The 144,179-nt window shown below is 39.7% G+C and overlaps 3 protein-coding genes across 4 annotated transcripts in view; 2 read left to right on the forward strand and 1 right to left on the reverse strand.

The window, feature by feature from the left end:
- The first annotated feature begins 8,856 nt into the window (after positions 1 to 8,856).
- Positions 8,857 to 80,236, forward strand: npas1 (neuronal PAS domain protein 1). Its single transcript, XM_041809531.1, has 12 exons — positions 8,857 to 8,901; positions 23,816 to 23,983; positions 25,337 to 25,575; positions 52,173 to 52,240; positions 54,675 to 54,764; positions 71,769 to 71,943; positions 72,113 to 72,225; positions 72,651 to 72,847; positions 73,046 to 73,152; positions 73,352 to 73,499; positions 78,372 to 78,504; positions 78,586 to 80,236. The coding sequence occupies exons 2-12, from the start codon at positions 23,889 to 23,891 to the stop codon at positions 79,648 to 79,650; spliced, it is 2,430 nt and encodes an 809-aa protein (XP_041665465.1). The 5' UTR covers positions 8,857 to 8,901; positions 23,816 to 23,888; the 3' UTR covers positions 79,651 to 80,236.
- Positions 80,237 to 89,648: 9,412 nt separating this feature from the next.
- tmem160 (transmembrane protein 160) lies at positions 89,649 to 97,038 on the reverse strand. Its single transcript, XM_041812020.1, has 4 exons — positions 96,739 to 97,038; positions 96,508 to 96,532; positions 91,511 to 91,603; positions 89,649 to 90,831 (listed from the first exon to the last, which is right to left on the reverse strand). Exons 1-4 carry the CDS (start codon positions 96,961 to 96,963, stop codon positions 90,509 to 90,511), a joined length of 666 nt encoding a protein of 221 aa, XP_041667954.1. The 5' UTR covers positions 96,964 to 97,038; the 3' UTR covers positions 89,649 to 90,508.
- Positions 97,039 to 113,863: 16,825 nt separating this feature from the next.
- The window catches only part of egln2 (egl-9 family hypoxia-inducible factor 2), a 43,796-nt gene continuing 13,480 nt past the window's right edge, over positions 113,864 to 144,179 (forward strand). The window contains exons 1-6 of one of the 2 annotated variants that reach the window (XM_041804415.1): positions 113,864 to 114,144; positions 114,647 to 116,140; positions 138,744 to 138,863; positions 139,102 to 139,238; positions 140,436 to 140,503; positions 140,607 to 143,940. In XM_041804415.1, coding sequence (XP_041660349.1) covers positions 114,875 to 116,140; positions 138,744 to 138,863; positions 139,102 to 139,238; positions 140,436 to 140,503; positions 140,607 to 140,659 — 1,644 coding nt within the window. In that variant the 5' untranslated portion in view covers positions 113,864 to 114,144; positions 114,647 to 114,874 and the 3' untranslated portion in view covers positions 140,660 to 143,940. The remainder of the gene's footprint in view (positions 114,145 to 114,646; positions 116,141 to 138,743; positions 138,864 to 139,101; positions 139,239 to 140,435; positions 140,504 to 140,606; positions 143,941 to 144,179) is intronic. The other variant, XM_041804417.1, reaches the window with a different exon arrangement.

Genomic DNA, 144,179 nt, shown 5'->3' on the forward strand with positions numbered 1-144,179 from the left:
AGCTGTTTCCCAGGAGACAAGATCTCACCTTGGCTCCACCTCTTAATCAAGAATGATTAAAAGCTTTGTTAAGACACTGTTTCCAAGAGGGTGACTGCCACAGGGAATGCTTGAGGTGCAAGGACATTTTTAAAAACGACAAAACTCATGACATGACACATTTTGTTCTGAAAGATCATATTCCCCAGAAAAAAAAGAATTTCAAGACTTTTGAAGTCTAAAACATGGATTTAAAAATTAATGTTGGGTAAAAGAAAAAAAAATGTTGCATAAAACCAACATTAAAATGTCTTCTGTCATGTCTTTAGCCTTAGCTGGTAAAGAGCAGTCTCCTTTTTTCAGACATACTTGATCTTCAGACCTTTAAAGTGAGGTATTTATTTACACAATTTAACATAATTGTATAAAACATATATGAAGTCTCAGTTACACCACTTAGTTTCTAAAGAGTTAAAGGTGATTTAAGGGACTCTCTTACCTTTCTTCACCGCTCTGATGCCCAGTTTGAGCTTGACATTGTTTTGACCATGTCTATGTGCGTAACTACACTGGTTATGTCAATATGATGGATGAATAATTTGTTTGCATTCATAAGCGGTTAAACAGGAGCCCCAAATAAAGTGATAAGTGTTTGTTCATGTTTATACAGCCCCTTCTTCATTTATATATTTTTCTTTGTAAATTTCATTAAAAAGTAGTCCAAAATCTTTCACCAATGCTTCTTGCCCATTGTCTGCCATGAATGGGAACTCTAAAGTCACATTTGAGCAAGAGAAATTAAAACTGTGAGCTATGATTATTTATTGTCATGTGGAGTTTAAAAATCTGTTTAAGTTTTATTTTTTAATGAGGGCCAGGTTTTACACATTGAAATGCAACAAACAAAACAAGAGATAATAATTAGCCAAACATAGATTTACCAAATCAATACACATATTATGAAGTTTATTTCTGCAGCTGATGCCACCTGATAGCTTGAATCAGATTTTAAAGGAAGGACTTTCTTATAATTAAGTCATTTCTAAGTTGAATTTTGAGTTGTGTAGCTACAGGATATGAAAGTGTCTTGGCTTGTTTGAACTGTTTTTCTGAAACCAACTACCAAAAAAACAAAAACCCAGCAGTTTTCTGTCACTACATCAAACTGACCACAGCCGATAGTGTGTGTAGACAGGCAGAGAAACAAGGCCAGACACATGGGTGGGACCGGTTGCTGTCTGCAACAGCAGTCACACGGTCGTCCACATGCAAGTGCACAAACACAGACAGGAACAAAAGCACTTTTATTTACGCACCGGATTCAATTATGTTTCTCATTCATCAGTTTATGTTAATTCTTCAGCCTCCGGTTGTAGTTTTTGTCACTTAGAGGAGCACCTTGATTTGTGAGGGGAACACCTGTAATGCTGCTCCCCGAGGCAAGCCTCCAGTCCTAAACTCAGCCTGTTAGGGCTCAAACACTCAGAGTCTGATATTCCCTGCCAGTCTCCTTCAAGGACACCTGGGGAAGACTTGGAGGACAAAATCACACACTGCCTCTCCCAGTGTCTCAGACACGCTGCACTTCTAATGCAGACAGAAAGCCTCCTCCAAAGAGACTACAGACTCACACAAAGTCTCTCCTGCACTCACTTACTTCAACACACAAACACCCTGAAAGGCCTTTCCACCTTCACATCCATGTGAGAAAAGCTGGACATTTTCAGTCTGTGTTGTTACTCTTATTGTTGCACTCTCTCCTGCTCTCAGCTGTTTAGAGCCGTGGAGGGGCGGGGGGCTCACTGGGACTCTTTGACGACCTCATTCACTCCCCTTTTCTCCCCCCTCGGACCCGCCATAGTTGACATGTGCAACAATGAGGCAGGAGGGTGGGAGTCGGACAAAAAAAACACTGAATGCGTCTTCATTTGCCTGAACTTTTCACACGTCTTTTTCTCTTTTGTTGCCCGACGCCCGTTCACTACAGTCTTGCGAGACGCTCGGCCAGTTTCCGCTGGCAAGACAGCCAACCAAAGCTACACCCCCCCTCTTTTCTGTCACCTCTCCCCCTTTCCTCTCCTCCATGTTAAGCCCATTTTTAGCTTGACATAATCTGAAATGGTACTTAAGTGAATTTATGTCTACCTCAGTGCATTAACTTCTGCTATTTCCTTCTTTATGTTGCTGTTTTTTTCTTTTTTTTGTGGCGGGTGCAGCGACGGAGAGAGCGAGTGGGAGGGAGGGGAGAGATTTGAAACTCAGACCACGGAGTAGACAGCCTATCAGTATTCAGTAGAGAAAGTGAGTGATGGAGGGAGAGAGACGGAGAGAGAGGGAGAAAAAGGAGGAGGGGGTGATGTATCAATATTCTGAGTAGTGTTTGAGGGCAAGGGGAACGAACAGAGGAGGGGGGCGAGGGGGGGGAGTACTTGAGTGAGTCTCTGAGTGTGATTATTTGTTCACGTATACGCTGGCATGTGTGTGAGTATGAAGTGTTGTTTGCCTCTTTGTGTGTGATTGTGTGTTTTTACATGGCGACTGGAGGAGGTTCATACAGTCAGTAGAGAAATATACATTTACTAAAATACTTAAATACCATGTCGTTTTTGAGGTATTTGTCCTTTAACCGCAGAGTTCAGCTTTGAGCGACAGCATCAAGTCTCAGAGCAGTAGGCCTTTAAAGGTTCACTGTATCCTTGGTAAATATGTCCGACTAGTAGTCTGATACCCACCAATCAGGCTTTGTTCAAGGCCTCGTGTTAGTACTGGGGTCTTTATATTTGTGAGGCAGCCAAGATGGCTGGAAAACTAGAGTCCAGTGTTTAATGTAATTGGCCATATTCACAGTATCAATGAATGGATGTGGAGGAAACATACTGGTGTGGAGAAAAGACCATGAGGCTGCTTTAGTCTGCACAGAATGATAACATCAGTGTGGTTAAATGATTCCCAAGAGGAGTGAGGAGACCAGTAGCTGGAGTTTTGGGAGAGAAATGTTGTCACATTCTTGTCTGTTGTGGATTCTAACTTCTCAACAGTCCGGGGTCTTCTTCGCTGGATTTTTTTTTATGATGCCCCTAATGTTTTCTGTTGGTGAAAGGTTTGGTCTGGCCAGTTCAGCACCTGGACTCTTCTATTGTGAAGCCATGCTGTTGTGATGGATGTGGTATATGGTTTAGCATTGTTAAAATACGCTAGGCCTTCCCTGAAAGAGACGCTTTCCTTGGAGCATATTTTGCTCTAAAGCCTCTATGTACTTTCAGCATTGATAGTGCCTTTCCAGATGTGTAAGCTGCCCACACAATAGGTACTAATGCAACTTTATTTCAAATTTTGATTTATCTGGCCACAGAACAGGTTTTCATTTAACCTCAGTCAAGTTTAAACAATCTTTTGCTCAGAGAAGATGGCCACATTTGTGGCTTCTTCTTCTTCCCTCCATGATAAAGCTTTAACCTACATTTGTGGATGGTACAGCAGACTGTGTTGACAGAAAATGATTTCTGGAAGTGTTCCTGAGCCAATGCCATGATATCCAGTGCAGAATTATGCAGGTTTTAAACGCAGTGTCCCTTGAAGGCCCGGAGATCGCAAGCATCCAGTGTTGATCTTTGGCCTTATCCCTTAACACAAAGATTTTTCCAGATTCTCTGAATCTTTCAATGATAGTATCTACTGTAGATGGTGGGACAGTCAAAGTCTTTGCAGTTTTAGGTTGAGGAACATTTTCCTGAAATTCTTCTGCAAGTTTTTAGACACAGTTTTTTGCAGATTGGTGAACCTCTGCCCATCTTTACTACTGAGAAACTTTGCCTCTCTAAATGCTCCTTTTTTTACCCAGTCATGTTACTATCCTGTTGCCAACTGATCTGATTAGTTGCAAATGCTCCTTCAGCTGCTTTTTATCAGTACCTTTTACTTTTCCACCCTTTTGCTAATATTTTTTTCATAAAATTGTAAAATGTCTGTTTCTACATCTGATACGGTGTTTATGTTCTTTTGTGACTAAGATAAGGGTTTATGAGATTTGCAAATCATTACATTCTATTTTTATTTAACTTTTAATTTTTAGCGCCCCAACCTTAATGGAATCAGGTTGTATAAAACAAAGAATTAACAACTGAAAACTTTTTCATGAAATATAATTTTAGTCATTTGTTCATGTTTTCATTTTTGTCATATTCTCATGCAATGATAATTCCTGGGCAGTGTGTGTATGTCGTCTAGTTTTAAGTCTCTGTTTAATCATGTGATGAGACTCTGGCCAGGTAAACACAGAAATCTATAAGGATTGATGAGCTGAAAAGAACCACAAGGCAAGCTAAGCAAGTAGTCATACCATACTGCAAAAGCTGGTGCATGAAAAGATAGGAGAGAGAAGAACGGGTGGAGAAGTGTAAAGCTCCCTAAATTAGACCTTGATTTTTACAAACAATTTTAACCAGCCCATGAAGCAGCAACTCTTTAGTTCAGCAGGCCTCAACATCTGCACCCTCACTGCCCCATTTGCTGCCCTTAATAATATGCCAACAAACATGCAGCTGGTAACCTTAGGAGTAAGTTACAAAACATTGGTCCAATTAATCGTAATATTAATGCTTTTTTGTTGGATGGTACTTTTACAGCAAGGTTATGCATACATGAAACAGAAATACAAAATTTTAAAGGATTTGAGGTATCTGATTGGCTGCTGCCCTTGTTCTAAAGTTTTAAATATATATTTCTGTTTGGTGCTGAGCACTTACTGTGTTTTTTTTTCTTTTTATTATCCATTTATTTATTTATTTTTAACAAACTATGTGCGTGTGGTTATTGCTGGCCTATTTTAGGACATGGTTGTGTTTGATGATAAATACTAGAATTACTATATAACTACTACTATAATCGTTTTCCTCTATGTTGAAAAGGAATGAGGTTGTGATGAGTTGTGAGGTTAAATGCATTAAAAATGCCCATAAAAATCTGCAGTCATTTCAGCACCGCAGTGAAATGGACAGCTCCTCTGCTCTCAGGTACTTGTCATTTCTCAGAACCTTGACTGTCAGCGCTAGTGATGGGAAGTTCGGCTCTTTTCAGAGAGCCGTCTCTTTTAGCTCGGCTCCCAAAGAAGAGCCAGCTCTTTCAAATCTTGTAACTATTCTGTTACAAAACCATTCTTAGGTTGAGCATTTAAATTTCACTGGTTAGGGTTAGGATTAATGCAGAGCGGATGAAGACGTGTGTTTGCACAGTATGATTCAGGTAGCGACACCCCCCTCTCTGTTTTCACATAAGGGTATAATCTTTTATCCTCACATGTGATTGGCTGCATGGCTGCCATGCTGGCTAATCAAAATAAAGTACTGGCTCTCACTCTATGCGAGCCGGCTCTTCTGATTCACTACAAAGCATCGGCTCTCAAAGCCGCAGCTTTTGCACATGACCCATCACTAGTCAGCGCTATCCATGGTTCTGAGCTTTCTCTTTGACCATTGTACCTTCTGATTATAACAGTTTACACATGGTTTTTGCTCACCAAGTCTGTTTTGTGTAGAGGAATTTTTCTGATCAGTGATCAGATTAAGAAAAAAAACCCTACATTTGTGCATATTTTTGCTTCCCAGGGAGCACAAGGGCCCATCATAATAGCATACACTGGAGCCTGTCATAACTTCCTTATGCCCCCTACAGACTGTGCGTTTATAGCAATCTTTTAAGTTTCTGGCATGCTACATTATGCAACTCACATCCCATACGACATCAAGTTTGATGTGTGCAGATTGTACAATAATAACTTTACCTCAGTGCTGCTGAATCACAGGCTAATATGTACACTGATGTGCAAGAATAAACGTCATCAGTGTGCGTCATCCATCTATGTTGCTAGTGCAGGGATAATAATAAAGCAAAGCAACAACAAAGCCTTTGTAGTTGTAGCATTCATACGCTTAGAAAAAATCTGAGATTAAGATTTTCCAACTTATTGAAATCCTTCTCCTTCTTTGGCTATCTTGCATTGTCTCCATTCTAACTAGGGCTGGGCAATTAATTGTAAATTGGATTAAATTGCAGTATGACCTGCTGCAATTTTCAAATCACAGAAGTTGCAATATTCTTTAACTTGAAATGTGTCAAAATACCAGTTCAATATTTTTTTTTTTCCATCAGCAGAGATTTTATGTACATTATGCAAACATTCAAGTGTCATTTTTTTTATAATAGTTTACAAAAATTCTCCTTTTTGAGTATTATGTATGTTTTTCTCAATCAATGTCAGTGACATAAAAATGATAATGCCCTTAAACAAAGCAAATAACATAACATTTGCAATACGAGCAGAAATAGTTAGCTCGTTCTATCTAAAACTGATGAAGCCTAGTGTTACTTCACGAAAGTCATACCCCAGCTGTGATCAGCTTGAAGCCAGCCTCACCTCCCCACCCCAGCTGGCTCCTTTATAGCTTAAAGCTTGTTGCACCCCCATATTCAAATTCATGCTACTATGGATTAATTGCTTCAGAAATAGTTTTATTGTTTTCACTACACATGGTCTTACCTATGGAATTATTTTATGCTTGGATTTGACAAAAATACGTAAGATTAACGCAAGAATGATCGCATGTTAAATCGCAATCGCAATATTTGGGGGAAAAAAACACAATTAGATAATTTTTGCAAATCGTGACTTGTTTGTTTGTTGGTGCCAGTGTAACATTTTTTTGTCATTTCTTTCTGCATTACTATTGGCTGGTTAGTCAACGTAGGTCTTAGCATTAGTCCCATTGTAAGATGGTCATCCTTAATTTCTAACACTGTCAGAATTTTATCCCAGGCTATCTTTTGTAGCAAGACCATGACAACAGTCATCTGTTTAACTGTCTCACAGTGCAACATAGAATCACCCTTTCAGAGCCATTACAAAGATAGCACCACGATTGGTCATCTTTTGTCTGGGACAGCCCAAAATCATACAGTTTATCCCAGGCTTTACACCACTGTCCCTCTCTGTCGCTCATTTCAATATGGATGAGAAAAGAGGAAAGAGGGGATGACAAGGCACCAGGAGTGTCTGCTGCTCACATGCTGCATCGCACATTGTAATAAAGTTAAATGCATTTCAATTGTTTATAAAACACTCATAAATGTATTTTTTAAATCTAGCAATAATGGCATTTTCAGGGTCCATTTATAATTTCTTTTTGAACTTTTAAAAATAATTTATTTTATATACAGTATAAGACTTATGGGTCTTGATTGGTAGATTTTTTTTAAAAACATGTTGCAGTTTGTACTAAAACTTATGAGCATCAGCGGTAAAGGGTCCATATTTGTTTTCCCGTGAGTTTGACTTGCACCCGTTCACTTTTTGAATGCTGTATAAATGTTCGTTTGGCAGTCCTAAAATGATGGGGAGAAAAATAGGCTTAAAGGATCATCTAAAAAATTGGAAGAAAATTGATTGTTCTCATTTAATAGCCAGCTTTTTCATTCACTAAGATAACACAAGTGACTTTTATTTTCACCTGACAAAAAAACTCTTAGTAGAGTATGTCTTTGTTCAACCAGAGACAGAGCCAGAAGAAGTTTGAGTTTGAATTTAATTGAATAAAATTTAAAAAGTTGTTTTTCAACATGTATGCATGCAAGGAACTAATAGCAGTAAACAGTGCTCCTCAGTATGATGAGCAATGGTTAAATTTGATGGAAGAACACTTGTTACATTTTAAACATGGACAAATTAAACCAGAATAAGTTGAAAAGAAAATCATTAATTGAGCTTGATATATTAAACGAGGCTTCCTTTAGTGTCAGGTGGGATAAACACTGATAATATTTTGAGGTCAGTGTAGAGGTCATTGTAAATGTTGGGATTTTGATTTGTTAGTCAGTGGATAAAAAGTTATCCATAAAGTGAAAAACAAAATATAATGCCACAAAAAGGTTTCACACTCAAGGTTAGGCTGTGGTATGTCTGTATGTGTGTGTTTGCACGGGACAGGAGTCACAGTTCACAATCTGTGTGGATGTGATGGAATCTCCCTTCTGTTTCAGTCATCCCTCCTCTCTCTCTCTCTCTCTTTCTCTCTCTCCTTACTCCGGCTGCTAATCAGCATTTGAAAGGCAGCTTTGACACTGAGAAAGAAAGTGAGGGGGGTTTTGGGGGGGAGGGGGGGGGGGCACAGCGAGGTGGGGGTAAACGAAAGCATGAGACACAGCGAGTTAGGGAGGGAGAGCCGGAGAGAGACTGAGGCGAGGGGCTGTACAAGCATGCCTTTTATATTTACTAGTGACAGAGAGAGAGAGAGAGAGAGAGAGAGAGAGAGAGAGAGAGAGCAGCTGAAGGCAGAGACAACTGGTGTGCACGGCTTTCCCAAGAGGAAATGAAAAGAAAGAAGCTCAGCGAGGAGAGTGAATGAGTGAGCGGGAGAGAGGAAGGGTGGGAGGGAGCATGCCGGCTGGAGAGAGAGAGACGGAGAGATTCTCACACTGGCTGTGTCCTAATCCGAGTCCATCTCCAAGAAGCAGCGGAGCAGAGTGTTGCTGAAGTGAGTCTGAGAGCCAGGGAGAGCTACATCAGCTAGCACACACACTTCACACACACATACCCTCTGCCTCTGTTTCACTCACTCTAGAACGGGGGAGTCCACGCGATGTGTCCGGCTGCGCGGTCACAGCTTTTGTGAAAGTGAGGGGGACTCACGCTGCCCCCCGTCCCAGCATCCCCCTTCTTTGGCTCACAGTGTTTGTTTGCTGTGTTTAAGCCCGAGGTGCTGCTGGTGGAGGTGGTGGTGGGGAGGGGGCACTGCCAGGGCAGAGCAGGGGCTCCGGAGAAGAAGAAGAAGAAGAGGAGGAGGAGGAGGAGTGGAAGAGGAGGAGGAAGAAGAGAGAGACAAAGTGGATGAGATCAACAGCAGCAGACTGATCGCTAGAAATGCCCGTCAGGTGAGTTCATAATGGATCTAACAACTTGAGTGTACGCACACTTTCTCGCACACATTGTTGACACTCAGAGTTTTCAACTTAGAAAGTCATGATTGTCAGATTTGTGCTTATAGTTTCTTTTTTTTTTATCTACTGAATTACATGAAAAAGGAACTTAGATTTACACCTGGAGTATTTTCTTTTTCCCTCAGCTTATGTGCGGCAGTGATAATTCAAGGATGTTAGACAACTTTAACAAACCCCTTAAGCAGTGGTAGGAAGTAAAAGTATTTTTAGGATTTAAAAAAGTAAAAGAATGAAAAGTTTTTTGAAGAACTTAACCTTTTCTCTGCTTGAAGTCTATGAAGTGTAAGAAGGTTTGATAGATGTGCTTTTTATAGCAGAAAATATACAGATAACTGCATATTTAATCACAAAAATGCAGAATCTGATTTTCAATGTATTTATACATAGATGATACTTTTGGTTGACTGTTCAGACTTAATTAGCCTGAAAACCTCAAAGAGCTTTCTTCATTTTATCATTTATTGCAGCTGGTGAACATTTTCACTGCAGGTTTTTTTAACCCATCCCTTTAAGGCTATTCAGAAAATTATGTTCTCCACTGAGTGGTTGCAGTAATAACGGCTTTCTGATCATTTCTGTGAATGTGTGCGGGAGTTTAAGATCCAGAGGCGAGTGTAAGAAGTGAGCGGCTGCGTGTCCGTCTCAACCTGCAGAGGCAGAATTGGTCACAGTTTACTGGCTTTGCAACATTCGCTGCCTTCAGGGTGTTTGCAGCAGGTGGTCCAAAATTGGCAGAATGAGTGTGACAAACGCGCAGTGTTCACCGCTGCTGTGGAGTAAATAATAACATCAAACAATCACATGCTGATTTAAGATTTTTTCTTCTTTTTAGTCATAAAATGCTCTTTTTTATAGTTGAAAGCTTGTTAGTTGAAACCTCAGACTGCTAGAATCATAGGGCGCTTATTTCGCTGCATGCAGGAGAGTTTGGATGCAAAAATTTGCGTCTAATTTCCTGGATTAGTCCCTGTTTGCGCCTGCACATTTGTGTCCGTCCATATGTCCAGATTTGTGTTGATTGTTTGTGTCATTCACTCCCTGAATGTTAATCCATGTGTTTTGTGTAAATACTGCTGTGTTTGGTACACCGCCCAGCAGCATCATTTCCACACACACCTGCAGTGAGAAGAGCAGGTGCTTGAGAGAAATTCAAAGCAAATAACTACCTGCAACACAGAGTCACTCTTTCAGGTGCGACAAGTAAAAAGAGTCATGTCAGTACACACTATTATGACATCTGAAGATTTTTAGTGACTTACTTTCATAAATCAGTGCCTTTTTAAACTTTTTTCAGGTATTTTACATTCTTATATCACTGTTATTTGTACCTCTCTGTTAGTATTTCTGCTGTGAAGATTGAAAACAGCAGCAATAGATGTATGCAGAAGCGCTGACACGAAACAGGTTGAGACCGTGTCATCACACGTCCGTGGTACAGTTTATACCCTGGACCACTGAGCCCCTAAGCCCCTCCATCCGTTTCAGCTCTCGCATGTGCAGGGCTCTTTGGTCGTGACCTCGCTTCAGGCCTTTTTTATTAGACCCAGATGCAGAGATTCTTCTTTGGCTTTTGGGCTTTGAGGAGTCGCGCTTCATGCCAGCAGGCGACTGTGTGACAGACTCTGAGTTGGATGACTTTGTGAAAAGTGAAATTGTTGGCAACAAAGACTTCTGTTTGAAGATGGAAAGTTAAGTTGAAAAAATTTAATATAAGGTAGCTAGAGAGTTTTTTTTCTTTCTTTCAAGGGCAGGCAGATGAGTGTGCTTTTTCTGTTTCCGCACTGGTGTGTTTCTGATGATCTGGCAAGGTAACATCTGGTTTTCTTTGAGGTCATTTTACATCAAAAACTCTCACATGAGCAGATAAAGTTAATATTGGTCGATTTTAAGGTATCTCAGTTGGCAGATAGTCACTTTTTGTGGCTGCCTGACATCCTCTCAGGTAGACAGACACCTCACGGCTCCCTTGCTTCCTCTTCACATCCCTCTCTTGATATTTTTGTCTCTCTCTGTTGCTCCCTCGCACACGCACAGACTAAGGTGGTCAGTGTCTGCTGTGTTGACAGACAGCCGCTCACACATGCCTTTGCTTCCTCTGGCTGTGCGTGTGCGTGTGAGAGGAGCGTTGACAGACAGTGTATGGGTCTGTGACAGAGGGTGTCAGCGCTGTGTCAGGGAGATGTGTTTAGTGTCACACTCTGCTGACCTGATCTCCGCTCGGACTGTCCGCTCCGGCCCCGTTGTGGCTCCTTACATAACCCCCGCTGTCATTCACACACCGGCCTGAAGGGATCCACACACAATCTCTCACGCACGCACTTGCTGACTTAGTGACGTGCATAAGATGTGAAGGCATTGGAATGCAAGACCAGGTGCCGGACTCAAATCTTCATCTCTTTTGTTCTCTAATTTATGCAGAAGTTTGATAAATTAACACCAAATCTGAGAATATTCAAACAAAGCGTGAAGCCCTGAGCAGTGTGTGGGAATCTAGTGCGAGGCCTGCGGGGATCAGGGTGTCCCCAGGGTGCTGCAAGACACCTACACAACTTGTGCAACTCTTATCAAGAGTTTGACTTGGATCTGAACTCTGACTTTTGCACCCTGCTAATTGATGTGTCTGTATTAGCATGTGGACATCGCTGTGCAGAATGAGAGTCTGCTTTTAAGTCCATGCACACACTGGCATCCTCGTGTGTGTGTTGGAGAGAGTGAGTGACCCTGTGTGCTGTGCTTTGGCCTGTGGTTATTTGGAGGTCAGTGCTGATGTGGTCTCTGCCTGCGGGAGTGGATTTACCATCTTCTGCCTTAAAGAGAGAAACCTGCATCCACTTAGCTGACTCTCACACACTCGCAGAGAAACTTTGCTTCTTCTTTTTCACCTTTTTCTGTTTCTTCAACACAAGGAACTTTTGCAATTTGGCAAACGATAGAAGTATGAATATTGTTCAGAATCCTCCCTTAGAAGCTTTTATCATTGACTTTCCTGCTAGACCCTCTTCCTTCCTTTGGTCCTGTCTGACATGAAGGTCGGGGTATTTAACCCTGGAATAGATAGCAGCTGTTTTTATTAACTTGTGCTAGTTTTTTAGCCCTGGGTTTTGTCTTTTAGGCCCGAATATCAAAAGGATAAGAGGAGGCTCATGATAAACTTTACATTTTAATGCGTTATATGTCTTTTTTGCCCTTTTGACTCTTTAAGTTCTCGATTTTCTTCAGCTGTAACTTGTGTTCTAAGTTATAACTGTTTTGATTTTAATGTTCAATATATTATAAGATTAAATTTCCTTTGTTTATCCCTAGGGATGCATGACATCATTAGCCTGATATCAGTAAAATTTCTGCCAATATTTACATCTGATATTTTGGCTGTGAATATCAGCGTGTATTAACTGTAAAATTTGTTGATATATAGGCTACTAATAAATTAGTGAAGTTGTAGGCTGGACCAACAAACCTGTGTAAGTTGTGATCTTTTTCTTTATTCATCTTTAAACCTTACATTGTTTCCAAAGGACTGAAGTTTTAGTTGTGTAAAACATAATTAGATATCGGTATCAGCAACAGTCCAATATTTTGCATCCCTATTTATCCCTCATTTCTATATAGTTTTACGTAAGTCATGCACTACACAACTGCTGGCACCAGGTTTAAAGAATCAAGAGGCAAAATTTTGCAAGACTTTGCAAGTTTTGTATTAATTTCCACTTTCCCTTTCTTATTTAGACTATTATATATATATGTTTAGTTGCAACAGAGCAGGGATCATCAACTACATTTGTATAAGGGGCAGCGTTTGTCTTTACAGGCACTTTGGGCCAGACTTTCAGATTAACTAAAATAAGATAAACACTTTGGTCAAAATAACACATTTCTCCAGTAGTATTTCTATTTTTTCAACATGCAAGGCATTTTTAAGCATCAACAGAGTGATCAGTCCCTATCGCCTTGGGCAATTTAAATATTTGCGCTTCATATTTTTTCTAGGACTGCCATGTTGTCCAACACCAGGTTTGACGCTGATATGCAGCGACCTGATTGGTGGAATACAAACAGAAGAAATAGTTTTTTTTCTTTTGATTCTCATGCAGGAAAATGACGCTCTCCAAGAGCCTGAAGCAAAAAGTTGACACAGAAAACTGTAGATTCAATCAGGACTGGACTGATAAGTATGTATGTTTATTATGCATCATATTTACTAAATATGACTGACAGGTAGATTTCTGTGAAACATGGATACGTCATTCCTGATAAAACTTATTGCATTCTTGATTTTTTTGGAATTGATTTTGATAGCTGTAGGGATTTAAAGATAAAAGATACCCTAAAAATCCACATCTGTTTTCCTCCTCACATTTTCTGAATTTGATCATCTTCTGTGGGCCAGATGAGGAGCTTTGGGGGCCCTGATATGGCTCCTGGGCTGCCAGTAGATGATCACCTCTATACAGGTCTCTACATTTATTTAACTGTTATGCCACTTCTTAGGCTAAAGACTGAATCCTTGACATACCGGCATGGATGTCACGATACTAGACTTTAAAATTAGACATTCAACTAGAAAAAAATCAAACACTTTTAATAAATGTTTCTTCTTCTGCATCCCTCCACTGCTTGTCTTGTAAAAAAAAGTGGATCATTGGGATAACATTGACTGCATCATTTTAAAACGTGTGGACTGCCTTGAATAGTTGTTACTCTGCTTAAATCTTTCCATTACTCTCGGTAAGGACTGAGGAATAGCCCTTTTATTCACATGACTATGTTCTCTATTTTTCAGGCAGAAATGTAAATACATTAGAGTTTGAGTGCTGCTACTTTGAACTTCATATTTAATACAGTGCAGGTGAAGTGAAGCGTTTCTTTTGTGTGTACTCGCGCCAAGGTGGATGGTAATTATGACAGGCATGGATTGGATCTTGCGTAGCTCCACGCCCGTGAGGAGTGGACATCAAAGCGTGCTCACCAAAGCCCTCTGTAATAAAAGAGGAGGAGGAGAGAAGTATTGATTACCATGGGTGAACATTAGCAAATCTCTTTCTCTCTCCTTTTTTTCATGTACGTCTTCATCTGTCCATCATTGCTTTCCCCTTCTCTCTCTCTGCTCCTCTCTCTTACAGTATGATTTGCCTCCACCTCAACTTATGCTCCCTCCATCCCCCATCAGTTCTCCAATCCCCCCCTCTCTTATCATTTATTTATCGCTGATCTCTTTATTCTGTATTCTTCCAGTTTAGGGACGGTCCATGCGGCGACTGTATGCTGCTGGTTGTTATCATCATTCCTTTACACCCATCCTGAAGCCTCCTCCTCCTCATCAACGCAGAGATACCTGGGGGCGGGCGGGGTCACTCTGGTCCAATCTAACGCCGTATTGATTCCATTAGATAATTAATGACCCAGGCAGGGGCCAGAGAGGAGCAAAGAGGGGGTTAGAAGAGGAGATGTGGGGTTGAGGATGATGGGAGAGGCGGAGGGGATGGAGGAAGGGGGCGCGTGGGGTGGGGGGACGCCAAGGCCCTTGAGAGTTGGAGAGAAACCTTGGGTTGGGAATGATCCAGAGTCGTCAAGGTCAACCGCAGCCGGTGCACGAATACGAAAGCAGAATGCTGAGCGAGTCGAAATCAGGAATACTGATAGAAGCGGGGGGAGAGATCTTCATGTCCAGCAGCTGTCGATTGATCAGTGGCTGAAAAATTGTACATTAAAAAGTCTTTTGACTTCCAAATCCTGAGGTCCAACCAGGGCCGTAATGCATGATAAGTAGTTTTCAGCCCTCCAACCAGAATACCAAACTTCATCTCCCCGGACGCTGCAGACACTCATTTACAACTACTCAACAACATGAAAGGCAAGATAGAAAACTAGCTACATCAAATATTCTGTGCGTGTTACTTCCAACCGTGTTTTCTACATCTTCCATGATATCGAGCGTTCTCTATGTGATCAAATATTATTCACAAGAATATCTACATCGCTGTTGTATGTGTTCTCCACTTTGACCTTAAGTTGGAGATAATTAAAGACCAGTGGGGCTGAGAAAAGAGCTGTAAGAGACTCAGTTAATACTGAAAAATGGCCTGAATGACTTCTCTTTGAAGTTTTCAAGTTAAGTGGGAAGTAATGTCTGCTTTTCAAGTATTTCAGATATCAATACATGTCAGAAACAATAAAGAAAAGACAGGGGAACTGTCTGCTGCAGATGACATGCTGAAGACACACCAACAGCTCCATTAAATACAGTTTATTATGACATAATCATATTTCTCAATGGGTGATGACTGTTAGTGGAAAACTGCAGATAAATGAGCTGTTTCACGAATGCACTCCTGAAAATGTTGGACATTTTCAGGCAGGCTACCCCTGAACTCTTCCTGAGTTTCTTGTTTACACATGTACATCACATCAGGAGACATCCCTGTTGGATGAGAGGGGGGCTTTAGGTCTCAGGAAGCAGGACATGAGTTTTAAAAGATGGTGGGAAAATGGTGGAGGAAGTGATTCTGACTCAATTGGCTCATGGGTCATGAAAAAAAACAGGATTAATCAGGATTTACAAGGATTGAACAGAAATTTATTGCAAGAAATAAGTAAATGAGTTAACAGAAACAAAGTCAAACTTGTGGTGCAGGTGTGGGCCTGGCTCAGAAAGAGAGCATAACTGGACGTCGGTCCTTTATATCCTGGCTGGAGCAGTTTCGCCCAGGTGCTCGAGATCTACCAGGACATGGCATCTTTTCAGCACCACAGAAAGAGATGTGCACATCAGTACATCAATGAACACTCAAGAAGATCACATCAGTCATGGGCCAGTTGTAGAATATAAACATCCCTCTCTGCTCACTCTCCATTTTCCTGAGAATTCCTGTGTTCACACTTCTACTCAACCCAACTTCATGCAGAGAGCTTACTAGAGGGCTTGCAGGAAAAATCCCAGGCAAAGTCATGGTGAACATTTCTGCTTTCTGAAGAAGTTAAAGCAAAAGAGTAAGGGTAACTTACCCATATTATCTGGAGAGTACAAGATAAAAAAGTTTTCATTTGCAGATTTGGCAAACAGGTTCAAGGAATCCTATTTTAGCAAGGTGCTAGCTTCAATATTTGACATGCTGATATTTACAAATTTATTTCAGCTAACACCGATGTCAGCTAAGTCATGAGTCGAATAATTTTAAAGTCCTTAAAACACGTTAGAATTTAAGGAATGAGGATGAAGAAAGAAAAAGATGTCCCAAATCATTTGAATTAATCTTCAGAGCTTTCCCAGAATGCCTTTGGCCATTAGACACTCAGTTAGAGAAGTCCTGCCTGTGAGGAGCTATCACAATATAAAATACTGAACAAGATGGAAGAGGACTTCCTGGTTCAGTGTGCACCTTTCAGTTATTCTCACTTGTAGCCACTCAAGTTTCCCTGCTTAATTAATCCCTGCTTGCATTAATGCTAATGCACCATGCTGCTGCTGCTGGCAAAGCTTGACCACCTCCACCCCAGCCTCCTCCTTTATAGCATAACATTGGTTGCAGATTCAGATTCATGGTACTATGTTATTTTTGCTTATGAACTAATTTTATTGTTTTCAGTACGTGTTGTCATAGATGTATCCATCCATATGGGACGTTCTAGCTAAGTGCTCCCTGGAATTTAAAGCATGCTGCCATCCATTTTGCAATAAAATGGTTAAATGTATGACTGGACTGTTCCTGACTGATGGATTTTTACACAATCAGTTGCCTCTAATGTTTAGAGTTCTGTTAACTTCTCAGGAATTACCATGTAAATTTATATTTTCAGTTGAGTCATCATAAAAAAAATGTATTTCCACTACTCAAAAACTTAGACATAATCAGGATCAACAAAAATTTCAGCTGATTTATTGGTCGTAACTATTGTCAGAATTTATCTGCCAATATTGATGATTTTCCTTTTAAGCTAATATTTACTAAGACAGATACTGTTCATCTCTAGTGCTAGCACATTATGCTGTTATGATTAGCCTGAAAAGACTGAAGCTTTAGTGTCAACTTCTCGAAAGGAAAACATCCTGCAAATTGGTTTTAACTTTATGAAACTCAGTATGTAGTGATAAAGGGATTTTTTTTTACAACACTAAAACTTTTTTTCTCAGATATTTAACTCTTAAGAACTTGTCAAAAATCACAAAACCTTCCAAACTCAAACTATAATACCCTTTCTTTTCCACAAGCCTGCTCTGACTTCTCAACTTTGCATGATGACAGCATGCATGTGGTCTCTGTTGGGCTATGAGCCCTCCTCTGCCTCCACATTCTCAGTCTTGGCCAGCCTCTGTATTGGGCCCCAGGGGTTGAGGAGATGAGGCATAAAACAACCTTGTCTCTACCTAGGGGAGCTGGTGGCATGGCACCGGGGCTATTGTCTGTCTGCGTGCTGTTTGACTTAAATGTGTTCATTTGCCTGATGCCCCTGACTCCCTGCGGGGAGGGGCGGCGCAGGGAGAGGAGGGGCACGCTAACGAATCTCTGACAGCTGGAGGCCCTAATTAAACGTCCTCGCTGAAAATAAACAGAGCAGGAGCCAAGCGAGCAGCCAGAGAGGGAACGCACGGCAAACAGCGGCTGTGAACGCTCGCCGCAGTGCCCTCCGCTCTGTTGCTGTTGAGGCCGTGCCAAAAGTGCAACGCTCTATAGGGCAGGGGTCTCAAATACACACTCATATATACTACACTAATGAATATGGAGCACTGCAGCAACACATTGTGAACACCTGCGGTCACACTTGATACAGGTTGATCCCTACAGCTGTGGGCGCCGTATATTTTTACACTCAGTGCTCTCAGAAGTCACACTTTTCCTTTTCCATATACTTCCCACTGAGCCGTATCAGAATAAGTCGACTCAGCTCTACTCGGCCAATTGTTTCACACTCCCTGTCTGGATGACACTTCTGACATTCAGCCTGTTGTTACTGCCTGCTAGCTAGCCCCAGCATTAGCAGTCAAAGTGGCAGGGTCCATTTGGGTGAGTGCATTAATGGGCCGCCCAACCTGCGACAAGGTTATGAGGCTGATTGAATAATTACTGTGGAGGCCTCTGTCCATTACGCCCCTGTGTCTGCTCTGATAGAGAGAGAGATGGAGAGATAGCTGGAGACAGAAAGATGGAGGGAGAGATTAGATAAGCACAGATAAGGTCAATTAAGAGATAAACATACAGGTAAGGGATGGAAAAAGGCTCTACATGTGCATGTGTATGTGTGAAAATTTGAGGGTAAATTGTTTCCTTCCTCTGTCTCCTTTTTGATCCCTCCATCCCACTGTATGCAGCCTAATTTAGCATGTAGTGCATTTAACCAGGTGAGATAGGGAAGGTGACAAAGGTGAAGTTGTAAGACAGAGGTGTTGCTGCCCTTAGCTCGACCCTGTCTTCTCTTCAGCAGAGTCTTTGTAAAAAAGCACTGCCAAGCTTTAGACAAACAGATATAGGTTTCCTATATGTGAGTGAAGCCTCAGCCTTAGACATAAGCCAGGGACAAAATATTCTGTCAATGTAAGCGACCTGTGTAAGGGTTAAGACTAGGGTGGGAAAATTCCCCTGATAGATCTTAAAGCATCTTTACCACTCTCTTACTGACTGAAGCAATCAATATCCAATGATCAGAATCCCATAGTATCGAAGTTGAGCCAGCAGTTCAGCCCTCAAGTTCAGAAAGTTTATTTTGATTACATCTGTGCTTTCTGTTTCTTGGACAGATTATAACTGATAGACTCTTTGCAAAACTTTACATGACACTACATTAGATTTTAGCTATTAAAGTTCCTCACACCAAGCAATGTCCTGGTCTTGGTCTTAAATAAATCAGACCATTACCTTGCTCTGAGCGGCAGAAAAACAATTCAAAGTCATCAGTTTTGGTTCAGACCAACCAACACACTGATTTGGAAAAATTACATCAGCACAGAAGTGCAAAAACTTTATTTACTTTATTTAGTGTTAACATCTGCAAAACCATGGACACCCCACTAGGTCTCATTTCATTAAATGCAAATGTTTTAGGGGTGCACAACACTGGATTTTTCCAATATTTACAAAGTCATTTTAGCTGATGCCAATTTAGCAAGGTAATGAGTTTATCTCAATAATTAACCACTCAAACATAATGTGATAAAAACACATCAGAGCAAATTTATGGTACTGATGTCATACATCACTGTTTGCTGTTTGTAGTGTTGTAAGCTTGATGAAACAATAAGGCAGACATGCTGTGGTCTTTTGATAATCATTATTTCACATATCTGGAAGATACAGTAAGTACCACCCAAGACTGATTAATAAGACAACATGTAGTCTCTGTCTCTCCTCCTGCCTGTGTTTGTGAGAGCTTCTCCAGAGTGCGCACAGATATAGACAAGCACAGTCACCTTCATGCACAGATATGCAGCAAAAATGCTGATCTCATTTTCTAATGTGCAGACTTCCCTGTTTAAAAGTAAACTGAGGTTTGAAAACCTTTTATAAAGGTCCAATGCTGCCACAGAGCATGCTCTTTCTGTACTAACTTTTGTGACGTCACTAATGAGAAGCTCGCTCATGTGTAATGAAAACTTGTTTATAAGGAATAACCTCAGAGGATAACAAAACACCAATGAAGAGGGGCAGACAGAGCAGAGGTAGGCCTACAGCCACTGTCTGGGTTGGGGGATAAGGGAGATATTAAGTGTTGGTAGAGTAGAGATCAGATATGGTAAATTGTGAGTTCATTATTTACATGAAGAGAGAAAAATTGCAAAAATGCACCATATATACATAAATTTAAATATATAACCAATTAAAAACAGTTTATACAATAAATTGGCCTGTAATGCAGTCCTGCTCACATTATCTATATATGTGATTAATTGAGATTAATTTATCACAAATCTTGTAATTAATTAGATTTAAAAGATTATCTCCTGACAGCACTAATAAATGTGATTAAATGTTATAAATGTTGATTGGATGTAAACCGTCAGTTCTTAGAACACAACTAAAAGATTAAGGAATAAGGATAAACAACGAAAAATACTCCAGCTGATTTAAGTCTATTGTCGTGGCGCAAACTCTGCTAAGGCCAACGTACAGGGTACAGTATATGGCAAAAATGTTCGTATCTGCCAGTATCAATAGTTAACTTATAAAGCTTATATCTGCTCATAATGATATCATGCTGATTATATCATGCATCTCTAAAGTTTTTACAACAGAAATAAACAAATTTACAGCCTGGTTAAAAAAAACACATTTGGTTTCAATAACTTTATTATGAGTGGTACATACTTAGGGTGCTTTTTAATATCTCATTCAATCTGATGTTATCAAGGCTTAGATACAGTGCAGGGCAGGGCACTGTAGCAGTTTGCACGGAGGCTTAAATCCCTCATCAGCTCTTCCTCCTTCCTGGTTCTAAATTGACCCAAGGTTAGTTGGAGACAGCATTTTTAATGTCGTCTTTATTAGGCATTTAAACGGCTCTTCAGGGGACATCACTGACACTATGTCTGTGTCTTATACATTCATGGTTTAGACATGGACTTTAGTTTACAGTAGTTATATTGATAAGAAAACTCTGAATTCCCATCAGCGTCAGCTGCACTTTATGCTCACTGTTATATAGCAAATGATGGTTGCTGTCACGTTGTGCTTAGATGGGGATAATGGTAAAAAAAAAACAACACTACTGCCAATATTCTTCATGTTAACAATACCATTTTAAAGTATGTTAACATGATGATCTCATCCTTTTCTGTGCTTAATTCTGCTTTCCCACAAAAATCTCCTTTTGCTTCACCCTTGAAGTTACCATTCACTGCGTTTCCGGGGAAAATGTTAGTTGCACTTCCAGTCACATTTTGAGCCTTTTTTAGACACAGCCTTCCCCTGAAATTTTCTTTAAGAGCTTTTTCGTACTTGTCCCTACTTGTTTCACTGTGTGGTGGAAAATAATATGTAAAAATCCTGAAGAAATCTGAGATTTCAGATGAAGCCTTCACTCTAAGATAGCTTTTTTCCCCTTTATGCTTCTTGAACTGAGCTTGCCACATGTAATTGGACTTTTTTACATAAGCCACAATCGAGTGGAACAAATGGGTGAAAAGAGAAGGGTAAAAAGCAGGTTCATAATGTGCACAAAGATCAAATAAGTCACATGTACTAGTCAGTCATAGGTTATAAAGGTCAACAGCCCCCACCTGCTTGCTTGTGGTGGATTTTTCCTGAAAATTTATTGTTGCATTCACACCAGCTAACTCATACTTCATGCCGAAATTTTATTAGGTGGATGGCAGAAACTAAAAGGAGGGAAAGAACAAAAAAAACCCCAGATATTTTTGTTATTTCACAAATACAGCTCCACTGGAAATGTGGGGAAATTTGGGGATTTAGAGTGAAAATGCCTTCAGCTGTATTTAGTAAGCACTGGAGCCCAGTTTACTTTAAGGCTCAATTATGCTTACAGGCTGATGTTTCAGGAGACATCTGGGAGTAAATATTTAAATGATACCTATTTGTTCAGTCTTACTGAGCCCAGTCTTTCTCACAATGACCTACGACTATGTTAGCAGTAGAAAGAATAAATCTTTGCTTTGTTATCGCAGCCTAAAACTACTAAAGGTAAGCGTATGACCCGACCTCCCCTTTTAACAGTTATTCTCTCTGTGTTGAATCCCACGTTGACTCCTCTGCCTTTGAAATTGGTCCAAGAAGTTTTCCTGCATACATTTTAACGTTGGCTGTTTTAGCCTAGATTTGTGAAATGATATCTGCCAAACCTGCCCGGCTTCTGCTGACCCCTCTTAGCCAAGGTCAACATAGCCATGCTCAAACTCGAGACATAATCCATTTTCCTCTGCCCCGGCAAAGCTCCACTGAGTTGATTGTGCTGACCCAGCCGGGCCAAAGAGGGAGAGATATAGAGTGTGAGAGGGAGTAAGAAAGAGAGAGAGAGGGCATCTGAGGCCCAAGGGCATGACATGGGTGTGCTCGGGGCCACGCCAGCCCTTTAAATGTCAACACAGCAATGAGGGGAGGGAGACGGGTGAGGAGCTCTGCTCTCTTTGTAGACAGAGAAGAATATTGGCAACTTTAACCACAGGAGAAAGTGTCGGGGAGATGGCAAAAGGCGTCAGTAGATGCAGAGGAGTGGGCAGTGGACGGGATGTGCTTTGTCTTCTGAGATGTTTCACAGTCTAGTGGCAGACAAGTTTGAGTGTTCTTTAAGGGGGCATTTGGAGATCTGTGATTTCAGCTTAATTGTGACTTCAAAGGTGGCAGAGTGTTTTTTCTTATGTCTATTACCTCGGGAACAGCCACTGACCTTTATGTAGCCAAGTACGCACAGTACCTAATTGCTCTCTGTCAGCCTTACATCTTCTTTCTTTCTTTCTTTCTTTCTTTCTTTCTTTCTTTCTTTCTTTCTTTCTTTCTTTTCTAAAATAAGGCTGCTCTTGACAAGCTATTTTAGAAATGTAATTTTCAGATAGATGAAATAAGAAACTGTAAGATGAGTTTTCTTCCAACCATTTTAATGCAAATTATTTCATCAATCGCTCAATGTAAAAGTGCAAATGGAGAGTCGAAATTTTCCTTGATTGAAAAAAGGCTTCATGCTCACCTCAGCCTTGAAACATACACATATTTTAATAATGCTGTGCAATAAACTGTTTTGGAGTAGCATTTTCTAGTTAAGGAATAAAAGACGTATCAAATTGTATATCAAAATTAATATCCAAAAAAAAAAAAAAAAAGCTACAATTGTCCTTTAGTAAGTATTTGAATATTTTATAGCGGTTATTGTTAGATTTACTTATACAGTATTCAGACCAACTTGACTTTTTCGTTGTTATTTTGCAGCCTGATGCTACAGTCAAAAAAAATAATAATTTTTATTCTCATTAACTTACACTCAACACCCCATCATGACAAAGTGATAACAGAATTTTGAAAAAAAATTATCTAATTTAAATTAAAATCTGCAATATCACATTGACAAAAGTATTCAGACCCTTTGTATAAACACTTGAAATCTAGCTCAGGTTCATCCTGTTTCTCTGGATCTTTGCTGAGATGTTTCTTCACCTTTGTTGGAGTCCATCTGTGGTAAATAAAGTTGATTTAATACGACTTGCAAAGACACATACCTCTCTATAGAAAGCCCCTAAGCTGACAATGCATATCAGAGCAAAAACCAAGCCATGAGGTCAAAAGAACTGCCTGCAGAGCTTAGAGGCAAGATTGTTACAGGGAACAGATCTGGGGAAGGGTACTGAAAAGTTCTGCTGCACTGAAGCACAGTGCACAGTGGCCTCCATACTTTTTAAAATAAGGAAGTTTGGCACAACTGGGACTCTTCCAAGAGCTGGTTAACCAACCAAACTGAGCTGTTTGGAGGGAGAAGGGCATTAGTTAGAGAGGTAACCAAGGACCCGAGGGTCACTCTGAGCTCCAAAGATCCTGTGTGAAGACAGGACAAAGTTCCAGAGGGACAATTATCACTGCAGCCCTCCACTGATCTGAGCTCTATGGCAGAGTTGCTAAACAGAATCCAATCCTTGGTGCAAAATGCATGAAAGCCCACTTGTCTTCATTTGGAGGTTTTTTTTTGCAAACTTCAAGCATACTTTCATGTATCTTTAAATAATTAACATTTTCTAAAATTCTGTTTTCACTGTGTCATGATGTGGTATTGAGTGTAGATTAAAATGATTTTTTCAACTGTAGCACCAGGCTTCAACACAACAAAATTGATCAAAGTGAAGCGAGTCTGAATACTTTCTGAATGCACTGTACTACTCCAGTCATGGCCTTATTATTCTTTTTCCTCTCTTGATCTCCAGGTCTGAGTCTATCCCACCCTCAGCCAATCAGAGCCTTCGTTAACGTCGGCGTCGAGGCGTGATTGGGAGAAGGATGGCGACCATGCCGTTTGTCAGCGAGGGGAAGTGTGTGAGTGTGGAGTGGGATTTCCTACAAGGACTTCTGGCCAAGCCTCCAACTCTGCCATGGTGAGACGCAACACACACACATATGCTGATACTGTATAAGCCTGCGTGCATGCCTGTGAATTAATTTCTGCAAGGTGAAATCCATGCATTAGCACCCCAGCACACACTGACAGCCTAGAGAAGAATTTCCTATCAATGAAACACAATCCTGAAGACATACATCTGATCTCCTCACTGCTACATATAACCTGCATTGTTGCCCACCTGCCAATCCTGTCAGAGCTGTGAATCCCCCTCCCCTTAGCGGGAGATTAAGTAAATTTGGCTGGAATTATTAATGGGCAGTCATTTACAGGCGGATATAAAAACTAAGCAGAATCAATGCATGTGTATTGATTGTTCTCGGTGGCTGGGGTCGAGGCGGTATAATAATGAGATGTTACAGAGGCTGGCAGCATGAGTTCACAACACTCACACAGAAGAACACACATAGTTTTCCCTTGTAAGAGAAAGCAGGAGGAAATACAACAGCTGTGTCAGCTGATTAAGATACAAACATATGTACACACATCATAGACAGCCCTTTTCTTTCTACTTCTTCTCTTCGCTCTCTCTCTCTCTCACACCACTGGTGGTCTTTCATGGGATGAGAATCAACAACACAGACACGAGGGAGAAAGGCTGGTTCGTCTTGCTCCTCTGGCTTTCTTTCTCACACACGCACACACACTTTATTCCAGCGCAGCACCGACACAAATTGTGAAGTGGCTGTGACAACATAATTCCACCACTCAGGCCCCATTGAGGAGAGTCAATACCCAATCAGAGAGACAGGCTACCTGAGCCCCGGCCCCCCTCTGTCACTCCGCCCCTCCCTCTCCTATTGATCCCTCAATCACGGCTTCAGCTCACCAGCCCAGGACCAGATGAGAGAGAGAGAGAGAGGGAGGAAAGGGGGAGAGAGGGAGGGGGAAGTGTGAAATAGGCAGTGAGAGATTGTAAGTGTGTGTTCACATATGGATTTTGGAGCAAATGGCATTATTAGAACTCTGAAATGTAGAAGGAGAGAGTTTGTCTGTAATTACGAACCCAATCTGCAGAGGGGCGGGATGGAGATTGTTTCAGTGGAATAGCTGGAGCTATTACCATCATGTGTATTTATGAAATGAGGTTTCAGAATTGAGGCTCAGGTCATTTACACAGAGCATGAATCAATCTACAGGTGGTCAGTAAAAGGCCATTATGTGATACTGGTTCACTATATTTCTCTGCCCTTTCTCTTGTTCTCTCTCCCCCCTGCATTTATCTATTTCTTCCAATAACCTCTTTCTCTCTGTCCACACCATTTCTCCTTCCCCCTAAAACACCATTTCTCCTTTCTCTCCTAACCCCCCCCACCCTCCTCCCTCGTAGTCTTCAGAACCTGCGTAAAGAGAAGTCTCGTAATGCAGCTCGTTCACGGCGGGGGAAGGAGAACTTTGAGTTTTTTGAGCTGGCCAAGATGCTGCCTCTTCCTGGTGCCATCACCAGCCAGCTGGACAAGGCCTCGGTCATCCGGCTGACCATCAGCTACCTGCACATGCGCACCTTTGCCAGCCAGGGAGACCCACCCTGGAGCTCACTGATGGAGGGAGACAGCAACTGCAGTAAAGGTGAGTGAGAAGGAAACACCTAGGAATAGAAAAATAACTAGTGATGGCATGTTGAAATTCTCATAACGTGATACTTCTATAAATATGACTGCTGGTGTGTTTGCTCTGTAGTGGTGATATACTTCAACAATATAATTACCATAACAACGTAGTTTCTTATTCTCTCTTTACCGTAAAATACCAAATAATAGCCGGGGCGTTTATTTGTCTCAATCACTGAGCAGACCAGGCATTTATTTGGGACCAGGCGGGTATTTGGAACAGGCGTTTAATTCCTTTCTCACAAAAATCTTGCTTAGCAAAAATTGGAAAAATATGGTAAATTTAATCAAAGTATGTATTTACACCAGTATGAATATCACCTTTACATTTAAGACAAGATTACAGTACCGTAGTTATACTTTTGTCTTCTTCTGTCAATTCAACACTCTCTAAAAACTTTAAATACTGGTAAGGAACTAAACAAACACAAAGCTGACGACAGACAGTTTAAAGTTAAAGTTGTGCTTTTTATTTTTTTGCTGCACCGGGGCATGGCGCTGCTATCTCACTTGAGAAAACCAGCAAGGGACAGGGATGCCCCAGCCAATGAGGAGGCTAGTACTCACAGCCAATCAGACTCAGGTCAGAGGGAGCATCCTATTGGCCACTGTAGCTTCCGTGTCTCAGATCAGTGAGACGTTGATTCAATGGCGGAATTACGGCGGTGTTCGGTCCTGTGTAGAATTTGTTCATGATGAGATCAAGTGTTTTCTTGCCTGTGATTCGGCCGTTGATTTCAGTGGAAAAGCAGAGCAAAATCACTCCATGAGCGCTTTGCCACTGTCAGTATTCAATTCAGCGGACATTCTCACCCGCGAGGAGGTACGCAAAAAGAGGGGCGGAGCTACGGAGCTCAAACAGTCAAACCATGAGTCAAACACAGAGAAAAACAGGAACTGAGGGGGAGTTGAGAGTTGATTCTATATGGTTCTCATCTCATCTCAGTCACACATGGAGCTTTAAATAAATTATACCCGGCATTTATTTGGAAAAGGTGTTTATTTGTCAAAATGTACTGCCACACCCGGCGGTTAATTGGGACCCGGCGATTATTTGGTATTTTACGGTACTTTTATTAAGCAGGTTATTAGAGCCTCAAATTATGCACTAATTTATCATTCATCTTACTCATCTACTCTTACATTTTCCACCTGTTTTGAGACACCCTACCAGGAGCCTTTTGTTTTGCAGTCATCCTGTTAGGAAATATGCATTTACTTTGTTTAACACCCAGTTATCTGAAAACAGAACCAAAGCTCCTGTTAAGCAGAGAGTCCTTATGGGTGTTTGTGGTGTTGAGGAAGTGGGCGGGTTAAGTTGGGTATTTTATGGACAGATTCCAGGGTAATTTGAACTCAATATAATTACATCTGATGCAAAATAAAAGATTTTAAATAATTCGCATTTTTGGCAGTCTAGTAGGGGCTTTACACTGCATTAAGGTCTTAACTTTACATATTAAACTAGATTCCATTTTAAAGTCCTGGCTACTGTCCTAGTGGAAAATAATTTAAAAATAAGTTATTATTTGTACTCTTTATGTCTTTCTTGTCACTGAATTTAGGTTGTTTTAGTTAAAGCTCCTGTGAGGAACTTTAAGTTTGGGTTTGATTTTTGTACCCCCTGTAGACCATGTCGTATATTCTAATTCCTGTTTCCTGTACATGTATAAGTGGTTTTATTTTCAAGTAAAAACAGTCAAATTTATCACGCATTAGACATCTTTCCTATGGTAACTGTAAAAAAACAGCATCTGTTACTCTCCCTTTTCTCTCCCTCTCACTAAAACGTCACCTTAATCATATGATTTGCCCATGTATTATGTGGATATCAACTGTGGAACATAATTGATAATGCACCAAAGTTTGTACTCACAGCCAGAAACTGAATTAAAAAGCCACAGTTCTATGGTGCACAAGTTGGTGCTGTATGAAGACCTCTGACAGGATTGATCCAGTGATTATTATTAAGCAAAGAGCCACAGAATCAACTTCACCTTTTTTCTCTTCACAGTACAAAACTGTTAGCTGCATTCTAGTTTTCACTGTAATTGCGAATAAAACACATCAGACCTAGAGTGCAAGGTTTGGGTGCGTGACATGCGACAAAAAGAAGAAAATAAAGAAAATAACAGACTCAGTGTGCAAATACCTCAACAGCTCATACATCATTTGTCCATTGTAGGTGTTCCTTCATTCAGTGAAGCTGCTGGCAATACAAATGAATGGGAGCAATAAGCCAGGAGCTCTTCAACAGCTTTTTGCCTTCATTTTGTCGAAAGCATAATACTTTTTAAGGAAACAGTGATAAACTATTGAGTAAATCTTGTGCTGTACTGGTTATGAGCAAATAATGAGCAGTGATTTTTTTGTTTGAGCATGAGCTGCTCCTGTTTGAGAGCCAAGTCAGTTTTTGTCCAGCTTGTTTGTTTTTTTTTTTTTTTTTACATAAACTTAGCACAAAAAGTAAGGAAATTTGTGTTTGGTAGATTATTTCTTTGTTGTAACAATGCTTCTTGGCAATAAGCCTTATACTGTTGGAAAGCCTGTTTATTACCCTTTTAAATGGTGCCACCAAACAAGAGTCAATGGCAGAATAAGCTGTTATGTATTGGCAGAGAAGATTTGGCAAATTTTTCATGGGTGCAACCCACATACTCAGCTCTGCTGCTCATCCCACAAATACATGATCCTTACAAATGTGGCAATATTTAAAAGGGTAAAAAACAGGCTTTCCAACAGTATAGGATTTATTGCCAAGAAGCATTGTTACAATGAAGAAATGATCTATGAAACACAAGTTTCCTTACTTTTTGTGCTAAGTGATATAAAAAGACAAGCTGTTACCAGATTAAGTCCTTTCTGAGGGCCAGAAAATCAGCTCTTATTCCAGAGTTGAGCCAAATGATCTGGATCTCTATAAAGAGTTGTATTTCCCATATCTACTAGCACAGATGTAATAAACCACACTTTAAGCTGATGGTGGACTTCCTGAGATCTTTAATACCTTCCAGTATGCATGTATCTACACTACCAAACCAGTCGACATAAACGTATCCCAGACCACCTCTGTATGTAGTCTGAGCTATCTGAGATCACATTTTCTTCAGTATGCATGAAGGAATACAACTTAGTATCTGAAAATCCAAGCAGATGTTAATCATTGTTAATACAAGGTATAAAATGGGTCGAAAATAACAGTAATAATTTCAGGAGCTTACAGGAGCTTTAGATGACATGCCTTGTTTTACTTCTCAGCTCGGGATTCATGCTGTTGTTCATCCTAAATAATCACACAGCACAGCTCTGTAGTGCAACAAACAGACCCAAACCCAAAAAGACCTGTTTTCACTCACATCTCTCTTTTTATTTAAATCCATAGCAGTCTGCCCATTTACTCCCGCCCACAGAGACATCCCATGCCAAAAAAACTCTGTGTGGACCAGAACAATTATCCAGTCCCCTATTAGCGACTGTAATTACTTGTGCTGCATGTATGTGACTCCAGCACATGTTCATTGGCAGGCCTGCAAACATGTATGTGCCTATTATCATACATAGACTCTCCATAGGCTGGTGGGATTGGCAGGAGGATTTATGTTTTAAATGGGAGTATTGAAGTGTGAGCGAGTCTGTGTGTGAGTGCAAGAGTGAGTCTGATGCTACACATAGAGGGAGGGAACTATTGGTGCTATTTGTAATTACAGAAATTAACTATATAACGAGGACAGTGTAATTATAAAGGCTGTCTAATTGCTACTATTACTGAGGGGGAAACGATGCAGCTACAATTAGAGGGGTGTGTGCTTGTGTCTGTGTGTGTCCGTTCTCATCTAATTTGAGGAAATGTGAGCCAAAAAAGAAGCCATGTTAAAGCCGTGTTGGTGTGTGAATGTGTGTGGCTAAATATATAATGTTTTTTTTGTCTGTTTTAAAGGTAAGTTTGAGTATTGATATAATCTAATGCAGTTCTAGAAAATTGATCATTTTCATTTAATTTTGATAAATTATTCACAGAGGTTAAAAATGCAATTCAGAAATATATGCTGATTAATCGCACTGATGCCATCACATAACCAACTAAAGTAACGTTGTAACTTCAATTTGAACACATGTAAAAATCCTCTGTACTCTTATTTCTTATTTTTCATGTATTAAATCCATATTCTACAGATTAACACAATCCTAGATTGACTAGTAAGTGGTCAATCTGCCCTCAGTCTCCATGTCTTCTGTTTCAGAAGCAAGCCTTTTCTGATTGTTTTGTTACTCTTATCTTTAAATCTACCAGTAATGTAATCATTCTCAAACTGTCAGCATTTGCCCTCAATTGCAATCAATTAGTTCAAAAGCCTATAATTAATTGAATATTTCTTAAACGACTGATTAGGGTTTTCACACAATTAAAAAATTATATTCTATTTATGGAAGAATTGATATAGTTAATCACAATTAATCTCCCTTTTGTCACATTATAAAATTTCACTAGTTTACACTTGAACCTGTTTCTGTTTCCTTTGGGGTTTTGAACGGTCTTAAACCAAGGCTAATTGATTTTATGTTTGGATACAGACCTGCTTTTATTTTGAAAAAATATGCCAATGACCCCTGTGACCCCAAAACGGGATAAGGGTGTAGAAAATGGATGGATGGATGGATGGATGGATGGATGGATGGATGGATATGAAACTTTGGTTAGATTTTTGTGAAATAATTTTAACCATAGGAAAAAGTAGTTGTTATGGATTGAGAAGGTCATAAGAGAACAGTTAAAAAGAAAATACTTGATTTGTAAATTGTAGTTTGGAGTAAAGTCAAAATCAAAAAGTTTTTATCTTTGAACCAGGTTTAAATGTCTTGTAATCAGTGGCCATAGTTACCTTAAAGACTCCTTTTTTTGACTAAAAAATGTGCACAGAGGTTGCCGGGGAACCAGAGCAGTTGGCAACAAGAAAGATGCACTCTTAAGTTAGATCTTGGACTTGTAGAGTTTTTCACAATTAAGTTGACAACATATGTTGAAACCTGTGAAAACAAAGAAGATGGATGGTCCAGGACACATTTGAGAGAAAGAACGGGAAATTTCCATCAAGAAAAAAAACAAAAAAGGTGAAAAAAAGACCTCAGTCTCAACTACAACTCCTGGCTAGCTTAAAAGCTAACAACAACTGCCAGTAACTGCCATGGAACACTGCCTGATCAACAGGAGACTACTGAATGCTACCAGGTAGCATAGAGTGACGCGTACAAATGCAGCGGCCCGGCGCTCCATCACTGGCAGCAAAACAAAGCTCTACACTTGCACCAGAACTGACAGCATGCCCACGAAATTTACATCTTTCCTGATGGAGATTATCCTGAGAACTGGGCGCTCGGAGACTGACAGGAGGAGGACGTGGAGCAGCACGACACCTACAGCCAGTGGGGAGGAGGCAGCAACAGCAAAGTGGGGCAAACAAACCAGGCTGCAGGCTAGGCTAAGAGCGGCCCCACACAAACCTGCCCTTTTCAAGCATCTTCCTCCAGCGTGCCGGCTCCCTCACCAGCAGGATGGACAACGTGAGGCTGCGGATTTCCAACCACCGCTTGGATGACTGTATTTGCAGCTAAAGCGGAGACTGCCAAACGTAATTTCATTGTGTTTTTACAATGCAATGACAATAAATGGCTATCTATCTATCTATCTATCTATCTATCTATCTATCTATCTATCTATCTATCTATCTATCTATCTATCTATCTATCTAATTATCTATCTATCAAAAAAGTGGTGCCACACACACATGAATATAATTTTATTGGTAAGTTATCAAAAAAAAAAAAAAAAGGAAAATAAGTATATATCAAATTTCACCAAAGCTTAAAGACATATTTAAAGGCCTTCCTCTAAGCAGGAAAAGCACAGGTGTTACTAATAACATAAGTGAGTGCTCTGTTTCAATGTCTGTGTCTGAAACCACACATTCCATTCCTTTTCTCTATCCATTATATAGTGCGCTGCATATGATGGACTATATAGTGGACTTATCTGCAAAGAACAAAAATGATTTTGGACACTCCAGCCATGGACAATGACATCATCATGTCTCACAATTAAAATGAAGTGACGGCTCGTAGATTTCCATGACAAAGGCTGAGGAGCAAAAATAACGGTGGTTCATTCAGGACCACTCCTGTCATATGTTTAACCATTTTATTGCAAAACTGATATACAGTTTTACTTAGAGAAGGCTCTGCTTAAATGATGCGCCTGGCTGGGTTACCAGGCAGCATGCTTTGACTTTCTAGGGAGCACATGGCTTATACCCCCATATGGATAGATAAGTTTATGACAATGTGTATCGAATACAATAAAATAAATTCAAAAGTAGTTAATCCAAAGTAGCTTGTATCTGAATATGAGGGGGCAACAAACTTTAAGCTATAAAGGAGGAGGCTGGGGTGGAGGAGGAGGTTAAGCGTCATCAGCAGCAGCTGTGTGGTGTATCAGTGATTAGTGAGAGGTATGTCGTATTCAAATACACCACTGCGTTGACAGAAAAAGCTGCGATTGGCTGTGGGAGGTGATAACTGGGATCAGCTGGTCTTTAGCTCTCATCTATCTTATATTAGAGCAGTCTCATGTCCCTTTCTGCTTGTTAAAGCTTTGATCATGTGTTAAACTGCAATGCTTGATGGTATACTACTGGGCTTGTGACCATCAGTTGTTCACTACTTTTCACAATGCATGCTGGGATATAATGAGTCCACTATATAGTATATAATGGTGCTCACTCAGAATTTGGACAGCACTACTACATGGCATAGTCTTTATATAATGAACTATATGATGAATAGGGAATAGTTTTAGGAAACAGTCAGTGATGTGACAATAAGCCAGACTGCACTGTGCCAGCACCCAGAAATTAAGCCAGCCAATCAGAAATCAGCCATTGATGCTGTTCACACCTATGCTTTTTGAGCAGTGATGTGTGACTTTAAAAAGGCCTTTGTTTATGTTTTATGGCACATAATGTATCCTGGAGAGGCCATTGATTAGGTAGGTACATTGATGTTTTATGCTGTTTAAAATTTGATCACAGGGCTGTATGACTATTTGAACAAAGGGCACACAGTACAGTTTATACTGTTCAGACAGAGACTATTGTAGTTCAATACCAAGCAATGATAATTACAATCTGAATTTGAACCGTAACTATTCCACTCTTATATCCCGGATACATATCTAAAAAAACATATGGTTAGCTGTTCTCTAAAGCCATTGATCAGAAAATATACATTATCATGGGTGAATCCAGAGGGATCCATCAATATCTAATCAGGCATGCAGCGCTGCACAATCTGAATGTCTGAGTGATATCCATATACACTCACATGCAGTCGTGGCCTTGACTGAGTTCCACATGCTGTGAATTGTTTTGCTTTTCTTGGCCTTGACAGAAAATACCTGCTTTTTAGAGAAGTCAGTGTGCAGGTAGCCTTGCTGTCCAGTGCATACACTGAAAGTGTAGCAGAGAGACTAATGTGAGGTGTGTTGCTTACAATACAATGGTACAAAGAGGAGCTATAACAGTAAATATATAGAATCCTGCTGCAGTAATGTGAAGGTCTCAGAAAACTGTGAGGCACTTAAAGCAGAATTAATCTTGCCTCTTCCACCTGAGTGCTAGAGTAGGAATTATTTCAGGTGCTTCTTCTGCTGATATTTTGAGTAATTTATTAAATGTTTGGAGATTTCTACAAGCAGGTCATTGCGTCTTAGAGGGGGCCAAGGCTGAAAATGTGATGCTAATTTGGACATCAGTTTGAACAAGTCTACCCACAATACATTGGCAGGGTTTTTAAGTGTGATGCATGACTTTAATTCCGTTAGTGCAATGTGGTCAGAGATCCAGCTGAAAAAGAGAGGAGGATGGAGAGAAGGGGAAGGAGAGTTACATTCCTTTACTCTTTCCTTCTTGTCCAAGGGGTTTTTGGATGGGCAAGGGCCAGCGGAGAGGGGAGAGGAAGGTGGAGGATAGAGGAGAGGAGAGGAGAGGGCTGTGGGGAGGGAAGGGGAGGGGCCGGTATGGCTTTTGTCTGCTTCCCACGTTTCAAAGCCAGTCTTGAAAAATGAATAGACAGAGGAAAATCAATTGCATGACCTTCACAGAGAGAGAGAGAGAAAGAGAGAGAGAGAGAAAGCAGGAAAGGGGAAGAGAAGGAGGAGAGAGACAGATTATGGAAGGAAGGAGCAAACGTAAAAGGAAAGAGCTGAAGGGAGGGAAAGTAAAATGACCCATGATGTTCATTCTCATACACCGTGTGTGTATATATATTCGTGTGTGTTTGTACCTATTTGTACAGCACATCGAAGGACTGAACCGTCTCATTTGAAATCATTTATATTTCAGAACCTCTCAGTATTGAGTAATATTTTTCTTTTGTGGGCTGTTTTTATTACCCTCCCTGTTTAAATGTCTTGATAAGTAATAATTTAGGTGAGATTTATCCTTGTAGCCTTGACTATATTTTTTCTGTCACCCATGATAAACCCAAAATGTTCATACCTTAGATCAGGGAATAGCATCAAAATTGCAAACCAGATTATTTTGACCATTTTATTTAAAATTGAAATAAAAAATGTGTCATAAAGCCACTTAATGGGACAAGAAAACTGTCATACAGAACTACAACAACAACAGAGGAGTAAGATTCTAAGAGCATGTAGACCCTCTGGTCATATAAATTTGTGACAAAACCCAAAACCTGTCATAACTTGCAGAGCCTTGCAGAAATGGATTGGTCAGATACCATATTTATCATCAAGTGGATCCATTTTGCAAAACTTCAAGCTTAAACACTTGTTCCTGTTCAGAGAATGACAGGATCAATTAGCATTAGGGTCGTTATCAAAATCTCACGGTGCAATAATACCATGGTAACAAGTCCACAGTACAGTATTTATTGTGTTACAAAGAAACCCTCAAATCGTCAAATGACGACGTTGAAAAAAAAGGGATTTTGACAATTATCAAACAAGAACTGCACTTAAAATATTATAATATGTGCAAAAAGGTGCTGTAGGTGTGCATTAGGCTTCAAAATATGTACTTATACTTTGGCTCCAGTGTGTTTACTTACCTTCTGAGACCTTGGTTGTCCACCAATGAAAATAGCTCTAGGTCTTTGGAGATATATTCACCAATACACCTTGTGCTTTGTGATCAAAGGATGATAGGTATGCAAGGGCTGATGGTAACTGTAGTTCCTGGTTCCACTAAAAAACTAGACTCTTTGCCCTGAAGGTCTATCGTTTGAAACTGTCACATGTCCATGGCAACATTGAGATGCTCCTGTCACTACAATACCATGATATCAACTATAATAGACCCTTAGGATTAAAATATTGTAGATATGGGCATGGTTACATTGACGCGACTGCAAGCCTGTAAGCAATGGCAGCTAGTGGAGAGATTAACGAGGATGCATGTAGAGCAGTACCAAAACTTGACAACATTTCTTTATTAAAAGAAAAGCAAAGAACCCCAGTGAAAGCTTATCTTTGTGGTAACTATTTTGCGCTTACCCAACTGGCTTTGGCCAGAGTTGAATCTACCAACTGGCTCCACTGGCAGTGAACAATGATAACAACTGGCTGTTGACCTTGTGTTGTGTAATTTATTCCCTAGGGCAGCACAGGCTGCTATGTGTTTAATGGTACACACTGTGCTAAGGGGGATTTTTAAAATAATTCATCCGGTTTTAATTTAGTAAGCATAAGAGCTATTCATGCATTTACATAATCAGGGGTATGGCTGAGCTGAATGACAGGTGGGTATTTTGTGGCTGTTTGCCAGGAGGATACAGGCCCATCTCAGCTCTGCCTTCTTGTCTGTTACTACAATGACAGGATCTTAGACTGGGGTAGAATCTCCAATTTGGGGACCACCGTCATTCAGCTTTATTGTGCCACCATAGTGTCTCTTCAGAAACCAATGGGTGATGTCACTCAGACTTCATCCATGTTTTATAAATGTCTGCACAAACATATAGTTGTTGCATACTAATATACAAACTATTTTTTGGGCCTCTGTTTTTAATCCTCTAGTTTAGCAAAGTTGTTGCCATTCTTATTTCCAAGTCAAAAACATTAAGGTTCTGGAGTTCAAGCTTGGTGACTGAAATTAGTAACTTGGAGGTGGCTAGTCCCCTAAGTCCAAATATTAAACCCTTTCATCTTTAGGCCCTTTTCCAGTGTTCAAGCTAGAAAATGACATACCCAAATGTAACGGAATATTTCTCTGCAACTACAAGGTCTACATGAATAAGCTTGGCATCAATGTAAAGATAACTCTTTAAAATTTCAGCAGATATGTAAAAATCCCTTTAGAAGTTACTGCGACTAGGTAAATAATGATGGAATATAGCAGAAATGAAAGATTAATTTTGTCACCTTAAAAAATCTCTTTTAGAGTAAATATCTCCTGTGAAATGTCAAGCCAAGGTGTATGGGATTAGAATGGTGTGTCACATGATCATATCCGTGCACAATTAGACTGCTTTATGTGTCTTTCTCAGGATGAAAAGGTTTTAATGTTTTTAAAGGTTTTTAGAGTCCATGATATTGTTCTAAAATGACTAATATGAAAATTCACCTCTGAAGAAGTTGCCATGAATTGTGTAATTAGACTATGATGACATGATGACCAAAACCACACCCAGCAGTTTAAGTTAAACATAAAAAAAACACCTTTGAATTTACAAACACTGATTTTTTGACAAAAGCATTAATACAGTATTTCCAAATTTATTTACTGACCAAGATATGCTAAGACAACATTTTTAATGGCTGAACTTTTTACATTTTTTCCACAAAGACCAAATTAGTCTCCTTAATTTCAAACATGATATAGACCTTCCTGTTTTGCAGCCAGAGACGGTTTAAAGAATGGAAAGCACAAGAGCAGGAGAGAAGGAAAGGCACATTATTAAGATAAACTGTATAAGCCATAAACCCCCTCCTCCACATCAGCAGATGGGGAAAACTTCAAAATTAATATACACTACAAATATATTTTTTAAAAATAAAACAAAACTGGAAAAGCACTCGGAGAGAGCAGACCTCTGCCATTAGCCCTATCTCCCAATAGCACGAATCCTTTAAAAAAAATCCTGGAACCAGACGGTGATCCGGATCACTCCCAAAATTGAATCAGTTCTTTCTTATGCCATCTCTGACATTTCCTGAAAATTTCATGAAAATATGTCCATAACTTTTTGAGTTATGTTGCTAACAAACAAACTAACTATCTAACTAACTAACTAACAAACTAACTAACAAGCCCTGCCGATCCCATAACTGCCTTGGCGGAGGTAATAAACATGGTTTCTATTGTGATACTTAGTTCTTTTCATTCCAATTGACAATAATATATATAATAATGTTAATTTCTTTAACATTTATCAAACCAACATCGCGAAGTGCTTTACAAAACATCAAACAAAAAAACTGTCTGTATAAAAGAATAAAAGAGGACTTGCATCAAACAGTGACTAAAGAATAAATGATAACAACCTAAAGCAGTGGTTGAATTAATCTAAACAGATACACACCATGCATAAAACAGTTTGCTGTAAGGCCTTCTGATAGAAATGTGTATTCGAAAGGGATTTAAAAGAAGATTCCGATGTGGCTTCTCTGGGATCCTCAGACAGCTTGTCCCACGGCCAAAAGGCCCAAATAAATGCTTGTTCTCCAAGGCTCGAGACATGCTTGCTGTTAAATATGTGATGAAAGTCCACAAATATCTGTGTAGCATGCGTCATGTTGCCACACAGACAATAGAGTAGAGTAGAAACAAAGTGCAGACAGTGTCCAGTCATTAGTCTGAGCTGATCTGAAATTACTATTGATTACTGATTTTATTATTATCTTGGTCCTGATCCTTAAATTAGAATCACAGTAACCCCCTCAAGTCTCTTCAGTTTTGTAGTTTTCATCCCACACATCAGGTAATTTTATACAACCTGAGCTCTCTCGTGTGCTTTTTAAAGGTATTCTCCAGTAACACATGTAGTGTATAGGCAAGTATATCTACAATTAATGTCATGATTGGCAAACACAAGGGGAAACTGCAAGTATGTCTCCAGCTTGAGTGGGCATATTTCTGAGAAGATAAAAGTCTAAAGGGGGACAGCTCTGTGGCTCCTCCAGTGAGCTCCCTTCTACACTTGTGTTGGCAAATTATGTCACCACCTCACCAATCACAGGGGTATCTGGCCTCAATTTTCAATCATTGGAAGAAGATAAGATGCATTGTGCGTATAAATACACAGTCTATGATTGCAATGTACTGTTTTCTCTGCTTGAAATTTAGTTGCAAAATATCTTAAACCATGTTAATTAAGTTTTATATAGCATCAAGAATGTGAAAATGTTTCCAGTGTGGAAAAATTTGAATCATTCCATCAAGATAACTTTAGAAATAGTGAGACATCAGTTAAAGTAGATTTTATAGTTGTTTTATTACTCTTAACACAAATATATCACTGCCCAACCTTTAGCAGGTGCAGTACGGCTGCTGGAGATCCCCTCAGTATTTTACAAGGTACAGTACAATGACAGCTCACAGCAGCAACAGGGCCAGCTCAAGTGTTTTACTGTCTCTGTTAGTGAGGTCAAACACACCTCTATCCTCCCCCCACGATAGTGACATTGACTTTCATTCCCTCTCCCCTCTCTCGCACCCTCGTCTCCTTTCTTTCATTGCCTCCATCTCTCTGTCCCTCGCCTCCCTTCTGTCTCCCCCACTTCCTCCTTCCCTCTCTCTCACTCCCCGTGTCTGCCTCCCCTCTAATTCACAGCGTTTAAAGCAGCCGGGGCTTTTAAGGGAAGTTAATTGCACTCAAATTATGTTCGACCGCAAAAGGAGCGAGGGAGGAGAGACAGAGAGATAGAGGAGAGATAGAAGAAGGGAGGGATGGATGTCAGGGAGAGAAGATAATTGCGACAGAGAGGGACGCCGCGATTAGGGTCACTCTTTCTCTCTGTCTGTTGAACAGCCGAAACGTCACATTTGGATGCGAGTAAACAACTTGGCAGGTGATCAGGCTCTTGTTTTGAAAGGATGAAACTATGGCAGCCAAGCCAGACTTAAAAGACAAAGATGGAGAAGAAGACAGAGAAAAAAACAGAGGGGTTCACAGTGTCTGTAATCTGTTATGCTGCCATGGTAACATCCTAACCTGGTTCAAAAGGTGGACGCTGGGGGATGGATAGAGGGACGGTGCATGTGTATGTGTATGCAGGAAGGAGTTTGTATATATGTGTGTGTGTGTGTGTGCAGCCATTACTCATGGACTTAACTGGGAGTAAATTATGTATTAGACAGAGGTATAATGAAAATCATTCAAATGAAATTTCTATCTTTTCTCCTGTTGGAGCGCTGGGGGAGACCCCAAGAATTGACCTGTGAGTCAGACTATAATTAACGTGTCCGATCCCAGCCAGACTCATTCTGTCTCCTATTCCCACAATGAAATTACACCTCAGACAGAGTCCTGAGGAGCCAATGAAACACAAGTGTGACAGAGAGGTGTGATTGAACAGATAACGCACGGGGCTGTGCAAACAACCATATATGTACATTTTATACGTGTAGAAACAGAAGAAAAAGTAGGAGGCTTAAAGCTCCAGTGAAGGGTCTTAGTGGGTTATTAAAAGAATTAACTCTGTTGCCTCTTTATGACCTTAGAAAGCAAATCAGTCCATTGGCAACAACATTCATTGTTTCTATTTTATTTCAAATGCCTGAGGATGCTGCAGTGGGGTTGGTCTCGACAACATTTTTAACAGTGCATTGCCAAAACAGCCCTTTTTATTCCTAGTCAGATATTCACAATGACAGGAAAAATAACTAAGACATGAATGGCTCAAAATTAGCATAAAGATGAGCGATTAATGGTATTTCACAGAAGAGGGAGTGATGTTGAATACTATCACTGCTGTGAGTCAGTCATATGAGGCTAGCAGTGACGATATCCAGAGTAACATCTGGACTTCCAGTGTGATTTAGCTTTAATATAAAAGCTCTCTCAAAACAGCAGCGTTATTCCTTGCTCTCTGCTAGCATTGTGATGCTTTAGTTCACTGGAGTATCAAACCATAGACACTCTATGTTCGTCAAGTTCACAGCAATAGGGTGCCAGTTTAGCTCAGTTGGTAGAGCAGGCATCCATATACAGAGGCTGGAGTCCTTAAAGTGCTGGTTGCAGGTTCAGTTCCGGGTCTCAGTGCTGTTTGGTGTGTGTCTACCCCCTGTCTCTCTACTCACATTTCTCTTTTTTTAGCTGTCCTGTCATAGTAAAGGCAAAACTCCTCGAAAATAATCTTTTAAAGAAAGTTTGTTACAATGAAACTCTCCACTTCTTAATATCATTGAGGTCTCATCTGGAGGAACCATGTTCTTTGATTTTTCAAACGCATTCAACTCCATCCAACCCACCATACTCAAAGACAAGCTCACGGAGATGGGAGTGGATCCTTCCTGTGTTTCTTGGATCATAGATTACCCGACAGGAAGGCCACAGTTTGTCAAGCTGGGGAACTGTGTTTCTGGGACATTAATGAGCAGTACAGGGTCTCCACAAGGAACAGTCCTGGCTTCATTCCTGTTCACACTGTATACATCAGACTGCAAATACAGCACTGAGTCCTGCCACATCCAGAAATACTCTGATGACACTGCTATCGTGGCATGTATCAGAAATGGACATGAAGCCGAAGACAGGGATCTGATAAGTGCCTTCAGTGACTGGAGTCACAAAAACTGCCTGCTACTCAACACCTCAAAGACAAAGGAAATGATCATAGGTTTCCGCAGATCCAAACCCCCTCTTCAGCCAGTGAACACTTGTGGCGTGGACATCAAGGTGGTGACATCATATAAATATTTAGGTGTACACCTGGATAATAAGCTGGACTGGTCTAAAAACGTAGACTTCATCTACAAAAAGGGGCAGAGCCGCCTCTTTTGCCTCAGAAGACTCCGATCAATAGACATCTGCGGCAAGATGCTGCAGATGTTTTATCAGTGGCAGGTGTTCTGTTTTATGCTGCAGTCTGCTGGGGAGGCAGTGTAAAACACAAGGATGCAAGGCATCTGAACAAACTGGTTAAAAAAGCTGGCTCTGTTGTAGGAATCAAATTGAATTCATTGGAGGATGAGGTGGAGAGATGCGCACTGAGCAAGATGGAGGCCATTCTGAGAAACATGGATCATCCACTTCATATCTCCCTCAGTGAGCAAAGAAATAACGGTGGCGGACGGCTCCTATCCCTGAGCTGCAGAACAGCAGGATTTAGAAAATCTTTCATACCATCAGCAATAAGACTGTATAATTCTAAAGTAAACAGATGAGACTCCCAGATGATTGAATTTCCCTTCGGGGATAAATAAAGTTCTTGTATTGTGTTGTATTGTAACTCAGATGTCTCATGAACATGAGAGAAATGTGACTTTACATCACTCATAGAAAATTCAATGTTAGGAAGCCCACTTTTTAAGACTAACCCATACTTCTGTCATAAAATGACTGTGATTGTTTCTTTGGTGGTTTAAACATAGACCTGAAAGCTCCAGTAGAGCAGACAGATGCGTCCTCCATTCAGGTTGTAGTTGTTTTTAAACATGTTACAGAGGATCATCTTTCTTGTGAGTGGGAGTAGTTTTGGCATATTCAACTGACATGCCTTCAGCGTCTTAGAGCAGATATTTCCTTTCATTTCTCAGAGTTTTGAAACTTAATTTTATATATTTTAGATGGTTTTCATAACCTAAATTTGGCTACAAACCTAAAATACAGCTTTTTATTACATACACAGCCTTAAGTGTTTTCTTTTTGAAACTGTATCACGGGAGTATTTTAGCTTATTGAATCCCCTCTTGTTTTCTTTTCCATCCTCTGTTTCTTTGACAACATTGTACTAAACACAGTGAGATGCTGAGATCAGGGAGTGTACAACAATGACACAACAAAGTCAGACAGAGTGAGTCATCACACCACTAGACAGGCTGTAAAACAACAGTTTAATGAAACTACCTCGAATGCTATTTATAGTAAAACTGAATATCAATGCACCTTACGTGCTAATAACAAGCTCTCATTGCCAGTGCTTTAATAGGGCCATTGTACAGTACTGACACACATTTTCTGTTCATTTAAGTAGTTTGAAAGTTTTTATTTACGTTCTCATTTTGAATTAGCAGTTTTTGAATATTGCATCTAATTTCTGCTCAAATAAGCTGCCAAAATGGAAAGTTTTGGCAGATACAGCATGTAGTACAGGTCAGTCTGAAATGGCTTAAAACCACTTAGAATAGATCTAAATCGACATGGGTGTTCTCTGTGGCAGGGTGGGGAAACTCCAAGTGGCACCGAGTGCTCTCCAGATAAAAGTCACAAGGATGTCTTCAGGCTTCTTTATTTACCTATGGTGTTTGTGGTAGATACGTAAAACACATAAAACCAGGAAAAAAGCGGTAGAAGGTTCTGTTCCTTAAGTCCTCTGTCTGTAAATAGCTTTTCAGAATCCAATTTGTACTGACAATTTTGCATTTCACTCCAGTTAAAACTTTTATATGTACTATGGTACTGCAGTAAACTTGAGTATTGTATCTTGCATTCTTGTGAGGACATGCGCACATGTAGCAGCAAACAGACAATCTGTCCTATTCTTTCAATGATTGGAAGGTAGTATCTTTAATGTGTTATCAAGCTTAGGAACGTGTCAACATTGGCAGCTTAAAAAGGAGACTGAAAGCAAGTCAGTTTTTGTCAAACAAGGCTGACTTTGTTTGTAGAGCTGTCTTTGCACATCTTTATATGCATAGGGACAGCAGATCAACACTTAAGTATAACACAAAACAGTTTGCATGTCTATCTCAGCGATTACCAACGTGGGGTCTGTTAGGATTCCAGAGTTATGATGGGGGTCCATGCAAAGTGAAGTAAAATCAGTGCACTAATTATAACCTCTGTGATTGTAATGGTTAAACTTGAGATAAATAGTTACTTTCTTTTTAAAAGCTTTCATGCGGTCTTTGCCCTAATTGATGAAGAAATTTTGTCCTGCTCTGCCGTTATAGATACCGGGTCTCATTTCTGAGGAAACCATCAATACCTTTAAGGCAGGTTGCAGGGCTAGACTTGATGGCAAAACTGAACTGGGCAGTAGACTGAGGCATGAGGCTGTAAAGGCAATGCAGAGAGATGTGGAGGCTAGGGTTTGTGGTTGCATCCTCTTTGCGTTTCTCTGCTGTTAAGGCACCTGATTTGCACGATCCTGACAGAGGAGGTAGATATCAAGGAACAATGGTTCAGCTACTTTGAGGAGTTGTATTGGGAGCCTCAAACCAATGGTGGAGATGCAGAGCGTATGGACCCACTTGTAAGCTGTGACCCACCATCTCTCAAAGAGACTCAAAGAAAGCAACAGGTGTATGCAGGATCCAGGCTGAGATGCTCAAGGCGAGAACCTTCCTCCTGTGGTTACATGCTCTCATCTGCTCCATTTCAAAAGGGGGCATCATCCCAACCTACTGGAATAGGGGCACTGTCATCCTGATCTGGAAGGGAAAGGTGATGTGCAAGAGTGTTACAACTACAAGGGTATTGCATTTCTCTCAGTGCTGGGCAAGGTCCCTGAACTGATACGTCTGAACAGGATCTGCGATCCGCTGCTCCAACACCAGTGGCCTGAACAATCTGGCTTTACACCAGACTGCATCCTGGCACTTCCTATCCTCACTGAGCACTTTTGGCAGTTCAGTAGAGGGTTGCTTGCAGCCTTCGGAAAGCATTCGGCTTGGGGAGCAGGGATGCCCTCTGGAGGTTCTGGAGCTCCGCAGGATCCATCGTGTGCTCATCAAGTTGATGACTGCTCTATATTCTGGAACAGAGAGGGCTGTGGAGTGTGGTGGCTCCATTTCTGACTTCTTCCAAGTTGATTCTGGGCTGAGGCAGGGGTGCGTCTTAGCTCCTACGCTCTTCAGTACCAGTAAGGACTGGATAATGGGGCGGGTAAACGGGGCAGCGAACCATGGAGTGTCATTTAGTGATGTCCAGATCACTGATCTGGACATTACTGATGATGCTGTGGTCCTTGTGGAGACTGTTGATGTCCTTTTGGGGCCTCTTAATTTGCTGAGTGAAGAGGTTTAAGTGTTGGGAATGCACATCTCCTGGGCCAAAATAAAGATCGAGGCATCTGGGGACGACTTGGATTCTACCCTCAATATTTGTCTCTGTGAATGGTGAGGACGTGGAAGGTGTAGAACAGTTACCTACCTTGGCAGCATAATCCATAGATCCGCAAATGGCTTAGCTGAGATCAACTGCAGACTTGGATTCATACGTGGGGCAGGAGGTTGGTGATGTGATAATCCCGGTAAAGTCAGAGTCTTTTGGCCCTTGGTCCTCCTGGTCTTACTATAGTCTTGTGAGGCCTGGAAGTTGACTGATGGCCAGAGGAACCAACTGGACACCTTTGTGTTGACTTCTCTTTGATGCTTTTTTTGGGTAGCGTTGGCAAGACCCTGTGTCTAATGTTGACGTGCTCAGGAGACAACGGATGGGAAGGGTCAGCTGCTTGATACTTCCACAGGCAACTGGGGGGCTTTTCCAGGCCTGGTCCAGCTCACTGCATACTGAGTGCTAAGGACCCAGTGGGCTGGTCAAGATGCCTGGGGTGACTGCATGCATCATGGAGGGGACAGCTGAGAGGATACCTGCAGAGATAGAGCATGGGTACTGGACTAAGATTGAAGTGCCAAACTGGCATATTCTCCCATACCCAAGCTGACCTTATATAGCTATGTTCAAGCTAGTGGCTTCACCAGTTACCATCGTTTACCGGATTGTAGTACAACTAAACCATACCTCTAGCTACCTTGTTCTCCTTAAATCACACTGATTGGTCCTTGCATTCTTAGACTAGGCACAGACATTTCGGATTGAAGCTAGGATGGATCTACCTGATGAAAAACATGATATTTGATAAATTCATCTGCTTTTCAAGATTACTGTTGGTGGGGATGATGTTCTAATTCCCTAAAGAGGGTAGGAAAAAATGACAAATTTAAGAGCAGAGTTTAAAGGAACATTTCTTTCATTTTATTTCTTTTTATTTTTTTCTTTAAAACAAAAAATGATTTATTTCCCCCACAAACTTCAAACAGAATAAGAGAAGACATAATGAAAATTGAAATGTTAAGAATATAGGAATGATGCAAAGCTCCCTACCTCTTTTTTCTGCAAAACAGACACAGACACTCTCACATACACACTTATAGAAGTAGGGGTTCACAGCAGCACTACAGAAGGATCTTTGTTCTCTGGGTGAGATACTAACACCGACTCTCTCTCCTCACATGTGCACACGTTTGTGCGTGAGTCCACACACCCACTCAAACACACACACCAGGTCCAGTGTTTTGGTTTCCTGGCTGCCCTATTGTACCCTGGCAGTCTTTAATAAATGCTCCTCTGTGTATTTGTGAGTGTGAGTGTGTAGACTCATCCGTCAGCCCTCCTGGCCTCATGTCACATCCAGCGTTTCCTTCGCCCCGCTGACACTACTCAGTGCTACTGATCGCACACCATCACCTGCACTCCTCCAGGGGTGAAAGCACACACGCTCAGAGACACACATTATCCATATACTTCTTTTCAAACAGAACATAACATCAGTGTGTGGGTTTTTGTGGGTTTTTTTCATGCACTCATGCTGGGGGTTGCCACCTCCAGACTCCCAAACACTGCAGCTCCATCGCAGCCCCATGAGGGACCCTAACAGACATATAGAGAAGTAGAGGGGCTCCCCATCAGTGTTAATTTCATTGACTAGAACTATGACTCAAAATGTTTGTCTGCTATTTTTACCCAGGAGAAAGGCAAAGACAAGCTCTAAATAGATCTTTCGTGATAAAAACTCTAACAAAAAGAAGGTTTGGAGTTTGTACAGGAGACTGAAATGTTAGTATTGGACTGTCAGACATTAAAAATCTGTATTTCTCTATGTAGGATATGTCAGTATCTTTATCAGTGCATTTTCAAGACAAACCTTGTGACTAAAAGTACAGACTTGAATGTGAGGACTTAGAATTTAGAGAGAATTTATACTGGGGCTTTTTGCCTTTATTAGAGAGAGATAGGACAGTGGATAAAACCAGAAACTTTGATGAGAGTGTAGGGAATGAACTGCGGTGATAGAGCCACAGGCCAGACTTGATCCCTGGCCCCCCATGTGCATGGGTTCAACCTAACTACTACACCATCTGTGCCCCACAATTTTTTTCTTCATTGACTAAATCATACAAAAATAAAAAAGCTTACAAATGACTAAAATGTGACTAAATCATAGCTGTAAATGGCTAACTTTGGTTATAAAGCTAGAGCTATTGCTGTTTACAATTTACGATTTTATTACTTTTGTTATTTCTTACCAAGTATATAAAGTCTGAGTACACTTGCAATGCAATCCATCCAAATATGGCAGCTTAAAACAGTGTGCTCACAGTACACGAGTAATGAAATACTATTTCAGCAATTACAAATTGATCAATTACTGAAGCACTTGTGGCCATGCAATTATAACCTCTGACATTGTGATATTACAGTTAGCACAGATGCTGAGCAGACAGTCAGATTTCCTTATTTCAGATAAACACTAACCATTAACAAAGGACTAGGTTGGTTCATTCTAAAGTAAATTTTGTGGGTCCTTAGATACTCCTGATACCTAGATACAGTCATGAACAAAAGTATTGGCATCCCTGGAATTTTTCCAGAAAATATACCATTTCCTCCCAGAAATTTTTGCAATTATAAATGTTTTTGGTATACACATTTATTTCCTTTATGTGCATTGGAACTACACAATAAAGAAAAAAAAAGCCAAAATTGACATAATTTTACACAAAACTCAAAAATGGGCTGGACAAAATTATTGGAACTCTTTTAAAATTGTGGGTAAATCATTTTATTTCAAGCATGTGATGCTCATTTAAACTCACCTGTGGCAGTAACAGGTGCTGGCAAAATAGAAATCACACCTGAAACCAGTTAGAATGTATAAAAGTTGACCCTTTGTGTTGTGTGCCTGTGTGTGTCACACCAAGCATGGAGAAGAGAAAGAAGAGCCCAGAATTGTCTGAGGACTTAAGAAGCAAAATTGTGGAAAATTCTGAACAATCTCAAGGTTACAAGACCATCTCCAGAAAGCAGGGTGCAAAAGTGTCAGCTTGGACCATACATCTTTATCTGAATGAGATGAAGCGCTATGGCAGGAGACCGAGGAGAACCCCACTGCTGACAAAGAGACATAAAAAAGCCAGACTGGAGTTTGGAAAAAATGTACCTGAGTAAGCCTCAATCCTTCTGGGAGAACATTTTGAGGACAGATGAGACTAAGGTAGAGCTTTTTGGAAAAGCACGTCATTCTGCTGTTTACAGAAAATGGAATGAGGCCTACAGAGAAAAGAACACAGTACCTACAGTCAAACATGGTGGAGGTTCAAGGATGTTTTGGGGTTGTTTTGCTGCCTCTGGCACTGGGTGCTTTGACTGTGTGCAAGGAATCATGAAATCTGGAGACCATCAAAAGAGTTTGGGCTGCAATGTAGGGCCTAGTGTCAGAAAGCTGGGTCTGCATCAGAGGTCATGGGTGTTTCAGCAGGACAATAAGCCGAAATATACCTCAACGCAAAGATGTAAGCAGCTTGTTGATGGTTATACAAAGCCACTGGTTTCAGTTATTCTTTCCCAAAGGTGTGCAACCAAATATTAGGTATTAGGCTTCTGCTTTTTGTATTGTTCCAATGCACATAAATGAAATAAACATGTGTATACCAAAAGCATTTGTAATTGCAACAATGTCTGGGGGAAATGGTATATTTTCTGGAAAAATTCCAGGGGTGCCAATACTTCCCTCCATGACTGTATATGTGCAAAAACACTAAAAGCCACTTGTTTTTTCCATTGTTTATCATCAACTAAAGTTGATGTTTTATACATTTTGCAAACTGTGTTTGGGATAAATTCTAAAAATATAGTAATTTGTAGGCAAGGGGTGTTATGGACAGTGTGTTACGTGTATTGATGGGTGTTAATGTGTGCATAGTGGCTGATTAAACTTATTTGAAGGTACATTGTGTTAAGCTGCTAAAAGATCAGTGACATCTTACATTCAGATTCTAGATTGTGATTTTCAATTCTGATGCTAACTGTGGCCAACAGTGGAATTAAAAAAAATGCATATCTGTTATAGAGCTCAGCTGTGCCTGCCCAGGAGCATATTCTATCATTTTACACTCAGGTAGCTCGTGACAAGTCTGACTTGGATATTTCTGAAAATATGGCAAATAATCAAAATAAAGAAAAAGAAATTAAAGTAAATCACAGAATCTTTTATATTGAGATGAATGAACTGTAACGTAGATAGGCCCTACTTATAAATACTGTGTAGTTTTTAAATGCTACCACACTAAATATTACACACTCCACCTTTACAGAAAATTAACCTGATGAACTTAGTGTAAAGAAAATAAACCTTATGACTAAAGTAAAGACCAAAATGTAAGGACTTATTGACTTAAACTGGACTAAAGACTTAATTTAAAATAGCTGCTAGATTTAACTGTGCTCCCCATCCCCCCCTCCAGGCAGAGACTGACTGAGCTGAAGGGTCCCAGTACCAGACCCCCTTTCACATCCCTGAATGGACTCGCCTTATTTATATTCACACTCTGTCACACAGGGGGACCCCCATCTTACAATGCCACTGTGGCTTTGTCCGGCAACTCTGTATTTATGCGTGAGTGTAAGTTTGTGTGTGCCGGGGTATTTGTGTTGTTTAATCGGAGGGCATGTTGCGGCTGTGTCGTCTGCGCTCCAGAATCTATCGTTGTGTGTATTCCTGAAGAGTGAGTGAGTGTCTTTAGCTCTAATGGAATGCCTCCCTTTTCTATTCACCAACATCACAAGAAGGCAGCTGGGCAATATATGTGTGTATGTGTGCTCTGAGCCTCCCTCTGTGTTCAGTTGTAACCCAGAGCAGCGCTTTCATTTTCCTGTCATAACGTGTATTGATTTCCCTCAGCCTTGCAGCGACACACACATAAAAACACACACAGATATCCGATGATCCTAAAAGTCGCACACACACAGACTCACGCACACATTCATATGCCCTTAAACACACACATAGTTTGTCTCTGTCGGATAAGGAACACTGTGTTCAAAAAGTGGGCCCTGTTGGTGTGAGATTAGTTCTCACGTGCTCTCCCCACTTTTACAATCACACACTTGCAGGAGCACACACGTGGCGTCACACTCTCTTTTCTGACATAAAACAGTAAATACAGCTGATTGCTAAATTAATCTTGCACGTCAGCACAGCCCCTTATGGCTGCGTTTGCTCAGGAGAAAGTGATCACACTCTCCTTCTTCAGTGTTTTCTCATTTTCCTGTCCTACCCTCTCCGCTCCTCTCATACCTATCTTCCCCCCCCCCCCATTACCTAACCACCTCCAACTCTATTTGTATTGTAATTGCCTTGGTAAACAGCACCACTTTGGCACTGAAGCAGCTCTGATAGCCGTGTTTGGGATGCACTGAGGGTGGAGATGCAGACACCATAAGTACGTGTGTTTGTTTGTGTGTCTGGCAGCAATTGAGAGAGCATCACACACACTTATGCTCAGATTTTTTTAGAGACAACCCTTCAGTCGTTTCTGCCGTCTTTCAAACAGAACCAGTTTAAGTCTCACTTTTCATTTCAGTGAAGATTTATAGACGTCACAGAGATTCAGCAAGAATATAAACCTCTGCTGTGGAATGATAAGACCTGTACTCATGCACATTTGTAAAACTACTCAGAAGTTATCAGTGAATGAGCGTCATCAATCAATAAAGTTCAGCAAAACCATTGATGTAAAAGGTCCTGCACACACTGCCGTAGATCTCCACAGAGCTCTGTAGTTTTTTTCAGCTCTTATTAGAGAATCAATTTATCAACAAGTGAGGCTTAGTTTTTGAGCAAACTACCACAACAATGAAAAGTTTTAACCCTTTTTCTTTCTGTGACTTTTTGCCATTATAAACAGTGTTTTCAGAAAATATTCAGAACCTCTTTGCCTTTTCAGTTTTGTTATGTTGAAGCCTGATGCTACAGTTGAAAAAAAACAAACATTTTTATTCTCATTAATCTACACTCAGAACCCTATAATGACAAAGAGAAAACAGGTCTTCAGAATTTTTTTGCAGATGTGTTAAAAAATTATAAACTGAAATTCCACATTGATATAAGTATTCAGGCTCCTTTGCAACAACACTTGAAATTTAGCTCAGATTTCTCCCATTTCACTGGATCTTTGCTGAGATGTTTCTACACCTTGATTGAAGTCCATCTGTGGTAAATTAAATTGATTGGACATGATTTGGAAAGGCACACACCTCTCTACAGAAGGCCTCACAGCTGAAAATGCATATCAGAGCAAAATCCAAGCCATGAGGTCAAAGTATCCTGTATTTAAACTCAGAGACAGAATTGTTACAAGCCATGGATCTGCAGCCTCCACCGATCTGGGCTTATGAGTGGCAAGATGGAAGTCTCTCCTCATGTGAAATCCAAGCAGGCTTTCATGTGTTTTGCACTAAGGAAAAACTTCTGATTAGCTACTCTGCCATAAAGCCCAGATCATTGGAGGGCTGCAGTGCTGGTTGTCCTTCTGAAAATTTGACCCATCTCCACACAGGATCTCCGGAGCTCAGTCAGAGTGGCCACCTCTCACAAAGGCCTTTTCCTGATGGCTCAGTTTAGCTGGGTGACTAGCTCTTGGAGGAGTCCTGGTTGATCCAAACTTCTTTAATTTGAGAATTATGGAGGTCACTGTGCTCTTGGGAATCTTGAGTGCAGCGTAACTTTTTTGTAGACTTCCCCTGACCTGTGCCTTGCAACAATCCTGTCTCTGAGCTCTGCAGGCAGTTCCTTTGACCTCATGGCTTGTTTTTGCTCTTATATGTTTTGTGAGCTTTGAGGCCTTCTATAGAGAGGTGGGCCCTTCCAAATAATGTTCAATCTATTTAATTTACCACAGGTGGACTCCATCAAAGCTTAGAAACATCTCAGGGATAACTGAGAGAAAGGGGAGGCTTTTGAGCTACATATCAAGTGTTTTGGAAAGGCTCTGAATGATTTTGTCAGTGTGATATTGCAGTTCTTTATTTTTATAAATTTGCAAAAATGTCTAAAATTCTGTTATCACATTTTCATTATGGGGTTCTGAGTGTAGATTGATGAGGATAATAATTTTTTTTCTGGGCTGTAGCATCAGGCTGCAACATAACAAAAATGCACACAAAAATAGATATAAACAAGCTGAGCTACTTTTCTTTTAGAAATTTCAGAGTAAAGTACTTTTAAAATACTTGGAGGCAGACACATCTGGCTGAAAATATATTTGATTAAGTTCATTTTGACAAAAACTTGATGTTTGAATTGTTATTTCATGTATTAAATATATTGTAGTCATGTATCTTGTATTGTCTTTGGTTGTGGCCTCTTACTGTCAGACACTTTGTTGATTGTGCTGCTGTCTTTGTTAGCCAGGAAACTCTTGGACAATATTTTTCCCACTACTTCTTGTTGTTTTTTTACATCTTACATTGATCAGACATAACAAAAAATATAAAAAGATAATAGTAACGCAAACAAGAATGTGGACAACAAAATGACAGAAATAACAGTTAATATAAGGAAGAAATAACTACTAGCCAATGCAAAGTACAGCAAAACACAAAAGATGAGTACATCTGGCTCTGTTGAGTGTACAGTTACAGGTCCATAGAAAGACACCTCTGCTGTCAAAAAGATGAAACCCACATTTATTTTTTAATTGTATTAGTAATTCAGAAGTGGTTTAAACTGATCAAATATTGGAGGTCATTGCTGGTTCCAGTTGTCAGGATTCATTCTTCTCTACATTTATAAATATATAAAAGTCTTGTCCGGTTCTGTCCCATAAAGGTAAACTATTGTTAAAACCAGTGGAAGCTCCATGACTTAAACAGCCAGGTTGTTGGCTGCTTTGCACAGATGTTTTTAAAGTGTCTGCATTCTCAAAAAAACAAAAACAATTTTTTTTTAAATTTTAAAGAGCCTTTCCTCCTGAGATAAAGGTTAAAAAGATAAAAATAATCAAGTATTGATTTCACATATGAGTTGGCAATAGACCAAGTACAGACAGCCAGAGGAGAAAGAGACACAGGAGAAATAGGGCTTTACTGTGAAACTTGAGCTGAGCAACTACACCTGAGTCTCCTTAAATCCCTGAAAGCATATGACTGTTACAGTTTTAGATCCTTTTACAGGCATAGTTTCGTTCATCCACTCACATCTTCTCTCTTCACTTGGTCAGATACTTGTTATCATCTGTTGTTATAACTCTAAAAGCTGTTGAGCACATGTCAAAGAAACATTTCAGTCAACGTCCCATATCTTCTTTTTCTCTACAGTAAGACGATCATCTCATTCCCTGGCGACTGACATGTTTGAGCAGCACCTTGGGGCGCACCTCCTGCAGGTAACAATCACTGCACCCACACCTGTCCTTCTAATGTCTTACTCTGATAAATATTATGATTTCATGTTTATGTCATGCAGATGTTCTAGAACAGTCCTGTGGTGCCTGGAAATGTTGGTATACTCTAAATTTATCCACCATGTTTTTTATGAAGCCAATCCAGCTAAGGGTTGGGATTACTGTATATACAGGGTTCCTGCAGATCCTTGAGAAGTCTTAAATTGGCCTTATGAAATTTAAGGCCATTTAAAGTCTCTAAAATTCTTACTTTTACTTGTGAGAGGCTAAGATTTTCACTGGCACTTGTGCCTAAGTTGCATCTTTACCAAATCATTGTTTTCTGGCCAACTTTGTATGATTTTAATCATTCTTTTTGCATATATGTTTGCCCATGTTGCAGTTTGCAGGCCCACTAAAAAATATGTACAGCCCCCTTATTTTGACAGGTCCTTCCTGACAAAAAGTGTAATTTTCCTATTTAATAACGAAAATTCTTAGTATCAGGTTAGCACACCTGAAAATATTCTATGATTAATATCATCTTTTGGTATAAGATGGGCTTTTAGTATTTGCAAATTGTCTTTGAGGGAATCAGGGAGTGAGCATGGTTATAAAATTAACAGTGGCAGAAGAGCAGATTTTATGATCACCACTGGCTCACTGACTGTAGGCTGAGATGACTGCATAATTATGTGAACTATTCTAACGTTTTTTAGCAGTTTTGGGGTTAATGTGCTACCAAGCAGTGCACTAGTGTACTCAGATTACTTTTGCATTGTCTTTTCCACCCTCATGAAGAGGATTTAGAAGTGTATATCCTGCACTATACCACTGTATGTCTAAGAAATATGTTGTCACTGTCCTTTGAGAAACAATGGCTTCAAAGGCTGCCTGTTTGTCAGCTATTTTGAACCTTTTTTTATGTAGTCTAATAGGATTTTGGAAGAAGGAGCTTTACTTAAGGCATAATCCCTCTGTTTATTAGAAAGAAAAGTTTAAAAACGGCATATGGTTTTCTTTAGACAGCTCTGTTTGTTCAAAAACTGTGATTTCTGAACAAATTACAAGCTTTTCTTTGTTGGATCTAACATCAGAGTCTGTGTTGTTCACCAGTGTGTCCGTGCTGTGTGCGATCACAGTTCGCACCGGCTCAACTCTCCTCCTTTAGTCTATTAGACATACATCTCCAAGCAAACGCACACACGCTCTCACATTCACACACGGACACCCTGCGCGTCTCATGAACCTCAGACGCTCGGACGATCTCGCCGGCTGCCAAAGAATGCCTCCCTGTTGCACTGACACATGAATGGAGCCTGAGGGGGTTTCTGGGGCAGGAGGGCTGCGGGGATGACGAAATGCAGGATGTAGAGACAAAAGGCTCAGAGGAAGTGCAAGGAAGGTAACACTGTAGGTTTTAGTTTTGAGGAGGAGAGAGAATTGGGAGGGCAACCAGAGAGCAGAGGGATTCAGAAAAACTTGGTATTTGTTTAAAAAAAAACAACTTTGAATTGTATGGTTGATGAAAGGTGCAAAACAAATAAATCTTAATCCAAGGATGCATCAGGAAGAAGCAGGAACAGGAGGAGACAGAGAAAAGGAGGGAGAATTGAGAAGGTTGTAGTAAAACAAAGAAACGTCACATATGTCTGCTCTGTTTTAAAGAGGAAGGGAATCTCAGGGAAATGGCGCTGATAGAAATCAAATTAACGCTCCAGAAAAACTATGATTCTTCCCTCCTAGCCGTCCTCCCGCCGTAATAGCCTGATAATTGCACTTTAGTTCTCCGACATTCAGGCGGCTGGTTTTCTGCTCGCCGCGACACACGACGCCCCGCACCCCGGCCACATATTTGCATACTGGATGTGTCAGTTGCATAAATTACCACCGCCACTTTAAGCACGGGGCCGCCAAAATAGCAATCATTCTTCTAGAGCAAAGTGGCCCTGCTCTGTGTGTGCGTATTTGTGAGTGAGGCTTGTTATGAAGATTAGTATTATTCTCTGAAGCAGTCCTCTCTAATGGTCTGGCTGTATACCTTTCACTTCTCATTAGAGTCACTGCTCACTGTAATGACTCTGGTTCTGTCACTGTGTCCATCCCCATGTCTGGGTGGGTTTTTGTGTTTGTTAGATCCAGGATGAAGCTCTGGTTCTGGGTTCTGTCACACTTGATTGAAACAGCTCTAGTCTGGGAGATTTCCCATGTCTCTTTGCTCTGTTTTTTTCATGTATGTTTGTGTGCAAATGTCTATCTTTGCTCATATTCGTGCATGTGCGGGCATTTGTGTGTGTGTCGATTGCGAAAAGAAGGCCAAGGGGTGACGGGCTGTTTGTTCTCCAGCTCATTGTAATTTGTTCGATACACACTAATTGCTCTAATTTGTCTGTCTTGTTTCTGTTTGCTTTTATGTGTGTGTTTTTTGCGTGCACAGTCTCTGGATGGCTTTGTGTTCGTGGTCAGCCATGAGGGACGCTTCCTCTACATCTCAGAGACGGTTTCCATCTACCTGGGACTCTCACAGGTAAGACCACCTCATTGCATACACGCACACTCACAGACACACAGAGGAATAATCCTTTGTATACAAGAGCATCTGCACACATGTGCCATGCTTTCATATCCCATCCCAGGAGTGTGCGCATATGTGGGTTTATGTGTGTGAGTGTGAATATCTTTGACTGCACTCTTCGCGCCTATCTCTGGAGTGCGACTCTCTCGGGAGCTGTGCTGCTCTCGCTCTACCTCGCTCTCCCGGCCTCTCTCTCTCTCCAGGTGCTCACCTCTGTTGATTGCCTGTGGCCTCTTGTACTGTGAATGTTAAGTCCTGCCATTTTGCCCAGATGCATAAATAATAACAGTAATTACTGGCCCAGCAATCAAAGTGTCGCCCCAGCGCGCTGGGCCTGTCTCGGGGAACAAATCGATAGGCATCTTAAAAGCCACATTGATTGTAGGGAGGGGGAAAAACACCAAGGGGGATGGGAAGATAGATAGAGACAGTCAGGGAGAGAAAGAGAGGGGGAGGAAAGGAGGAGAGGTGTGATAAGAGAGAGATGTTTCCAAGTAAGAGGAATCGGTACAGCATTACTTAGGGTTACAATAACAAAAGTAATGGAGTGTTTCTTTATGTGTAAGTTTTGCCGTGATTCAGGATCAGCCCTTGGTGACTTTAAAGGATAGGTTTGTTTTTTCTGCTCCGTCTCACAGGCCACATGTACAGTGAAGAAGTAATTGATTACTGTTAATGTTTTTTAATAAATTTCCTTAAATGTGACCCCTCCCAACACATCAACACTGAAGGAGAATTCACAGTGCTTGTTTTCTGTGAGAAAAGATTTAAGTATCTGCCAGAGCAATGAGGGCTTTTTTGCCAGGCTATGGCAGAGGAAAACCCTCTGGTAGGCACCTGTAGGTCTGTTTCCAGGGCTCCACAAGGGCAGTATATTACAGTTTTTCTCCATTGGTTTGGCTCATTTCTTGAAACCGAAATTACATTCTCAAAATAACATGGACAAACCTCCAAACCACTCGGGATTTGTTCACAACAGAATTGAATTTCTCCTTTAAATTGCAAATGTCTTAGTACATGTCTCAATGTCTCAGTACATCTTTGAAAATGATTAAGTACAGGTAGCCTGCATTTAGCACAGTTTCCAAGTGAATAGATCTTTTTGATCTAAACTGATTACTGACTTCTCAGTCTAATGGTTGTTCTCTCCAAAACATGTCAGCATCATTTCATTGTAGAAGTCATCACATGCACAACAGTCTGTTCAATTGTCAAAATTAGTCAAGAACATACTATAAAACAATGAATACTATACATGAATCTCTTGGAACATTGGATAAATTGATTAATTGACAGTCAGGTGAAACTAGAACTTGACTAACGACGGAGGAGTTTCCCACATCTCAGATGACCAATCAGTGTGTTTAGTTACCTGACAGGTGCTGTCCATGATTGTGAATGCTGCCAAACATGTATATATAGAGCTTGACCAGGACCAGTGCAATTTCGGAACATGGAGGTACCTGGCCAAGCAAATGAACAAGGGCAACTTCCTGCTCAAGGGAGAGGAAGAAGAAGAAGAGGAGGAGGAGTAAGGGTGTGTGGTGGTGGAATAGGGGAAGAGGCCAAGGAGCACGAAGAAACCATGCTGTCCCGGATGAAATTCGGGCCACAATTATTAACCATGTGATCAACCATCTCACAATTGTATTCTGTTAGCTAGACAAAAAAAAAAATTAGCACAGTAACCACTGTCAATGAAGGACTGGGCTTAAGACTGAGAGGTGGACATGAGGGATATTTCAATGGTCCTCTGCCATCATGACAAAACATCAAAACATTTTGGCTTGCAGTGCTTACACAATGCCAAAGGGACAATGCATTTTGGGGGCACTGACTATTTATATGAGAATAGAATTTAGTTTTGACAAATGAGTGAACTGTTTTGGGAGAGATATGAGCTTTTGCAGGTGAACCATGGCGTTGTGCTGAACCATCCGGATTATTTTGGCAAAAGCATCAAGAGTGTTGAGAACGTCCAGTCTGTTTTAAGAAATGAGCCGAAACAATTGAGAAGGATCTTTGCATTTTTGGTGGCACTGACTATTCATATGGGAAAGGAATTTAGTTTTGAAGCATGAGTGAACAGTTTTGGGAGAGATATGAGCTTTTGCAAGTGAGCTATGGTGTTGTGCTGAACTGTAAGACTGTTTTGCCAAATGATCTTAGAGTTTTGAGAATGTAATTTCTGTTTCAAGAAATGAGCCAGACCAATGGAGAAAACTGTAACAGGTTAATGCCCACTTTATTTTTCTTTCAGCTAAAGCCTCATTTTTTATTTCAGAAGTTTTTGGGCATTGTCTTTTGTTATAGAAATCAGATAAAAATTGGCAGGAAACACAGGGAAGAGAGAGGGAATGATCTGCACCAAGAGGCCGATGGCCAATGTGGACTCAGTGTACACGCATTAGGTGTGCGCACCACTAACTGAGCTACCTGGACTCCCATTATTTTAGCTGAGGACTATAAAACAATAAGACCTTCTAACCACAATTCATTTTAAAATTTCTGTTGTTAATTTCCCATTAAATATGTTTTCATTTCATTTGTGATTTTTGGACTGTCTAAAACTAAAGGTAATTGACTTCCTGTTTGGAACCTGCGTTTATTTTGAAATGAAATAAGTAACCTTGAGTTGATCGAAGAATACGACATGAACATAACCATATATACTGTTAAAAGAATCCAACTTTATTAATGTTGAGTGGGCAACCTATGAATTATTGTGTGCACTTTTGATAACCTAGGTAGTTAATACAAAACATATTTTCTTCAATTTTGTACATATATATAGATTTGAGCTGAGCCAACATTTTCAGAGGGCAACAATGGCTCAGCTACTTTAGTCAGGCAATCTGAATCTTCATTTTTATAGAATAAATTCTCTGCCAACTTGAGATTTTTAGCTATGATGTTATGTCAACTAAAAGGCAACATGAAGTGTTTGGCTGGGGCCCTTAACTAAAAAAAGCTGTCAAACTTGTTACTTTACTACTTTACATTCGGCTCTAGTATTACAGTATATAAAGAAACTTGATATGAAACTTGAAATAAGTGAACAGTAAAATGGTAAATGTTTGATAACACAAGACTTTTGACTTGTCCACTGAACTGTCTGTGAGTTTTATAGTGAAATGAGACATTAAGAAGCAGTGGAGTGCTTATTTCACATCACTGTGGCTGCAGGGAGATGATGTAGTGGCTTAACCAAAGTGTGCTGAAAGGGACAATAGAGCATGTGATAATCAGGATTTTAAAAGTTTAATGCACCTATTATAGACCTTCAGTAATCTCAAATACTGCATTAATGCTGACAGTGCTAGAACACCTGAACGGCAGAATTCATTTTTAATCAAACAGTAGACAGAATTTGCAGGCTATCTATTTGGCTGATAGTATCACTGAAAAAAGTAAATTAAAAATGAAATTAAATTGTTGTTTATCTCCAGATATTATGGACAAAACAATAAATTAGCTGTATTTTATTTGAAAGACATTCAAGTCCATACACAACACATCACACACTTAAAAAATATTCTAAATCTTTTTGCATATGCAATAATGCATCATACTTAACAGATTTAGATTGACACAATTAATGTTGAACTCACACATATCATTTTTATATCACAGCTGCATGTGTAATAAAAGTTATATTGTGCTTTAGGAATTTTACTCACAGCCTTTGTATTCTAAGATAAGAAAAAAATCCCAATAACAATAGCAATAATACAATTTTTGCTCTTTCATCTAATTGTAATCACTGGGCACATTGCATTTTTTATTATGTATTTGTTGCACTTTCCAGTATCTGTGATTGCAGAGAGGATGGTGTAATATCCTCCTTTTGTTTGGAATGCCTTTTTAGTTTCTCCCACCTATTTGGGATACATTGGACCTGAAAAGTGTAAAACCTCACAGGACTAAGCATTAGGTCTGACCAATAATGATGTCCGTTTCTGCAGAAAATACAACACTAGATTGGTTTTCTGACCATATATTTTGGCTGTGTTGGCCACTTCCTAAGTTGTTGGGGGTCCTCAATCAGTAAGAAATAGTGCCAGTGTTGAGAGAGGATGTTGAAGTTGTTTTTATTGTTACCAAAAAAAGGGGGGGGGTCAGACTTGTATTTTGTTGAGGGTAAGAAGAGTCATAACCAGAAAAACAAAGGCACACTGTTTTGAGAAAGTTAAAAAGCCTTTAAGAAATGGGCTAAAGCGCCTAGGTGTTTCAACAAGTCTTCATCAGGGCATTAAACAAGTGACTGTTCACAGATTTTCAAGGCTGTGGCAGCTGCCTTGCAGTCAGTCAACTGCTTTTCAGGTGCAGTGAGAAAAGTGGGTGTGTACTCTTAATTGGTGCATTCCAACAAAGCAAGCTCAGAACAAGAACAATTGTTACACAATCAGCAGTTACAAAGAAATAGATACAAAAAACAATAAAAATGATCATAAAGGAAAGGAAAAGTTAAAATCATGACAAAGAATATACAAAATAACGATCCCACAGAGCACTCCCATTGTTTTGCTAATCCTCATATGTTGAGAGGGAAAATGTGACCCAGAGATATGGGGTGTAGTCCAGTTCCTCATTTAGTCCTGGACTTGTTGTAGCCTTTAGCTTGAAAATCCAATAAGTCTCTCTTTGTAATAGTTTGTCCAGTTTATCTCCTCCTCTTTTGGACATTTCTATGGCCTCTTTACCACTGGATTGGATCTGGATTGCATTTATGATGCTGTTTGTAATGTTTGGCCATGGGATAGACTTCATTTCCAATCTGGACAGTGTACTTATGTTCAGCAATTCTTTCTTTAAGTTGTCTTTTTGTTCTTCCCATATAGAAAAATCCACATGGGCACTGAAGATAGTAAACAACATAAGTCGTATTACAGTTGATAAATGATTTTATAGGGATTGTTTTATATGAATGCACATCCTTGAAGCTGTTGGTTTGCAACATAGAGTTACAATGATTACATCTTCCACATTTGAAAAATCCTTGCGGCCTGCGATCCAGCTAGGTTCCTTTTTTATCTCCTGGAAGATAGCTGTGTACCAGATTATCTCCAATGGTCGGCGCTCTTCTGAAGCTGACTATAGGTGCAGATGGAAGCACATCCTTCAGCCTTGGGTCATGAACTTTTCCTTGAGACCTAAGAGCACCTGTGTTTGATACTTACAAATATGTGAAAGCAGCACTCCTAAGCCAGCTTGGCTTTTTTATTAAACTTTTATTGTTATTTTGATGATGAACCACAAGGACCTGTTAGGGCGAAACATGAGACAATTTCTACTTAAGGTTCTTAATTTCCTGTAAATGTTCCTTTTTTTTCAAAATCCTCACAAATTCCCTAAGATTTCAAAGAAATAACCTAAAATCAAGATAATTTTTTGGATTTTTGGCTTTATTTGTTGAAAAAGCTAAGGAGAGGTCGGAAATAAGGGGAAAGAGTATGTGGGAAGACATGCATCAACATGAGCTGAGATCAGGAGTAGATCCTGGGTGTCTGCTCTACCTACTGAGCTACACCGGCACCTAAAAGTCCCCAACATTTCTTCAGATATTTCCCAAAGGTTTCAGTGAAACTTCATCATAAAGCCTAAACCTCTTAATAAAAGTTACCACAAAACCTTTATGAAAATCTCAAGCAACTTTCCCCAGCCCCACTCCAAAATTAAAACTACATTCCTCAAAACTTCATGAAAATGGTGGAAAATTCCCCCAAACATTCCCTGAAATTGCCATTAAAATTCTTGAATTCTCATTTTGCAATTGTCCAAATGTTTGATAGATGCTCTATCTGTGGTCACAGCTCTGTAATAGCAAACAAGTAACTTTAATTGCACTGCTCTTTTCCTGCAAAGGGCAAAAAGTGCTTTCCTGAAACAGCACAAAAGAATAAAAACACCAAGATACATTTTTAAATAAAATTATAAGTTGGCTGAAAAGATTCAGGAGGGAAAACATGCACCAAACAGTGCCAGGATCAGGATTCATATTTGCGACCAGTGTGAAGAGGACTGCAATCTCTGTACTGTGTGTGGGTCTATTCTTTACCAGCTGAGCCAAACTGGTGCCAAAGACTGCAAACTTTTGTTGTTTTTGAAAGTTGTGGTCATGTTTTACCTCCCTTCACACACCCATCACTAAAAATGGCAATGTCTTAATTTCAGAACTCCTTTTTCAGGAGGTTTTAAAGCAGAAAATATATTTTAGGACACAAATAATCAAAGATATGATTGTAGTTTTAATATTTTAGTAGTACACAGGCACATAGTAACACTTCATTTATGTCATGTTAAACTTGCAGTATATTTTGCTGAGAGGAAATGTATCACAATTGTTTTTTGGTTAGTTTTTTTTTTTAGCCCACAGCTCTTACCAAAATGGGGCTGTCAGCGTACTGACAGATTAAAATAGATACAGGTCAATAATTTTTTAATGTACATGAGGGGGAGCAAATATTAGGTATGTTATTTTTTTGTACAAAATACAAGGAGAAAAATTCCCATGTTTGGATTAGGACATGAACTGTTTGGTTGCATCCGCTCTGGAGTGTCTCAGTTCTTCACTTTGCAGGGACAAATGGAAAATGATGCACAAATGCAAACAGCTTCAAAACTGAAAGGACAAAAAAAAATGAAAGATAGTCAGCCGCTCTGTAATGATAAAGTGCTGGAATCCAGAAATCACAAAGATAAAGAGATTAACATAACGAAACAGACAGACAATTACGAGAGAGAGAGAAAACAAGGGAGAGGAGTGGGGGAGAGAAAGACACACAGTGGTGAAGAGAAGCGAGAGTCTGAGTGTGTAAATAGAGTTTAAATGTGCAGTAGGAATGAAATTCGCCTTGGGATTGCCTAGGTAAACAAGGCAGCCGAGGCTTTGGTGGAGATGCTAATAAAACAGAGCTGTTGTTATCAGCTGAGCAGATGGCCTAACCCATCACATCTCTTCAAACAGGGCCCGAGCCATCAGCATTCTAATGAAATTATTTATGATCGAAGATTACGCTCAAAACCTTGAACATACAACGCCGCGTTTACCTCCCTGAAAAGATGAGAGCGAGGTGGGATAGAGGGGAGTTTATGATGCGAAAGAGAGACAACCTGAAAGGGCAGACAGAGTTAAGAGTTGAGGAGATGAGTGAGAAGGATACAGGGAAGGATGTGTGTGGCGTGTTTATGGACTTGTGCGGGGGAAAATCTGAGTCTGAATCAGATCTAGTTGGACTGTATTTGATCCAACCTGGAAATTATGCCACTTCAGTTGACCAGTAGAAGGGATGGTGCAAAAGAAGTGGGATACATAGATTTCTTTCTTTTTTTTTTTTTTTTTTTTGATAAATGACATGCAACTGGGGTGCAGATGACCAAGCGTTTAGGTCGCACCCCATGTGCCTGGGCAGCTTGGGTTCAGGTACAGCCTGTTGCTCTTGCACCACATATTATTCCCCATTTTCTCATCCCTGTTTGTTGCTCTATCCACTGTCCTGTTTCTCTCCAATAAAGACAAAATAAATTAAAAAAAGACCCAAACAAAAATATGTAACTGTTAATGAAGTCCTAACTTTGCCGAGGTAGAAAAAATAGCTGTTTAGAATATACATGACAGAATCATTAGGATTAATTCAACTCACATAGTGCCAAATTTAACACTTTTTCAGAGTTTGTGTAATTTTCAAGGGTTCCAAATTAAATTTACACTTTGGAAGGTGTTTGTATTTTTAGTCTGTTTTAGTGTTAATTATTAACACCCAGTGTTGATATTTTACTCATTAAAATGTATGTTTAACACATCAGTCTACTATTTTCTTTCCCTTCAGATATAAATTTGAAGTATTGACAGTTTTATTAGTTGATATACTGAAATGCACTTTTCATACTTAATGAAGAGTGATGCCTTGTATCAAAAACCTGCACTGTAAAATAAAATAGGTTCAGCTTACTTCAAAATGTGGAAACTTGTTGCCTCAGGAAAAAAGTAAACTAAACTTGACATTTGTGAGTTCAAATTACTTTTAAAAGTTCAAATCTGAGATTCAAATGTTAGTTTGCATTTGCAGCACTTAAACTAAAATGAGTGTGCAATACTTCATATCACATAATTTTAAGTGCACTGTAAACCCTGATAAATTTATAGAACTGAAAATATTTTAAGTGGCCGACTACCTTAACAGTTTTAAATAGTTCTCATTGCAGTTTTTTAAAGACATTTTAAGTTACCATCCCGCCTAAGATAGACTAAGTTAAGCCATCACACTGTTAGTGACCCACTGAAGCAATGAGAGAGGGCTGCCAGATGCCTTCCAAAAAACAGAGAATATTTTGAATGATTTTGTATATTTTACTGATTTTTTGAATATATGCTTAACAGTAATTTGTGTAAAATAAAAACATGGTCATTTGGTTAAATTAATGCTGAAATCAAAGTCATTTTTAAAAAATCCTAGAAATATGAGTCTTTGACAACCTTCAGGTACAGTGAGGATACCAGGTCTCTGGCACCGTTATTTTGGGGGTCCCAGGCTGAAAAATTTAAAAACCACTCATCCGGAGAGTTGGACTTATACTAAATGGATCAAGGATGTAAAATAACTCCAACACTGTCGGCCAGTTCACTCTGAATAGAGTCAAAATCACACTTTGGGAGTTGAAATCAACTCTGAGATATGAAAACTCCAGTTTTTGCTGTGTAAGAGAAAATATTTACAAAGAACAATTGGATGTGATAGCTTGAAATGAACACATTGCTCATTGAATCCACTGCACATTATTGTTGAGATTAATGGTAATTACTGCACAATTAATGATAGGATGCAGAAAAATGATGTTGCAGGGTGAAGCATGATGAATATTCAGTACACCCAGATTTGTTGTTTTAAACAATTACGGATATTTGGAATCAGAATATTATATCACTCAAAAGAAAACTCAGAGAACAGAGAGAAGAAGAGGTGGAGGCAGAGGACAAAGCACTTGGATTTACTTTGTTGGTGAGTGGAGGCGCTCACAGGGGAGAGAGGAAGGACAGACAAACAAACGATGTTCTTAGTGAGAAATTGTAACTGGTGGTTTATTTTAGAGGGCATGTCGCCCCTGCAGACCGCCCCTGCCCTGCCGTCTCCTGTCCCCCCTCCCCATCTGACCCCTTTGCCCTGACTAACACCCTGGGCTGCTCCCCTGACGGGGGGGAGGGGGGTTGCTTAGCCGGCTTAGCCCAGGTCAGGCACCTTGACCAAGGGCACAGCCCGCCGCCCACTCCCCTGGCGCCTCCAGGTATCATTTTTCTCCTCACCGGGTCTCTGGGCCGGAAGCACCAGGAATAAACCTGGAAATGCCACACAGCTGATGAAGGGGGGGTGGGCAAGGAGGCAAGAGAGGAAGAGGAGACAAAGGAGGATATGAAGACTGGGAGAGAGGAGACAGAAAGGATGGAGAAGTAAGAGCACAGGCTTGGGAGAAGAGAGAAAAGGGATAAATGGGGTAAAGAGAAGGGAGGAAGGATGGTAGATTAAGGGAGGAGAGAATTGATCTGGGAATGGTTAGTATGCAGCCCCCGCTCCCCCTCCCCTCCCCTCCCACCATCTCTCCCTTTCCTTCCCTCCCTCTCTCCTCCCATCAGTCAGTGAGGGCTGAGGGCTGAGAGTGTGTTGTGGACCACTGCCCGGATGCCTCATACATATTAAAGCCCCCTGCTATTATTTATATCATGTCTCTCCTTCCCCTGCTTGCTGCCCCCCACCTCCCCCTCCACCACCCTCACCCATCCCCACCAAACGGCCATACATACATGCACGTGCATCCCATACATACACATAAAGGTTCACACAGATGCACCAGCAGACAACTCTTCACACAAACAATGACACACACTGACGCGTGGAGACACGAAAACAGACAGTCTAGTCACATACACAGAGAAACAGAGGCACACATACACACTGAGAGAGATTTGAATGATCTCGGTCTCTCCGCACGTCTCCCCTCGCGCCACATTCTCTACCTGTTTTTATGTCTGAGCCTGACTCATCCCCTCAATCGCTCCGTCTCTTTCTCATCTGCTCATTTCTGTCTGATCTTTTTTCAATCCCTCCCCTCTGCCTCTGATGGAGTGATATTATTCGGATAGGTCTTAAGCCTGGTAAAGCCTGTAAGGACCCGTTTGTCTCTCTACCTTGTTTTCCAATACCACAGGGCCAGGGGATTTTGACTCCTCTGATGGGCTGGTCCAGTACAGAGCAGAGGAACATTTAGTCAGAGTTAAAAAACAACAAGAATTCCCAACGTAGAAGAAGAATCACTTATTATAAAAGATAGATAGATAGATAGATAGATAGATAGATAGATAGATAGATAGATAGATTTCTCAATGCAATCAATAAAAGATGCATAAATCAGCTCATGTTTTCCTAACTGCCTCCATCTCTTAACTTGTCAAACATCTATCCTCTTACTGTGTAGATGCAAACTCTGAATTTTTAAAGACATTAATGAATGACTCCATTTTGAAGCCAGAATCAAAGCAATGCTGTAGAATAATACAACACCTAGTTAATACATCGCTGATGTTACTTCACTTTAATAAAGATAATAAAGTTATAATGATGATAGATTTGTTTAGAACATTTTATGTGAATATGCTGTCAGATGTGACATTAAGTGGCTATTTTTTCACAAGAGCACAATTTTATAAATAAAAATCTAAAATTTAATGAGGGGGAAAAAATTCAATAATAACACACCACAAATGTGCAGAACATATATTAAAAAGTAGAGTTCCGAGGAGTCTAAAACCTCAAAACCATCAATCTGCCAAAAAAAAGGCTTACAAATATTGTAGAACAATTTAAGGAAATTGTTCCTCAATGTAAAATTGCAAAAGATTTGAATTTCTATCAAAAGATTCTGGAGAAATGTCTGAGTACAAAGGCCAAGGCCAAAGATCAATATTGGATGCCCTTGATGTTGGGGCCCACAGATGGCACCTCCTTAGAAAACAGTCATGATTCTGTACTGGAAATCACTGCATTAGTTTAGGAACACTTCCAGAAATCACTGTCAACACATTCCCGTACCATCCACAAGTTAAAGCTGCATCCTGCAGAGAAGCCATGTGTGAACATGATCCAGAAACACTACCATCTTCTCTGGGCCAAAGCTCACTTAAAATGGACTGAGGCATAATGAAAAACTTTTCTGTGGTCAGATGAATCAGAATTTGAAATTGTTTTTGGAAATCATGGATGCCGTGTCCCACGGACTCAAGGGGAGAGGGGCCATCCATCTTGTTATCAGAGCACAGTTCAAAAGCCTGCATCTCTGATGGTGTGGGGTTGCATGGGAGCAGCTTACACGTCTGGAAAGGCACTAAAAATACGGAAAAGTATAGAGGTCTTAGAGCAGCATGTGTTCCCATCCAGACGTCTTTTTCAGGGAAGGCCTTGCATATTTCAGCAAGACAATGCTAAACCTCATGCTGCATCTATTGCAGTAGCAGGATTTGCAGTAGAAGAGTCCAGGTGCTGAACTGGCCAGTCCAGACCTTTTATAGAAAACATTTAGCACATCATAACACACACACACACACACACACACACACACACACAAACACAAAATGATGAAGAAGACCCAGGACTGTTAAGCAGCTAGAATCCTACATTAGACAAGAATGGGACAACATTCCTCTCCCCAAACTCCAGCATCTGGTCTCCTCACTTCCCATATGTTTACATTGGTAAACATGGCCTTGTCCCAACTTTTTTGTGAGGGTGTTCTGAATTTAATTTGAAGCCAATGTCAAAAATCTAAAATTACTGTTATGTGAGTGGATCTTCTGGACCTAGTTAAAGTCTAGCAGGGACATTTATTATCAGTTGTAGGCTATCACCAGAGGACTTACTGGGCCAGCTTTATAGTGAGTTATAATAGTCAAGGTGGGAGGATACTAAAGCTTGAATTAACATCTGTAACTTGGCTTTTGGGACAACTTCCACTTTACTATGACAGAAACAGGAATGGGTTAATGATTTGAGGCACTATAGGCACACCACGGGGTAGAATAGAAGATTCACATAAGGACCAAATGACACAGAGAAACACTTATCTGAAAGGTACCTCAAGAATAAGTCGAGAGCACTCCCAGTAACACCTGTTGACCGTCTGAGTCTATCAATCTGAATACTGGAATCCACATTCCAAAATGCCAAATTCAAAGCTCAGGTGTAGATGCACCAAAGCAAAACTTTCACCTGAAAAGCACACACTTAGGCATAGAGAAAGTTCATTGACTCTCATATTGGCTTTCATTATGTTTCGTATCGCTGTTCCTTCCTCTAGTGTGCACAGTGCCTCAGAAGATTCACCCAACTATCATTTGGCATCATGGAAGACTTTATGACTTATTCTGTAGCCAGGCAGTAGGGAAGCTTCAATATTTTGGCTTCACTTTGGGGCAAGTCATCATTTCATCATCTTTTATGCAGTCTATGCCCAGTATCTTTGTGTAACAGACGGTAAGCAACCAGCTAGTGAAAAAAATAGACCTTTAAGTAGCTATAGAGGCAGAAAATTCAATTTAAATTCATCAGGTTGCCATGAACAGAACCTGAAAGACATGGGGATATTACTCAACGACTGTTGGTTGATTATTTTTCTTTCAAATTAGATTTTTGATTTGTTGCCAGAAAACGGAAACATACACACATATTTAAGAACAATCATACAAACATGCAAACCATTTTATGATTTAATGGTTACATTTAGAGCACTTGCTGGTCCTGCCCTAAAATGCAGGTTGTTCAGGTAAAGTCACACCTCTATAATAAAGTACATAGCAAAAATGACAGTGTAAGTTAAACTAATATATATTTAAATGGAACACTTTAAAAGTCTTTATATTGGTCCAAACTACAAATAGTTAAACTTCTTTTGAAAGAACAGAGTCAACATCATAGCAAGGCACTGCATACTAATGTACAATGCGTCCTTAAAGTGTAAGTAGACCTCCAGCTCAGAGCTAACTCCATCCACTTCAGACTTTTGAAAAATGCACAAAAAATGGGTAGTTGGGTACTAAGAGGAGGGAGGGGAAAAGGACAGGGTTTTCCAGATGGGGCAGGAGTGACGGTGATGTCCCCTTGCCAGAAAGTGACAGAGTCCCGCAGCACTGCCAGAGTCTCCTGAAGCAGGCTGTAATGTGGTGGTGGAGCATGGTGGTTTCTGAGCACTACCTGTTCGGGCTGTTGGCTCCAGCACCGGCGTTAATAGAGCTGGAGCTCTCAGAGCCGAGGCAGTGCAGGTGAAGGAGAGGATGGGAGTGGTCTCTGAATGGGAGTTAGATGGGTTAGAGGTGGTGACATCCTACATTTTGTATAAAGTTTGTGACATAGGTTTCTACTTCACATAAGCCACACCTTTTCAGAAAAGATTTTTCAAAGCAGATGTCCTTTTGAGCTAATTAAAAACCAAAAATTGCTGATTTTTATCAGTTTGGGTCAAATGTCAAAAATAACTAACCTTGTAAGTACAGTTGCAAGAAAAAGTATGTGAACCCTTTGGGATTTCTTGGACTTCTGCATAAATTGGTCATAAAATGTGTTCTGATTTTCATCTTAGCCACAACAATAGACAAACACAGTCTGCTTAAGCTAATACCGCACAAAAAATGATATGTTTTCATGGCTCCAATTAGCTCTTGGAGAAGTCATTAGCCTAGGGGTTCACATACTTTTTCCACCCTGTACTGTGAATGTTTACATGGTTTGTTCAATAAAAACATGAAAACATATCATTTTTTTGTATGTTATTAATTTAAGCAGACTGTGTTTGTCTATTGTTGTGACTAAGATGAAGATCAGAACACGTTTTATGACCAATTTATGCAGAAATCCAAGAAATCCCAAAGGGTTCACATACTTTTTCTTGCAACTGTACATGTACATGCAGATGGATACGCCCGTTTCCTTTTCACTGGCAAATCCATCTTGCAAAGCTCCCGTCTGAACCGTTTGGGCCTGGTTAGAAAGTGACAGGACCAATCAGCGACAAGGGGCAGTACTCTCGGGTGTGGCGGAGTCATGACATAAGCAAGCAGCAACAAGAGGCTGGTGCCGTTATGGCAGAGGACATTAGTGTGGATGCTGCTAAAGCGCAAGTTTTATCTGAACTTGATGACATTTCTTCGTTAAAGAAGAACAAAGAACAGCAGTGAGTTGTTTTCTTTCCAAAAATGACAAACGTTGTGTACTGACATGTCTACAGTCTCCATGGTTCACGTTGTGCAGTTCTATATGGAGTGTATTCCTCTGTAGCTGTGCACACACCCCTCAGTAGTGGCGACGAAAAACATGGATGTCCGTCAATACCCTCTTGCTGTCCCTCCACAACAGGCTGCCTTGGCATGTGTTAACAGGTGCAGCAAAAATCATAAAACAAGGGAAAGACTCAGGGTGAAATCCTGGTTGGAATGAAGCTACAGTTGTGTTTGTGGTTGTGAGTGGTGGAATTACATATGATCTGGCTGGTGATGCTATCCTGTCAGCTCGCTCTCATTGGTTGTTGTGGGTACTGCATCAAAGGGTATCGAGGAAAATCATAAATATGTTTGATATTTACGATTTGGGGTTGTAGAGGCTCCGGCACGATTTGGAGCAGTAAAATAATTGTGTTGACACCACACACTTAAGGATAATTCGGACAAATTATCGTTTGCAATGAGGCTCCACTCGGGAAACGCCCCCACAGTTGTCGGGGAAGAAAATCTTGCCTAAAATTGGGCTTAAAATCAATCCTGTTGCAGTGTTAAAGTTGGACTAACACTGCTGGATCAAAACTGTAAAATAACTCCAACACTGAAGACCATTTAACTTAGTATGGAGTTAAAATTCCACTTTGAAGTGTTTAACCCTGAGATGTCAACACTCGTGTTTTTTCTGTTTTGGGGTGTGATGTGGAATCATTCTCTCACTATGTGCAAAAGTAGTCAACAGAGATGGAACAAGTACAAGAGTATAGTACTCAAGTAAAAACACAGCTACAGTCCCCTCTGTGGAACAACCTGTCTGAGGAGATCAGACTTGCAACTTCCCTATCCTCTTTTAAGTCTCTCTTTGAAATCACATTTTTTAAGTGTTCCTTCATCTTATTTGAATGATTTTTAGTTGAGTTTAAGTTTTTACTGAGTTTCCTTCTTTTCAGTCTGTGGCAAATTCCTTTTTCCATGATGAAGTTTATGTTAAAATCTTCAAGGTAGCTATTAAAGCAGATCTGTATCAATTTAGAGTCAATTATTCTTGGTTTAAGACAGCAGAAAATTCCAAAACAACAACAACAACAACAAAAAAGATTTAAATGTGGTAACGGTGGAATTTGAAAATGCGGTAAAAAGGATGAACTGTGGTTAACTATGGAAATTCTGAGATTAGTTACGTTTACAAATGTTAATCTCTTGATAGTCCTGATATTTTTATACATAGGTGTGACTGACAAATACATGCTTACATGTGTATGTACATGTACATGCAAATCTCAGTTAAGACAATTGAATTCTAGCACAAATAGGCATAACTGCTGGATGCTTGAAAAATACATGTTTATGTACTTATGCAGCTGTTTTTCAAAATAAACAGTGTTGCTATTCTTACATACTTTCAAAGGAAAAAAGATAGGCAGTGTGTAAAATTTCAACTAATTTGATTTGAACAATGAAAAGTGGACTTAAAAAAGTCTTTGAGACCAAGACTGCAGATGTGCTCCAACAGGACGTTGTGGCCTTCATGGTGAAAGACATTAACTGTTGCTAAGCAGTTAATAGGAAAACGTGTAGCATATGATTTGTATATGGCTCAGATTTGGCCAGAAAGGGATTTTTAAGAGTATTACTTCCATTTATTCACAGACCAATGAGGTGGGTTTTGACAAACCTATCTGGTAATTATAAGTGATGGTACTGCCAGGATCTTTCTCTTCTGTTGCCTTTAAAACTAGTATTTAATTAAATGATCATTACAGGTGACATAGTTAAGGAAAAAAACAGGGCATCCCCAAAGAGATAAACTCTGCATGTCTCAGACTAAGACCCTCAGTCTCTTCTATTATCCTCCCTCACTTGTTGGGGTTCCCTCCATTTTTCCTGTCTCTCATCACCCACTGCTCTGATACCTTCACTCCCACCTTTCCCCGTCTTTCCCGCTCCTTCCTCTCCCCGGCTGTGATGTCCTTGAAGGCCTGCTGAAGCTCCCATAAAGCCCGCAGTAAATGGCTCTAATCCGGTAATAAATGGCTGTGTCCTACAGACAAGGGTGTGAGGCTGCTGCAGCCACGGCTTTATCAGATGGAATGGTATTGGCACACACACACACATCCGTAGATGTAATAGAAGCTGCGTACATGTGTGTGTCTCTCTCCCTCACACACTCATTTATACAGCTTCAGATGGAATCACATCTGCTCCGATTGTGCTGCTTTTATGGATGCCGTGCATGAGCAGCGCGACGATTACCTTTAAATGATTAGAAATGCGACTATGATGCATTATGATGATAGGATCGTATAGAGTTGTATGAGCTGTTGCGTTGCTCTTTATTCCTGCTGGGAACGACTGTAACTGAATGAAGAAGCGGGGAGGGACGAGTGGAAGAAGAAGAATAGTAATGTGACCTTTGGAGATACTTGGAGTTCACCTGTTTTTAATCAGCAAATACAATTGATTTTTATCTCCCCTGGTTTTATTTGAGTAATACTGTAGCCACTCGCTCCTCTGAGACTGGACTTTAATATATGTGGAGGTGTATGTGTGTGGGAATGTCTTAACATCCTCCACACTCCTTGTTGAGTTGTAACCCAGAGCAGTGCTTTCATTTTCCTGTCATAACATATATTGATTTTTCCTGTGCGATAGTGTGTTTGTGCTCAAAGCTTCTGTTTTTGATCAGCGGATGTGTTTCTCTTCAGGTGGAGCTGACCGGCAGCAGCGTGTTTGACTACATCCACCCAGCGGACCATGTGGAGATGGCTGAGCGGCTGGGGATCAGGCCACACCTGAGGGCGGAGGCCGGCTGTCACACGGCTCCAGAGAGTGCTTCCAGCTCTGCATCCACCTCCTCCTTGGCTGGTACACCTGAACCTGGTACTGATTACATCATCAATTATACAGAAAACTGCTTGGAATATAAGAAAAGGAGATTATTCTTCTTTTATGTACAAATCTCACCTTACGCTTTTTAAAGCACAACAAAATCAGGGTGAAAGCAGTTGAGTTTCTTTCGTTTTTAATTCTTCTTTTTGGTCCTCTACAGCTCCGTCAAGCCCTCATTCTCCTGCTGACGATCCTCCCGACCGTGGCTTCTTCATCCGCATGAAGTCCACACTCACAAAACGAGGCCTGCACGTCAAGTCGTCTGGATACAAGGTACAAATGTCAGAGAAATAACTTGAACTAATTTGAAACAAGGCCTTGTATCACTATGCTATTTACTGCTTGTTCTGTGGACAGTGAAATAACAAGCAGAGCTCTGTCTTTTTGTTTAGCATGGCCTGGGTTTCATAGCTCTGTCAAGGTGCTCGTTTTCAGCATATTTTATGGCTCTGACCTTATTTCACACCGGACCGCTGCACATAAGACTTTACTGCACTGGCTGCTGTTATACCTGCTGCTGTACTCTTTAGCTGACAGTCTGACTTTGTGTTGTGTTTCTATTACATTTTATTGATTAATGCCATGATGCTGAAGTCTTTTTATTGCTTTGTTTTATTTTCACCATTTTAGGGTAGTTTTTCCTGCAAAATACTTAATTTTATCCTGAAAAAAGTATTTTTTTTCCCTTTTTTTGTCAGGTAATCCATGTGACTGGTCGAATCCGCTGCCGCCCTGCACTCGTGCCGGGCTCCACACGCTCTGTGCGTCGGCCGATGGGTTTGGTCGCACTGGCACATACACTCCCACCCTCCACGCTTAATGAAGTCCGCATGGAGAGCCACATGTTTGTTTTCAGAGTCAACATGGACCTACAAGTCACATATTGTGAGAACAGGTAAGAACTGTACAGGAAATAAATGGATACAAAGTGCCTCTGCTTCATTTCCCAAAATGTGTTGTCAGTGCGCTTCTCCCACATGTTTTTTCATGAGCTGTTGGCAGCAGTTTCCCTGCCAGGTGGTGGTTTCAGAAGACACATCTGCTTCTGTTAAGGAGAGAAAATGTGTTAATTTGTTGTTGTGTTTCTCTACAGGATCTCAGAGTATATGGATCTGACCCCAGCAGAGGTGGTGGGACGTACCTGTTACCACTTCATCCATGTGGAGGACCTGGAAAACCTCCGACAGAGCCACGAGGACTGTGAGTCACATCCATCTGCATGTGTGGAGTACCAAATTCAACTCCAGCCACTCCTTTATACTTCAGTGTTGTCTTAACTTGGGGTTTTGATGAAGGAGAGCCTGTTGAAATCCCTGTATGAGCTGCTGTGATAGGCGCCCTCTGCTGCCTCAATCATGAACTGCCACACTAATAACCGTCTTCTTTCCTCTCCTTTTAGTGCTGCGTAAAGGCCAAGTGGTGACGGGTTACTACCGCTGGCTCCAGAGGAGAGGAGGCTACCTGTGGATCCAGTCCACCGCCACAGTCTCCATCAACCACAAAGCCCCCCACGAACGCAACGTCATCTGGGTCAACTATGTCCTGAGGTCAGTAAAAGCAGAGCAGAGCGGCACTTTTTTTTGAACAGCAGGACTGCTGATATGAAGCGAGTTTATACACGCAGGCACCACGCTGTGTACAGAGATCCTTTGAAGGGATTGATGATGAAATGCAGACGGATAACTGGAGGAGTTTCTCTCTCTTCATGTGAGAAAAGTGATGAGGATACTTTAAAAATAGTGACATCAAAGCAGGACACATTATCAGTTAATGATAACAGCTAAAAAGTTAATACGTTTCTTTAATTTTAATAAATATTGAAGACTTGTTCATTTTTTATACAAAAACTATAAAATGAATAAAATTTGTGTTATCCAAAGTCCTCTTATGTTTTATTGAATTTCCATTAATGTATGATTTTCCCTTAAAAACATTTAGTATGTAGAAAGAGGAGTTTTAATGACCAATACAAGGTAGAGTCTTATGCTGTTCATCTGTGCAACAAAACCCTGAATAAACAGTGCATAATTAAAGCATGATGGGCAACCATTTTGTTAGATTTTCTTTTAATTAGTCACATTTCTTTTCTAATTAGTCATATTTATTTATGTATTAGTTTAGTTCATTTACACATTTTTAGAAAGACAGTACAGATTTTAAAAGGACTGTTTTGGAAAATGAAGTTTCAAGTTAGAAATTCAGCTTTTTCTGTTGTTTTTTTGAAATTTAAGTGCAGCTGCATGTGCTACTCCAGTACTTTAGGTGGATGGTTTCCAACCCTTTTCATCTGAGCAACCCCTACTTGTGCCTAAGAAAAGTGAAGCCCCCCCAGGACCCGCACGAAAAAGTAATACATCACTGTCAAATATTTACATTAATTTATTTCCTTTTGTTGTTTAAATCCAAACAAAAACGCCCTGAACAGAAATGTTCAGATCTTTGTATTATAAGCGTTTTATCATGATTTTAGTCATTATGTGCAAATCTTTAATTTTCCCAACTTAAGAGTAGATAGAACCTCGTGCCTAACCCTCAGATGTCTGGCGCCCCCCCAAAGGGGTCCCAGACTGCAGTTTTGGAACCAAGCTGTGTGCTACCTCATCAACATTAAGCCTTTTTGAATATCTAGTTAAACATTTAAAAAGATGAGCAATAGAATTTAAAGTTATTTTCTTAGTGTTGTGTCATTCATGCAATCATATCCCCGGTCTACATGGGCTTACATGACACTAAGAATTTAACTTGCACAGAATCAGAGTGCATCACAGGTTTTTTTTTAAATTGTCATAATACAAAAAAAGGAGAATAAAAATGATCTAAAGATAAATTAAACAGACAATCAAGGCTTTTTAGACAAAATGAGCAGGTTTAAACACATCAGATTTAAACAGTCTCTCCATTTTCTGCTCATCAGCCCACTGCAGTATTCAAGGATTTTGACAAGCCATTTCATGAAGCAATAACCCTCTTAAATCATCATGTTTTCTACAGTGAAAATGAAAATGGGACTCACTTTCCACTTCAGCTAAATCACACAACTCACAACGTTTGTTTTCTCTTGGGATGTTTTTGAATCGATCAATCTCGTTGGCCAGAGGAAGAATACCACATGTAATCAAGGGTCTTTGCTTCTAGATAAATGAGATGTAACATATAATTCAGGCATAAAATCATGATAAATATGAGGAGAAGTTGTTAGTTTCTGTTTAGAGAAAACATTTTGAGCCATTTTTCTTCAACATTCCCTTTTAAAAAGTCAATATAACAACAGAAATTAGTCCTGTAGATATCCGCTCCTTAGAAATCAAGTGCAGCTCAACTGCCCTTTAAAAGTTGTTATCTTTGATCCATATAAATACTTTTTGGTGATTCTGTATCCTTACATGTTGTTTAGTCGGTTCCACAATCAGATCATTTCACATTTTCTGTATAAAGCCTTCACTGAGAAAAATAAACGTGAGCAAATATAACTAAATAAAATAAATTTAACTTAATTTAATTTGTGATTTCAACAATAAGAATACACATTAGAAATACATCTTATTTTGAAGCCAGTTAACATTTGTCAGAAACACAAGACATTGTGAATCTTTTTCCTTAACAAGAATAATTCATGAACTGTAACCCAACAGTCCTAAGTTCATCCACAAAACAAAACCTAATCTTGTTATCTTTTCTCTGTCCCATTCTGCATTTCGAAACACAAAATACTACATTACCCAAGAACTTTTGAGCCCAGCGATGTCTCCTGAGATACCGGGATTGGAGCAAACTATAAACCTCCAGAAAGCATCATATACGTAGCTTTGTTCTGTACAGTATCTGCATTTTGTTGTGGTCTTTTAAACCCCACACCTCTGCAGGATATATGAGCATCTTTATTCAACATGAATGAGGAATTATATCAGAAACACACAAAAAAATAAACATACATAATGAGGCAGATGGGGTGGCTCCATCTGCCATGTTTAATGCCCAAGTGCAGTCTCATTCTGTGGCATTATAGTTATATCTAAAAGGTGTCTTTATTAAATTAATGACCTTTTTAAATGCTTTTTCTGCTTTATCAGGGAGGTCATACACAGTTCAGTATCTGAAGAACAAGTGCAAAATTCACTTCACACATTATCTGCATGATGTAAAAATTACTGCTGATATTTACAACCGATATATCAGCGATAGATATAGGTCTGTATTGGCAGTAGATATCAGATGCATATATGAATAAGTTAGTAGAGTTTTGGGCACAACCAACAGACCTACATCAGCTGAAGTCTTTTTCTTTGATCATTTTCATGTCTTAAATTTTAATGTGTGTTTAAAGGAGTGAAGTTTTAGGGCTGAGCTGCATTTGTAGATCAATATTGATATTGGTATTCTGAAATAGATTTTTTAAAATTGTCAGAAAGAATATCAGCACAAATCCCATATCAAATGTAGATTTAGAAGCTAACAGCATTTACTATAGATCAGACTCCCAGGAGTGTCCTAATCCTTTTGAAACTATAACATCCATGATAAATAATTTCCATGTCTGCTTAGCTATAAAAGTTTAAAAGTGGTGCTTGAAGAAGAATATAAAAAGGAAGTTGTGTGGATCTGGAATTTAATACAATGTTGAGTAGTTTTGCCTCTGCAGCATGTATATAAGGTGTTATTAGTTATAAATTCAGCTGCAAGAATGATATTTTCATGTTGAAACCAGCATGTTTCATTTGTTACTTTAAAATGTATATTCCTGGTGCGCCGGTAGTCGAGTGGTTAAGGCGCTTGCCATATACGCAGGCGACCTGGGTTTGAATCCAGCCTTTTCCTGCATGTCTCTACCCACTCTCTTCCCTGTTTCCGACTCTATCCACTGTCCTGGCCAAAAATAAATCTTAAAAAAAAAAAAAAAGTATATTTCTCTTTGTAATTATCAATTATAACACTGATCAAAAAAACTACTTTTCATCAACTGAAAAGATTTGGGGCTTCTGAGAAAACACTCAAAGCTAATGCCCTGTAAGCTCCCCCCTCGCTCCAGCTATGCCTACTATAATCTGACCAAATGAAAGGAGGACGCTACATTCACTTATTTATCAATAAAGATTCCCATGCACATCATAATCTCTTTGTCGTCCAGTGTACAGTAACTGGAAATCTAGCAAGTGTAATCAAAGCAAGCCTGTTCTCTGTGAGCTGATGTATCTGACCCATTTAACCTCTTAAATTTCTCTGAATGCAGGAAATGTTTCATCTTTCCATAATGTAAATTTCCTGAACAGTTTTAAGCCAGACATTTAGTGTTGGAGCGTCTGTGAAAAGTTTCTATGAAGACTTTCTTCCCCAGACAAGAAATTTTCTCATAAGATATTCACCTGATGTGATTTGATATTTAGTGCTGTAGTACCCAAATATATTGTCTGGACATCTGATGAAATCAAGATCTGAAATAGTTTATAATCAATGTTTTTACTTTGATATACTTTTTCCACAAAACTGATCATATTTTAGTTAAAAAAAAAAAATTATATATATATATATATATATATATATATATATATATATATATGCGCAGCATGTTGAGTATCCTTTTCGACTTCAAGTGAACAATGATTAATAATATTTAATACCTTATCTCCTAATGTTGCTGCATGATTTTGAATGCTTACAAAATGATTCAGAACGATTCCAGATTCTGCATCTCCAGTCCTGTGTATGTTTAGAGTATTTCCATAATGTAGTTTAACTTTTGTCTGAGGCTTTTTTATCAACCTAACAGACACAACAACAGCAGTAACCTTGACAAACACGCTCTTCCTGAAATTCCCTCTTGTATCATCCACACACTGATGCAAATGCACTCATCGTAGGAACACATACACGCACCCTCACAAACAAAACTGTGTGCACAGTGACGGAGCACTGAGACAAAAACATGAGGAGGAGGCTGAATTTCAATGCTAATTGGACTGAAGCTATATAATTACAACAAATGGATGTCAGAATTTTGGGTCTGAATGGTGTTTTAGTTAATTAGTGCTGTAATTACAAGAGCTCATTAACTTCTCCAGCCGCCTCCTCCTCCTCTGAGCGTAACTCTGTATAGGTGGGCTGCTGAGTGGGGCACACAGTGTGTGTTTTGGCGTGTGAGTTTTTGAGGGCGGGGTCTTCCTGTCTGTCTCCATGTGTGTCAGTGTGAGTGATGAGGACTGTTGTTTGAGTGTATGGTGTGTGTGATGGAGGTTAGAAGTCTGTGAGGCAGTTTTTCTATTGGAGGTTGTTATTAGTCTGATTATATGTTGTTTCCATTGTAAGTATTCACTCAATCAGTACAGCACAAGTGTTTTTTTAAAGCTGTAAGTGGTTTGAAGTGGTAGATGATCATTTTTAACACCTTTTTTTTCCTTTTACCATTTCCACATCTATCCATCCAGTCGAACAGAGTTGCCCGACACCCCCCTGGATCTACTGCAGCTCCCGGAGAATGTAAGAGCAGAGCGACTCAGAGTTAGTTCCTCCCCCGCCGCCAGCTCCCCACAGGCCCGAGGTGAGACACCGCACATACATGTAGAAGAAGCTCACTGACACACCAACACCTGATGTTATGTTTTCTAACTATAAAAATTTTCTTCCCTCTCAGTATCACAGCCGGTGAAAAGCTCAGCAGGAAAGAGTGACCCCGATACTAAAGGCAGAGAGAAATTCACAGCTCTTTCCATCCAATCAGAGGACAGGAGGAAGCGCCTGCTGAGGTCCGACCCTGAAGGTGCACCTCCCGAAACCCGCCGCAGGATGGAGGAGCTCCGTCACACAGAGGAGAGCGTGTCAGCATCCTCTGACCTGGCCAGTGAGAGCGAGGGGGAAGAGGAGGAAGAGACGGAGTGGGAGCAGGGGGGAGACAGTGAGAGACTGAAACAGGGAGACAGAGGGGGAGGAGGTAAACAGAGCAGGGGGGGTGGAGGAGGAAACACCCCAACAAAAGGGGGGGAGAGGGGTGGCCGGGCGCACAACGGCCGGGCTGTTATCCAGCAACTGAAGAGTGTTGTGACCCCGTCTCCCCTGCCTGGCAGCCCCAGCATCAAGACTGAACATGAAGTCCTGACCAGCGGGGGGCGCTGGGGGGCGCACACACAAACCTCCACCTCGCACACGCACACGCCCTCCAGCAGCCTGAACGGGGACAGCCCCACCACCCCGATCCCTGACTCTTCCTCCAGCAGTGAGGCTCCTCCTAAAGGCCTCTTCACACCCCCTTCCCCAGCTCTGTCTCCTGCCATGTCTGTGTCCTCCCCGCTCCCCCGTGATGACAGGGTGGTGTCGGGGCCACTCAGTCGGAGCAGTGGTGGAGCAGGAAGTGGCCCTGACTTTGAGCTGCTGCAGAGACTGGCTGCAGGTGGAGCAGCAGGTCGGGTCCTCTTCCACCCCCTTGCTCTCGGCCCTCAGGGCCCCCAGAGTCTCTACGCTCCCAGCACCATCCGCTACGCCCCACCTGAGCTGCCCCCCTCACACCACCACAGCACGGGACACGGCGACGGCCTGCAGCTACGCTCGGACCACCACAAGGGACCCCCACCGGCCTTCTTCCCCCACCTGCAGCGCTTGGCCGGCCTGCCACCCTTCAGCGGTTTCTCCCCGTCTGACAGCCCATTCTCCTCTGGCCTGCCCTTCTGTATGAACGGACTGAGGGGGGCCGCGGGCTCTGAGGAGGACTGAGAGATAAAACATGAAGGACAGAGCAGAGCAGAGTGACAGAGCAGAAAGAGAGGCAGTGAAAAGGGCAGGAGTGGCAGGACATTAAGCCTCTGAGGACGGTACTAATTGGACAATGAGTCGAATAACTGCGATCTAAAATATGTGACAAGTCGCTGCCACAGGGAATCACCGTGTCAGGGACTCTCAGAGAAAGTGCAACATGGGAACTTTTGACAGGTGGTCCCTGCAGACTTTATGTCTTTACAACAATAATGAACTCTGCTCTGTGTCTTTCTAGATAACTGTGTTGATTTCTGTGTCTCTTCCACTCAGAGAAGCCATATTGTACATAGAGAGAAAACCATGAAGACCCTCAGCTCACATCCTCCTCACTGTCACCTGAATTAACACAATTAACCCTAAAGCCAGGAGAGAGAGATGGACACTCATCAGTAGGAATGGACTTTGGGATATGAATTTTTATTATTGCAGTATTATGAAAAGCGTCTCCTCCACAGGTGATTGTAGGGTTTCATTTAAAGATAGATGAGACAGCCCTCTGGTGTTTTTTATTGAGATTTAAAATAATAATTATAATAATAAAAAAATTATTCATCTGTCAGCCATACTTAAAGCACACTGTTGGGACAAAAATAGGAATAATAAGTCCCAGACATTCCATTATGTATAAGGGAAGAAAATGCAATGCAGACGGGACGTTATTTCTGTTCTAGCCAGATCCTTTTTTTAACTGAGTATTAATTATAGTATATTCTGTATGATGCTGCGGTTGTGTTTGTGTATGAAAGCCATATTCTTGTTTTTATTTTTGATGTTTTTATTGATTTTATTACCAGATACTTCAGACAAAAGATTAGAAAAGAGAACAACTTTGTTTTAATGGATGTAAAATATCATCCAAATACCTTTTTTATTATTATCCTCTATTAAGGATATTTCTCAAAGTGTTTTAGGAGAGGAAATGTTAGACAGAAGTGTTTATCTTTTAAAACTGTTTTTTTCTGAGCACTTACTGAAATTAGTTCTGACGTGAACTCAAAGCACTATATCACTTAACACTGACTGTGTGATCCTGTTAAAACAGAAAACAATGCAAGAGTGGTCACTAATATGATAGCCTGACCACAGAGACGGAGAGAAAGGGGGAAGGAAAGAGACCACGTACGGTCATTAAAATATGACCAATAGAGGTCAATAAAGAATTATTTTTATGGTTTTAGCTGAATTCAGCCAACATGAGGATAAAATTTCATGTCACCAATGAAGAAAAAAAGAAACAAGACTTTAATGTCATCTGTTTTTGAACTGAAGTAAAGAAACAAAAAACACATAAATATCAAAGAGAGCCCCGAATAAGTGAGCATTTTTAATTAAAGATGTTTCCAGGAAATTAACATAAAATAGCACTTTTGGAAAAAATCCCTCAAACTTTCACATCAAATTTAAATAATTTTTTTATTTTTTTTTTAATCAAAATGATCTCTTACTGTTAAAGATGGTTTTGTTTTGCTTCTTATGGTGATCTGGAAGGTGTAAAGTTTTAATTTCGGGCAGAAAAAATGTACAAAATAAAACATAAATGTGCAGACTCCATGTGCACTAAACACCCAGACTGTAACTGCCACATACAGACGTGTGAGCGCACATATTCTCGGGTGTTTCATGGTTAAACGTGTGATTGAATGCGGGTGCGGTTGCTTGTACAAGTGTGTATGTTTTTCCTTTTTTTTTTTTCTTGAATTAAATATCTAACCCCTTGCCCATCACTGTGAATCTAACGTTATCCTCCATCTTTGTGAATACTTCAACTCATCAAATAAAATGAGCAAATGTAAAAAGAAACAGTGGTACAGATGACGATAACAATAAAATATTCCAGTAGAGGAGCACAAGTCAAGACTTTGTTTTTTTCTTTCTGGCTTCGCTGCTGCACACATTAACATTTTTAGCTATATGGAATGGAATAATTCAATTAATTTCTTACATAGCTAATTAAGCATTCACTTTTGATTCATTTGGGACACATGCATTGAGGTAAAAAATACTCTGCACTTTATTTGCATACATTTTGCATCTCCTTTGTAAAACCTCAAGCATAAATCAGACCTTTATGGACAGCCAGTCACTTCATGTGTATCCAAACAAGAGAGCATGACTATCACTAGGGATGAATCAGAAGTAAAATGAACCAAGACTGAGAATATGTTGCCTAAACAAAGAAGGATGGCAATCTTGCATATCTTGAAAAACAACTATTAGTTTGGCAGGTGAGAGTGACCCTGGCAGGAAGCAGGACATAGCTAAAGTGTGTATGAAGCAGAAAAGACGGTAAAACCAGTCTGATAGGAACAAAAGCACAAAGATTGTACGGAGTGTCTGAGTTTCGAGACTATATGCCAGCATGCATCAGCGTGTGTGTGTATGCATGTGTGTACATTTGCGGTTTGTCTGCGTCTGTGTGTGCATCTCCATGAATTTGTGAGTGTGCGTGTGTGTTGTCTGAAGCAGCCCCAGGGAGGGGCTCTGACATTGAAGACGGGTTAAATCCTGTTTTACATTCAAGTGGCAGGCCCTAGTTCATTAGAGTGAGGATCATTCCTCCTCAAGACCAAAGGAAGCGCATACTAAACAAGAGCAGTTGTTGGGGAGAAAATGCCATTGTACGTGCAAAAGCGTATGTACTGTATCACTGAGAGTGCGTGTGCATACACAACAACCACTTTTCTTTCTTCTCTATATCTTCTTGTCTGTGGAGCACTTGTACAGTTGGAATCCTGCACTGTTTGTGTCAACTTGTATGTGTGTGCCTGTGTTAATGTGTGTGCACAAGTCATGGCAGCTCTGCTGACTGTCTTCCACTCCGCCTGTCATTGAGTCACCCGTACGCCCTCTCTGTCACTGACTTTGATGGCTTATCTTACCCCATGAATTGGAGTTGTGCTCCCGGGGGAAATACCTGAGCACATGTAAATGCATTTGAAAGAGTAAAAATATGGGTAGGAATAATAGAGTGAGAGATGGAGACAGCTTCCATGTGACAGGAGCATACTACACCTCCACATCTCCATATCTTTCCTCCATCCTCTCTTCAGGATCTACCATTTTTGTCACTTTTTTCCCAACATTCACCTCTTTCTCCTCTCAGCCAGGAGAAGGCCATCCATAGTTAATGCACTTCTCAAAGCAGATCCTTTGATCCATACGCATGGCATTTAACACCTGAGAGCAGATGAGCAACCTGCACTCAAAACAATCTGATTTGGGAGTGCGTAGCGCAGGGAAGCATGAGTCTAGGCTTGGACTTTGGAAAGCTGTGGCTCGTATTGTTGTGGTTTCTGTAGCTGCTCAGGGTCTGGGCTGGATGGTGTTTGTCAGTGAGGGCGCGTCTCCTGCCTCTGGGCGCCCTGCCCTTTAGACGCGCCAGGCCTCAGGAGCCTCCTGCATGCCAAACAGACCTGTGCAGTCAGATGGAGGAGAGGAGAGAAGAGGGAAGGGTGGGGGGTGGGGTGTGAGGAGGAGTCCAGAAAGAACGAAAGAAGTGGAGGGCGAAAGGGTAGGAAAGGATCTGAGGGAGGAGAAGGGGGCTCGAAGGGGAGGAGGTGCTGGTCACACTGCAGCAGCCGTCCAGACACACCCTGCATGTGAAACACAGCTGCACTGAAACGCCCTGGGAATCAGCGAAGGAGAGGAGGGAGAGACAGAGAAGAAGAGAGGGTGACTCTGAGGTGAGTCTCAACAGCAACACGGTGTGTCGATGGCCGGGAGATATCACAGACCTTCGCCCTAACCTAGTCACTGATAGTTATCACAAGCACAGCCCCCCAATCACCCACACACCCACACATCCACACAAACAAGAACCACATGCTGCTCACTTCAGTTCATATATTCACAGAGGCTGGCAGATGAGCAGCTCATTATAAGAATTATGCATGTACAGCCAGTGTGTGGACAGTTTGTACATCTTTTGACTCCTACTGTCGGAGGAGTCCGACAGCACCCAAGCGTTAAATTTGGTCTCTTTTGCATAATTAAAAAAAAAAAAACAACTCCTATAAAGCAGAGGTTTGCAGGTGAAGCTGTTTTTCTATTGCCTCTGATGTCTTTATATTTAATTTCAAAGGAAGATATTTCTTTTTCCTTTTTTGAGAATGAGTGGAGTGTGAATTCACTGTTTAAGGGTTTTAAGATCGTGTTAATATCAGGTCATATCCTCTGATCTGTTTTAAACAAACTTATTGGCATTCTCAATTTTAAATGCATATGACAAACATTTTATAAGACCCTCTCAGGCCACTTTTCTGAGCTCGTTATGGACAAAGTACTTTTATTCCTCTCCAAAACAGCATTAAGTCTCTAAATTAGGGCTATCAAGATTAATCACAATAATGGCAGTTAATTAGGGTCCATAATTAGAGCACTGATTTTTAACACAATTAATTGCATGATTTATTGTCCCTTTCAACACACTTCATAGACAGATCAGTGGACAAGTCAAAAGTCATCTGCACCTTGTCTTATCAAAGATTTAGCCTTTTACCATTCCTTTTCAGTCCATTACAACTTCCTTTTTCTGTGGTTAAGGTCTTGTTGATTTGACAAAAATATGTAAGGTAAAATAGGTGACTGCAAAAATATTCACCCAGTTTAAAGTGACTGACCTAGTTAAACAGAGGTCGAGTCAATTGGAGCTAGTAGTGTTATAATTAGTGAAATGGGAATCACATGAGTGTAGCATAAAGGCACCTGTGTCTGGAAGGTCCAGCCACTGGTTAATCAGTATTCCTGGCTATCGTTACACTGTGAAGTCAAAAGAACACTCCAAGCAACTCAGAGAAAAGGTTATTGAAAAGTATAAGTCAGAGGATGGGTACAAAAATTTTCTGGAAGCTGTGTAAACCTGCCTATTTGGCTGTCCTTACAAATGAAGTGACCATGTAAGAAGCACACTAGTGAGAGAGGCCACCAGGACACCTGTGACTACTCTGAGGGAGTTACAAGCTTCAGCAGCTGAGATGGGAGACTCTGCACACAACAACTGTTACCAGGTTTTTCACCAGTCAAAACTTTATGAGAGATTGGCAAAGAGAAAACCACTGTTAAAGAAGACTCATTAAATCTCGATTAGGGATCACAAAAATGCATGTAGGAGACTCCATGGTCAAGTAGAAGAAAGTTCTTTGGTCTGATGTGACTGAAATGGTGCTTTGTGACCATCAGACAAGATGCTATGTTTGGCAAACATCACACCACATCACCAAAAACACTCCCCACTGTGAAGCACAGTGGTGGCAGCATCATGCTGTGCGGATGCTTCTCAGCAGCCAGCCCTGGAAGGATTGTAAAGGTAGAGGTAAAAATGAATGCAGAAAATTATAGGAAATTCCTGGAGAACAATCTTATTCAGTCTGCAAGAGAGCAATGGCCTGGGAGAAGATTTATTATCCTGAAAAACAATGACCTGAATCGTACAGTAAAAGCTACACAAAAACGGTTAAATGACAACAAGATGGAAGTTCTGGAGTGGTAGAGTTAAAGCCTAACTTGACACGTCAGATGGACGTATGTCACACATCCATCTGGGAACGCTTCAATAGGAAACGTTTGAGAAAAGGCAGAGGCTTTGAAAAAACTCAGTGTGATTGGGTGAACGTTCTGTCTGTCATACCTCTACGGGCCAATCAGAACAACAAAACACGTGACGTAGCCACTATCGAGCTGCGCATGTGCAGCTGCCAAGGAATAACGCGAAACATGGCAACTATAGACATGTAAGTACTTGACTTTTGTTGTTTTTGAAAAGAAAACAATGCTGCTGTTCTTTGTTCTTCTTTTAACAAAGAAATATTGTCAAGTTCTGACAAAACTGGCGTTTTTTTCAGCATCCACGCTAATCTCTTCCTCCATAACGGCACCAGCTCTTACTGCTGCTTGTTAATGTCACAACTCTGCTGCGCCTGAAAGTACTGCCCCTCGTCGCTTATTGGTCCTGTCACTTTCCAATTAGGCCCAAATGTTTCAGATGGGAGCTTTGCAAGATGGATTCACCAGTGAAAAACAAGGAAATGGGCGTATCCATCTGCTTTGCAAGGTTAGTCAAAGCCCAGACCTCAATTCAACAGAGAATTTGTGACTGGACTTGAAAAAGGGCTGTTCATCAATAAAGACTGAAGAATTTCAATGCGAAATAAAGTCGTCTTCTGCAAAACAAAGGATTTAAGATATGCTTCTAGTTAGTGGAGACTGTTAGAGCTTACAAAGCAGAAGAAAGAAGGAGACCAAGAATCAATCCCAGAGGAACCCTAGATGTCAAAAAGAACCGTAACACTGGAAACAAAATTATTTTACCCGTGCTTTCACCGGACACGAGACTCCCTAACTTTTTCCATAAATATCAGGTCGAGATGCATGTGTGAACACAAACAGTCAGAAACGACCAGTCTCCTTTGTCAATTTTCCATGTGATAGATGGATCTAGCAGTTGTGGGAAGCAGCAGGAAACGTTCAGGCAAATTCCCCAGGAGGTGATGATTTTTATGTCACATGACTGCTAATCAACCACCGTCATCTTCATGCACATAATAACACAGACTGATTTGGTTTTCTAGTCACTGATTATCCCATTTTGAGAGTGAAAACTTTACACTGTGAGGGACATGACAATAAAGTACTAAGGAAGATTTCAGAAGCAGGCTGTGATTTTATTAAGATTTTCATAGGTGCATGTGTGAAAACAGCCTGTTGCCACAAGTTTCCATTTTGCATGTGATAAAACAGCAGTGGGTCGTCAGGGCCAGCTAGCCTCTGCTGGCATGAGCACTGCAGAATCACAAACACTCAAACTATTTTTAACTTGCCTGTACATGTTTTACAAAAGTCTTACATTTATTCTACCATCTTGATTTCATTCCTTTCAGTTGCACCATCTCCAATGCATTTCATTTTAAGTACAGCTTTTATCCAATCAGATTTTGCTCCTGTGCTGTTTTCAAGTGGAAAAATCTGCCCCCAGGCCATCAGAATTTCAAGTGAATCCTCTGCAGCTAAAGTAACTGAGGAATAAACTGTTGTCAAAGTCTTTGACCAGTAATTTTATTTTGACATTTATGGATGTTTTCAACACATTAGAGCCTACCAGCTTGGCTTGCTCGGTATGTCAGAATTTAATGTAAATTGATTGGTCAGTAGGTCAGGTTAATGGTTGGAACTAGCTAGCAGCCCATTGTGCCATCAGGAGTCCTGTTCAAATATTAGTGTTCAGGGCATTAAGATTTTTAGTGCATCTATATTTTTTTGTGTTTGTTTTCTTTATCAAAATTCTGTTTTTCTAATGCCCTTCGGCTGAAGAAGGAGACAAAAAATGATGGCAGATGAAAAAGGCAAAATCTCAGGTATATGTAGTCTGCATATGGCCACTTTCCAGAATTAAAGACCCTAAAAGGGCATTTTTGTGTGTTGACTATTCAGTTTGTCACAGATCTCACATCTCTTTTTGTTTTTCGAAGTGTGCTCCTTTTTGGCACTTAGTTATCCAGTACTGTGCAGAACTTGTAGGCATGCCTGGGCCAAAACTTGAGGTTGAAGATAGGTGCACATGTGTCAAGTAAGCCACCTGAGAGCACCATCGGGTGGGAAGGAGGACTGACAATAATCTGATGAAAAAAAAAGTCTACACCTTTAGGGTGGAGTGAGGGGTGGATGTAACGAGTAAACATGGCCTAAGGTACTGTATAGGGGGGGTAGTAGGGTTGCCACAAGCCCTATCCCCCTGTGGATGTCCCAAGGGCCAAAAAATTGCAAGCTGTTTCCACATGTGAAAAGGTCCGGAAAAAAGAGACGTCTTACAGCTTCACCTTCAACATGTGTTGACATTGGTTGAGCTTGACACACATTTTCTGCTTTATTCTCTTGACTGTAGTAAGCTAACGTAATCTGCGTTTTCAAAGAAGGGGTGAAAGCTAGGTGCCTACTTATCTCAGCTGTAAGTAAGGTTGTGATTGGTGCACCTAGAGCAGAGGTTCTCACACAATCAGCCATAACCTATGGTTGTAACAAAGCCCACCCTCTAAGAGGGGAGATATGATGAGTCAGTTTAACTAATTATTCGCTTGTTAATTTAAGAGGCCCTTTGTAAATTTATAGAGGGCCCACCAGTAACAGGTGATAGCACAGAATTTTCTGCCTAGCAACAGCAGAGATGGGAAATTTGGATAAGATGACAAACTGTCCTCTTTCGTTTAGTCCCAAAACCAAAAAGGCATGTTTTAAGGTTTTTTGTCCCCTCCATGCCACACTGCATTGATGCAGTAATTCATGCAAAAGGAGGCCCAACCAAGGATTAAGTGCATAGAAATGAACATACTTTTCAGAAGCCTGACATTTCTGTGTAAAATATCCTTAAATATCTTATGTAATGTTCTAATTTTCCGAGACACAGAATTTTAGGTTTTCATTATCTGTAAGCCATAATCATCAAAATTTCAAGAAATAAAGGCTTGAAATATTTCACTCTATTTGTAATGAGTCTATATATGGGTTTCACTTTCTGAAATGAGTGACAAAAAAAAATTGAACTTTTCCTGATATTCTAATTTTTAAGATCTACCTGTACGTTACCTGACAGCTTCTGAAATGACAAGATGTTATGATAAAAATAGGTAAACTCTCTCCTCTTCTTAGCCCTCTGGTGTTGAGTGTATAAAATAACACTAACTTACAGCTGTGGTGTCATTGTGAGGTTTTTAGAGGATGGTTTAATTATGGTAGGACAGGGGTGTGGATGGCCTAGTGGTTAGGTTGCACCCCATGGACACAATGGCCCAGGCTCAAATCCCACATGTCTCTCCCCTACTCAATCATCCTTGTTTATGACTCTATCCACTGTCCCTCAATAAAGACCCCCCCCCCCCAAAAAAAAAAAAAAAAAAAAATTATGGTAAGCCAGCACTAAAGGCCTAGGTGTAAAATGTCTGGCATACCAATGACACAAAAAGGAGAAGTATTAAGGTGATTGCAGAAAGAGAAAACAGTACCTTATACTAGAAGTGCTCCCACGACTTGCCATAGCTAACATTGTTCTAATTTTTTAGACTTATCCTTTCAATGTAAATAAAATCTATTTGTGAATCCTGAAAGGGAAAACGGGTCAGCATTTTTAAGTAGTACAGATCTAAATAAGGGTGCATAAATGTTTTTGTCTTCCTCATGGTGTTACATGTCTCGTAAAACTCGCAATTATTAGGTGACATCTGGTTTATGGGCAACACAACAGATCCCAAAATATAGAGCAAAAACATGATACACAAGTTTTGACAGACATATTGTGGCTTTATTTCTGCCTGTACAGCAGGGTGAAATAAAGGTGTTGAACACATGAACAGAAGTAAACAAAGTGAAACCCATTCTCAAGCATTAATCCCATATCTGTTCCATACTAACGCTTAGTATTCATGCACATTAAATAATAGGTGTTGTATGCAATCACCAGACAGTCTGAAATTCACCCTAAGGTAAAAGTGTGATGGTTACACATAGGCATTGTACATGTATACCAACAGAACAGAGAAATGTACAGTGCTTAACAAATTTATTAGACCACCTGTCATATTTGTCTCAAAGACCATCCAGCATCATGAAGTGCTTTAATGCGGACTCTTTCATTTTCAGTGAGCTCTCCACGTTTTACCATTTTGAACAGGAATGAGGGATTTCAAACTGAATTCACCCAAATTTGAGTGGGCTCACTGGGCTTCTCTGAGAAGTCAGAAATTAATCAAGTGTAACATTCAACCACTAAAACTCATTTTTCTGTTCAGGAATTCAAGTAAATAAGTATAATTTGACATATTAGTCAAGAAATAATGACGTGCTTTATTATTTTTTTCAGTTTTCTTGTAAACCAGTAAATTTGAAAATTCATGGATAACAACAATAATTATATTTTAGCATTAAAATTATCATTTGGGTTAAAGAGCTTCTACATGTTGGTGTATTAACCATTGCAGAAGCATAAAAAATGATTTTGGTAATTACCAATGCTGTTAATTTAGGGCAGCTTTGGCATAAACCTTACTTTGGTTAGGGTTAGGGTGGTCTGATAAGTTTGTTAAGCACTGTATATAACCACAGAGACAGCTGTGAAAAATACTAATCTTTTCCAAAAGTCAAGTTGAGATATTGGGAAAAAAACTCAGAGAAGTGCTGTTTCCCTTACAAAACAAAGTGTTAAAAACAAGTTCAAAGGGTCACCTCTGTAAAAATAGACTGTAAGCCCTCATTAAAGACAGCCCTGAACAAAGTGCATCGATCCTCTCTCGATGTCACAGCACGTTGACCAGCTTGTTTGATTTCAAGACTTCAATGAAAACTTCAAGTATTCAATCACATTTATGTGATTTGATAAATTATGTTGAAAAAGATAAGACAAAGAGCAGTTGGCTGATGAAAGCTGATGAATTAACTCAAAGAAAAAGAACTACTACAAAACACTTGTTCTCTTTGCAGTCTCTTTGTCTGTGATTGTGAGGATGTAAAACATGAAACTCTGACAGACTGATGAGGAAAGTGAAGCGGCTTTGAATAAATTTGATAATACCAATTTTTACAGAAAAAATAATTTATTCACATGAAGTGAACATAAATTTCACCATTTTCTGACCACTTTCCAAAAGGTTTAAAAATCCCCTTCACATAATCTTTACATAACTATAACAAAGGATAATAGGTCTATATCTTCATACTCACACGGCCTACATATGGACATGCAAGCTGCTCATACTCACACACAAACACCCACACAAGCACACCAAAGAAGAGTAAACCCTGAAAATAAAGCAGCACAAACTCCTTTCCACTCTCTCTACTTGTTGTTCCCTTTGCCGTCACTGTCCTCAGTGTCATGATGTCTGCTGTCACGGTAACCTCTGCTTTCTCGCCTCTCGCGGCACTCTCGGCACTCTTCCTCATCCTCTCCCTCCTCCTCATCGTGAATGATCTCCACCTCCAGGCGGCCGATGTATAAAGATACTGCGCAGAGCCAGAAGAGGGCGACGCTGCCCACAGCAGCACTCTGAAGCAGCAGTGCAGGCACAGACAGCAGCATCATCCTCCGCAGGGCGAAAAGGCTGCCGATGTACGTGGCACTGCCGAACGATACGCACAGACCTCCCAGGATAAAGAAGGCTGAGGAAACACAAATGAATTTCCTTTTTTTTTCTTTGTGGACATCTGATTTGTTTTCCTATATGTATTTGTATTTGAAATGTGGGTGGATTTGTATGAAAAAGATCAAACTGAATTTCTTTGTTTCACTTCAGATAAATGTTAAATAAATGAAGCTCCACTCATCGATCCTTAAGAGGTGTAATACTAAGGTTAGCACACCTTTATTTTGACATTATTAATGTGAACGTCATGATTTAATTAAGCACCATAGCTACTAAGTTCATGCTATTTTCAAAAATTAATTCTGAATAAAACCCAAAGATTTAATAAAAATTTAACACCAAAGGCAGAATTTGAGCCAAACATGACATTAGTTATAACTCAAGGATGTTTGCTTTTCATGTACTCATGATGATTTCAGTCTGTAGCAGAAGTCCTTGTGCAATTATTTATACTATAGAATCTATTACAGGGTTCTTTCAGAAATTGATTGCAAATAAGATCTGAAGTTTATTGACACATTTGGGTGATGCATCAAAAGAGTGCTCGGCTCTTTTAGAGATTTTCCTTGCTTTCTCTGTTTCAAGGAATCTCAATAACCCTTTGTTACCTTTTTTTAAAATGCAGGCTTGTTGTTACACTATCATAGAGCTGATACTGCAGCATATAATTTTAAAAAGTGTTGGTGGATCTTTACCATATCCTGCTTCTCTTCCTACTTCACTCTGGACGAATGCAATGACACCGATCCCAGTGGCCAGCAGACCGTTCCTGAACCATGAGAGGAATCCTGCGAAGCAGTCAAATGCAGAAATCAACTGTTGGCGCTGAGACCTGAGCAGAGAGCCAGAATCAATCACGCTGTTTACATGCATACACTCAGACGTTATCACAACCACACAATTAAAAGGTTACAAGTAAAAGTGTAGGAGGTAAATGTTAAAATTTTAGACTCTGTCTGTAGCAGTAACCTCACTGAGGAAAACAATAACAATCAAAGCTTTGAAAAGCTAGTCAAGTACATGAACTAAAAAACCTAAATAATATACAATTACACGGTACAAATAGAGTTTTTAGTATTTCACATTAGGACACAGCTCTGACATGCTTATGGAGACAATGCCTCAGTATTTAGAACAACATCTCAGTGGGGAAATTATCACTAAAGCCAAGACTATGATATAGATCTTTATATCTTTGACTCTTATTTTTTTATTTTGATCAGAAGTGTGATTGAAATTGATGAATAAGTGTCAGTTTAAGTAGGGTTGTAACAATACCAGAATACTAGAGCAGTGATTCCCAACCATTTTTCCTTAGCCCATAAGCTGAACAGCCTTAGGAGGTAGTTAACTTGACTAGCACACTGTCACCTAAATTATAGTGTAAGTGCTCCCATCCTTTTGTTCAATAAACATTGCAAAAAGTGTGCAAAATAAAGCAAACTGTGGAAATTTCCAAGTTTCAGGTTTAGATTGGATTTGGTGAACTGGCTCTCTCTTTCATCATTCTTTCTGCTGCTGCCTTCAGTTTTTAACTCCAGTCTGAGCCACAGTGTCAGCACCCACCACTGAGTCATTTCCTACTCCCACTTCCCAGTAAATACCCCCTTTCTCTCTTCTTTCATGTTTGAGACTTTATCTTTAGTCTAGACCAGGGGTCAGGAACCTTTTTCGTTGAAAGGGCCATTTTTGCCGGAACCCCTTTCCATAAAATCTTTGAAGAGCCGCAAAACACATTTGAACCTTCCAATGAAGGTGACGCAGTCAGTCAGCCTGAGTCTTTGTCTATCGACGAAACTGATTGAGCAAAGGTATATGGCCATCCATTGATATGTTTTATAACAACACTGATAACTTTCCACTTAGTAGTTATTTTACTCTTACTTTGCATTTTAATCACTATTTTCATTTCAATGCATTTATGGATTTAGAACTACAATAGAAACAACTGCACATTTTTTAAATTTTTATCCATAGGTGCCATATCAGCCAGTGATTATTTATTTTTATCCTTAATGACACTGAAATAATCATTATCATTACTTCTTTATTCATCAAAATACACTCCTTACACCTGCTGTCAGACAGAGTTAATGCAGGATAATGTAGTAATCCACTGTTCACCTATGGATGAAACCTGCTCCACTTCATCTCCTCTCTCTATGCTGTCTGTCTGTCTATGTCACATACAGGTTTGCAGTAGGAAAGACTCGTTTGGCCTGATCAATAAACAACAGCATCCATGATCACTGGGTCACAGACTGCATTAAACCATACAGTCAGGAGGACAAACCGGAGCAATCACAATAATCACTCCAAGTATCCATGAGAGTGGACTCAGCCGTTCACAGCTACCTCTCTGTGAGGGACACATCAGCACCGTGGACAGCGCCACATTAACACACGTGACATTTTCAGCTCAAACATCAACAATCTAATCTTTTACAAACTCATACACAACCTTGCATTCATTGAACAGCAAAGATATTGAAATAATCATCAAATGTATCAATCTTCTGAATGAGAATATCGAATTCACAGCAGCACAGTAAAAAATAATAAAACGTGAGCTTACCTGTTTATTTTGCTCAAACAGCCAACTATTGATCCCTTGGCCTCCTTTCTCTCTTTCTTTACCTGACTGACGCTGCTAAGTGTGAACTTGTCTTACTTTTTCATGCTGTTATTAATGTTATCAATGTTCACATTCTCAGCTGACGCTACTTTAGTCAGAAACATATCAAAGTTGATTGTCATTTTCACATACCGACCTTCCCTCTTGCTGCTTAACCAGATTTCAGAAATTTATGACTTAACTTGCTTAATGAGCAAAACATCTGCTTCAGGTATCATTTGTGACAAGACCGCATCCCGACCTGTGTTCCCTAGACAGGAAATCACCAGTATGCACTGCGCCATAAAGGCACGATATGACGCATTTGTAAGTTGATAAAATAGGCCTATTTGTAAAAATAAAGTTAGAAGCGAATGAAAAAGCTACATTTTTTTGGATAAAATACACAAAACTACCTCTTTATAGCATTACAAAAAAATATTCGTCTAATGTCAAAAAAAAAAAAAAGTTTCCTTTATTTCAAATTTGGCACAGCTGCAGAGAGTCACTAGGGAGGGGTAAAAGAGCCTTCCTGAACCCCAGTCTAGACTCACTAAAATGTTAGAGAGACTTCAGTTTAAGGCTGCATCACCTGTTACGGTGCAAAACCTGATAAAATAAATATCATCCAGAAACAAATTTCAGTTAAATAATAATGCAAAAATCAGATCAAACTGCACTACTGCATTTTATTTACTGGCACAGTTGTTCATATATCCTCTTTTGTATTGTGTATTAAGCCTGATCAGCACTTTGGCCAACTGAGGTTGTTTAAAGGATGCTAGATAGATAAATTCTGACTTGATTTGACTACAGTTTTGAATAGCACAACATTTCAAGCACAGATCAATAAACTATCAAACATGTGTCTTCAACTTTAAATACACAGGGAAAATCATCTTATACTACTTAGCACAGAGCAACCACATGTTATTTTGTTACGATTATATTTTATTGTGTTAGACTGATTTTCTAAATTCTTCTATTCCCTTTATGCAGATGATGCTGTTATTTACTGCTGTCATCTACACCTGCACAAGCCTTACAGATCCTCTGCATGCGTTTGAGATTAAAAACATCTACAACTTGTTTTAAATGCAGATAAAACTAAAATGGTGTTCTTTACATCCTCAAAAACAGTAAAAAAAGACAAATGTCCAAGAAATTCTTTCTAAAAACAGTCAAAAAACTGAGTTAGTATCTTGCTAGTATCTTGTTTTCATTCATTAAGTCATTTTGGGAAAGATTCTGGACTACCTTTCCTCTTTTTTAAACTTAAAGGACAGAAGCACAACATCAGTTCATCTGATGTTGTGCCATCCATTTTTCCCTAAGTCCAAACTGAGTTGACAAAGAAAAGTTTGGGGTTTCTAAATCTTTAGCTTGAAACAATCTACAGACTGAACTTACACTACAAAAAATACTGACCCTGAATGTTTTTGAATCCTCAGTAAAAAGTCTTGAATCCAAACTCCCTGGATGCAACAGTTTAAGCTGGTGATTATTTACTGTTGTTCTAATCATTTAATGTGTACTGATGTAGTTGATGTGCTGTAATTACCACTGCTGTTAATTTAGGGCAGCTGTGGCATAAACCTTACTTTGGTTAGGGTTAGAGTGGTCTAATAAATTTGCTAAGCGCTGTATATTTGGGTATTCTGAGTACAGTATGTACTAATCCACAAAATGTGACATAAGCCCCCATGGTTCTTTGTTTTTGGTCAGCCTTTGTCTGAAAACTGACAGTCACTGTGACATCACATTGAGTCATTTTAACAGAACCTGAACTCAGCTAGTATCTCTACCCATAGATCACCTACAGCCACGGAGCACACAGCCATTCTTGTGTTAATAGAAACCACAGAGTGAGTGAGAAGAGAGGTGGCAGAATGTGAGAGAACTAGGGCTAAATGATATTGGAAAAAATAGACACTGCAATAGTTTTTCTGTCTATGATATGTACTGTGATTTTTGAAATTTAAAGAAAATAAAACCAGATAAATGAAGTGCCTTTTATGTACATGTATTAAATTTAAATTGCATTTTACATTTTTCTCTCTCTACTTGTTGTTCCCCTTGCCGTCACTGTCCTCAGTGTCAGTGGATTTATCTCACTGTGCAGCCTCTAACAACTGCTCTGACACAAAGAGGATGAGTAGGAATGAAGGTGTATGGAGCGACTTGTTTCTTCATTAAAGGAGGAACTTATTTACATTAAAAGAGGCAAATACCAGTGCGCAGATGGCTTAGTGGTTTAAGGTGCGACCCATGTACGTGGGCGGCCCGGGTTCGAATCCGTCCTGTGACCCTTTGCTGCATGTCTCTCCCTGCTCTCTTCCCCGTTTCCGACCCTATCCACCATCCTCCTCTATCGAATAAAGGCACAAAATGCCCCCAAAAAAGGGACAAATGCTGGAATAAACTGTTCTAAGAGCTGCAGTTTATAGCTGGTTTATACAGGGTCACAGGCCTTCCTTCTTAATCCATATCACATTTTGACTAAAGTACAGCACAGACATGTCATTTAGATTGCAGGGGTTTGTGTTAAATTGTGGAGAAGTGGTTTGTCATCCTTATTCCTCAAAATATTTTTACCTGAATGCAGCATGTCATATTAATGAACTGTTAAAATTGGTGGCCCCTTCATTTTACATTACTACAGCTGATTTATCATGTATATCATAGTAAATAAGGCTGGATTTCCCATGATAACGACTTCATTTCAGTTTCTCAAGAGATTAATCCATTATTACCAAAAAAAAAAAAAAAAAAAAAACCAAAACAAACAAAAAAAAAAAAAAAAACACTGCTATCTTGGGATCAATAAATCAAAACCTCAACTGGAAATTACAAGTTATCATTGGGAAAAGAAAATCGAAGAAAACGTATAGATAAATGTCCTCTTAGGGCTTCCATCCCCCTCCACCCCCTGATTCACCACACTCAACGTGAGTTTTCTGACACTTTTCTGTTTAGATTTTTCTACTAAAATATTCCAGGATTATTATCAGACATGTAAGGGCTTCTTGGTGGGCTTCAGTCAGAGGTTAATTTTAAGTGTGGATTTATTCAGATTACCTGTCTCGTGGGACTTCCTCAGCATCTGCAAAAAATAGAGAAGAGAACTATTACGGACAGCAACCTTCAACGAATAACTGTATTACATTCGCAGATCTCTGATCCTTCCTCACAGACTATGATGCAGTTTAAGTGGTTATCTTAACAGGATTGAACAAATGAAAGCGAAAGCAGCTATCCTTAAGCTCATTTAACAACATGATCAAAGAACATTTTCCTCTCCAACAGTACCAAAGCATCTGCCTTGTCCAGGTCTGTAAGCTGGTACTGCTGCTGCTCTGGACCCCGGTTCTTCCCCCACGGTCCCTTCTCTCCGACCCTCAGTCGGGACGAGCTGTGCAGCCTCCGGCTCAGCGGAGCTCCGGAGCAGGGAGGCCGGAGAAGCTTCACTGTCCGGGCGACGTAGCAGACTGCCTGCGGTACCTGCCTCCTCATGAACAGAGTCAGGAAAGCCATCACATCGCTGGCACCTGCAGCGGAACACCTCACGAGCTAGTAGCACAACACGACCTGAGCGAGTGCCCTCTGAACTTTCACCTTGTCAACGACTACCCGGAAGTCTCGATTCTGTCAGAAGGTAGGCCTCGCGAGAACAGCGCCCTCTTACGACTAGTGAGAAATGAATGTAAACATTTTGAAAATAGCTTAATTATAAATATCTTTTTTTTGTCCCTAGCAGTTTTTTAAATTTTATTTTTCTTTCCACAGTTGAATGTTCCAACTGACACTGTCGCCCTGAATCAAGTAAAATAACATGCAATTTCACATTGATTCCACAAGGTGACGCCAGAGTGCAAGGCAATATCCAATAAAGTGTTCATTTACTTACATTCAGTGCAATTTTCAGATTGTACATAACATGCATTTAACATTGAAATACATCATTGTAGGCTAAAAATTTTTAATCACGAGCATATAAGGGGTATGTGGAGGGAAAGGCAAGAAAAAATACCAAACAAATAATATATATTGTGATTACAAACCTAAGGAAACTTGAAATGTATTTTACTCTCAGCAGTACGATTTATACACAATATTAATGTTATGTTACTGTAACAGGCACCATGGAAAAAAAAAGAGTTATTAAACAGGCATTGCACAATTGCCACAGATGATTCCCAGCCAAGGCCGTCCATAAGGGGGGATAAATAGGAAAGCCTTCCGGGGCCAACCAAACTTGGGGACCAACCATAGAGGTCAGCAAAAAAAAAAAAAAAAGGTCCATTGTAAAGTTGAGTTTTGATAATAATATTTTATTTCTAATCTAAATCATAACCACTCTTATCAATGCCAGGACATGAAGTAGAAGAAACGGAGAATACTTTGAAAAAGCACTGCATAATTGTGTAAAGGGGCCAAAAACAGGCAGAAAGTGGCAACAAATGGTTAGAAATGGCAAAAAGAAGAAGCAAATATGGGTTGAGAGTAGAAAAAATGGATGAAAAATGCCAAATATGGGTAAAAAGTAGCAAAAAAGTGCGAAAATGAGCTGAATGCAGCATCAAACGTTTAAAATTGGAAAAAGGTGAGAAACAATTGGCAAAAAGAAGTGGAAAAATTGGATTTTATGAGTGAAAATGGTGAGAAAAATGAAAAAAATGAAGTATGGGTAAAAAGTGGCAAAAAGAGGGGAAAATGCTCAAAAAGAAATGGAAAACATGGGCTGTTGAAAAAAAGTGACAAGAGGGCAAAAAACTGTGAGAATATGTTAAAGATGGTAGTAAAAGGCAAAAAGAAGCAAACTATGGCAAAATTGTGTAAAAGTAGAAAAAAGTGGTAAAAATGAGCACAAAGCAACAAAAAAGGGTTAAAAAGTGGCAAAAAAGTGGGGAAAACAGGAAAAAAGAAGTGGAAAAATGTGGTGTAACAAAAAGATGGCAAACAAGGTCGAAAAACAGCAAGAATGGGTTAAAAGTGGCAAAGAATGTGTGAAGTATGGCAAAAACCAGGTGAAAGTGACAAATACAAGTGGCAAAACATTGGCAGAAATGGGCAAAATATGAAAAAGATAGAATACATGTGCCAAATAGAAGTGTCAAAAAAATTGGTGTCAAGTGGCAAAAAGAGGCAAAAATTTGTAAAAAAAAAAAAAAAAAAAAGTGGCCAAATGAAGTAGCAAAAATGGGCAGAAAACATTGTGAAAAAGGGGTTAAACAGTAGGACAAATAAATAATTCCAGCATCAGAACCTTTTGTGGAAATTTTTCTCTGCTGCTGGTGAATAATGAAATAGAGACTTCTGCCGGCCGACAAGGTTTTTATTTCTTTGCAAAGGAAGGTCAATCTGCACACGAGTGGTGATTGTGAAGAAAGACCCAGAGCTTCTGGCAAGATCCACCTTTATAGTGTGGATATCATTTCTCAGGTGACACCTACAGGGGTCTTCAAAGGGCCTTTTGATTCAGTGGTGGGCCCCGGGTTTTACATCTAGTCAGGAACTGGCACAGTCACCTTTGTTACTTCGCATTCTATGCAACAAGGATTTTATAATTGAACAGGAAATGACACAGTCACCTTTGTTACTTCGTGTTTACATGTGCAGTAAAGTCAACACCTTCCTAGCCCTATCTTTTTTCCCATGTCTTGCATTTCCATACATGTCCTGTGAGAGGGTAGACACCCTGGTAAATTCCATAGAAAAGCAACAGTGGGGGGTGTTGGGGAAGGAGATGAGACAAAGAAGCTAAAATTCCATCACAAACCCAATATTGTTTGACACACTTTTAAGCTCCAACATAAAGTAACTGTCAGCCAGGATGCTAGCACCAATGCTACTGATTCAAAACATGTTCACTGATATTTATCAATAAATCAGAACTGGCGTGGGCACATTATCTTGGTTTTTTAGGGGCCCAGCTGTGGGGCGGCCTGCTTCCAGCGGTGGATAAAAAACAAATTTTTGCCACTGGATTGCTTTCAATACTTGATGAATTATCCTTATCATGATTTTGTCTAAATTAAATTTAAAACTACCATTTAGAGGCACTAAGGATTCATCACAGGGCCTGATGCAGCAAACTGGTGCTGGAGAGAGGGGAAGGGCAGCCAGAAGAAAGCTCCCCGCATGTCTGCACACAGGTGTGTTGATCGGCTGCCAAGGGTCAATCTTGACGGTATTTCTGTTGTGCGTGCTTTTTCACACATGGTAATATGCCCGGGTACTGCTGGCAGTTTTTGACCCCTTGGGACATCAACAGCACAACCAGGGGCTTGTGGCAACCCCAGTTCCTGCCTAGACAGTGGCGTAGGCTGTGCTTACCTACCCTTTAGTCCACCCTAAAAGTGTGGATTTTTTTTTTCCCATGCCCCTAGTAATACTCAAAGACACCCAGAGCATGACCTGGGTTGTGTCAGTCTTTCCCTCCCGCTTGATGGTGCCCTCAGGCAGCTTACTTGTTACATATACGCCTTACATCAGCCTCAATTTTTTGGTCCAAACATACCTAAAAGTATTTAAACTGGATAGAAGTCTATGGAATAAGCAAATATGACCGTTTGGATGTCAAAACTTTTTTTCCTTGTTGTTTCTTTGTAAACTTTGTCAAACACGCACACCCATACTCTAATACTGTAAAGTCATGTGTGGATTTGTGTGTGTGTACAAGTGCGTGTTTAGGTGTTTATGAGGGAGAGATGTGTGTCCTCAGTGAGGATGAGTGGACGGCCTCTTCCTGAGGCTCTTTTGTCTTTTAAAGCCCACTGGGACCCAGAGAGAGAGACCACGCCTGTCATACCTGATTGTTTAGTGTGAGGCCCATAAAGAAGTGCATTTATGTGTGCGTGGTGCATGCACAGTGGTGTCTTTTACACAAAGCCAAATCTTTGATGTGATGAGCAGCTGACCCTTCGGTTGCTCTCACGCTACTGTCCACACAACAATGGATGGCTGATGTTTGTATACACACATGTTTACACTAACATGTATGTATGTAGAGTCATTCTAATTTTTAATTTCTGTTACTCCAAGAATAAAACTATTTCTCCTTATCATTATTCAAGATAGTGTGTGATTTGTATGCTTCTGTTTTCTATATTCACAGTTTTGTTTATCATTGGTGTTAAGACTGCACACAAACACAGAGTCAGTCCTGGACAGCATCCTGGGGAAGCCTGGACCACCCATTTAATCTATGAGTGTGCATATCTATGAGAGATTGAGGTGAATGCTAACTGTAAACGTGTTTCCTAAGCAGCCTTTCCAACAGATTGTTTATCTAAAAAGTAAGCACCTGTTATCATGCACAACCATGGGAGTGTATCCACATGAATCCTAAAAGTCCGAGATAAAAACATGACTAATAGCTAAAACGTCATACTTCATAACACTGATCAGTCCAGTATGTTGACTGCCTTGATATTGAGGGATTAGCAGAATTTACCTCTCTGGTTCAGCACTTAAGAGATGAATAAGTGAACTCAGTCATAAGAAGCAAGCATGACAGAGCAAAGAGATGTCAGACATACCTGGGTGTTGCTTGTCCTAGTAACCCCTTGATGAAGAGACAGATTTTTTATCTCAAAATATGTCAGTGATTTCTCTCTCCTTTGGCTGGATTCTATATTTTTACAGTGACCATATTTGGCAGCAACTGCTGCATCACTAAAGAGTGATGTGTAACAATAAATTAAATAAAAGAACAATATGTGGGCCAATTGTAACACCATTAAAGAGACAGGAAGTATCAAGTAACTAGAGTTTGTTAATGCCTAATTCCAGTTACATAAAGAAAGATGAACACAGTTCAAGAAGCTGATATAAAAATCACATTTCCAATTTGTAATGACCAGTGCTGTATAAAGGATAAAAAAATGTATATTACTGTAGAACACAAGACATCAGGCACCATACAAAAAGATGTGGAATCACATTAATCAGGGGGTTACAAACACAACAATCTGCAACCATTACATCTGTAATCAGATTCCCAAAATTGTTTTTGTCCAGGCATATCATTTTAAAAGAATATTAATTTGAAGTTTGTTACATTACAAAATGCCAACTTTCAGTAATGGAGTAAAATCACTACATATCACATCCAAAGCTGCATTCTCTTGTTGGATACTGTGGGTATGTCTGTTGAATGCACTAAAACAACAGACATACCCACAGTATGTCACACCTCTCTCAAGTGACAAAAACTGTTACTGTCCTGGAAACAGACAACCAATCGATTTCAATTGTTTTCATTGATGAACTTACGGCAGAACAGGCCCCAAAACCCTTCTTCTTACCAAGAGACTTTGGGATAAACTATCTGTAATCATCCCCTTTTTCAATGTCACTTTAGCAGAGGCTTTTGTCCAAAGCAACATACATCTGGGACAGGTGTTCCTCTGCCCAGAATCCCATACTGACTGGGTTTCAAATCCCAAATCTCCTGTAGCAAAGTCAGCAACGTAAACCAAAGAGCTATCCAGACAATTTAAATTCACATCTAAATCTAAATTTAATTTTTTACAACCTCGGAGCAGACAAAGACTCTCACTGTACATACTTCCCAGAGGGGCCTGGATCCTGTGTTAGGGACCAATCCAAAAAAAGGTTTACCTGGCCACTCTAATGGACCTGCCCAGCGCCAAATGTTTGAGTCATGAAAGCCAAAATCTGATTTTGGAGGAAACTAACCCTCCTTTGTATCAGCAGGGTCCAAACCGTTCACTGAGGACCACATATAAAAAAAATAAAAGAATAACTGGACAACTTTCACATACCTCACCTTTTGTGTATTTAAGTTATTAAAACCAATCCAGTAAAGTTAAGATATGCTTAGTAATTGACTATGCTTAAAGAAAAAAGCCTACACCTACAGCTTTCCATAAATGGCTGACAATCATTGTGAAGGATTTCTGAGTGGCAAATCAAATTTCATGGCTGGATCTGCACCTGGATAAGTAGGATGCTTGGAGCAGCAGGGAGGGCCAATACTCTCCACATTCACATCAAAAACAAGTGCAAACTAGCTAACAGGAGTGTTGTTGCTTAAAGATGATAAGCCCATTTTACTTTGTCAATTAGACACTGAGGCAGAGCAGATGCTGCTCATGTTTATATGTGCAGCCATAATCATCCTGCTTTTATTTATCAGGGTATTATGAACAGAGATACAGTCTTTATTTTTGCTGTCAGTATAATTACCATTGTCATGTCTCAATTTAGACATTAAACAACATAAGTTCTTCTTTTCAAAATGTTTGTTTATAGACTCAACAGCACACTTAACTTGGAGGTACACTACAGTAAAAGCAACCCAAAGAAGGCTGAACTGAAATGTGATGGAAAACTTCTTTGCAAACTTAAAACATAATCTAACAGTCACTAATATTTTCCACATGTTTACAGCAACTTTTATGTCCACTCAAATGGTGTTAAGAGGCCAATTTCAGACTTTGCTTCTCTCTATGGCTGAATATCCTTGTGTGACCTGCATTTCACGGCCACTTTCAATGCAGCTTTTACCAACCACGTAAAGCCGATTTAACAGCAAACAAAGCAAGGAGTTTTGGGGTGCAACCACAGCCTCACAAAATATCACGTTTTCATGTGTACAACATAAATATTATTGGTATTATAACCCCTTATGACACCCCAAAAAGGATGAAAACAGACATTTTATTAAAGCTTCATATAAAATCATGTGTAATGCTATTATATGCTGTATAGTATACATTAGTTTTCACATTGTAGTGTACTGTGAAACGATTTAATGCTGCAACATTCCTGCAGACAGAAAATTCCTCTATATCTCTGTGAGCTATTTTAAAGAAGGCTAGCTGCACAGTTGATCCTCATATTCCCCTGCTCACCACTTCTCTAACTCTTCTCTCCCAGTCTTGATTTTCTCCTCCCTTTCATCTTATATCTGCAGTTTTGCCTCGCAAAACCTCTCCTGCTGTCCTTATAGACATACATTGATATTTTACCAAACACAAAGAGGGCTAGAAGGGTGCTGGATTGATTGAAACACTTGAGTCTTTTACTGGCTTACACCCCGACTCTTTGTCTTTCACTCTTCAGTGTTTTCGCATTTTCAGGATCCATCTTTTAAGTTTATTTTTTTAATCATCCGAATCTTTATTTTTGCTTGCAACCTGCTGCATCTTCATAACAAACTAATTAAAAGACTGTTTATGACACCTAACTGCTAAGGCCTGGTCTTTTTTATGGAAGTCATCTGACAAGCATGACAGTAATTTTGCATTTTGGTGCATCCAGCAGACATTTTATTGCATGGTTGTGACAAGACAGAATTTTTAAACTTTGATACAGTGTCTATAAAAAGTATTCACTCCCTTGAATGTTTTGCCCATTTATTGATTTTATATATCAATCATGGTCAAAATAATTTGGCTTTTTGACAAAAAAACAAAAACCAAAAACCAAAAACCATAAAACCTCTTTAATGTAAAGTGGAAATAGATTTCTACAAAGTAATGTCAATCAAATGAAAATATACTATGGTAATTTAAGTGAATGCTTAAGTATTCACACCTTTAAAGTGAATGACCGAATTCAACAGAGGTCCAGCCAACTGGTGCTAGTAGTCTCACAGTTGTTGAAATGGGGATCACCTGAGTGTACTGAATCAGTCTCAAGTGATTGCAGTTTAGAGACACCTGTCCAGTCACTGGTTAATCAGTATTCCTGGCTACCATTACACCATGAAGACAAAAGAACACTCCAAACAACTCTGAGAAAAGGTTACTGAAAAGTATAAGTCAGAGGATGGATACAAAAGTATTTCCAAGGCACTAGACCGCCCATGAAGCTCAGTTAAATCCATTTTCAAGAAATAAAAAGAATATAGCACATGTGTAAATCTGCCTAGATTAGGCCGTTCTCAAACTGAGAGACCATGCAAGAAGGAGACTTGTGATAGAGAACACCAAGACAGCTAGGAGTACTCTGAAGGAGTTACAAGCTTAAGCAGCTGAGATGAGAGAGACTCTATAGATCAACTGTTGCCTGGGTTCTTCACCAGTCAAAGCCTTATGGGTGAGTGGCAAAGAGAAAGCCACTGTTAAAGAAAACTGATTAAATCTTGACAAGAGTTAACCAAAAAACAGGTGGGAGATTTCATGGTCAAGTGGAAAAACGTTCTAGCCAACAGGTCTGATGAGACCAAAATGATGCTTTTTGGCCATCAAATAAGGTGCTATGTTTGGCAGACACCAACTGCACTTCACCACAAACCCCCCATCCCCACGGTGAAGCACAGAGGTGGCAGCATCATGCTGTGGAGATGCTTACCAGAAGCCGGCCTTCGGGGGCTTGTAAAGGTAGAGGGTAAAAGGAATGAGGCAAAATAAAGCTAACAAAGCCCAGTCCTCAATCTGAGAGAGACGTTGTTGATGGACTTGAAAAGGACTGTTCACACCCACTGCTACACTACTACAATTGCACTATAAACTGGTAAACTGATAATTTAATTCACAAATTTGGAGTCAAACTGGTAACATATCCTCGTGTTTTATAGATTGATTCCTTTCCTATGCAGTTGTCCTATGAAACTGGTGTACTTCTTTAAGGTTTGGTGCTTTTTCCACCATTAGTCTTTCAAATTAAAGATATTGTATCATTTTAAAGCATGAACTATCAAAAAGGTGTTTTTAACAGCTTTGTTTCAATCTGAACAGACAGACTCCATACATCTGTGAGGAAAGAACGTGCTTAATATGCATACTTGACACTCTAATAAGCTTGAAATGTTGGTATATTTTCATTCACAAACAAACAAAAGTGTTAAATGTTAAAAGTCATTTTGACCTTTAAACTATGGAAGCCCGTTTCTGCCAGTTAAAAAAAATAGGAAAAGTAAAAAAAAAAAAAAAAAAAAAAAAGTTAAGTCATAATTATGACTTAGTATCTCATAATTATGAAATAGTATCTCATTATTATGACTTAACTTTTTTTTTTTTTAATCTTTCCTATTTTCTTTTTGATTTAACTGGCGGAAACGGGCTTCCATATTAAACACAACAGTCAAAGACAAAGTAAAAGAAAAAAAAAAAAACAAGTCTACCAATAGGCCTCCACTGTGTTAACTCTTTGTTATCCTCTCTGCTTGATTCCTGTGGCGTCAGCAGAGAGGAGGAAAGAGAGAGATAGAGAGGAGGAGGAGAAAGAGATGTGTATACGTGCAGAGCTGCACTGGTCTGTGTTGCACAGTCTGGGGGATTCCAGCCAGCTGCGTTGGGAGCACTGACCTTGGCAAAGAGAACACTGTTTTTCAGTCCCTGGAACAAATAAGTGTTGGATACAAGTGTCAGCAGACAAATGATTTACTGACATTAATTAAAGCAGAGCTGTTACAAGTCAACAATCTGTGTAAATACACATTTTAAAACAACTTAGGGTGTATTTAAATGAACATGAATTGTGTTGTTTTTAATCTAAAGTGTGTTATTATGTCAGATTTCATTAAGTAAAGCATGCTTTGTAAGTTATTTTGAGGTTAAATACACATAATGTTCAAAGCCTACAGGATACAGGATGGGGAACTGTTGGGGTTATTTAATACTGCAGGTGTGTTTCCATGCTTGTTTTTTCCTTTAATTATGGCACAACTTTCCTTCAGATCTCCTTGTACACAGGATTTATTTTCAGGCCATTTGTTTTCTCCCAGTGTCACTCACATTGTTGGAGCCTATAGATCTTACTAATGGTTTGAACATGTGTGAGCTTGCATGCATGAGTTATATCACCACCTATATGCCTGCTGTAATCAAGTCAATGCTGAGTTCTAGGTCAAACACTTAGCACTATACTACTCTAGGCTGTGTAGATTCTCCTCCACATTCAAAGCCAAACAATGAATCATCTTTCTTACTGTGATATCTGACTGCTTTGCTTGGCAGAGTTAAAACTTGGAGGGTGTGTGTTATATCCTGTCGACTTTACTCACCATGTAGGCTGTCTGTCTTGAAAATGAACTCATTCTGACAAATCTTGTTCTTTAAGCTCAATGCCTTTCATTATTTCTGCAGCATTTACTAGGGTCAACATTTGGCCAAGTGGAGAACAAGCTGCTTTATAGTCTCACAAAACTTCCTGGTCAGGACTTGTTTTTCAACAGTAATAAAAAGGTGTTACTGAGCAATATATGACAATAAAGCACACTTCATCCTGCACACATACTTGGTGTGTCAGTCTTAGATGAGATCCAGAGTAGCATTAAGATGAACTTTGTCCTTTATCGCAGCCTTGATTACAGTTGCCTGATGTCATCATGTGCCAGTAACTTGATAGACTGTAAACAGATGAGTTTAGAGGAGCCCCAAGTATTTCATTATTATGTGAAATCTTTGGTTATTTTAGAGTTCTCAGATTATTTATGTTGTTTTCTTTATATAATTATGCCAGTTTGCCCGTTATAAGTTAACTTCTCCAGATCCTCATATGACTAAAATAAAGTTGCTATATGGGCAAAGTTGTGTTGTTACCGAGAGATAACATGATAAATTAATGGAAAGTGAAGCAAAATAAATGTTTAAATAAACGCCCTTACATTTGAGTCATTTTCCAAACTAGCTCTCTACACCATGTTTCAAATTATTATGCAAACTGGATTTTGGTGTCATAAACATTAAATTTTTTGTTTTTCAATGAAACTCATGGATAGTATTGTGTCTCAGGGCTCTTTGGATCACTGAAATCAATCTCAGACACCTGTGATAATTAGTTTTCCAGGTGAGCCCATTAAAGGAAAACTATTAAAGAAGGACATTCCACATTATTAAGCAGGCCACAGGTTTCAAGTAATATGGGAAAGAAAAAGGATCTCTCTGCTGCTGAAAAGCCTCAAATAGTGCAATGCCTTGGATAAAGTATGAAAACATTAGATATTTCACAAAAACTTAAGCGTGATCATCATACTGTGAAGACATTTGTGTCTGATTCAGAGCACAGATAGGTTCGTGTAGATGAAGGCATAATGAGGAAGGTTTCTGACGGACAAATTCATCGGATTAAGAGAGCATCTGCTAAAATGTCATTACAAAGCAGCAAACCAGTATTTGAAGCTGCTGGTGCTTCTGGAGTCCCACCAACCTCAAGGTGTAGGATCCTCCAGAGACTTGCAGTTGTGCATAAACCTACTGTCCGGCCCCCCCTACCCAATGCTCACAAGCAGAAATGGTTGCAGTGGGTAATCACATGAAGACTAATTTTCAAACAGTCTTGTTGACTGATGAGTGCTGTGCAACCCTGGATGGTCCAGATGAAGGAGTAGTGGATGGTTGGTGGATGGCCACCATGTCGCAACAAGGCTGCAATGTCAGCAAGGAGGTGGCGGAGTCATGTTTGGGCAGGAATCATGGGGAAAGAGCTGGCAGGCCCCTTTAGGGTCCCTTTAGGGCCATAGTCCTTGAACAATGATCAACACTTTCAAATGTGTAGCTAAACTATATGCAGTTTGGACCAATACAGACACTTCTAAAGTTTTAAATTTAACTCTATATGAGTTTAATTAACAATTGTAATTTTGCTGTGTATTTTACTTTATCAAATAGCTGTGACTTTACCTGAACAACCTGTTTGGAGATCTCTTCTCTTGCTTATCTTGCCAATATGGAAAGATCATGTTTTACTGTACAACTCCTCAGTAGCCACTCAGTACTCAGTACTTAAACTAAACTTCAAATTAATTACATTTGACTTGCACTTGAGTAGATTTATAGACAGTACTTTCACTTTTACTTAAGCTAATCTTAACAAGAGAAACTGTACTTTTACTTGAGTACATTGTCTTATACTTTTTTCACCTCTGATAACGGATTTACGTTGGCGCTGCATGGTGGAGCAGTGGTTAGTGCTGTCACCTCCCTGTGCAAAGGTTCCTGGTTGGAATCTTGTGTTGACATGGCTTTTCACTGTGGAGATTGCATGTTCACCCTGTACATAAAGACGAAAGCATTAAGGATTACTGCTCAGTATCTGAATGCCCAAAATAGATATTTATATCCCCATTAATGCTAAATTGTTAATCTAAATAAGGTATATATGCCAGCCCTGTGATTGACTGGTCACCAGTCCAGGGTTCACCTTGCCTTTTGTTCAGTTGGGATCAACTCAAGCCCCTGTGACCCTGAACGGGAAAAGGGGTAAAGATAATAGATTGAAAAATTACCTCATTATTTCATAACCCTGTTACACGATTTTTAGTCTTGTTGTATGGGCACTTCTTATGCAGATAATACTGTCTACTTTTCTACAATAGCGCAGGCATGCCTCTTGCCTGGCTGCTCTTCACATCCATGTCTAAGCTGAGTCTGGCTGCACTGGAAGCAACAGATGGATGTGACATGCCAGTATTTTGTCAATACACTCTGCCCCTAATCCCTCAGGGTGACTCTGTAATCCAGCACCCTAACCCAAGGCCTGGCCTTCTAACAGCACATTACCTCACTTCCTCCTGCTACACAAATACATTGGTTCACAATATAGCAACATGTAAATAGGTGAAAGCATCACAGCTTTCAGTAACTTATGTATTAAACTCCATCAGTCCAAATGATAATAAAACAAAACAATACCTGACGCTGTGATTAAAACTATTATTTTGCTATTGCAATCAATTCGACTACTAATAAGTATTGGTAGAAATATCATTAAAAATGTGTGTAACGATTACTATGCCGAAAAGAAACATACAAAAAGAAACAATTAAAGGAAAAAACGTTGTGTATTTGTCCACAAACTGTATATTGCACAGGCTGACTATTGATCAGAAATTAAGTGAGATTATTTCTAAGTCATGTTATTGTCTGCATTTAGCTTATTATTCAGAAGACTTTTGGACCAAATGGTGCAGAAAAAGACAATAGTACAGACTTTTTGGAATCAGCAACATAAACCAGTGAGTACCAGAAAAAAATCTGCACCTTGACAATAAGATGCATTTATGAAAGCAATGAAAGAATATCTAATGTTGTTCAGTGTTACTTAGCATGTTTATTTAACCATATTACTGTGGGCAATTCAAATTCAAGTTTATTACTGACCTGTAACAAGTAATAAGTACAGTAATTTGTGAAGAATATTTGAATATTTAGTATTATTTATTCTAGTATCTTATTTTGAAGACTCATTGTTATGCTTTTAGACCTCCAGTCTAGATAGAAAGTGAACTGTTTTATGGTGAAATGCCCTGTCGAACTCAACATAGTTATTTTGAGGTAACTGTCAAGCTGACTCAATGTGTAAAACATTGTCGTGTCATTACTTATGAGTGGTTATGAAAGAATTAAGTTTTCCCATCATGCTCTAGTGCATAGTGTTTTGATGTGTTTTATGTTTCAAATGTGTTTTGATTTTTCCTGTTTTTCAGTGAATTACTGCCAGGATTCCTTTGTTCATGTTTCTGGGGAATTGTTTTAATCCTTAAACACTTTTGCACCATGAGCGAAGTTGTTACCTGAGTTATACCCATTTCTCACTGGCCGGAACACCCATTTAAACACACTAACAATCTGCTTCTGTTGGCAGTGGGGAAGGCTCTAATCAGCATTCAGACCCATGGGACTGACCCTGCAATAACCACGGCTTTTCATCGGCTTGCCTCCAATCGGCTCCAGTGGGAACGTCACACCTGGGTGAACGCGGATCATAATGCGTACGTCACCCGTAACTTGGGGCAACAAAAGGACGCCAGCAGCAGAGGGATGACCATTGTTGTCTCCTCTGCCTGTAACTTCTGCGACTCTTTGCCATCTCAGCAGCGAATTCCATCCGCCTTCATATCATCAGCCCTCGAATATTGTTCAGGTTGCACTGAGTTTGTATATTTTGAAAGAGGGACAAAAGTACAAAGTACGGAAAACAGTTGACCATGTCCATGGCTTCCATGCTCCTTTCCATTGTTTACCTAGCTGTGTTTCAGCGCACTGATGATGCACCAGAGGAAAAAAAAAACAGCCACGCAGCTCATCTGCTGGCGATCAGACCCAGGTCTGCTGACAATGGGAAAGGAGTCACTTGCCGATTGTTAGCGGTTTTACACACATTAAAAAAACCCACTTTTACACGCTAATTTTAGTGGGAAAGCGGTATTAGAAACTTCCTACAAGTGGTCTTGGTGGGTTAGGGTACATAGTATGTCTAACTATATAACTAAATACTGAAGTGTAATATGCATTAGCCAGCACCAATCTTCCAAATGGACAAATTGATTTGTTTCAGAATTATCATTTCTGGGATAAAATGACAGGTTTCTGAGATGCATTGTAATACGGTACACAAGTTACGGATGCAACAGTTTTAACAAAGTTAAAAACAGTCACACACAAAGGCAGAATGATCTAAAATCATGGTTTTGGCGTAACCCATGTGAACAAGAGTGTGCAGTTTTAATGTTCATTGTAAAATGTTCCATGTGAATGCAGCAAAAAGCTAAAAGCAGTTTATTCCAAAAGAAGTAGTTCTCTGCAGAGCTTTGAGCATCAGGCAATCACTAGCTGAAGATGGATGTTACAATTTGTTATAGTAAATGTAATGTTGTTTATATATAATGTAAACAAAAAAGGACCTAGTATTGAGCCTTGTGGAACTCCCACTGATGATTTGGGGTATAGAGTTGATTGAATTATTAACATTATAGAGTTTTTTTTTTTTTACACATTCAGAGTTTATTCACCTGTAGTGTTAAGTTTTGATAACACCATACATTGTAAGTGGATATTAAATTTTTACTCTTTCTAGAGTCAATGTAACTCTAAAGTAATAAGAAAGGAAAGGGTTTTTTAAACACCAGTTCTAATTGGGGCCAAATACACTTGGATACAGTGTTTGATATAACTCTAGCGTTACTTTACTAAAACACCAAAAATTTACTGTATAAGAGTAAGCGGGAAGACTAGAGCTGATCACTGCATACTGATGTGTCAACAGCATCCACTGTACTGATACAAACTATCAAAAAGATTTAAAGCATTTTTATTATACCCAAAAAGCCTCTGTGTTTTTGTCACCATTTTGCAAAGCAACAGCACTTAACCGGTAGCAAAAGCCTGCATCGCAAAATAGTAACAAAAACACAGAGGCTTGATGGGTAAAAAAATGAAATGCTTCAAACGTTTTCGACAATGCGTACATTTGAGCCACCATTGTTTTGTGGCCCAATTTCACACAAAAAAACTGCTAAATTCCCTGGAGAAACTGTACCCATCTGTTACACTGTACAGCCTAGCCTTCTTTCAACCAGCTCCTTCTTAAAGGGGACGTATTATGCAAAATCCCTTTTTTCAGGTTTTTCTAACAAAAATATGTACCCTTGGCCTGTCCGAAATCCCCTCAAGTACCAGATAAATCCATTCCCTCCACCCCTCTCTTTCATCACCTTTCAGAAAATGTGTGCTGAAACAAGCCATTCTCAGATTTTCCCCTCATGTGGGAAGTTAGCACCACCCCCAGGTTCAGTTGGCCCTCCCTGCTTGGAAGAAAGTTCCACCCTCCTCTCCTGATCTTCCTCTCAGCTGCCAGCTAAGATGCTGGATAACTAAATGAGTTACTGTACTGACTTTTGTCTGGGAGATGGTTCAAATCCCAGTCAGATCCTTAACTTTGGATAAAAGCGTCTGAAACATTGCAACACCAGGAGTGCCACATCCATTTCCTGAGAGGGGTGTGGTCAGGGGTGGAGTCAGACAGACCAGTAACATTTAAAGCCACAGACACAGAAACAGCTCATTCTGAGAAGGGCTGAAACACATAATTTTTAGACATGCAAAAATCCTATACTAGTTTTTTTTTTCGGCAAAACTTCACAGGCATGTTTTGTAGACCTCTGAGACCAATATAAACTTGTCTTAAAAAGGTAAAATAGGCCCCCTTTGAAGGGGTGATGCTCACTGAAATTACTGGAGGCTACTAACACTTCCAGGGACGTAGCTATGGATTTTGGGCCCCCAGAAAGACTATTATACAGAGCATCCCTTAACCGGCTAGCCAAGAAACAAATATTGCAGAAGTTTTACAAATATCTAGGCATTTTGATGTGTTTTTAACAATAATTTTCACAATTATGAGAAATATTTTTACTATGGTTAAACTGAATTTACTTCCATTATTTCACAGTGCTGGACTACACCATTTGGACATTTTTAAAGGAGGAGTAGAGGCCCCCAGTATTTTTTTTTTACTCTGGTTGATACGAATTTCAGTCTGTGGACCGATTCATTCAGCTGCTTTTGATTCGATAACGACAGTAGTTACTTAGAAAAAATAAAAACACTCTTTTCATTTCAGGCTTCTCAAGGCTCCACCCCCCCATGCTACGCCCCTAGACACTTCTACTGATATGTATCTCATATGACCCAACTTCAAAAATACTGAAATAGAGTGGTGCAGGAATGAATCTAAGACGCGGAAGTGAGTTAGCATTTTAGCACTTCCGGTTCCCTCGTCTGAATGTCTATGGGATTTTTGACTGAGTTTTTGGTTAAATGCCTGAAATAAGGTGTCAAGGTGTGGTGAACACAAGCTCAAAAGAGTTTAATGTTTTATCCTACAACATAAAATACATCTGAAATGTGCCCCACCTTTGAATTCGGTATCTTTACACATCTTAATAAAGGCGGTTGCTAAAAGACAGCTAACAAGAACAATAGCATTTGTCGGAAAGACTATATCATCATTCAAAGCGCAGCAACTGAGCCTGCTATTCACTTGTATCCGCGGGTGATGATGTTAAATTCAGTTGACCATGTTGTTGTTCAATATAGCATGACGTTAGCTTTTACTTTCACCAGTTAGATTAACATACCAGATATGATGCTTATATTATCAATTTCTGGAGATTATCTTTATGAACAAAACGTGTAAGTTTCATAAACTTTTATTGGACACAGGTCTTATTTTCAGCAATAATCCAAAAGCCCATTAAAAAAATCCCATAGGCTCAACACCAGCGAACCCATGCGACGCGAACTTCCGGGTTTGCCTATAAAATTACGTCACGACTGCACCACTCTACACCCCTTTAATTTAAACTGTCTTATAAATATATCAAGGGTCATCAGTATGAATTTCAGTCCATTTTGTAATGATAACCAGGTAAAAAAGATTCCTCGCAGGAGCTTTGGAATTAAAATAATTAGGCTGGTTCAAGTAGGCCTTGATGAATAATTCAAAATTTCTAGTGAGAGTAGGCTACCTCACGAATGTCTGTCTTACTGTTCCTTTGCTGATATAAACTAATATTAAATTGTTATCTCATGTTATACACTGTCTGTCAGCTGAAGGTCGGTCATATAGTAGCAGTCGGTCACATGGCCTGTGAGCATGTAAATGACAGGAGGGAGTGGATAGAGGGAAAGCGGGCTGTGTGAGGAGGAGGAGGTGGTGCGGGAGGTGGGGGAGGCAGACAGAGAGTGGGGGCACTCACTGACACACAAGCAGAGAGCACTTTTTTTAGGTGGTGGAGGGGACCTCGTGTGTTTTCGAGCATCCCCCCTCCATCCCCGGCTGTGTTTAATGTGTCAGGCCATCGCTGGTCGCCGACAGCCCGTTGGAAATTATTTATATCCGACAAGAAAATTGGATGGGACGCACACACACGAGCAAGACAATCCCGGAAATAACATGCGTACTCTCAGCCTGTCACGTACGCTCACTGTGGATTTGCATTGCTGTATGCTGCTGTAGGTAAGCTCTGTCAATGGAGTGTGCATTATCCCAAAAGATATATGTTTTTCGACGTTAAAGCTTCATGCTGGTTTCTATTCACCCTTTTAAATGTGTTTGAACTGGATGAGTAAATTTCGGGGTCGTTTAAGGCGAGAAATGAACAGTGGGGCTGCTGCTAAGTTGTAAATCAATAGCTAATAAGCACCCATTTTAAGTATTTTAACGGATGTTTCTACGTAGTTAAATTTAGAAATATAGCCTTTATAGAAAATACCGTATTTAGCGTCCAGCTTTCATTTTATGTATAAAAATACTGCCGGAGAAAGTGAGTTTACGTTGGCTCTATTTTTTTCCACCGCCTTTTTAGAATGTATTTTATTTATTGGGTATATTTTATTTTTTGTAAATATGTCAGTTGCAACATAAAAATACAGAAGATTTATGGACTTTGGCTCACCGTGACAAGTGGTCTTCACTGCGCTATTAATAGACCTAAAGTGTCTCATTTTACTCTCCACAGATACCCTACACAGCCTCAACATGTTTATAAGACGGATACAAACTAATACGCAGTTTAGGAGGATTAAATGAGACTACAGGGTGAAATTTAAGCTAGCAGAAGAGGACTTGGTCATGAAACTTCAACTAGCTGTGGCAAAGATCCTCTCCATCAGAGAAAACATTGGCTCAGCCAGAAAATGAAGCGAGGACGTGAGCTACGTGCGCATCCAGCACATGACGAGATGAAATGGAGAGCTTGGGACATACGGACCTTATAAACCCAAGCTCTGCCCGCGGGTCCGTCGCTGTTTCACCATCGCAGGAGAGAGGGACAAGCGGGGCGCAGCTCGTCTGTGGACCGGCAGAGATTCACCACACGTATCGACCGGACATGGGGCTCAACGGCTTCTGCGCGGCACCGGTTGGAAGTCCAACGGCCGCGGAGTTGCTGGCGGGTCTGGCCTCTCAGACCGACTCCCCGGCTATCACAACCCCTACGAAGCTGTCCAAAACCGGCGTGCCGCTTTACAACGGCGGGGTGGTGTCCCCATCTGCCACTGTGGAGGGGAGCCACTCAGGCGTTCTGGCTCACACACCAAACGGTTACTTGGCTCATATGAAAGAGGTGGCTGGGGTAACAGACAGCCCTATGTACCCCCTTACCAGCAGAGCCTGCCTGGCGGAGAACGGGGACTGGACAGCACATGATAAGTGCCCTTTAGTGATGAGAAGAATCAATGGGGACATGAAAGCCAGACAAGTGCAACAACAGAAGCGGAGAGGTGGGGAGAATAGAGATATGGGGTCAGGGACTGTTGGTGCTCTTGCAGTGGGGTCACCTAGTTTAGGAAGCTCTTTGGACCCAGTTTTTCCTTCAGGTGAGTCGGACTTTAAGCGGAGACGATTAGCTGATGGAAGTATTGCTCCAAAATCTTCAGAGAGCTCCAGAGTGGGCCGAGCTGTCGCCCCACTAACCACCACGGTCCACAGTTCCCACAGCAAAATGACTCTCAGTCACTGTGTCACTCCACAGTCTCCCTTCACCCCATCTGCCCCTCATACTGACCAGCACAACAGACACATGGTGGCCTCCCCTGGACCACCAGCCGCCCCCAGCCAGACCTCCCCCCTTGAGGCTAACTGCATCCCCACCCCACCTCCCTCTGCAGAGTCTAGCTGGTCTGCAGAGCGCATAGCACAGCAGTACATTGTCCCCTGCATGAAATACTATGGCATCTGTGTGAAGGACAACTTCCTGGGCCCTGAGCTTGGGGACTTGGTCCTGGAAGAGGTGGAGGCCCTAAATCGCAGCGGGAAATTTAGAGGAGGGCAGCTGGTGAGCCAAAAGAGCATCCCGTCTCGCAGCATACGAGGTGACCAGATCGCCTGGGTTGAGGGACAGGAGCCTGGGTGCCAGACCATTGGGACATTGATGGCTTACATCGATGAAGCTGTCATGCACAGTGCTACCAACGGACAGCTGGGGGACTGTGTCATCAATGGACGCACAAAGGTGAGAAGGCGAAGTGGGTGATGAGTGGGGTCAAGGGTTATGTTTAACATCTAAGTTCCAGAAAGCAAAGGTTGATGACACCATCGCATTATGAGAAAATGTGTGGTTGGGTCACATCTCAGCTGCTTCAGCTTGCCGACATGCAGGCAGGAAAACACACACACAAGGTACAGAGGGAGGGTGAGCTCAGAGCAAGGTAGGATGTCAGGATGAGCCCTGCTGTGTTTCTGGTACATGTGAGCTTGATAAGGGGGGCTGCGGGCTGAGCCTCCCCCCTTAAACTGGCTCTGTGCTGGTGTCTAGGCGTGCCTAAGTTTGTCCCTGCTCTCATACCACTTGTACTGTGAGGACATCTCCTCTGACATCACTGTATCACTGCCTTTGAAGTCAACTTTTCTATCACTGCTTTCACTACTTTTCCCTGTTTGTTTGCTTCCTTTTTGTTCTGCCTCATTTCAGACAACTTTTCTTTATTTTCACGTAACTGCACAATGTGAGTCGTTTTCTTCCCCCTTGACATTTTTCAGATACTGTGCACAGATGTGACAGCTCTTTAGATACCACTTTAAGGACTAAACAGTCTGTAACTGCTTCTTTGTCACTGTCCACAGCTGGCCCAGCAGGCAGTCTTTCCCCTGTCCTGCACACAATGTCCACGGTTGTGTGCAGGACAGATAACCCCTCCTGTAGTGACACAGACCTGAGCTATCTGAGCCACATCATGTCATTGACCCCTCCTGGTTAAGTCTGGTGTATTCTCTTAAATATTGGCTAAAGTTTCTCCCTGCATCATGGAAAACTTTCGAAAGAACTCTTAGATTAAGTAACTTGATATTTGGTCTTTCCACCTCTTGGTATGAGCATATCTGTGTTGTGTAACTATCCCAGTTCATTTTCCTATCAGCAGTGAGTTAATCATTGCATGCCAGTCTAGACTGTTTGCCGGTATGTTCAGGCTGGTCATGAGGACCATGTTGAGAAAGTATTCCATACTATAAGAGGCCAGTTTGTAGGGGTGTGACAAGACACTTATCTCATGAAACGAGACAAGATTTGGGCCAACAAGAAGAGTCGAGATTTTACATTTTAATTTTGAAAAAAAAAAAAAAATGGGTGGATAATATGTCCTCTATACAAATGAAAGTCATAATTGCAACGCATTCAGGTCTATTCAAAAATGTTTAAACTAACTCCTCTTGTATTGAATAGGCTATCAATGTGTCCCAACAGTTTGTCTTGTCTAACTCAGCCTCAAACTGTACATATTAAAGCATTTAAATCAAACCTTTCATTTTAACAGTCTACAAAATCTTTAATTTACTACACTATGCACTCATTGCTACAATTACAATATTTATACTTGATATCATATTTAATTATACATAATAAAAGCATTTAGATTTTTTTAAGGTACTTTAAGCACTGTTTATGACAGACTGGAGTATAAAGAGCTGCATCAATAAAATCAAACTATTTCTCATACTCTTTCAGGACATCCACATACATTTAAAACACTCAATAAATCTTTAAGTCAATAACACGTTTGCTGTAAATTACAGAAATAGATTATTTTACTGTTTCATGGTCTTTTTTCTCATATGAGCTTTGACAGAGTTGGACACGACGCACAGATGAGCGTGTGTTAATGTGTGTGCGTTGGTGAGTGTGTGTGTGTCTCTGCTCTGCCTGCTGTCAGACAACAAACATGGCACATTTAACTGGAGCTAGAACTTTGCTTTTTTGAGCTAACAGTGGACTCTATGGTGCCCAAACAGAGTTTGTTCTGCTAAGTTTACTGCTGCAGTATACAACAGCTCATCATGCATGCATACACGAACTAAATAAACACTGTGTTCTCATCATGGAGACTGCACAGGTTTCCAGCTGTAGCATTTCATCATTTCTCACCGCGATGATGAACCTATTACGCATAGGCGAATCTTGTGTGGCCCACGTAGCGCACGCGGAGGAGGGGGTGGGGGTTGGATCAGTCATCATAATGGATACTGGATCTGTTCAGTTTCTTCATTTGCTCTCTCGCCAACAGTTTTGAGGTGTCCAGGGCAACTTTGTGGGCTTTTATAACTGCCAGTTTGGTATTGTTTTCTGTAAGGAGAGCTGCTGCTCCAAGTGTCTGCGCAATATTTATCTCGCGAGATTGATTTTTCCACAATGAGAAATCTTTTACTGTTTTGATCTCGCGAAATCTTGTGGCACAAGATCTCGTCAGACCCCTACCAGTTTGACAGCTCATCTAAAATAGGAACAACATGACTTCTCCTCATGAACAAATTAGGATGAGGCTGTTACCTGCAAACTTGTCACTCAAGGTTAACTTCTGCAGTCACCACTTAACCTAGAGAGCTCTAAATAAGATATTTTGTTGCATTTTTTAAAAAATATATGTATTTGTAAAAAAAAATTCTTTCAAAATTTTGTGATCTTGAATGTCTTGAAATGAAAGAATCCATGTTATTTTGATTATTGATATTATGGAAAAATGCTATAGATTTAAAAATGATTTTGAAGCTTATTTTTATAAACTTGGATATGTTTTTCTTGAATGATATTTGGCCTGGTGTTTCATAACACAGTGGCCTGTAATACAAAAAAATCTGAAGATTTTTTAAAATCACTTTCCAGGAACTCTGATGTATTCAGCCTACACTCAGGCCTACACCCTACTTTGCAGCACCTTGCCCTCTGTGCTCATCTTTTCATTTACATTGACTTTAGCTGGGCGTTAGCTCTATCAAATGTGGTTTCACTTATGATTCAAATCAAACTCCTACCCTGTAAGCGCAAAAATGACAGCACACAACAGGAAAGTGAAATGACTGCTATGAAACTGTTGAACTGAGTTTTTTTCTGCATCACATGCTTCCTCTGAATCTGCAGTTTTGATGATGAAATATTTAGAACTACTGCCCACTGCTTGGACCCATTATACATGTGCAGAAACCCTCTTTATAATCTCATTGAGCTGCTCGTCTAGGTAAAGTAGATTTGGTTGGTTAAACCAGAAGAACTTCTTTTTCCTTAAGGTATTTCATCAGTGCATACTCTAACAAAGTGATTATGAATCTTTGTATAAAAGGAAACATTTCTGTTATTGTATTATACTTGGATATGCATGTGTGTCACGTTAGATTAAAAAGAAAAGAAAATGTCCTTTTCTAAGAATTAACAGGACTTAAGGTCTTGAGTTTTTTTAGGGGTTGCTGGATCTATCCATAGGTGCTGATGACAAAGCCAGTAAACTGGAAAGATCCCAGGCCACATCCCTCCACTGGCCTGACTTAATTAAAAAGAAAGTTCAATAATGTACAGCACAAAATGTCCCTTCTGGGTGTTTTCCTGAGGAGGAGACAGCATAGATACAGTGATGGAGTGTACATGAGAGGGCAAGGAAGTGATCAGGGAGGAGTTCACTCAGATAGAAGGTCACTGCGTCTCTTCCGTCCTCTTCTTTGTGTGGCGACATTTCTTCTTAAAGCCTTATTTTCTCTCATTTTTTCCACTTTATATCTTTTGTTTTAATCCTGACCTCCTTTCCCTTTCCCCTGTCTGTTACATCACCCTGCTTCTCCCTTGTCTTATCAACCCCCTTGTTCAGTACTTGGACAAAATATTTCCTTGCTGTCACCTTGGTAACAGGCCCATACAGAGCAGGGCTCTGCGTTATGTACGAAAGAGATGGAGAGAGGCTGGCACTGCCTGAAATAATATCTGTGTACCCTGACTCTGTTAGCTAGCTGGACTCAGGTTCTGCTGCCTGTGAGGAAAGATTACACTGTTGACAAAGAGAGATAATTCAGTTAATACAGGTGAGGCTTAAGGTGGGAAAGACTTGTGATGTGGGGGAAAGAGGAGTCGGCAATGATACATAAGAAAAGGGAGGGGTAGACTGTAAAGAGTGGGAGGATAGACGGTGAGACGGGGCGATGCAGCAGCAGCATCAGTGGGATGTGAATGTCTGCTCGCTGCAGCAGTGTGTCCTCAGATGCCCCTCTTCGAGCTCAGCAGTGCCATCATGCAGGCAGGAGCGAGACGTCATCCACTCACACGCACAATGCATCTGCAGAGGTCTAGCTCATTTGCAGGGATGGATGCACGACAGAGAGAGAAACACAGATTTGGAATTAAATTTGCAAGCCCTTTCATAGCAAAGTTGGTGGTTTTCATAACGTTATTTATGTTGCAGTATGACACCTCTTGTTTTAGATGCACCCCAGTGTAGAAGCACATATGTTGCTGATAGCTGTGTTTTGCAAAGGTTGCAACACCTTGTGCTTTTCCAGCTAGCTGTGCATCAGTTTTTCCTCCATAGAATTGTAGGACAGTGAGTAGATGTGGTTTCCAACCTGGCCTTAGAGTCTACCGTACTTGTTTCTTTAAAGGACTGAGCCTCCTCAGGACTCACACCAAGAAAAAGTGACACATCGCTCTCAGAAATTAACAGAATATTAATTGATTCAGCAAGAACTTTAGTACATGTGTGGCTGATAATGTAGCTGGCACTCCTTTAACTATCAATATTATTTTAGTTATCATGGGCCTCATATTCTCTTGAAGTCTTTATGTTTCTTTAAGTTTAGATTCAATAGAGTAACTGTCAAATTCAGAATTTAAAAAGTGACTAGCCACCTACTTAGATATATGTGGACATATTTTTCTGATGAGTCAGATTAGTGTAAGCAGAGTTTCATCCCTTAAAACAATGCTTGTGCCCACATTCGTAAAAACAGTTCTAAACTAATTTTGATCTTGAAAGATTATTTCTCTTAGAGTTTTGTTTTAGTGTGTCTCAGAACACTTACTGCATGGCACCTGTATCACATGGAAAATGACTAAGCATTTTGCTCAAATGCTTGCATTCACACCCGCAGTAACACACATTCATTTTCTCCATTGCTAGCATTCAGCGGTGACTCATACATTTACAAGGAACACTATTGAGGTCAAATCAGGGCTGCCTCGAAGCACAACGGCTGAGCACATTTTCCCACTTTTTCAAAGTTCAGATTAAGAATAATCAGCATGATAAACACAAGATGACACTTGTGTTTTCAAAAATATGTGTCCAATTGCAGTATATTGACCTCATGAGAGGTACAGACACCACCATCTCTACAAACATGACAACCACTTAAACCAGAAAATAGAACAGTTACTAGTACTAAGAGGAATTAATCATTTTCTGTCAGGTACCCATACAAAACCAATACCCTCCAATGAATTTACAAAAAAAATTTCACTGGCTTATAGGAAGATACCTAAGGGGAAATCAATCTGAATGATAGGCCATGATACAAACCAGGAAATAGGGCACAGATATAACTTTGTGAGTGACAGAGCAGTTCATCGTAATTTAGTTAAACTTCCCTCCTGACTTCTTTGCTCCTCACTTTTCTGAAATCTAATCTGCTAGCAGCTATTAATAAAAAGCCAATCGCAATTTATATCATGCCCTATGTCTGCTGGGCTGCTAGTGAGTCATCAGCTGTGGAAATAGAGTAAAATGGTGGCGCTACTGGACAGTCAGTGAGTCATTTGTTTTGAGCCACAGAGATGGCAAACATCTGTCAGACTGAAGTGTCCTTCAGACCCTGGTCCACTCCCCACTCTCACCCTCAGTGACTCATGGACTCGAATGTGTGATGAGGGCAACAAGGAGGAGATTAAGGACTCTTTGGGACCATTATGCATTAGCCACGTATGAGTTGTTATAAAACAGTATTTTAAACTTCAGTATGACCTGTTTGATATGACAGCAACTAAAGTGCAAGTCCCAGGCATTCTGTCATCTGGTATTTGCATGTTTTATTTATGAAAAAATACAGGCAAACTTCTGTGTAGTGTCTGAATTGCATCAAGCTGAGAAGTTGCCAACATACTTGTGCAATTAAGACAGTTTCTCCCTCTCTTTCTTTTATAGTGGCTTTTTGTCAAAATATAACTGAAGATCTAAAGCTTCTGTGCTGTTTGAATTGATTATAAAATGGCAGATATTGTTTTGTTTTGTTTTTAAACATATGGTATGGAAAAGAATCAAGGGTATTTAACATTTTGACAACCCTGCCTGCCCTTTCCTCATGTAGCCTTTACACCCTCTTGAACTCACACTTTTATGCTGGTCCTACAGACAGTGTTAAAGACAGCTAAGGTTCAGGACTGAAGGTTAAGATGCATGTAATCCAGCATTTGGTTAACTCAGAAGGGAATAACATCATACTGAGTTACCACGTTCCAGTCATTATGAGTTAGCAACTCTGGGTAAGGGTTGATCGATATCCCTGGCTGATATTAATACTGATTGTAATGTAGACTAGTGCATGAGACCAATAACTGATATTTGGAATTGATATGCATTTGTTTTGACAAACATAATGAACTAAATGAAGCCAGAGTAAAACTGCATGTTATAAAATTAATGAAATAAACAGTTAAGCTCTAGTTCTGTCAACATGAGAAACAGCACAGAGAAATACAGTAGCAGCAGGAAACAGGAAGTGATACCAAACACTCCCAGTGTCAGTGCCACCCTTGCCTCAGTGTTCTCTTGTGGTTGAGAGACATCAAGCCAGTCAGATAGTATTGTTGGCTGGAGGCTATAGACAGTGAATCCAAAACCAGAAGGGAAGGCATATCTTGCAGTGAAGCCAAAGTATGAAACCTTTGAATTAATTGATTTTGTCAGGTTAATCCATAAAATAAAATGCCTATACCAGTAATCGTCTAAATGCCAAATATCAACATTAATAATTGACCAGGCCGATAATTGGTCTACCCCTAACTCTGGGTTTCCAAGCTGGAATTCAGACTTCAGGAGGCATTCAGGGGCAATCGAAATTCCTGAGTTCAGAGATTAACTGGAACACACCATTAGACTCGACCAGTGAATCTTGTTTGTTTGTTTGATGTTGATGTTCTTTACATGCATGCTACCTCATCCTCTCTGAAAACGTTGGACTCAGTCTACCATGCTGCCTTGCGATTTATCACTGATCTGGGTTTTCAGACCCATCATTGTGTTCTATATGAGAAACTCGGTTGGTCATCCTTATACAATAGAAGGATGGAACATTAGTATATCTTTTTTTATAAGGCTATTTTACATTAATTACCTTCTTATCTTTGTTCCTTACTGACTCCAAAAGCTGTCAGTAGCTTTAATCTTTGTTCTCATGGACTCATCATGTATGATATTCCTTGCACTCGCTCTGTCTTTGGTCAAAGAGCTTTTAATGTTTTTGCTCCATCGTCTTGGTCAGAGTTACAGGGTCATCTTAAACTTGAGCGTCGTGTTAGTTTAGGGGATTTCAAAACTAGAGTTAGGGAACATTTGACCAGTGTGTGCACATGCTTTTCTGCTGAAAGCTGCTGATTTGTTAATTTATGTAACCTATGTTCTATGTCCTGTTTTAATGTCATATATGTGAAACTTACCATGCTGCTGTCTTGGCCAGGACTCCCTTGTAAAAGAGATTTTTATATCTCAATGGTATAAATCCTGGTTAGATAAAGGTTAAATAAAAATAAATAAAAACTACCTACCTCTCTCTGCTAGTTAAGTACAAAAAGTAGGACTGTGGATATTTTTTTGCCCAAATCATGGACAATTTAACCTTTTGTAAACCTTTTAGCTGTGGACACATCTAGTTTTTTTTTTTTTACAGATTTTAATGAATGGATAAGCTGGTATGGATGAGACTGGAACTTAGATATCCAAATTACTGGGATTGAACTTGGTACTGAGATAGAACATTGAAATGATTCACTTAAAAAATACAATTTTCCATAGCTCAGGATTTTCTGGCTCTTAATCTTGTGACCATTTTGCCACTTTTTATAAACATTTTTTTAGCCACATTGAACTATGTTTTGCTGCCTGCAGCTGCTGCATCTGTCGGCTACAGCACGCACCAGCACAGCTTTCATTCCAGGTGCAAGTTTGCTGCATGGTGGCTTTGTCTCCCTGCTGTCAAAGCCCTGTCGTTCCATCTAAGTTTTATCTTAATAAACCACACTGTAAGTGACTTGATTCAGTGTATAGTGGAACCGTGACAGGAGCTATTCAAAATATAAGCATTATGTACAAACAAGAGAGTTTCTTCAAAGAAATGCTGAAGCGGGCTTTAACTTTGAAATGCACGAACCGAAAGTGGTTTTATACTGCGTTTCGCTTCAGCTGTGGCGTATTATACTGCATGGAAACAGAAAGCTTCACAAATAGAAGTTTGGAAAACAACTTTACCATTGGCCAATAATAGCTTAAAAAGTTAATTATCGTATCGGCCGATAATAAAATTTATGCCTATCTGTACGGCCAATAATGTGACGTCATAATGGCGCCGGACATGTGCCATCAACAACCTCAACATGTCTGCAGTGTCGGTACCTGATCAGTCCCGGAAACCCAATTTGTGCTGCGCATGTGCAAACATGCATCTACATCCACTCAGCAGCCTATCGAAACATTTTAAAGCAGTTACTGATCGGCAGTGTTGTTGCTGCCCGATCCGTACTACGCATGTGCAAATATACGTCACTTTTTTTTTTTTTGACAAAAACTTTATTCAGATTCAACAAAATGACAACATAATACATTGATCTTTTTAACAAACAAACTTTATTTAAAATTTAATACATTGATACACAAAACAGCCAAAGCAATTTATAGTTTATATGTCAGGCTGTAGATCTTGATTAAAGTGAAGGGGCTTAGTTTCTTCAATTTCTTTTTCTTCTTCTAATTTGTTCGGCTGCTGACAACAAAAAAAAAAAAAAAATGATAAAGGTGACGTATATTTGCACATGCGTAGTACAGATCGGGCAGCAGTGTGGGATAAGTTTCAGGTGTGGGAACGACAGAAAAGTAGCTGTTTGCATTGCTTGATAAGTGCATGTGATGCGAGGAGGACTCAACAACACGCCTTTAACACCACCACTTTAATTTTGCATCTAAAAAAAACGTCACCCTGATGACTACAAGGACTCTTTTAAGATAAAGAATGACAAAATTTCGTGCCAGGGAAAACTCATTAACAACCTCTACTTAAGTCATTCAACAAAGCTAAAAAATACAGCAGCGACCACACAAAGGTAAGGAGCTAAACAGGAGAATCACTGAATGTATAGCTCTTGATAATCAGCCTTTCAGCGTGGTAGAATAAATGGGCTTCTGTGGGCTAATGATGCATTTAAAGCCCGGCTATGTTATACCCAGCAGGCGCTTATAGCCTTACCTGAACTGCAAAACTTCGTTTCCAGTCACGTAAAGAAGCTCATCATGAAAGCTGAACATATTAGCATCACCACAGATATATGAAAATCAATTGTCCGTCCTGTTAGCATGTTGAGCCTCACTGCCTCAGTGGATATGAGGATTTCACTCTTTAAGAGCCTGTCCTGCACTCACAGGAATGCTCACTCAGCAGTCGCAGACACTTTTGACAGCATGTTCCGGATATGGAAAATAGAGAAGAAGACCGTACACGTCATGCTATGTGACAGTGCGCGAAACATGGCAAAAGCAATGACGGACTTCTGTGTGCCAAGTGTGTGCATAGCGCTCTGGCTGTGCATGAAGGTGCTCTGTCTCCAGCATTGGAGATGTGGGTGTCACTGTGTTGTTTCAGAGCTGTTTACAGGGAAATATCCATTAAACTTGGTTGCTTAGTTAGTTTGTGCTTTAAAAAGCAGAATCAGGAGAGCTACTTCAGTTGAAGTTTTATTTCTTTTGTTCATCTTGAGTCTCAAAGATTCAAAAGCATATATAACTCTAAACTATAGCTACACTTTTTGTATTTAAGAATCTTTTTTTTGTTGTTGTTATTTAAAGCACTTTGTAAGGAGTATCTCAGGGAGTCATCCTGCAAACTGGCTGAGTAATAAGGAGAATCAATCTAAATGTTTAAGCTATTTCTTTTTTGCACTGTGGAGCTCAGTGTCAGCAGGTTATTTTGCTGCTGTTTATTACCCTCAAAGATGCAGATGACTTTGGCTGTACTGTTAAAAATACATGTAGCATGTGATGCACATGTAACCCAAAGACATTACTGTAAGTTTTTCATTAGTGTATGGCTGTATTTGGAAAAAAACAAAAAAAAAAACAAAGAACAATACATCCTCCATTTCTGATAAAAATCAAATGTTTTGTCTGTTTCTAAAAAAAAATAGACCACCTATATTAAAAAAATATTTGTAGTACAGGATGGATTTGGTGTTTTTTACAGTGGTAAAAATATAATTGAATATCGGTATCAGCCAAAATGAGTTTTAAAATACTGGCATGTCAGATATGGACAAAAATTCAATATCATGCATCCCTATTTCAAACATATTCTACCGATATATATGTACAGTGGTGTGCACAGACATTTTGGGGGGCAGGGGCTCAGGGAAAAATAAGGGCACTGTGTGCGGCATGTGGAACTGCCTGCTGCCTTATTATAGCAATGTGCAATTTTAAAAGAAAAAAAAAACATTACAGGCACATGTTACATAGTAGCTATCTTTGCAATTGTGTCATCTCTTTCACATATAGCTGTTCTTGCACATGCCTTTCTTGTTCTCCCTCATTTTGATCATCCATGCTGGTAGATGGCCTATTGCAGGACAGCACAGAGCTGCTTCCCTGCTGTAGCTGCCTAGGGAATAATAATAGTTTTAATAATAGCCTGTTTTTTACGTTTTCATAATAGCCTATTTTTTTAGTTTTAATAATAGACTATTCTTTAACTTTTAATAATAGCCTATTAAGGTAAATACAAGGTTACTGCAAGTCCTGTAACATAGAAATAACTTATGGTTGGTACAAAATAATATAATTAGCTAATATACCTTCATGCCTGATTTAGTACTGACAAACCACTTTGTGTAGTTTAATTAAAATGTGGACAGCTTTTAAGATATTTCAATAAAATTAGAGGAAGAGATCAACTTTAAAATCTGAGCTTTAAAAGGCCCTCAGCAGTTAACATGACTCTGGTCTTGACTCTGACCTGTCGTCTTCATCTTCCTCTTCCTCCTTGCTGCTGGTGGAGACCAGAGAGCTGCTTCCCTGGGCTGCCTGCTGTAGCTCCTTTTCTTTCTCCTTTTTAACCCTCTCCTTTCTAGGACCATCCATCTATTTTCTATACCCCTTGTTCCGTTCCAGGTCAGGGGTGGGCTTATGCTTATCATGTTTTTGGTGGTGTGAGGAAGCCGGAGTACCCGGAGAGAACCCACGCATGCACGGCAAACTCCGCACAGAAAGGCCCTGTTTGGGAAGTGAACCAGCAACCCTCTTGCTGTGAGGCAACAGCACTAACCACTGCACCACCATGTCTATGTCCGTTCTAGGCATTATGCTAATGCTGCAATTAGTAAATAAAAGACACCAAAAGTATGAATAAGACTGCTTGGTGGCATTACAACAAGGCAGAAAGCTACTTTTTCTGTTTGTCATTTAGCAGTAAATATTCAGCTTGAGTATACTGATAGGTTCACATGCTGTACCAATGACAAACTCTACTGACATTAGTTGTGTGGTGGTCATCACGTCCTGTCTGTTATTGATTTGGGCTAGCATCGCTTGTTAAGCAGGTGAGCAGTCGGCTAATTTATGCTCAGCTGTGTTTGGTGCTGTATGAGACAGGCTACTTCACAACAGAGGCAAATAAATGCAGGTTACAGCTTGGCAACTGAGGCTTAGGGGGCAAACAATACATTCAATTCATTTATGTTACCTGGCTGGCTGGTGGGGCAGGGGAGGAGGTGTGTGTGGGCTCCAACTTTGCACTGCTGCTGCAATGACTCCGTTTGTGTCTGCTCTGCACGTTGGTGTTGACGAAGGAAGAGAGGTGGGGGGGTTATAGATGATCATGTCAACATGGGCCAAATACATTACACTGTAAAACAACAACAGCAACAACAACAACAAAAACCGCCACTGTACTTGTACAAATTTGCTCCAACAAGGACAATATGGCTCTCCATTGATCATTTTCCTGTCTATTGTGACTGACAACTGCTTATGGTGCACAGAAAAAAACAGACCTCAAACCTCAAAACTTGTGAGACGTGTGTATCAGTGGAAGAGCTGCGGCCAACACTAGGGCTGCCAGTCTGAAGCAGTCGGTTAAATGAAAGTACACTGAAGAGCAATCTGGCCAAGTGATGCTACAATACCAGTGCAGATCAAAACATGGTGGCCTCCTGGTGAGTTTATAAGAATACATTTTCTCAAAATGCAGATATCTTGTGAGTTTTTTTGTTTAATATACAGATACAGATATCTTTCCAATAAGGTGAATTAGTCTGATCATGCAGGGTTCCTTTGAAGAAAAGGGTTTACATTTTTTAAAAGGCTACAATGTTGTGCAGCATACATGAATAAATAAAAGCATTTATTGGTGCAGCCTTGGCTGTCAGTTTCTATTTTCACTCAGTAATTTATGTTTTTAAAAATGTGGTGAAGTACAATAATTTCCATAAAATATACTTGATGTTAAAAATACTGAATTCAAAGTGCACTTTAAAAAGTACACGCACTGAAAAAACTACTTGATTACAGTCCTTTCACTAAATTTAACGAGTTACTTTCCAGCCCTGCCTATAATATTTTTAATATCTAGTTTGTTTGATATAAGAACTCAGAACAGAGACATCAACTTTCTAGTTATTGTTTTTCCTGTCATGTTTTATTTCCTTCTTCCTCCCTCACACACTTCTATATGTTCCCCTCCTCTCTCTTTCTGCTTGATGAGCAGTAATGGCGGTATTTGCTTGAGCTTATCTAGCCCCTACTCTCCACTATCAATCCTCTAATCAGAATATGCATGCAGGATTGGAGTTTATTTTTCAGTCTTGTCTTTAAAAGGCTTTTTCTTTTTTTTTCTATTTTCTTTTTCTTTTTTTCTTTCTTTTTTGCCATCACTTTTGCTGCACAGGCATCTGCCCAGCTATACCATCAGACCATTAATGAGGGTATAGAAGGGGGAGGAGGTGTTAATTAGACTCCAGCTAGCTGTGGGGATGAAGAGCAAGAAAGGCAGAAATGGTAGATAGGACCGAGACGTGCTGTGTCATGCTGTGTGACAGAGTGTTTTGTGTTTGTGTGTATTTAAGCCACTGACAGCAGATGAATTGAAATCTCAGACTAAAAAATTATACACTTGTCTTGCTTTAGCTTTGACAAAGACATTGTTTTTGTGTGTTTATGCTGCTGGCCTGCTGTCTGCTGTGGCATATTGCATGCTAAGTGTGTTTGATTACAGTTGTTAAGGCTGTTTCAAGTTTAAAAATCTGTTCTGCGAAAAACATCTCTTCCCTGAATAAATGCACAGTGCATAAAACAATCACTCCTATCCTGAACCAACATGGGTTAAAAAAACCTTATGTAGATTTTGTTATTCTCGGTATTCAAAAGCCAGACAATAAAAACTGTGCTTATACAGATTGTATATAATGTCAGCTCACATCAGATATTTCAACTTTTATTAATGGCATTTTGTATAGAGACAGTACAGGGTTAACTTGTCTGATAAAGTTATGGTACTCATAGGTTTAGATCAACATTATCACAGACTGAATGAATTTTTGCCTTGTGTGAACCAGCATAAATATAAACGTATTTAAATGTGATCTTTAATGGCATTCATAACAAATATGTATATCTTTATCTATATGTCTGATAAGAAAAAGTCCCTGACTCCACCAAAGGGCATCTTTGTTACAAGTAAGTGGATCAGGTGTTATCAGTTACAAGATCCTCAGCAGCAGATCATATGTTAATGTGACACTGACAGCTATGTGAAAAAAGCAGAGTACTCACTGCAGATGTTTCTTTATGGCTAATTTAGCATCTCTGTTTTGGCCATAAACATGATCTTTTTTCTTTAATGAGCTCTGATAATGATAAAAATATAAAATCTATACTCTGTTAATTTATCAAGGCGTCCTGTGTAAGTCAGACATAACACCAAAAGGTGCATGAGCATTTAGGGATTTTATATTTTGTTTTTTGATTAAGCACGGCTCGATAATAGAGTTTATTTGGCCTAGTTTACAGCAGCAGACTTCCATGGGCTCTGGCTAGAGATATGCCATCATTATGAATTATATATCAAATATGATGGCACGCGTAGGCATACGCATCATGGCTGCCGTGAGTGCAGTGTAGAAGCTGGGGTTGTGTGACAGTCAACACAGCAACAGGGGATATAATGGATGAAAGTTTTAAGACAAACTTAAAAACTTATTCCACAATTCTCACATCTAAACAGAGGTGGGTAGTAACGCGTTACATTTTACTCCGTTAGACGTACTTGAGTAGTTTTTTTTTAATCCTACTTCTGAGAGTAGTTTTTGAGCACAGTACTTTTTACTCCTACTCCATTACATTTGTGATGAAAAAAACTATATTTCTAATCCGTTACATTGGGCAATACACTGGTCGCTGCTTTTACTTTCATTAAGTATTTTTTTTTACTCTCAGCTGAGCTCTCACAGCAGCGTGAGGTAAAATCCTCAGCATCACTGAGTAAACGGAGAAGTGACCCCTCCCCCTTAACTATCAACAGTTGGAGATAATGGCTGAAGATGTAATACCTGCGTCTCCTTCTGAGGAGCATGTTCATCCCTGGCCCAACATCAAGACTCTTTGCCTTTCAAACGACGAGGAACAACAGCCACATAATGCGCTGCCTACTGTGTCTACCTAAAATTGTGGAAATGTCAAGCTTCAAAAATAGCACGTCAAATCTCAGAAAGCACGTTATTGCAAGAAAGCTAAATAAGCTAACGACTGCACTGCTAGTTAGCTAAACATATAAGTTCAAATCTCCGTTTTAACTTACAGACTGCAAAGACACAGTTGTGTCAGTGATAGATGATGTCACGTGTTCAACCACCTATACAACTCTGCCACAAATGTGATTTTATAGGCATTATTTAACGTTACGTGGTGGGTGATGCTATTATCATGTGTGTGTGGCATATCTCTTATATCAGTGATTATACCTAACGTGGTTATAATGTGGTGCTAGTGAGCTAAAGTTGTCTTTGGTTTAATAAGTTTCAGTTTGGCCAAATTTGTTGAGTGAAAATCAGGATAAAAATTCATAAATTGGAGCTAAAAAGTAAAAATTAAATAAATAGGGGCCAAAGGTCAGAAATTAGGCCAGTTAATAAAATTAATTTCATAAATATGAGCCAAAAATCATTAACACATGATAAAATGAATATAATGTGATTAAAAAGTAAGAACTGCAAGCTGTAAATTCATATATGTGAGATTAAAACCATTGTGTAGCAATAAGACAACTATAATGAGGGAGTCTGTTTTTTCTCATTATATTGAATTTTTCATCCCATAATTGTGATTAACAAACATAACTTGACTGCTGATTTATGTATTAAGTTAAGTTTTTATTTCATATACTTTTGGCAAGTTATGCTAATTTATTTTTGATAATGTGCAGTTTACATTACTACCCCTGAATAATATGTCATAATGCAATACGTTTTAATAAATTGCACAAAATGAAGTCACTCACTACTTGAGTAGTCTTTTAATAAGGTACTTATTTACTCTTACTCAAGTACTTATTTTTATGAGTACTTTTACTTCTTCTTGAGTAATTATTATTAAGTAGCAGTACTTTTACTTGAGTACTGTAACTGTGTACTCTACCCACTACTGCATCTAAACAATGTATAATTGTCACTGTGCACACAAATATGTATGCAGCTGAAAAATAAATCCTGTTCTGTGAGTGATGGAAACAGAAGTAAGATTAATGTTAATGTTCAATGTGTGACCCTGCAGACGGGTGACTTTTTTATATCAGTTTAGTATTTAATTAAAAACATTGCTGATTCTGACAATAATTTTAAAAAGGCATATGTGAGGACTCAGTCAGCTTTAAGTCACCAGTTAGCATGGTCACTATTTAGAGCAACACACCGGGACTGCTACATCTTATGCACATAGGTAAATGTTAAAGAAATGTGGACGTTGTGTTGTGTGTACTGACCTTGAGTCATCAGTGTGAGCTGATCTGATATTACCACTGCCCTCTAGAGGTTACTGTGAACAAGGATATGTCAACACCTTAAGACACGTTACTGTCTGGAAGTCTGTGAAAAAGTCACATGAAATTATATTTTAATACACAGTGTTTACCTTCTTTTAGTACAGTGGTTCAAACCCAAGGGGGACGGTCTAAGAGGGTAAAAGATCAGCTATGATCCATCAGACCACCAAAGAACAGTTTGATGCCGTAAAAAGTACATGAGTGAGAATGCATTCTTATGTAGACTCAACATAAAGATCAGGTTTAAAACACTCTGGGCATTTTTCATTAACAAAAAAACAAACAAACAAAAAAACTTTTAATATGATTCTGACATAAACCAGAATTTTTTCCTCTTTATGATTTGTTGTTGGCTAAGCTTGAAATCTAAGAACACTTGTGAGCACTTCTGCTCATTTTATTGCTCATATAACCGTAAAAAAATTAATTTTGCAGTTAACTGTCACCAAATATTCTAGATTAAGAAAGAAAAAAACATAAATTTGAAATATTTTTGACTGACTTTATTAATTGGCACTTTTATTCATTGAATAACATGCACAAATCTATGATTTCACATGGTCAGTTTGTATTTCAATACTGCAATGTTTGATCAAAATATATAAATATGGACTAAGCACTTAGTTTTTTTTTTTAATAAAAAAATCAAATCTACTTAAAAAATGAAAAACCTCCCCTCAATATGGTATTCTTATGTGCTTAAATGGTGTATCTTTATCTAACTGTGTTAGCTTTTGGAATCAAGTTAGATTTCCATCAAATCATATTTCTAAAAAAAAAAAAAAAAAAAAAGATATGGCTAGTGTACATTGATTCTGATAACAGCACTGTCTGGATTAGTGTTATTATTAAACATATCTTGTTGTAGTGTCCACTACTGACCCCACAAAATATCAGGTAATTATATCATCCTGTGTGGCTTTAAGTTTCAACAGCATTACTATAGAAAAACACACATTTTAATAGTTTGAATATTCTAATTTGGCATCTTTTCCCATGTTTCTCCACTTCTTTTTTCGATCACGTGTGACTTCTGTGTTTGTGCTTTGTGTGGATGGCCCTGCAGTCTTATGCCCTTTTATGGGAATTAAAGGAATTTTTTCTATGCCAATGAGGAAAAACATCCAAGAGCATGTAGTTTACAGGGACATGGCATTCATCAAATCAGAAATTTAACAAATCTGTTTTTTTTTTCAAAACATGCCATCAAACCTGAGATAGTTTTGTTTCAAGATCTTTCTTAAGAAGAAATTTAAGATAACTCTTAAGAGGATATTTGGTTAATGGGGCCAGTTGCTCGAGTGCTGCTAGAGATCAAAACTTCTCTGATACATGCCTGTGTATGCAGAAAGGTTTAGATAAGCCTACATTGATACCACACTTTGGAAACTAAGATTTGTTAATTGTATCTTTTAAAACCAATCCTTAGTGGTAGTGTTAATCCTCTAATTAAAGACCTCAATTCAAAATGGTTGAACTCCCCCTTTAGCATTTAAAGACATATATAAAGTTCAGATAAACAGCCTGCCTTAGTACATCAATGCAAGTTTTTGGAAAGAAAAAAGGTAATTTTCCATTTATAGGATTTTAACTTGGAGGTTAGCGCAATAGTGATAGGGATGTAAGGATGCACTTTTTTTCAGTTCCGATCTGATTCCGATGAATATGTGCCGATACCGAAACTGATTCTGAGATATATATATATATATATATATATATATATATAGTGCTTAACAAATTTATTAGACCACCAGCCAAAGTAAGGTTTGTGCCACAGCTGCCCTAAATTAACAGTATTGGTAATTACCAAAATCATTTTTTATGTTTCTGCAATGGTTAATACACCAATATGTAGAGCTCTTTAACCCAAATGATATTTTTAATGATAAAATAGAATTATTGTTATCTATGAATTTTCTAATTTACTGATTTACAAAAAAATAGTAAAGCACATTAATATTTCTTGATTTATATGTGAAACTATAGTTATTTACTTGCATTCCTGAACAGAAAAATGAGTTTTGGTGGTTGAATGTTATGCTTGATTCATTTCTGACTTGTCAGAGAAGCCCAGTGAGCCGGCTCAAATTTGGGTGAATTCAGTTTGAAATCCCTCATTCCTATTCAGAATAGTAAAACGTGGAGAGCTCACTGAAAATGAAAGAGTCCGCATTAAAGCACTTCATGATGCCCTGTATATATATATTTTTTTGTTTTGTTTTGTTTTTTTAACAATTATTATTGTTGTTGGTATAATATGAGGTTACATGAGGCTATAGTAAATCACCCAGCTCCTCTTATTAAAAAGCAAAAAAAAAAAACAAAAAAAAAATGAATTGAATTGAAATGTATTCCAAACAAATTTATTTGAATTACTACTAAAAAATAAATAACATTATCCAAAAAAACAACAACTGAGTATAAGTTATAAACAACAATTACCTATCATTTTTTTATGAACACAGGCTTGAAATCCCTGTCTATAATGCTCTTTAATGAACCTCCCGCCACTAGAGACCGCTGTAGCTTCAGTTAATGGCCGCAGCCTTCCTCTCTGACCCTTCACCAGATGTAAACAATGAGAAGCTCGGCAGTGGCTAAGCTATTAGCCTATAGTAGGAAGACCGCGGTACGACAGTTTTTCCAAAGAAGTAAATGGAAATAAAGTGGTATGTGGGCTGTCGAGGGTTAAGCTCACATATGACTACTCACCCAAAATGAAACGAGGCCAAATATCGAAGCATGATATTAATCTGCAAAGAGGAACGAAGGTGGGCGGCACTAGCTTTCAATGCTAGCCACGCTGTAGAGAGTATTATCAGGCTAACGTCACACCCACTCTTCTTTGTGTTCTCTCATTTTTAGGCTAGTTTTGACTAATCTAAATATGGATTTACATTTAATCTACTAGGTAGTTATACCGCTAAGAACATCCTAACCAATACTAGCTCGGTTATACACAGACTGTCTTGTGTTAGATTGCGGTGCGTTCATGGTCTACTGCAAACTGTTGGATTGATTTGGATCGGTCACTTGGATTGGCGCCGTCAGTCAGATATCTAATCTATTAATTATGTCCATATCGGACCCAATACCGATATTGGATCGGATCGGTACCATCCCTGTAGGGATGGTGAAACATTAACACACAGTAAGTAAAAGGGGTCTTAAGTACTGACCCAAGTTACATCTCTTCAACCAGTTACTCCACAGATTTCCTTTAATTTATACAAATATTGATGTCATTTAAACACACGACTCAAATTGCAGTATTACTCTCCAACCATCTCAGTGGCCCCATCAGTGTAAAAACAGAGAAGTCATAACAAATCAGCCCCATATCACTTCCAGATTACTTTAATGTTTCTAATGGTCTTTCTGTGCAGACACATATTTCTCCTTTTTGTGTTACATTCATTTGGACACAGCAGGTCTGTTTGTCACTTGGAGCTCAGAGGAAAAGGTCCGGAGGTTAATGAGCTCTGACTGCGAGCGTTGGTCAATAATTAGAGCTGGCAATGACAGCTTAACAGAGTCACACACAGTCAACCCAGATTTAGTGAGCTCTGAGCAAGCAGAGAAACACGACAAGAGATGGAGGAGGAGAGAAATGCTCTGGCCAGTATCAAAACGTGTGCTGGGGTTTTTTTAGAGTTTCACAAACAGCATGTGTGTTTGTCTTAATAATGTATGAAAGGGTTATTTGATTTCCTTGGGATTAAGACTCTCGCAACATAGCATGAGAGCTTAAAAGATAGTGTCAAGGAAGTTAAATTGATACTGCAGCAGAACAGATGAACAATAGTGTCCTACAACTGAGCTAAAGTAATGCAGTGACTTTGTCTTCCCTTTCAGAGCAATATAAGTCAAGACAGTGACAGTATCTTCCTTTGTAGTCGGGCTGTAGCGATAACAGAGGGGTTATTACTCAACATGCTGCCAGCTAACGTCACCTCGTCTCCCTATCTTCCAGGTTATAGACTGATGTCAGTCACTGTGTGAATCTGCTGTGGAGACAATCAACAAAGCTCTGATCTCAAACTGGAGCATGTCTCTGTCCCTCAGACCGATATGTCATAGTGATACCCATACGACTTGTTTTCAACCTTTTGATAGTCACGTGGTCCAGCAGCGGCCCAGGTCTGGAATGTGTGTTGAGTGAAGAGCTCTTATGCAGATCTCTATTCCCCTCAGTCCCAAGAGAAAGCAGCGCTCTCCAGCTTCACAGCCACACAAATGAGGACGTCAAGCAGGGGAAATACCAGCGCGAGTATCTATTGTTTGAACCTGGATACTCTTTCTGCAGGTCATTATGTAGTTGGGAACAACAGATGAACTCTGACACATTTTTCTGCTCCATCTCAAAGACTGTTGGTCTCAAATTACAGTATGGAAATTATTCACCAAGTAAACAGTTTATTCTTGAGTTGGGCTGAGAGGTGGAAAGTAGAGGCTGCTGAAATATCTACGTATCTATTCATGGCTGAATCAGTATCCTTCAGTTGCAAAGAAAAAACGGCGATACCACAAGTGTCCACTTGAGGCTGGCTGCAAAAGCCAAGGAATCCCCATTAGTCCCCATATTCATAGTTTTTATATGATGACACACGCTCATGGACTGGCTTCCTGGCCTGTTCTTTAGCTGGATGCAATAAATGATGAAGAGCTAAGTCCAGGTTATACTTCTTACAGATCCCCATCTGAGAAAGAAAACCTAGAGAGGAGAAAGTAGCTTCACCATTTGTAAAGTTGGCTAATTTAGCACTAACTGATGCTTTTATGAAGAAGAACTTCTTGCTACTCACCTGCCAGACAACAGCATTACTTAAACAAGCTCGTAAAGAAATAAAACTGTCTGTACTTTTGTAAACTTTTATCCTGGCAGCAGTGTATAAAGAGGGATTGTCCCCCACTATAGTTAACAGCTTAGATTATTATTTTTGTTTTTCTGTGGTTGTTCGGAGATGTAAACATGCATGTTTTGAAGGGACAGGGAATAAAAATGCCAGGTGCTGTAGCTCCACATAGTGGTCAATGGCAGCTGCAACAACCCTATGCATTTTCTTAAAACTTTTTTTTTTTTTTTTTCTCCATCAACAACAGTACAATAGAGACATTTCCTTCTCTTCCAGCCATATAAGCATTTGTACACATCACATTAATCTATTCCGTATTGGGTATATAAAAACATAACCAAAAAAAAAAGAACAAAATATTTCGTGTATTTGTAAATATCCTCATCTACTCAAAAGTATATACATATGACCATACATGTATATTTTTACACTCATACATCAGGGTAAAATTAAATAGTAAAGAAAATTAAAGTTCCTTTTAGTCAAAGAGAAACCCCTCGTCACATGTCACAATCTAGAAAGTCCAGGTGCAAGGTGCAAAGTGTAATATTGGATATAAAGTAGTATAGCACATTGACTATAAGGCAGAACAGCACATAACACATACAGTGGAGCTGTGTACCAAGGAGACATCATTTTTACCCTATGCATTTTTTGACCCTTAGCCCTTTTATGACCCTCAGCCGAGTTACCCTTCTTTTCATGTGACTGAAATCTGTAGCTACGTAGCTTACATAGCGGCGTTGTGCGCTTAGCATTAGCTACGTTAGATATGCGACTGTGTTTTCTATGGTTAAGTTAGCTTTAGTAACATGAACTTCAGCAAACATAGCTAAAACTAGCTAAGCTATGTAGATAATGTAGATACATAGTTTACGTAGCTGCTTGGTGAGCTTAGCTTTAGCCATGTTAGCTATGCCATCTACATAACTTGCGCACTTAATCGAGCTACTCAAGCTACTCTGGCTGCACTGGAATTTTTTCATGAAGGACAAGCTTTTTTCCTGTCAGCAGACTGTTTACTCTGCTTTATTAAATGTTCTGTAATTGTTTTGCAGGTCAGGTTTTTGACTTTAAACTTTTGGTATCCTAACCTTTTACCCAACCCTAAACAGAAGTTTAATCTGATCTTATGTCAAAAGTTTAAGAGTATATTTCCGTTCTGATATATGGCAACTCAGATAAACGGTCTGTGAGAGTGGCCTTCAGAAATGAATGGTCTGCATCCAGACTGTATCGGATAAAGTTGATTATGAAAAAAAAGATCATTTTAAATTGAAAATAAAGAAACAGTTACTACACATAGAACAAAATCAGAAAAAAAGTAGAAGTTACAGCTTTGTCTAGAGGGGGCACCAAAATCAACGCAAACCTTGAGTTCCTTTCAGGACCTATGCATTTTTGTTTGTTTTACTAACACCTCTTCAGGAGACCAATGGATGAGGTCATTATGCCCATGTATTCTTTGCATACATTTTTTGGTTGTAACCCTGCTTTCCATAAGATAATTTTCAAAGGCAGGCTGTGTTAAACTGGCTAATACTCAACAAATTATTGTCAAAACGGTTACATTTTTCCTCTTCTAATTCAGTATTGAATATGTGTTTTATTGGAGCAAGTTAGACACAATTGAAAAACTTGTGTTGCTATTTCTCCTGTTTCTAGGCCATGGTCGCCTGTTACCCAGGAAATGGGGCAGGGTATGTCCGCCATGTTGACAACCCTAATGGTGACGGACGCTGCATCACCTGCATCTACTATCTCAACAAAAACTGGGATGTCAAGGTACATATATGAAGTGAATAACAGTTGAATTATAAAAGTTTTTTTAGTCGCACTTTCATCACAAAATAATGTTTCTTTAATAAAGTAAAAAATGCACCTCACATAGAAATTGGCTTGAATATGCGATTGGTAACAAAACACTTGAACTCTCTGACCTTTCAGTTTAACCCTTTGGACATCCTTTGTTCTCCAAAATGATTCTTATTGTTAAATTTGCCTGTGTTGTGTTTTTTTGTAGAAACAAGGAGGGCTGTTGCAGATCTACCCTGAAGGCAAAAATGTGGTAGCCAACATCGAGCCTCTGTTTGACCGGCTGCTCATCTTCTGGTCTGACCGCAGGAACCCACACGAAGTCAAGCCAGCCTACGCCACTCGGTTAGTGATTCTTAGACATGCCAGGGTTTTGTACGTGCAGTACTTGTAAAAATGCACACAAAGAAAAAGAGGCCAAGATATGAACAAAGAGTCAGGGCAAACTTCCAGTATAGCAAGTTTGGTATATGTTTAATATTTAAACACATGTTGTGATGGAAATGCATATGCAATTAAATGAACACCATGCTAATTGTACTACATTTATTAGGATTAATTTCTGAACAATTCATATGCTTTATAACACAAAAAAATACACTAATCATTTATTTTTAATCTCCAAAAGCCCAGGAGGTTACATGCACACAGATTCACACATGATGGGAGCATTTTGTGTTTGTTTCCCACCTTTAATTCCTTTTTTTTGCACCCTTTAAATTGAAAGATTTATGATATTTCATGTTCTCTTATGAGTTCAAATCAGACAAGTATAAAGCTTTACTGAGTAAACCACAGAAGAAAAAAAATCCCATCTGTTAAACTTTCTTTGATGCCCATATAAGATAGAGCCACTTATTACATAATCACTTGTAAGCTCTTTTACTTGTACCATTTTTTTTTACAATGTAGCACCAAATACTTGTGTTCATTAAGGACATGACACACTCTCCTCTCCTCTCTCTTGTCTCCATCGAACTGCTGGGGGGCGAGGTGGAGCCAGAGGCAGGAAGTATGTGTTTCCTGAGGGGGTTGGTGGGAGGGAGAGGGGAGGAAGGTTCAATTGCAGGACTCGTGCTGGAAAGGCAAAGACATGAGAGACAGGAATAAACAACACAGCCCCCCAGGAGAAACGCAAAACTGAGGGAATTAACCCTCTGCTATCCTGGGCCTGCTGCTGCTTACAAAATAAGATGTCAAAACTAGGAATTTTTTTGTATTGTTTTGTCTCTCTGGGTCAGAAGTGTATCTTTTGGGACTGTTTTTCCATTTAAGTGTGATTCTTTTTGAAGGAATTTTGGTTTTTATCAGACATTTAAACAAAAATGGCTTTGAGACAGTCATAACCTGCTTTACTAATTTAGATTTTGGTCATCTTGATGACTTTCTTGCATAATATCCAAGCCATTGACTGATTTTTAAGCTGTGATTTTGTGTAAAATTTCTCCTGAAACAGAACCCCCCCTTGAATTAGGCTGTGTTTTGTTCTGAAAAAAGCTCTTGTCTTTGTGTTAACTTGTCTCTGTCTGTCATGTCTTACAGCTATGCCATCACAGTCTGGTACTTTGATGCCAAAGAGAGAGCTGAAGCTAAAGAGAAGTACAGATTGGGTAAGTCACTTATTTTCCCAGCTTATTGACTTTGGTTTTTATTTGGCACCACATATTATTGTGTGACTAACGGGCTTTTTTCTCTTTTTGCTTGTGTCCATAGCAACAGGACAGAAAGGTGTTCAAGTGCCTGTCACTCAAAACAGCAGGACATAAAAACACATTAATCACCGAAGAGTCTCTGAAAGTATTATGTGCCTTCCTGAAACGCTTTACAGACGTTGCGATCATAAAGGGAGACACGTTGAACTGTGGGTCATTACTGCAGCTACATGCCACTCCTGCAGCGTCAACTGTCAGGTTCACGTCATGGGCTGTGATGTCATGATTTCCAGCCATGTGATTGGTCTGCCGATGAAAGACGTGGCAGATAGAAGCACAACAGCCTGGATTTTTTTGACAAAGGACGAATGGGAATACACGTCGTGGTGGCAAAGAACAAAAACAACTCTGACGTCTCAAAGAATCATGTATGAAGACAATAAACTGAAAAAAAATACTTTCTATTTTATTTTGGCGCAGTTTTGCCTGTTCAGTTTTCTGGTGGTGTTGTGGTGTATTGAGAAATCCCTGTTTTACACTGCTCAAGTGTCTTTTTCAAATCAAACACAAGCAGAAATGATGAATCAGTGGACTTACAGTGGGAATAAGGAGTTGAAATCAAGGGTGTTTCCCCTGAAATCAATTAATCCCCTCATCTGTAATGTTGTCCCTTGTCTCATGATGTGGGCAAGTGTTTAGTCAGAGGCATGGAAAACCAACAGCATCAAATGATTATAGGCCATGATGAAGTGGACGATTGCTCTATAGCAGTCAGACAGTCCTGTTTTAAGCACTTAACCAAAATAGTACAGAAATGTGCTTAAAGCATGCATGAGGACAGCTGCACTGTAGATTTAAACATAAAGCACACGAAACAAAGTTTAGAAAGTATTTAAAGATGTTATGCCTACATTTGGCTTGACTAAAACCTCTGTAAGCATGACAAAATCATGTAATAAATCATTTTATAAGTAGTTGCTTTGTGTACAAATGTTTAGAAGCTTTTCTGCGTATCAGAGGTGAAGTGCTATCTGTAGGACTGACACACAAGGCTCAACCATGAGACAAGAGGCAAACCGTCCCATTACAGGGGTCACAAAACAGGGTTTAATGAATCAGACAGTAAGTGTTTTTTGTTTTAGCGGGTGTGTTAGTTTGTATGCAAAATCAACTCAACTCTTACCTGTGCTTTATAGAATTTAAAAGAGTGTGTAAGGCCAGTGTGGACATTAACAAACAAATCTTTTTTTCCCAAAAATACACACACACACACACTCATGCCTGTATGCTCATAACCATTAACAGTATAAAGCACAGAGTCAGACATACACTGTATGTGACTTCAGGATCGAAGTACTGCCTGCTCATGTGTGGGATTGAGTGTTTGTGTGTTAATGTGAACTTGCACATGTATGTGACGGTTTATACTGTCTCAAAGAGGGTTGCAGGTATTGTCTCAGTGTATTTCAGATTGGTTGAAGAGAGAGAAGATTATTTTTAAAAGCACTTTATTGTTTGAAATGCCATTGGTGAATGATAGAAAAAATAATACTAAAATGTAGATTAATGCCTTTATGCTGTGGATAATACTGTCATTCAAATGCAATAGAAACTAAAACAAATGAGAACAAATGGAAATTGTTTGCCTAATTTCTTTTTTTAATTTCTGGAGTATTTAATTAAAACTTTTCTGTTTTCATACACACATTGTAGTCCATTTAATGGGAAATATCAGCTGAATTCAAGCAAATACAACCAATTTCAGTCATGTGTGATACAAGTTTACAAGAATATGTCAAAATCACAAATTCTGTCAGAAGACTTGTTTGAGTCATTATTGTTCGAGTAATTACTTTGTAAAGATGCAAAATATTGAATTTTGACAATATCTGATATGCCAATTTTTAAAAATGAATTGTGGTCGATACTGACGCGATACTGATATTTTAATGTAGTTCCAGACCTAAAACTTAAGTCCTTAAAACACACAATTTAAAGTTTAAGAATAAAATTTAAACCCTTAAAATACATTTTAGAGTGTATGGAATGAAGATGAATGAAGAAAAAGACTTCAGCTGATAAAGATCTGTTGGTGTAGCCTAAAACTCACTCACTTATTTGTTCATATGGCCAATGTTTACAGCTGATATAAGCAGATTGTTCTAGTCAAAATATCGATTGTAAATATCCGCAGAAATGTTCATATCTGCCAGTACCGATTATTCACTTTTTAGGCCATTATCTGCTGATACTGATCTACAGAAAATAGCGTGCATCCCTATTACTTTGGTCTTTTCTGTAAGTATACTAAGTGTATTAAGCTACAAGAAAAAAAATTGGATTGGACGAGGTGGCACACACAAGCACCAACCTCTGGTAAAAAAAAAGAAAAGAAAAGAAAAAAAAAAACACATTTCACAGTAGCATTGAAGAAAATTGTTTTTAATATTCCAATACTGATAAAAATGTCCTCATTATTTACACTATATGAACTGTATTGAAGAGGATTAAGCCAATAGGTGAAGGAAAAATTAATACAGATTAAAGTTTAAATGACTACAAAAAGGTCAAAATATCATAAATAAAGATGAAAAACTTTTTCAAGATTTAAGTCCAAATTTAGGAATTGAAGCCAAACATTATGAGACTTTAACAAACAGCCTTGTATCTATGAACTTGTGAAACTATACTTCAGAATTCTATTTAACAAGAGATTCTTTAATTTATCTCATAAATAGTATAGCTATCTAAGATCAGCTGGTTATAGTAGCCCAATAAGGTTTAACTTTATTTTAAAAATGTAGACTTTTTTTCTTAAAATTGTATTGCAACAATAATTCTCAACATTTTGACTTTTTTCATCATTTCTACTTTAATTTTGAAGTGCAAGGCATATTTTTTTCCTTCAACCCTGGCACCATTTTTCTTCTGTAAAACTAACATAAGTTCTCAAGCAGACTGTACAGAACATAAGTTAACATTAGGAATCTGATGAAGATGTAAAGAAATGGCATTGCAGGGTTTTTTTTTTCTTTTTTTTCTTTTTTTTTTTAAGCATCGACTCCATTTAACATTGACAGGGTGTCTGCAATGTCTCAAGATATTTTACTTTTTCCATAAGCAATATTTGCACTTACATAACATTAACGGCCTGCTTCAAAAAGGGTTGAAAAAACATCTTCAAGTACATTCTTAGTTCCCTTTGTCTTGTGAACAGCTGCTTTCATATAATCCTAACCAACAGGGGGCAGAGTAATTTAATTATGCTAACAAATTGGAGCCTCTACGATATTTTGGTTATTTTTGTGAATGAGTGCTGACTTTTTTAGCAACCACCTCTCTACAATACCAGCAAACCCGGAGCAACTATACAACACAGGAGTCGACATACAAATGTAAGTAACATATAGACCTGTCCACCCAGCTTGTCTCTTTATATATACTGGTGTTCAGCCACCTAGCTAGCCGTTCTAAGCTTGCTACTTAGTTGCAAGCCCAGTTTGGCTGTGCTAGTTAGCTTACACTAAAGAAGGTATGAGCAGGAAACAGAGCCTTCCAATAGATGTCAAAGCCGCAACACACAGAAGTAATAAACGTTGATCATACAAACAAACAGACTGCTAAATAAAAGGGA

Source organism: Cheilinus undulatus, linkage group 2 (genome assembly GCF_018320785.1).
Source record: "Cheilinus undulatus linkage group 2, ASM1832078v1, whole genome shotgun sequence".
Classification (NCBI taxonomy): Eukaryota; Metazoa; Chordata; class Actinopteri; order Labriformes; family Labridae; genus Cheilinus; species Cheilinus undulatus.

Bases quoted from the DNA above. Each gene is read 5' to 3' on its own strand.
- tmem160 (XM_041812020.1), bottom strand. From the start codon at position 96,963: ATGGCTTTCCTGACTCTGTTCATGAGGAGGCAGGTACCGCAGGCAGTC. The intron at 96,533-96,738 runs GTACTGTTGGAG...TATTTTTTGCAG, and splicing joins TGGACAAGGCAGATGCTTTG to ATGCTGAGGAAGTCCCACGA. The intron at 91,604-96,507 runs GTAATCTGAATA...ACTGCTTCGCAG, and splicing joins GAGGAAGTCCCACGAGACAG to GATTCCTCTCATGGTTCAGG.
- npas1 (XM_041809531.1), top strand. From the start codon at position 23,889: ATGGCGACCATGCCGTTTGTCAGCGAGGGGAAGTGTGTGAGTGTGGAG. The intron at 23,984-25,336 runs GTGAGACGCAAC...CCTCCCTCGTAG, and splicing joins AAGCCTCCAACTCTGCCATG to TCTTCAGAACCTGCGTAAAG. The intron at 25,576-52,172 runs GTGAGTGAGAAG...TTTTCTCTACAG, and splicing joins AGACAGCAACTGCAGTAAAG to TAAGACGATCATCTCATTCC.